Source organism: Episyrphus balteatus, chromosome 4, assembly GCF_945859705.1.
Source record: "Episyrphus balteatus chromosome 4, idEpiBalt1.1, whole genome shotgun sequence".
Lineage (NCBI taxonomy): Eukaryota > Metazoa > Arthropoda > Insecta > Diptera > Syrphidae > Episyrphus > Episyrphus balteatus.
The window spans coordinates 56,298,710-56,442,888 of NC_079137.1; the positions used below are offsets into that span (position 1 = coordinate 56,298,710).

Consider the following 144,179-nt stretch of genomic DNA (forward strand, 5'->3'; position numbering starts at 1 on the left):
GGTTATTTCTAGAAAATTTATTCGTTAGCACTTTGCTCAGACACAAACTGTTTCAACATCAATTAATCATGTCGTGTTGCCTCGCTCTCTGTTATTCTTTTGACTTCTAAGAGGTTCGCGCATCCATAATTTCATCTACATTTTAGACAGCAAACTCTCAAATGATATTTCAATTCAATTCTATGGTGACTTCTTTGGCAGCTATAACAAACGAGGACTGCAACGATGAAGACGAAGAAAATGACGACAACATCGACACAACGTTAGCACAGAACATTTTGCAAGAATATTGTGTTCAAAATGCAACAAAGAACAAAAATCATTCAACAAACACAATGATTAATGCGTTTCATTAGCTTCATGGTTTTTTGAATTTTTTATTTTATGGTTAGGTTAAGTAGTGAATTTAAAGGTGTTGCCAATTGAAAAAAAACTGGAACATTATTACAAAAGACAGTTTTGAAAAAGTTTGAGGTCCCGAGTAAAAATTAAATTCCGCCGCAGTGCCGCCGGCGCACCACAGTCCCACCATGAACAAACATTTGCCGCGCCACAGACGGACCTAAAACGCACCATTACTATTGCACCGCACCATGATCAAAAGTTTTATATTGCCGCAACATCGTCGAACCACAACCGCACCATGTTCAAAAATATCTGTTCTACCGCACCACAGCCGCATCATGATGAAAAATGTCAATTTTGCCGCAACGCGGCCGGACCGTGATCAAAAACTTCTATTTTACAAGGAAAATGAAAGCATTCAGCTGTGCTTCGCGGTGGTGTGGATAAATTTTCCGCCAAACGGTCTTGGTGCGGTTATGATGCGGCGGCCATGAAGTGTTTTTTGTTTGTTTTTCTTAAAAAAATTCAATTTTGATTTTTACTTGGGGTTTGAAAAAATAGCTTTATCATCTCTCAAAAGACCGACCTGTTAGACCACTAGCCACAACCATCTAATAGCAGGTCCGCATAAACATTTAAGATCCCTCTATGATATTTTGGATCACCTATAAATTCAATCTTAATTGCTAACCTTGCAATGCCTTTTCTTTTAAAAGCAGTTCTGTATAAATATTTGAGACCCCACTTTTCCTGACCCCACTGAGTTCTTAGTATAGCGGCGCAGGGACATAAGTCCCCGGGACACAAGTCCCGAATTTTTTTTTCGGGATCAATGTCCCACTTTACTGGGTCATAAGTCCCGAATCCAATTCGGGAATTATGTCCCACCCTACTGAGACAAAAGTCCTGAATTTTTTAGTTGAAAATGGGACATAAGTCCCGAATAGAGTAAAAACTATTTTACATACATATTTTTACTATAAATGCTTATATAGGTACTAAGTAATTCATAAGATTATTTTTTGGTGCCATGAAATAGGACGCCCAAATGTAATAAGGATAATTTTAATTTTCAAAAGAGAAATAAAGCCATTTTTCAACATTTGGCTTTATTTCTTTTTCACGTCAATATATTTTCAGAAAAAAAAACGAATGTGCCTCGTTGCGGTTTATTAAAGCGAAATAATACTAATATGATTTTTATATCATTCCAACTTTTCAAAGAATAAGTTTTATTTATTATTTGTCTTACTTCAGTTTGATAAGGAAAAAAATAAAACTCAAACTTTAAAGAGAATATTTTGCCAGTTTAATGTCCATTTTGAGGTGTGGAAATAAAAATTCGCGCGAATTTTTATTTCCACACCTCAAAATGGATTCTCCCGTGGGCAAAATTTTTTTCCGCTTCGCGTATCGCGTTTGGGTTGTGCAAATTAAAGAGATTCGAATCTGAGGAATTTTTTTCCGCTTCACCCTGGTAAGAACTCATATCGGTTATCATACCACAAATTTCAATTATTAAACTTTCACTTTATACATTTGTTTATATTTTGTCACGATGCAATTTCGACAATCTAACCAATAAATTTGCAAACTTTTCTTTTGTTTTCCAACAGCTTGTAACCGTACCTTACATTGGAGTTGGTAGGTACTACGAAAAAAATATCCTAAGAACAATATCGGCTCTATTATTTCGTCAGCTATAGTCTCTAATAGTCTCTTTAGATATATTTATGCAAACAAAAAATACGTGGGACATAAGTCCCGAAAATTTTTTTCGGGACTAATGTCTCAGTAGGGTTGGACATAATTCCCGAATTGGATTCGGGACTTATGACCCAGTAAAGTGGGACATTAGTCCCGAAAAAAAAATTCGGGACTTATGTCCCGGGGACTTATGTCCCTGCGCCGATATAGCTCTAAGAATTAAAACTTAATTGTTTAACAGATTAATGTCTACCTGGCAATACCTCTTCTATTAATGGCAGGTATAAACATTTAAGATCACACTTTCTCTCTATTTAATTTTTTTTGAGACCCCCTAAACACTCACTGAGTTCTTAGTTAAAGTTTTATAAATTTAAATTTAATTTTTTAACAGATGTATGTCTACCTGGCAATGCCCCTTCTATTAATGGTAGATATAAACTTTAAAGATCACACTTCCTCTCTGTGATATTTTTTGAGACCCCTTAAACACTCACTGAGTTCTTAGATAAAGTTCTATAAATTCAAACTTAATTTTTTAGCCTACCTGGCAATGCCTCTTCTATTAAAGCCAGGTCTACATTTAAGATCATACTTCTCCTTCATGAAATTTTTTGAAACCTCTTAAACACTGACTAAGCTCTAAGATAAAGTTCTTTAAATTTAAATTTCATTAAAAAAAATTTGTATATCTGGCAATACCTCTTCTATTAATGATGATGGTTTAAGCCCAGTGTAACTTAACTCGCACCTACGCTTTCAATTTAAATTGCCATCACAAAGAGCCTTGTAACAAGAAAAGAACTAAAGTTGGAGCGGCCTATAGGCACAGCACCAGCGCATAACCTAATAAAGTCATATATAGCGATCAAAAGCAAACCAGCACACACGCATGTCGCACAGTCTCACAAAGTCACCGTATAGTCATCGTTAAGCGGAGCTCACATTTCGGGGGGAACTCCTTAAATTTACGCCTCGCGTTGTTATGATAATCCAATTTCATTACTGTGTGTGTACCCAGCCGAGAGAGAGACCTCCTCCGCAATTAGCACGATCGCATATATGAACAGAATGATGACTGGAAAGCCCCAGAAAAATATGATGATGGGAGCGAGCTCCAAAGATCTTGGATCACATTTTAAAGGTAAGCTCACATCACAACAAACACCCATCCCATTGCTTCTAGATGATGGTAAGTGAATTGCTGATGATGATGGTACAGCAGCCGGAGCAGCAGTCAACTGACAGACACATACCGCATCATCTACTTACCTTCTTCACATAACAAAAAAGTAGGTACCTCTGCGAGGAGCTCTGAATTCTGTAGTGTGCCTGTGCACCGGATTCGAGTGCAGATTCGTGGAATGAATTTGTATGCAAATTTTTTTCTCAATTTGAATCCATTAAATTTTTTCTTCATCCCGGAACGAACGTTTTGGTTTGGAGATGTGAACTAAAATATACACCATCAGTTAACAGTGCTTGATGCTCGGTGAAGAGGTGTTTGTCTGTGAGTTTTTATTCTCCTTTGCTGATGATGTTTGGATTTGTTGGGCACGTCACCAGCAGCAGAGCAAAGCTAAGTTTTTCAGAGCAAAATTAATGTGAAATGTCAATCTGAATTCATCATTTTGCACAGTGTGAAATAAATAAATGTGTTGCGAGCGATCATTTGATGTACGAATGGGCGCATGTCGTCCTGTGTGATCAATGGCGCTGTTGTGTGGATATTGTGGTTGTGTGTGCGGATTTATACAATGACTTTGAGGTGTGGTATTGGACTGATTTATTTCAATTCGAAAAATTATATCACGATAATAAATATGTAGAATGACCGAAATAGATTGTGGATGATAATTGGAGACTTTAAGAAGGAAATTGATACGATTTTGGACGTTATTTTTGAAAGAATCTTTTTTCTTGCTCCCTATCGCTCTTCTTCTTCTTCTTTTTTATTTCTTATTCTTTTATTCTTTTTCTTCTTCTTCTTTTTTATTTCTTATTCTTTTATTCTTTTTCTTCTTCTTCTCCTTCTCCTTCTTCTCCTCCTTCTTCTACTTCTATTTTTATTTCTTCTCCTTTCTCTTCTTTTTCTTCTTATTCTTTTTCTACTTCTTCTGTTTCTTCTTCTTCTTCTTCTTCTTATTCTTCTTCTTCTTTATTTCTTCTTCTTTTCTTCCTTTTTATTCTTCTTCTTTTTTATTTCTTATTCTTTTATTCTTTTTCTTCTTCTACTTCTCGTGCTTCTTCTTCTTTCTTTTTTTTTTATTTTTCTTTTTCTTCTTCTTCTCTTCTTCTTCTTCTTCTTCTTCTTCTTCTTCTTCTTCTTCTTCTTCTTCTTCTTCTTCTTCTTCTTCTTCTTCTTCTCCTTCTTCTTCTTCTTCTCCTCCTTCTTCTACTTCTATTTTTATTTCTTCTCCTTTCTCTTCTTTTTCTTCTTATTCTTTTTCTACTTATTCTTTTTCTTCTTCTTCTTCTTCTTTTTCTTCTTCTTCTTTTTCTTCTTTATTTCTTCTTCTTTTATTTCTTCTTCTTCTCTTTCTTCTTCTCTTTCTTCTTCTTTTTCATCTTCTTCTTCTTCTTCTTCTTCCTCTTTCCACTTGCTCTTCTTTTTCTTCTTCTACATCTTGTACTTCTCTTCTTCTTTATTTCTTCCTTTCTATTTATTCTTTTTTATTTCTTCTTCTTCTTATTCTTCTTCTTTTTCTACTTCATATCTACTTCTTCTATTTCGTTATTTTCTACCCCTTCTTCCGCTTTTCTAATTCTTCTTAAAATTCTTCACGAAGTAAACTTCAACAAGTATAACTGGATCCATGAATATAAGATTTCCTACATAAAATAAAAAGTCTTCATGAAATATAAATTTTCTTCAAGGAGTAAAAATGTCTTCATTTGTAGAATAAAAAGTCTTCATGAAGTAAACTGGCTTTAAGGAGGAAAAATGTCTACATTTTTAGTTTAAAAAGTCTTCATGTCTGCGATTGTAAAATAAAATGTCTTCATTAAAAAAAAAAAACTGTTTCGAAAAATATTTTTTTTTTTTATTTTCCTTAAATATTCAACTAACAATTTTTTGTAATATCATAGACTTACTGGCTATTAAAAATAATAAAAAAGAATTTGCTAAATTTTTTGTTTTTTTTTTGTTTGACTATAATATCAATATAAAATTTATATAAAAATACTAGATATTTATTTACAATTTTTAAATTTTTAATAAAAGATATACGCAATACACTTTATTTTTGTATATAAATAATAAAATACTTGGCTCATTTAACTGTGTTTATTTTTTTTTCTTCTCTATTAATTTAAACTTAAAATTATTATATACTTGTAACAATTGTTTTTTTTTTTTAATTTAATTTTTAATAAGAATAAATAAATAAGATACTTAATTTTCAAAAACAACAAAAATCCATTAAAAAGATTTTAGCACGCACATCACATCACAATTTTGTTTAAGTATATTTAATTTTGTTTGTTTTACTAAATTATAAACTTAAAATTAAAACAATTATTCATATTTATTTTATATATAATTTTTTGTTATTAAACTAAATTGTATATAAATAACAACAAAATTAAAAAAAATTCTATTTATAAGAAAAATATCAAACGGCAATTTTCTTTTTTTATTTTATTTTTTTTTTAAATTTTATTACTTAAATATAAAAATAAAAAAATAATGCCATCGTGGAATATATCAAAACAAAATGCATAGGTAATTTGTATATTTTTAACAGTTTTCGCTTTCGATAGAAAATTAAGACGCTATTTATCAAATTCTTCAAAAATAATTTTGCACTGATACTTAGTCCCAGGGAAATGTTCCTTCTTTCACACTTAAATTAAATAGTAGGAATGATTTTTGAGTATTTTTGTATAGAAGGGAAGCCATTTTAAGTAAAACAATCAAAATTTTGAAAAACAGTCAAACCTGGTTAAATGAAATGTTGGTTCATAAAACAATTTTCTTTTTACTTGGTAATGTGACTTTTTCTAAGAAATTGTTCATTAATATCTCTTTTCTTCAACTTTTATTAGTGATATCATATTTCCCTATTATCAAGAATAAAAAACATATTCAAACCCTTGTTGTCAGATCTAACGGTGTCGTTGTAATATGCATTTTTATCCGTTTTATACTATGATGATCGAATTCGCACGAACCTTCATCGTCACTATTATTATTACTGGCCTTATTATTACTAAATGGTGTACTCTTTTTAATTGTTGTTGTAATTGTAGTTCTTGTCTCATCATCATCGCCCTCCCCCAAACCACTTCTACCATCACTTTCCGCCCCAGATAACCGTCGATTGTCATCAATCGAACCATCAATACTGCTCTTACTACTCATCGAACTGCTTCCAGTTTTCATACTCAAATCAATTGGATTATCCTGATGATCAGTGGTCGCGGCGGTAACTGTGGTAACTCCTGTCTGAATAGTTGGTGATCTTGGAGGTGTCATAGAAACCACTAGATTCTCACTGCAATCAGTTGCAGCATCATTGATGTCGTCATCTTCATCACAATGCTCCTCGATTTCGGCATCAATGTCGTCATCGGTGGAACTTTTATTGCCACACATCACCCCGCTGTCAGAATTCGGTGTGATTGTTGCATGCGTCACAGTCGTCGTTGAGTTGGTGGTGGATGTATTGCATGTTGAAGATAACTGCTGTCGCTGTGACTTCAACATGGCATCCAAGTAGAACCTCTTTGTCAGCTCTTCAGCTGCTGATTTACTGCCGTTGTTGCCACCAATGTGATTATTGTTGTTGTTATTAAGGAAGAGTGAAGGACTTCCCCGATCACTGATTGTATCCTTTTCCACACTTTTCGTCGGTGTATATCGATTATTCGTGCTACTGCTGCCACTTGTCGAAAGTGGCGAAGTGGCATTGCTAAAGAGGTGATGCTGCTGTTGCTCCAGCGCCGACGACGCTGAAGACGGCTTCAACAATCCTTGATGATGCTGATAGAGAGCAGGATGATATCCAGGAAATAGCAAATGGGATGGCGGGAGAAAGGCTGGCGGCGGCATAACTGGCATCGAACCCAAGCCTGGGAACGGCAGTGGCAGGAACAAGTCTTTACTCAAATGCGGTGGCATGTCCATTGGGGATTTTCCCAGCCGCAACAGCGTATTACTCCGCACATTCACATCCACCGAACTGTCTGAATTATGACTATCCGGCGAACTGACCGAAGGTGACTGTGCAGCAGCAAGATGCTTACCGTAATCTTCTGTTAAGCCCAGCATCATGAGTTCCTCTTTTGTACGTGGCGGATAGAGACCAGGTGGATACGCACCCGGATGACCTAGCATGCTGAGTGATGTGGCTGCCGATGGTTGGTGCTGGTTGACGGAGCCCGGTGCAGCGCCCTTTTGATTATTATTGTGACTATTGTGGTGGGCGGCGGCGGCGGCAGCAGCGGCCGCCGCTTGTTGTTGTTGCTCCTGTAGGAGGCAATGGATTTTGAACCAATTGGAGCGACGACCGTAGCGTGAGCCGCTCTTTGACATGCCAACCATGAGACATTTCCGCAGGCGGCACGCCTTGCATGCTGTCCGATTTTTCTTGTTAATGATGCATTCGCCGTTATTTTTGCACTCGGAGATGGATGACAAATTGTTGTAGGAGCGGCCAAAAAACGACTGTGAAATATAGAAAGAGAAAATTGAAATTATAGTTTGGATCGACATTAGGGTGGTGGTTTGGTTGAGTGAAGTGAAACGGATTGGTTTGGTGTGAGTTAGACGTCAGCAATTAAAAATGTTGTTGTATTGAAAGTAAAAACTTAATTGAACTGATAAAGACTTAAATGGGTTAAGTGTTGGGGAAGGATTTTGATTGTGTGAGTGTGAAGGGAAGGGGGAATGGAGTATTTTTGTGTGATTTTGATTGATTGAAACATGGTTTGGCATTTATTTTGCTCGTCGATAATTACAAACACGTTTTTTTTGTTTTATTTATTTTTTTTTTAATTTCATTTTCAATGCTAGCATTATTTATCTTGTTTTTATTGTTTTTTTTTTTTTTTTTAATTTTTGATTTGATTGACGATGACATTTTAAGTTGAAAGATTTGCATTGTTTTTAAATTAGTTCTACAAGTTATAGATGGTATAATTTTTGAATAATAACATTTAAGTATTGAGAGTATTCAGACAGCAAATAAATTATTTTATAAAACGATTTAGAAGGCAGCAAAAGATGTTAATTGGAAATATTTTAGACAGAGCAGATTTTAATGATTTTTCGATCAATTTTTTTTTTGTGCTGATGGGAATTTTTTTAGGTTCTTAATTTATCAACAAGTTAATTTATTTATGAACAAAATTTGATATGACATCATCTGGTTTAAAGAATGGATTTTAAACTGATTTGAAATTTCAAACATAAAGGTAGTTATCGTTCCTTATTCTGTATTAAAATTTCTAACTCTTTAAATTTTTTGAAGAGTTATTCTTCTTCTATGATTGGATGGCCTTCGAATCATTTAATCCCAAATGTTTAATGCAATTGATAAACATCGGCCTAAATCGATGGATAGAATTTTTATTTGATTTTTTTTAAATTTATTATTTGATTGGCAAACAAAAAAAGAACTATGCACAACGAAAGCATTTAAAATCAATTTTTTTGTTTTTTTTTTTCAAACAAAACCTATTAAAACAAAAAAAGTTTTAAAAATTGTTTGAACGGTTTTTAAAAATATTTGTAATTTTTATACCTGCTCCTTAAAAGTGTCCTTTTAATTTCTTTATTTTTGGAGCCAAAATTTTAAACTATTTAAAAAGAGACATATCAAAGAAACCATACACTTAACAAAAAAATAGAAATTACTATTTATTATGTTTAATGCGTTGTTTTTTAATCAAATTTTATGTCTGATTATCATGATAGGATTAAAGTCTTAACATTTGCGATGAAAATAAAACGGAACGAATTAGTATAATTTGTGAATAAATAATTTTAGATTTCTTCTTTGTTCAGGTTAAATAATTCCGGTAGCAAAATCATTAGGTATATGTACATAAATAATATTGTTTAGCTTATATTATCCTTTCAATAAATATTTTTGTTTTCCCTCAATTTGGTTATTTTAGACTAATTTTCTCATTAATTATAAAATTCATTAAGAAAAAATCACTTTGTGACCAAAACAAAATTTTAGCATATTGATAAAAATTCCTAAATGTTATGATACTAATTAAGAACACCCGGATGCAAACTTTTAAGTATAATTTTTGCAAAATATTTTCATATTAAATAATATTTTTTATTGTTTGTTTATTTGTTTTTTTTTTTTTTTTTGATAAAAAAATATATTTACAAACCAAATTTTTAAGCCTTAACTCAGTATTTTGAGATATTAAAAATATTTTTTTTTGAACCTAACCTTGCCAAAGGTTTGCAAAAAAATGGTAACACCAATCGGTTTTCAATGTACAGTAGCTAGCAAAAAAAAAATGCAAACAATAAAAACATTTGCATTTTTTGCTCGTCTAAAAACGCATATTTAGGTAGGTTTTTGACCAAATAATAGTTTTGGAGTAAAATATTCCTCAAATTGACTTTCAATATGCCAAATTTGGTAACTTAGGTCTCGTTCAAAACTCTACCTCTTTCGTTTGCATTTTTTTTTTGCTCGCTACTGTAGCTATTATTTTATATAGTAATGTAGGTCAAACGCTAGTTTTTTCGGCTAAAAGGAGGATAAGCGAGTTTATATAAAAACATAAATATACAACCTTTTTCTTTGTCAATTTTGGTTTCCATTATCTCTTGTGGGATATCTTAAGCTTGTCAACAGTTTAACACATTTTAAGACACCTTTACTTAACTAGTCAGCTTGGAGACAACGATCTTGTGAAAAGTAGGCGAGGATAGTTTAGCCACAGATAAAAATTTAAATAAAAACTTTTTGACGAAAACCTTGAATTTGATTGTTTTACGAAACCAACAATACTCCTAAAGACCAATTTATATTGTTTTTGATTTATCGATATGGACAAAACCTTTTGACACTGATTACATCTCATTTGCACTGCACAATATGATTTCAGTACTTCCACAAGTATCAATCCCACGGCAAGTACTTGAACCGCTTTGCTGTCAAGTCTTTTGTTTAAAGTCTTATTTCATCATTTCAATCGAATCTTCGAACTTTCGTATTAATTGAATCTTGATTACTCTAGCTTGCATCACATTCCAAAATAAATACAATCCAAGATACATCAATCAATTCATAGAAAAAAAATATCAAGAACTTGACTTAGTGCATCAATCGAATATAACTTTGAAAAAAAAAGCGCACAGATGTTCTAAGTTGATCTTTGCTTTGTTTCTGATAAGGCAAATAAATTGTTCATACCAAAATGAATCTCTTGCGAAGACAAAAAACCAACACAAAAAAATTACAACAACCTTCCAAAGGTATAACAATATAACACTTTTCCAACAATACAACAACTCTTCTAAGGTTAATTGGGCATCAAGATTACTGGGTCGGAAATGCAGAGCTGTTACTCTTTGCGCTGCAGTGAAGAGTTTTTGTTTTTACGCCCCCAAAAATAGTTTTTCACCTTTTATAACGCGCTACAATATTTTTTTATTTTTTTTCATTATTGTTTCGCATTGCACAGCTTTGGCATTGCGATTTGTTGCAAAGATTGCTATCTTGCGAGAGTGCGCGATTCTATTGGAATTTATTGCGCATATTTTTCTTAAGTAGGTTGTAAGTTAAATTTTAAAATAGTTAAATGTTTGTTTTGTTTGTTTGAATGAATATTATGTATCTATACTCTTTTGGGTCTCTCTCTGTCTGGTTGGGTGTTCTTCGATGGGACGACTATTTTTTGTGGTAAGAATGGCAGCGGCATGAATGAATGAATGATGTTATGGGATTAATTTTTTTGATTAAAGCTTTAGATTAGTTCGACAAATTGCATGATATTTAATCAATTTACATGCGATTTAGTTAAAAAATAATGGTTAATGATTGTTTATCCAAGTGGGTATAAGCTATTGGTACCTATTGAATAATGGGTTTTTAAGTGATAGGATCAGCGTGTTTTGAGGAGTTGATAGTCGGTAAAAATTATTGTTATAGTTCCCATCAAATGATGTGGAGAATCAAGACATTGTTTCATATAGTTTGTCACTGAAATGTCGATTAGCTGTTAAGAGGGGGTGTTCCGTCACATAAACGACTCAACGCGTTGCAACGTTTATAAATTGGTGGATAACTTTCGCATTTGTAAAGATAATCGAATGAAATAAATTTTATTAATTCAATATAAGTTCAAGTGACCTCAACTCCAAAAATTTATAAAGCGTTTCACTTCAACTTATATTGAATTATATTCAATAGAGCTGTAGCAAATCGTATGTATTCGTTACTAAAATGCGGGTATTCACTTCAGTAACGAGTAACGGAACGTTACTTTCTAAACAGTATCGTTACTCGTATGTTTCGTTACTGGGTACTGAAGTAACGAAACATACGAAACGTAAGAGATACGAAACATACGAGTAACGACGCGATTCCAGTTTCTAAACTAAATCCGATGTAAGAGATACGAAATAAAGTGATACACTCAATTTGTCGCATTTCGCATCTCGTGTCGGTATCGTAACCATAGTCAGAATGCTAACTGCAGATAATTATCTGGAGTTTACTTTTGTCTCGATTAAAACAGTAGTGCCAAGGTTCAATAATCATTGTGTTATCGATAATTTATACAGAAATATCAAAAGAGACGTTTTCGTATTTTCTCTATTTGGCCAAAATATGTAACAACGCAACCAATCTGTTTATGGCCTTGGTGTTAATGGTATTGATATTTAGCTTAAGAATGTACAAAAGTTTTTTGGTTTTTCAAAAAAATTAGTTTATTTTCGGTGCAAAATTTTCAACACAAAATAAAGCAGAGAAAACGAGGTTTGAAAATCACTCTCAATAGAAAAAAAAATGAAAAATTGTTCGACATGGTTGTATTGAAGTGTTAATATTTCGAGATCCGCGCGTTGTCCTTTTGAAATAAAGGTCTATAAAGAATTGTGATAAGATTACTGAACGAATATAAACAAAAAATTACCAAAGTTTTGTCTAAAAATTTGGAAAAAAATCAAAAAAGTTTCCACGTTTGATTAAAAAAAAACGAAAAAAATTCAATATAGCTACCTTTAAACTCTTATTTCATGAGAATGCCGCAACTAATTTTAATGTTTATAACCTTAAAATGTAGCTTAGATTATAGAAATTGTTTTTGGTTTAAAAAAAAAAAAAAAATTTGTACACCCTTATACCAATGTACGAAACATACTTAAAATACCAAACATACGAAACGTATCAAATACATGAAATATACGAAATGTACGAAACACACGAAGCATGCGAAAGTAACGAAAGTAACGAAACATGCGAAACACACGAAACATACGAAAGTAACGAGTAACGATATTATTGATGCGGGTACTAGTATCAAAAGTAACGTATACATGCGGGTACTCATATTCAATCACTCCACTTAAAATAAAAATAATTGTAATAATTTTGTATTATTTTTGTTATTTTTTTTCTTCGTTAAATTTTATTATTTAGTTAATAAACAAGGCTCAAAATATTTGATCTTATAATTTCTAAATTTGTGCAACTGGAATTTTTTTTGTGTTTGTTTTATACTCAGACTACAAATTTTATTTTTCATAATGCTATTTTGGATTGAAATTGAATCAATCTAAGGTGTAAAGCTATTTTGAAAAACTAAAACTTTGGTTTTTATAATGGGACTTGCGGACAGAGGAAACTTCAGGACTTTTCAAAGATTTTAAAGCATCCTAACACCCAGCTGTATACCAAAAATCAGCCTGTTACACATTTTTTCCTTGAAAAAATCTATTTTTCCTGGGCTATAAATAATAAAATTATTAAATAAAAAAAAGTGCTTACCTAATAATAACACTGGTTTACAAGGGTTTTGTTGCCAAAACAAAAATATACTTTTCTGAAGGTTTTTGGTGTGCTGAACTCGAATCCGAAGTCAGAAACAACCAATCAGCTCCCGTTTTTGAGATATTACCGTTAGAAAATGCAAAAATACGTTTTTTTGAATTCTTCGGACCTTCTTCTTTTGTATAAAGAAAATTGTTTGAGCATATATAGTAACGGTTTCTATAAGAACTGTTTTCCATCTTTCGACACCTGTTTAAATCTTTTCAATATCTTTTATATTGCCCGAGATATCTCAAACAGAAGTAAGTGGGTTTGGCTTCATATAACATATAGAAGATAATGACGTTATAAAATTTATAAAAATACCAAATAACTTAGGATATCTCCGGCAGTAAAAAAGATATAGTAAAGATTTAAACAGATTTAAAAAGGTGGTAAATAGTACTTACTAAATATGCTCAAAAAATTTTCCTTATAAAAAAGAATAAGGTCCAAAGTACTGCATTTTCTAACGGTAATATTTCAAAAACGGGAGCTGATTAATTTTTTTTTACTTCAGATTCGAGTTCAGCACACCGAAAACCTTCAGAAAAGTATATTTTTGTTTCGGCAACAAAAAAAAAGTTTAATTTTGTTAACCAGTGTAATTAAAAGCAAGTGTTTCAAGGTGGTTAATTTTAAAATACACGCTTTTGACATATAAAGGGTTAAATACACTTTTATAAAAATATGTTTAATGTTTTAAAATGTTTATTTAAATTTTTTGCATTGACAGAAAAAAAATGTCTGTTCAGATTTAATTTCTAAAAATTATTTAAAGAAAATTGATAATAATAAAATCATTAACATTTTTGGGAGTTAACACAAGTTTTTTTAAAAATTATGTTTTAAAAATTAATTTTTTTGAAAACAACAAATGGAGATATTTGAAGAAAACAACCCCCCAGAAGATGTAAAAACCGTTCTACTCGAGAACGAAGCCAACAGGAGAAAATTGCTTCAATTGCCAGAATACAACAAATAAAAGCTGACTTTAAACTAAAGCAAGATTTTCAACCTGATTTCGCTACTTTTGAAATAAAGACATAATTAGCATCAGGAAAAAAGATAAGATAAGATAATAAGATAAAAAAAGATTGTCTTAAAGATGACCTCTATCAATCTCACTGAAAAAATCTATGGAACTTTTTACAACTTGGTCCTTCGGAGGCAAACAGGGTGCCTCATAGGTTTACAAAAATGTTCGGTATTTATTTTTTTTCATGATCTATTAATGACAAAACTAACCTTAAATAAAAATTAGACCGGAAGCAAAAGAATGGACGCAAGTGTTCACTTGACCTTGAAATATGTGATATAAAATCTAATCTTTTTTATATACCTACAAAGGTTGAAAATAAGTGTGATGTTTTTATCTTTTTCGAATTCGTCTAACTGCATTTTAATGATTCTGTAACATAACACTAAAATTGACCAGCCCACCCATCTTCCATAAAAAAAACTTCCTTTCATCTTCTCATCAGCATCAAATCAGCTTCATCACTATCATGACCAAATATTGAAGAAAAGAAAAACTGCTCAGATCAGACCAAAGTAATTAACATAATAATTCGAGTATGAAAAGTTAAAAACAAAAAAAAAAAAAAAATTTCATTCATCAAAGCCCTGATTCCATGGATCACCAAATGCTTGGTCGATCTCGATCTTAACATCGGACGAAGTCAAATACGAAGACGGGGGTGGTCGATGAATCAGTGCGGATGGCCAAAGAAATCTTGTTTTTTTGTTTAAGCTGGAGCTATCCACGTTTTGTTAAAAGTCATTAACTTCGTGCTTTTTGGCGAACTTGTGGAATTACACAATTTCTTTTTTTTTTCTCTTTTATTTTTGTTGTTGTTTTTTACTTTGGTGTGGTTTTATTGTTATCCAAAAGAAGTTTGTTAAATCTTCTTGTTTTTTTTTTTTGTCTTATTTCTCCTTAAATAACTTTTGAGGTCAATTTGCAACAAGTATAACCTCAGCAAAAGCGGCATGATGGCTGCGCTGCTGCTGCAAGGTAGATATATCCGAATAGAACGCAAAACAAAACGTACCAAAAAGCCACGGACAAATTGGTCTGCTTGGGCGAAGACGTTTGAAAAATGATTATGGGCTACTGTGCGAACAGGCAGCAGCCAACAGCCTCCCGCCTTCGATGTTAACCGCACCGATCTCGTAACGTTTTGTTGTTATGTTGAAGATGCTACAAACAGAAGTCCCCCCTTCAAGTGCGGGGTCTCTTCTGTTTAGAGTGAAGGTGGTTCAAATAAAAAAATAAGTAACAAAAAAATGAAGAAGCAGCACAGTAAACAATGAAAAATAAAAACAAAAAAAAAAAAAAAAAAACGTGCATTGATGATACAACATTTAACCGAACATATCTAAGAATCTATTGGGTTGAAGGCCGTTCTTGTGGATTTGAAAGACTAACAAAAAAATACAAAATAAAATGCATTTATGGACAATGAAAAGCGACAGCACACTAAGACAGGCCGATGAAACACGGATTGAGGGCCGGTCGCGGTCGTCGTCAGTCAGGTCTTAAACAAAATGAGCAACAAACTACGCAAAACGGTGGATAAACAAAAGCCAAAACAAGTAACAAACATTAGTAATGGCTTTTGTAAGAATTATTATGCAATTTGGCCGCTCAAAACTAGGCCGATTCTTTTGTCGGTTTTCAAAGCTTCTATTTTTATGTGTATACTCTGTTATACCCTATACCCAGAGCACAGAGAGCTATTAGAACGTGCATTTGGGCAAAGAAACTGATGATTAGTGCGGTGCTATGGTGTTCTCTGCGGTTGGTGGGCGGTAATTTTCTTTAACAGAGGTTAAATCGAAGGCGGTGAACCACCGCACCGCACCGAGCGTTATAATGGCCATCGCAGAGACGGAGAGAGATGATGGAAGGTAATTGAAATAGAATTGTGTAATGGTTAATGCATTAAGCGTTTTTGACAAATTACTTGCAATTGTTATTGTTGAACAACATCATTAGCGCTCCAGGGGGGTACAATATTCGTTTTGTGTTCTTTATGTGAGCAAAAAAAAAAAAAAAAAATTTAGAACACTCTATGAGGTCTTACAGAGAGGCCATAAAGAATAAGATGAAAAAGGTTTTGTTCTGCTATTGAATATGGATTTGGTTGTTATAATTAAGAGTTAAGACATCTGATGTGTATGATGAATTGATTTTGTAAGAAGTCAAACCATTTCAGTAGAAGTTTAGTGTTTGGCTACTTTAGTTAATTTTTTTTCAAGTAATTGATGTTTGTAGGGCAACGATTAAGAACACATTAGACAAAATTTGAAAACACTTATTTTTTTTTAATCCAACATAGTTTTCTTTGATGTATTGCGCTATAAGAACTTTTGTATTTTGATTAACTTAAGTTTTATTTTTAATATCATAAAATTCTTATCATCTTATTTTTTTAATATTAAGAAATTGTAGAAAAAGTGATTTAGGAAAAAAAGTGGATTTAAGAAAAAAATAAAAAATATTTTTTTTTCGATTTTTTCAGAAAAAAATCAAGGTTAACCTCTTCCAAAAAAAAAAATACGTTTTAAATTTTTTTCTCCAAATCCATCAAGTGACACATCAAATGAAAGGTATATTTAAGCTTTATTCATAGTTGAAAACCAGAAGTTTTTTTGACAAATGGTTGCTGAGTTATTTAAATCCAAATATGTATTTTTGCTGCGATATAAGTACTATAATTATATCAAATTATGCAGTCGTACGAACAAAAAAAAAATTGAGATAGCAATTAGCCATGGCATTACAATGAAATGAGAATGTCAAAAAAATGGGTTCCGTTTTTTTAAACACATTTTTTTCTAAAATCATTATTAACGCTTTTAAAAAAAGTTTTCTCTCAAACCATAATTCGATTTCATCAAATTTGTTCATACAAAAGCATTTATGCACCCTTTTTTAATATAAGCCAAATATAAAATTTGGAAAAAATAGTTTTGAATTTTTTTTTTTGAAAAATCGAATTTTAATTTTTTTTTAAATTTTTTTTTATGGGTTTTAGATAATAATTAATAGTTTTTACAAAAGCAAATAATGATTTTTATTATTTTTTTTTTCAAAGCATTTAGAAATTTTTGAAGAATATGTTGAAGAATAAAGTTGTTTTGGTTTAAAAAAAATGTATGGACATCAAATTTTCTACCTCTATGGTTTTGAACCTTATAAAAAAATTGTTTTTTTTTTTTTTTTTAATGCCTTTAAAAGTCATTCGTGAAAACGGAAATTGTATATGTAACATTAATTTTAATATTACTGAATAAAGTAGCTACTATCTATGTATCCTTTAAAAATTTCAATTTTTTTTTTTTAAATGCATTTTATAAAAGAAATTCGACTGTATAAATTTTTTTCTAGCTCAATTTCTTCAAAGAGCAAGTTTTTTTATTTGATGATTTGATGATTTATGTTTTTTTTATGTTCATAAACATCATTTTTATATAAGTCTTAAAAATTTTAGCAATTTGTATTTTAAGAGAAAGTTTGTGTGACCCAGTTCAGTCGCGCATTTTATTTAATAAAATAATAACTATCCTGTACTTAAAGAAATTACAGCATGGCCGTACTTTGAATTAGTTTTGCATTCCGAAATCATACCTATTTAATTTTATTTTTCTAAATTCTATCGTCAAAAATTTAAAATTTCTCAGGAATGTTGTTATGTCTGTACGAATTATAAAAATTATTAAATGGTGCTTTAATTCAATATTCAAACAATTTAAAAAATTGTTTTTTAGTAATTTTAAATATATAAACCTTATAATTTGTTGTGAGTTAAAAATAAAATTATTCTTTCACAAAGTTTAAAAACAAAATTTTTACATTAAAAATCTAAGCTTTTTTCCCATGTAATTTGTATCAATAGTCCCATATACTTATACTTGTTGAGTTAGTTTTTTTTTTACAAAAATGCTCTTAAATTTTTTTTCATGGTTCATGGTTTTCCTTCCAAACGAATTCGTTGATCTTAACTAGTTTTTCTGTTTAAATTTTTACAAAGTTCTTATATTCATCAATGAATATATGCAGGTGAAATAATAATTTGTTTATGTTAAAAGGACATAGTCGAATTAACATTGTTTGTATGTTGACAATTTTAACATTTCAATTGACATTATTAGATTTAAAGTTGACCATTTTAACAAGTAAAGCGGTTTTGTTCGCTGATATTACAAAAATATAAAAAAAATCAGTTAAATACTGGTTAACAAAGAGCAGTCTGTTCTAATATTTAGACAGAAATTGTCATATTTTTGGGTTAAAATGGAAACGGATCACTATGGTGTATGTGTAACATTTTTTTAAAGTGAAATAAATCATGAAATCTGTTCAAAGGTCAAAGCTCTCGGTCTAATAAGCTCCTTAATAAAATTTTTAATTGTTGCTTGTCGAATTTTTAAATCTATTTTATTGATAGCTTATTTTGAGACAAAAATTGATATTAAAATACATACAAACAAAATTTGAGGAAAAGAGGAAATTTTATTTAAAATAATAACACTGGTCAACAAGGTTTTTGTTACAGACACAAAGATATACTTTTCTATAGGTTTTTTGTATGCTGAGTTCGAATCCGATGCAAAAAAAATTCTATCACCTTTTTGAGACACAAGTGATTGGTAAAGAATTTTTCGAAATTTGCTATTAAAAGCAAATAAACATGATATATTTATAACAAACACGTTGATTTCAACTTAAGATTTCTCGAAGAAGAAAAGAGATATTTAAAAGATTTGAACGGATTTAGAAAGATAAAATTTTGTTCTTTTAGAAACCATTACAATTTATTTTAAATAAAATAACTAAACGCTAAAAAAAACCTCAAAAACTGGTAAAAAGGGCATTTTCGATTTTCTAACGGGATTATATCAAAAACTTGATGTAAAAAACCTATATAAAGTATACCTTGGTTTCTGTAACATAAAAAAAAGCTTAATTTTGTTGACCAGTGTAATTTGTGAATTATTTTCTAATTCTGACCGAATTATTTTATTTTTTCTAGGTTGAAATAGATTATAGAATTTTCATTTAAATCAAAACTTTGAACCATTATGAAAATAATATGAGATGGGCAATAGTTACATATATATCAGAAATAATAAATAATAATTTTTCTCACCTTACAACCTTCACAAGTGAAAGCACCAAAATGGAAACCAGCAGCAGGTTCTCCACAAACTTTACACGTTTGATTCATCTGTAATAAAAAAAAAAAAAGAAAAAAAAGTAAGAAAACATAAAATAAACAATTTAGGTAGGTACTAATATTTTATTAGAAACACACTACAAAAAAATATCATATTCCCAAGAATATTATCTGATAATAATTAACAAGTTCAAGCAAAAAATTAACAACGACACCAAACACAACATTTACTACGACAGCTCAATAAATTTAACCTCAAAAAATATTAAACGAACCAATTTTAAGATAAGATCCTTTAGCCAACAACATAGAAGAAGCCTCGCTTCTCTCTCAAGCTGCAAGTTCTTCGTCTCTTAACCAAACAAAATGAAACATTATTTTATAATTTCTATATGTATTAATCGCTTATGGTAAATCGATCCACAAGACCAATGATTCAGCACATACAAACTCACGCTCCTGGTGGACGTGCTATATAGCGCCTGAAGAGGACATCATCATCCCGTGAGAAATTGGTCTCAAAGATTTATTTGTTTAGTGGAAATTTATTAAAATGTTTCATTTATGGTTGATAAATTTGCAACAACACCTCTCACACATTTTAAACCGCATGTTGACAGGGAATTGAAGAAAATTTAATACGACCATAATCGCATCTTGCGCCAGTGGACAAACGACGCGAAGCAACGACGACAGTAAAGGTAACTTCAGGCAGCATTTCAAAATTTAGATCGATTTGCTGACTGAATTCGTGATTAATATTCCACAGAAGGAGGTGAAGGAGGTTGTTCTTGTTTAAACAAGACTCTTTATTCGAAAGCTTCATGTTGCGCGAAAAAAAAATAGAGAGTGTTGCGAGCTCACTTTGCTCGGAGGACTTGTTTGCATAAATTTATTAATTCACAGATTTGTGTGTTATGATTGCGAGAAATGTGCGCCAGCCTAAAAACCGATGTTAGGCCGTGTGCACACGAGATCTGATTTTGACATACATTGAAGGTGATTCTGAGAGGATGGAAAATGAGTTCTAGGGTGACCATACGATAGTGAAAAATTAGTACCTACTTTTCTCTTGTACCTACTTTTCTCTTGTTCGTCGCACAACCGTCACACCACGACTGCACCATCTCATTTTATATGAAAAATTCACTGTGCAATGATACATAATCGTGGTGCGGCGGTGGTGCACCGAATTTTTCATTCAAAATGGAATGGTGTGGCCTTGGTGCAGTCGTGGTGCGGCGGTGGTGCAGCGAATTTTTTTACATATTTTTTCATTATTTCAATATGAAATGGTGCGGACATGGTGCAGCGGTAGTGCAGCGGTTTAAAAATTTTCGATCATGGTGCGGATGTGGTGCAGCACCCATTTTTTACCGGGGGACCAGAATTTACAGTGGAAAACTAGTTTCTAACAGAATCTCTAGTTTTTCCTGTTCCCAAATGTCAAAAAGGATCTGATATCACACTATGCTTATAAAAGGATTCACCTTTTTTCTTAACAAACCTGCCAAATCATCAGGATCAAATTTTTGACAGATGAATAAATCTTCTTAAGATTCAATAAAAAAAAAAAACATTAACCTGGTCACACTGAATTACTCAAAAAAAGGATAGTTAGAAGCAAAAATCTTAAATCCTTTATAAGCGTGAAAGAAAAACATCAACAACAAATCGTTGTTACTTTCCGTGAGAATAGCTTTGTGCTGTTAAAGAAAATCTTTCTTATTTTTTTTTTTCTTAGCCAGAAAGAACGTCTTTATGTCCTAACCTATTCGTTCGACTTATGGTGATGATGGCTGCTACACAGAGTGTAGAGGAATATAGAATAGATACTTTTACCACTACTGAATGCAGTCAGTGGTGGTGCTGGTGGATGGATGGTGGCGGTGGCTTCTTGCATGAAACGAATTATGCCAAAGATATATGACCTATAAAAATGTTGCTACATGAATTTATGATTCATTGTGGTGGCTGTTTGCGAAGACCTTGGTTATATTAAAAAAGAAGAAGAAGACTCTGTTGCGGAATTCATTTCAAGACTAATTATTTTTTTTTCTAGTGAGTATAGGTACAGAATATGTGTTGTGTTGATGTTTCGTCGAAAATAATAATTGTTGTGGTATGTGGGTACCGTTCATTAAAATTTGTGTTCTTAGGGTTTGGTTTTTTTAGTTCACCTTGGAGTTGGTGAAGATATGTGATCTCCTATGATGGAATTTTCTTAATGTGGTAATAGTTCATGTTTGAGAGTAAAAAAGCATTTTAAACTAAATGAACCCGATATACTACAAGTAAGTATCTTGTTAAAATTTTACGACTAGAACAAAGTAATGGTGAAGTGTTGTAAATTATTGTTTTCACTATTTTGTATAGTTATAATTGAGAAAATAATCTTAAGGTGTTGTGTTTTTTAAGACTAAATTCTAATGAAGTAGGAATATATATTTTAAGTTTCGCTGAAGAATAATAGTATAGTAAATTTAGATAGAGTAGATTTAGGAAAATTTGCAGCCAAACTTGGAAAAAGTTCCAATTGAAACAGTAATAAATTATGTAATTACATCAACAACCCTCAACTGTGTTAGTGTGAGGAAAAAGTGGTAATCAGGCTATCCTTGAATGTGAAGAACATAATTCCATTATTAGTTTGAAAGTGAAAAGTGATTTTATTCCATTTTGAAAAGTCAAAAGTCTGCAGATCATACTTTACCAAATTAGCGTTGAACCAACTTTTACGGCCGATTCCCTTGCTATTTTTATTTCGAAGAAAATAGGTGGGCCAAAATACTATTAAGTGCCTAAAAAGTTGTCCCTTTGTTTGAATTTCATTTTTCTTGAAGAAAAAGTTCAAATTAGTAGAAAAATATATTAAGTTATAAAATTAACATTATTTACATTTACAAAATTTCAATTCTGTTTATCTGGGTAACGCAGTGGTATTCAAAGTTTTAAAGCTGATTTTTGGTAACACAATGAAATAAACTATTAAGAGCCAATTTTTCAATCTTCTAATAAACAGTCAGTTAACTGTTCGACGAATAAAGTTATTAGGCTCATAAACAATCAGATAAAAACATTGAATTTTTCAATCAAGAATAATTTATTTTACAGAATAACAAAAAAAAATTGTCAAATTCAAAAATATTTAAAATTAAACGTCATTTTTATTCATGATTGTTTTTGTTTTCTTGTTTTCCACTGTATTTTTTTCAAAATTCTTTCAAAACAGCTTTGACAACTGACACAATATTTTTATTGAAATTATTCCTTAGAATAATTTTATTCGTCTCTGAAAGAAGCAGATAGAATTATTCTTAGGAATAAGCTATATCTGCTTGTTGAAAAATTGATTTTTTCTCTATCCTTAGGAATAAGTACTAACTGACTGTTTAACTGACTATTGAAAAATTGGCCCTAATTGAAATTAATTTTTCTGTGCTTTAACTTCATAGGAGACTTACGTTGTTCCTATAGTTTCAAAATAGGAATATCGGGAGCCTAAATATATATGATTTTACAGATAAAACTGAAATTTGAAGTAAATTATCGCAGTTGTTTTGATCACTTTGTGTTTAAGCTGTCATAAAAAAATATCATTCAAAACATTGGTGCAAATGTTATTTTATAATAGATTAAAGTATAAACATTCTAAGGGCCAATTTTTCAATAGTCAGTTAAACAGTCAGTTAGTACTTATTCCTAAGGATAGAGAAAAAATCAATTTTTCAACAGGCAGATATAGCTTATTCCTAAGAATAAATCTATCTGCTTCTTTCAGAAACGAATAAAATTATTCTAAGGAATAATCTCAATAAAAATATTGTGTCAGTTGTCAAAGCTGTTTTGAAAGAATTTTGAAAAAAATACAGTGGAAAACAAGAAAACAAAAACAATCATGAATAAAAATGACGTTTAATTTTAAATATTTTTGAATTTGACAATTTTTTTTTGTTATTCTGTAGAATAAATTATTCTTGATTGAAAAATTCAATGTTTTTATCTGATTGTTTATGAGCCTAATAACTTTATTCGTCGAACAGTTAACTGACTGTTTATTAGAAGATTGAAAAATTGGCTCTAAATCAATTAGAATATATGAAAATATATTGATACAAATTTCCATATTTTTTTTCAAATTTCACTGCCATCAAAAAGTATTTTGGCCCAGGTCGTTTTATATGAAATTTGATGAAAATGTACATTTTTGTTTTTAAAACCAAGATTTTTTTTAATCAAATTATTGATTTATAGATATTTTGCCTGTTTTATTTGTAAAAGTGTTCTTAGTTTATCAAAAAAATTTAGATTTTAGAAATTGTTTTTTGTGTGTAAAATAATCCAAGGGGAAAAAAGAAGTCACCGCTACAGACGAAAACCATGGGTTCCTGAAGTTACTCTAAGTCGTTTCGTTCTTTTTGTTTTTTTTACTTAACCCTTTCGGACCCAGCGTTACTTTCATGTAACATATTTTTTTAAATTCGTAAAAAATATTCCATTAAATATTTTTTTAGGTATCGATGGCTCAATTGAAAGATAATGATGCCTAGTTACTGGATTATTACAAACATTTAGTCAAATATTATACCTTTAATTTTTTTTTATCGAAAAAGGAACTGAATTTCACATTTATTCTTTTTTTTTTGCAAAAAAAAAAAATTTTTATATATGGTCATAATTTTGAAAAAAAGATATAAAAAAAGTTAATTTAGAAAGTGTTTTGCTTTTTGGCTTAGAAGAAGAAGCATATATTATTGTTCTATAAAAAGTTATTTTCTCAGTTGTCCGACTTTTTTTGGTGGTCATAGGCAGTGTATTTTAATTACATGGAACATGAGAGTAACACATTATTTTTGCTATTTATTATTTTGGAAAATAACTTTTTGCTATTCATGTTTCTTAGTTGTGATGTTTTTGATACGATAATACTGAAAAAACATTTTTTAATATTGATTTTCATAGCTTGGGTTCGAAAGGGTTAACAGTTTTCTTCAAATTAGCTATTTTGTTAAAAAGTATTTAAATCATTTTTGAGTGTTTATTTTTTTTACATTGAAGTCATGTTATAAAAAAATGCGTTATGAAATATCTACCAATTTTTTTCTTTTTGATTATGAAAAATCCGTTTATGTTCTTAAATCTATTTAGAATGTTTACAAAAAAAAATTTCAATTTTTAAATAAAACAACATGAAATAAAGTAAGACTCAAAAAAGAAAATTTAATGAAAAAAAAAATGTATGAGAGCTACTACTGAGTTTTTTATATTTTCAAGAAGCTCAGTGAATTTTTATAATTAGTTATTTTCCAAAGAAAAACTTTTTGTGCTTTTTATTTAAAAATTGGAATAAAGTATTAATTATTGTATTATAAAAAAAAATCCCTAAATTAAAGGAAATAAATAAATCTAACGCACTTTTTTTCAATAAAATAAAGTCAAAGCAAACAAAGAAGGAAAATAAAAAAAAACTCAAAAACGATTAAAATCATTTTTGACAAAAAATTCCAGGTATAATCAGTTTTATAAAGAGAAAAAAGTTTTAAGACAAATTTAGAGAGTTTTTAATTATTTTTTTTGAACAAAACATAATTTTTTATAAAATTAGTAGAAATTTGCCAAAAAAAATATGTTTTCTCTAAAGTATTCAATTGTTTCCGTAAAAAAAAAAGAATGATTACAAAACATCAAAATGGAATAGCTATTGAACATTTATTGAAGAGCATATGTAAAAAAATATTGAGATCCGAAAATATAGTTATGTAGGACCATGCCACTAAGTTCATACATTTTTTTTGGAAGTTATTTTTCTTTTCCAAAGTTTGTATCAGAGTGATAATTTCCTTTTTGAGTGATAGTGTCAAAATCATTAAATTTAAAGATAAAAATAACTCTTATATCAAATATTTCTATAGGTAGTTTGGAAATTTATGCACATTTCTTGGGTACGAAATCAAATGTTAATTAAATTACAGATTCTTGTAAAAAAGACTGGAAGTTTTAGAAATGCATTTCTAATATAAATAAAATTTATATAGAGTAAAGATTTAACTATAGAGACTGTTAATAACTCTTCTTCTTTAAAAAATTTCTGACTATTTAATTAATTTTCTAACTTAAAATATCAGTTTGAGTAAAATTAACAAATATAATTTGCTTTTAAATCGATTTGAGATTTTGACCTTGTCACTTGGCAATATCCTTCAAATCCTTCAGACTTTTCGATCATATCATTCAACAAATACCTCAATAATGAATTAAATTATCTTATTACTATAACCTGGATTTGAGAAACAAACAAACTTAAAAAAAAAAACCAAAGATCCCACATCAAGATGTGGTGTATACTATACTGAGCGCACTCTGCTCGTTATAATAAAAATAAATTATTTCACAAAAAGTTGTACATTTCACAATTTAATAAAGATCCCTCTCTTCTTACTCTCCTTTCCCTCACTTCTACCCTCATCTTGGAACACTCTTTTAACTAGCCTGCATTGAACGTGCGCCTTTAAGCTTGTTGTTTGTTATACGCGCGCATCACTTTAATCTCTTCCACCTGCATTTGCATTCAGGTTGCAGATATGAGATAATTTTTATTTATAGCTAATTAATTGGTTACAACAAAACGTTTTTCCATATATTCCACATACCTCGTATTCATGTGTGGATCTTTATTATAATATTTTTTTTTTTTTTAACTTTTATATTAAAATATCCTAACTTACAATAAATTTTACAATAAATGCATGTTGTCGTGTTGTATTTTAATATTTCAAATTGTTTTAACAAAAAAATGAAAAAAAAAAATGGAAGACGGTTTGATATGGCGCAATATGGTGGTTTTTTTGTTGATGGCTTTGATGCGCGGTGGTGCCGAGTTGACTGTCACTGATGTTCGTTTTGTTCATGGCTACGAAAATTGGTTTACACTTGACAACGACAACAACTCGACGGGACGATCCGATGTCGACCCAGAGGAAGTGAATGTTTCTGTATTGGCCAAAGTTAGAGGTGCTGCTGTTGGCTCGATGATAATCATGACGATGACGATGATGATGCTTATGATGATGCAGTTTCATTGAAACAAAAATCTTTGTGGATGCTACAGAAAGATGTCAACTTTTCTGCAGCGTTTGTTTGGAGTTTTATTTTTTTTCTTGTTAGCTCGTGCATTCGCTGTCCAAAGTTGTGAAAAATTGAATTGAATAGATAGACGTAGAGACGATAACGATGACAGCGCCATAGTTGCGACGAGGAAGAAAAAAATTAAAAAAAAAAGGTTGTGGCAGTTAAAAGCTGAAGCAAAAGCAGGAGCTAGCTGCTATATACACTCAGAAAACCAGTTGAACGCGTGCAGCAAAAATTAAATGCTAATTTAATAAATTATTCATTATACAGAGAGGAGACAGGCAAAATCAAAAATAATAAAATAGTATAAACAGAAAAAAAAAAAAACTATAAAAAAATGTCACAGATTGTTTGTACATTATGGTTTGATATTGAAGTCGGCTTTGGTATTTTTTTTTCTATCAAAAAAACAACAAAAAGAGTGGGGCGCAAACTGATTGTGTGTTTGTTTCTCTGCGGTTGTCAACGCTTATCATTTGTGTTATATCTCATTGGTCACTTTGTTTATTCAAATTCAATTCTATTGGTTTGAAGTTTTATTGACAGAGTGACTGCTTCCACACACAGAAGATCTCCCCATTTACGGATAAAAGTGGCTGTGATGTGATGGTGTGATCAATTTGATCACATCTCTAATTAAAAGCTTCACTGCTTTTATAGAGTGCCTCTATGATAATGATGATGCTCCTGCTGCCTATTAAACTTTATACAAGACAAGAAAAATTTAACATAACTTAGTGATAAAGTGATGTCGTTTTGGTGTGGTATTTTTTTTTTTTTTACTAAATAAAATTGGTTTGGGGCAGTTGTTATATTGTTATTTTTGTAAATTATCATCGATTGGTGTAGTCTTGGGTTGATTGACAAGATGTTGATTGCTATTTAAATATACTTGACAGTATTGAGTCCGATGGAATTAGTGATGATGTTGTTTTTTTTTTTTTTTTAATTTTTCTATAATCGTTTGTCGACCCTGATTGGTTAGAGTGCTTATCCATTTTAAGAGTTAAATATTTAAATTAGAATTTTATTTAAATGTGAATTTATTCATATAAAATTGGAACCAATGAAAAGAAGTAATTTGTAGGTTGTAGAAGATTGGAGTTATGTTGCTTTATTAATTGATTTGATTAAATTTGGACAAAACATTTTAATGGACTTTAAACTGAATATTTCCGTTTTTTTTTTTGTAAAGGAATTTAATTTAAATGTTTTTTAGTTCTATTCCTTCCACTGGGACTAAAACCAGCAAAAAATGTAGATGTAAATGTAATAATCATTTTTATCAAAAAACAACACCGACTTTATGGTTTTTTTAATAGTTTCTATGGCAATAACTGAATGAAATAGGCAGGCACCAGCTTTCCAATACAGAAAGAATTATCAATTTTGGTTCACTTAGTCCAAAATTATGAGGTAACAAACAGAAAAAAAAAAAAATACAGACGAATTGAATAGCTCCTCCTTTTTGGAAGTCGGTAAAAAAACTGGAAAGTCTGCTACACGAGTGAAACACCTGTGTTGTGTGCCTATAGAAAGTGTAAATGAAATATGATCAGAATTCATAGAAAAAATGGTTAGGAACTCATTAACAGTAGATATTATTCGAAGATGAAAAAGTGATAGCGGACTGAAAAAATACTTCAAAAAAGTAACTCATGCGTTACAAACTTTAGTGGAACTAACTTACAAAAGCAGTACCTAAGATAACTAGAACAGTCAAAGAATATGCAAAGAAAACTAACACGAGTTGAAATTCATATAAAATGCAAAAAGGATTGTCCAAAGGATTAGTTGAGGTCTTATGATTCTAAAGGGTAACCTCATGTAGGTACATATATTACTCTAAAAAGTGGTGTTAATAAGTATTTCCTTGGCTGATATGAAAATTTTTTTATTTCCTAAATTAATAAAATAAAAATTTAAGAAAAAAAAAGTTTGGACATCAGCTCTTTTGTTTAGTTATCATTCAATTCGGGTTTTGAGATTATTATGATATATTTTCGAAAATAAGATAATTAAGTCCATCTACCTAAATAATTTCACAATAATTAGGCATCTATTTGCTAAATTAATTTCTTAAAGTCCTGGAAACCTATGAAAATGAATACAAAAAATCACTGAGTTTGATTAAATTCAAACTCAAATTCATTTATTAACCCAAGATCATAATCATAGACAGTTAGCTAAAAAGATGTAAAGGGAAGAGAAGTTGTTACCAATTATAACTCATTATCAAATTTCTTAGTGGATAAAGTCATTTTCCAAAACAAGCAAGCCTCGAATTTTTGTAAATTGGGCATCTACCAATTAGGTGTTATAGTATTTTCTAATTCATTCAAGTTACATATTAAACACATCTTTTTTGAAGGCTCTTTCTTCAAGCATTAATATTTAATAAACCACCCCTAGCTTTAAAAATAAAGTTTATAAGGTAAGGAGAGTTTTCATCTATAAAGTAAGGTGTAATATTTTATTTCAAATGAGGATAAACATTACGAAACTGATTTTCTCGTTATTTTACTTCTTATGCTATTAATAAAATCCAATGAAGATTCTGGAAAGATGGTTAAGCATTTTACCTACCTAGTCCAAACTGAACTGAACAGTTTCTTACTTGGTAAAATTTTGTAGATCAAAAATTTGACCGCCACACAGGAGTATTTGCAGTAAAAACCTAGTCATAAGTCGATTTTCTGAAAATCAAAATTGACAACAAAAAGTTTGGCAAAGTGGGTGCAAAATAAACATGTGTCAATATGCTGCCATTGTTAAAAAATGAGTTCAAAGTAAACTGTTACATCTACCTCATTTTTATTTGAATGCGAAGTATTTTGGTAAGTGTAATTCTATATGCGATATCGAAGTGTCGTGATAGAAATCTAAAAAAATTTAAATGGAGAATTCTTCTTCAGTTATTTATTAACGATATTAATAAAGTTTTGAAAATATTATATGGTTTTTTCTATTTTAATTCGGGCTTAGAACTAGTATCTAAAAACTTGATATTTTTGGTAAGTTATTATTTGAACTTTAAATGATTTTGTTTTAGTATACCCCGTTATTCTGCGATGAATTGAAACTTATGAGTTAGTTTATATATTCTTTAACACAATACAACAAAAATTGGGTGCTCTTAGGTGCTCTTTAGAGAATCGAGGGTCAATTAGTTTTTCACTTTCTGATAGAAAATACTCCTTAGTTTATGCAACGTTTTTTATTTTTAAATTAAATTTTCCGATGTTATTAGTGTATTTTATTTTGGGTGATCTTAATTAAGGTTGGGCAAGAGAGAAAAAAAAACTGAGAATTTGGTATTAGGGATGAGGAAAAAAATTTGAGAAAAATAATGTCGACAGGCAGATTACAACAGGCCATTAATCAATTTTTTTTAGTTTTTTGTAAAAAAATAAAGAGAACAAAAACTAGGTTTATATTGTATTTTCTTGTAGGAATACTCATTTTAAACAGAAATAATAACAAAAACCACGAAAAATAATTATGGCCAGGTTTTTGATGACAATACTCCTCAAAAATGTTGAGCTTATTGGGAAAACTAATATTTGGATTATTAATACGTGGTCAATACGTTAAGATGATTGAATTTTAAAATATTGTAAGCTTAAAGTCTTTTATTATTGAAGAACATGTTTATAATTCAGGGATTCCTAGGTTCTTGTAAGCATCACGATTTCAATCCGATCAGAACCATAATTCCCGCTGAGATTGCTAAACATTCTACTACATCTTCTGAAAACTTGAATTCGCTGAGGTTTATTTTTAAAACCCACAACGTACAGCAACTGAATAAAGAGTTCATCTTGTTTTAAAGCTCGATAGGTGAATCAATCACAATTATCGACGACATGGTTAATGTAAGTGAAATTCATTCAGAGAGAGGCTAAATAAATTTGGTCTAAGTAAACATCCTTGCTTTACACTGACAAATAAAGTATGTGTTCTGAAAAAAATGCAAATGTAAGAACTAAAATTATCCAGCTGATTTTATCAATCGGTGTAACTCAACTTAAATGTGAAGCAAACTAGAAGCTCCTTAAATATTAAACTCAAACTGTTTCCAAACTGCCAAAAATCTAACAAGAAAAATGGTTTCAAGCAACTTGTTGATTGAGTTTCTGCCATTTTCTTCCTTTGCGAGCCTTGATCTTATACTATTTTCTATTTATTTTCTACAATTTTTGTTCGAAAAAACAATCAAATTTTTGTCCGCTTGATTTATAAATTGAAAAAATCATTCCTATGATTCTTTCGTCTGTGTCTCACAAGTCACAGTACATTTTTATTTTTAAGTTCAATTAATTTTTTAAAAATATCACTTAAATTCGCCCAGAGATACCTGGGTGAAACGCATTTTAGACTACAGACATAAAAACTTTATTAAATTGAATATTATTCATCAAGTGAACAAAACATAAAAATTATGAATTTATTTTCATTATTTTTGTTTTCTTTCTTATTATAGCACACATAGTTTCCCAAAGTCCACGAAGAATCATTCATCAATTAAAAACAATACAAAACCAAAGAAAAAACTACGTAATTATTGTTAGATTCCAATCTCATCAGTATATCAGATATACAAAACAAAAAGCGAAATTATAAAATAATACTTCTAATACTATCCATTCTAGAGCTGGTGTAGAAAAAAATTTTACCTTCAAATGTTATATTCATGTGTATAATTTTCTTACCAACCAAACCAAACGAACGACATCCGACATGGATGATGCGAGAAAAGAGGAAATCCGATTGAATTAAAAAATAAGACTTTTAATGTTGTTTTTTTTTATTTTGCATTGAATGTGTATATATGCATTTAAACAATACTAAAAGCAACACACAAATAAAAAAAACTCATAATATCTTTAAACAATGACAAATACAAAAAAAAACAAAAAAAAAACAAAAAAAAGAGCACACAAGGGTATAATAATTTAATTCAAGATAAAGACAAGATCATTAGAGCAAATCGTGAATTATATTTTGATTACGTTCGGTTGCAAAAATATAATAGTAATGCAATTGTAAATGACTTAAAGTTGTAGCTGCTATACACTCTGTAAGACAGAGATAGACAATAATACAATAATGTCCAACACACTAAAAGCCACTTGACTTGGAAGCTACAAGAGATGAATGTATACAGAGTTTAGATACAACAACTCTCGTGCTTGTTATTGTTTTTTTTCTGTCTTCGTTTTTTTTTTTTATATATTTTCCTTCAAGTGATGCGCTTTAAAAAAACAATAAAGAAAAAAATAAAAATAAAATGTATCTTATGAAAATCAGAGAGATACCTCCATACAGATATAGTCACGTGGATTTATTATTTTCGCATTGTGGGGTAATTTATTTTGTGAAGATCTAGAACTAATGAGATTTTTTTTTCTACTCTTCAACACACAGTGAGTTTTTCTATCTATAGCAATGGGAGTTATTGTTTCTTTTATTTTTGTTATTTGTTTTGTTTATATAAATGCAATGGGAATTCTTATACTAACTTGTGTATAGTACATTCACTATTTTTAAACTTAATCTCTTTTAATATATGATTGTTTGCTTTGATTTGATGGCCAATGCAATTTATTATGAAAATTACGTGAAATTAAATTCTAATTGATTGGCTATGGGAGCTTTATAGTAAATTTATTTGTGGCACGATAGAAATATATTTTGTTCAAGTGAAATTGATACCTTATAATTTTTGTTCTTGAATGGATTTTATTTTCTAATTCTAAAAAAAAAAAACAGATTTAGAAAAAAATAAAATGCACGACTGGGGCCGCACGTACTTGCTCTTGTAGTTCAAAGTATCTATATCTTAGATAACTATTGGAAATTAAAGATTTTCGTTAAATTTTGAAAAAAAAAAATAAAAATAAAAAAATTCCATTAAATTTTTTTTTTCAAAAACTTTTTTTATTTTTTTTTTTTACATTTTACATTTCTAAGTGACAAGAAATATCTGTCTGCAAATTTTGAATTAAATTGGCTTAGCCTTTGATGAAATATACGACATTAACTAAAAAATACATCAATTTGGCAGAAAACGGCAACGCCATACCGTTCTAGGAAATTTTTGTGAAAAACCAAAAACGCTGTTTTGTTAGACTCATTAAGACTATAACGAACACCAAATTTAATCGAAATCGTTAGAGTCGTTTTCGAGAAAATTGCAATAACTCATTAACTATACACGGGAAGAGCCGACATTAGCGATTAAAAAAAAAGAAATTGTCATATTTCCACTATCCGTATTTTTTGAGAAAAACTAAAAACGCAGTTATATTAGATATAAGTACAGCATGACTTGTGTCAAATTTAATCAAAATCGTTAGAGCCGTTTTCGAGAAAATTGCAATACCTCGAAAAGTTTGTATGGGAGGTATACGTTCTAGGCGAGATATTAAAAAACAAAAAAAAACAAACCTTGGAAATTACGAAATAATCATCTGTACCAAATTTCAAGAATATTCGTTCACCTGTTTAGGCTGCAGCTTCATGTACACCTTTTTTTGACGACGCACAGACGCACAGACGCACAGACGCACCGACGCACAGACCGACGGACGTCATGACCAAAACCACTTTTTTGGACTTCTCCATTATCGTAATGTTAGTTTTGATTAAAACCTCGAATTATTTTTTTGACACGAAACCAATACTTGCCCTATAGAGCAAGTAAAAAGTTCGGATGTCAGCTCTTTTGTTTAGTTTTCTATTAATTTATTTTTTGAAGATATAATTCTTTATTTGGGAAGATTTGTTGATTTTGGTTTAAATTATTGTCTTTAAATAAAAAGGCATCAATATTTTTGTTGAAGTTATGAATCAACAGCTTGAAAAAAGACATTGATTTTTTGAAGAAAATTTTGTTTGTTTTAAATAAAAGTAAAACTAAAACAATTTAACCTGAATCGAAAATTTAACAATAACAACAAACTATTAAGTATATGAAAAGAAAAGTCTTAATGCAAAACATGTTTCCGTTAAATAATTGTAAATCAATCAAATAACATACAAATGAATTTTTCCGGACGCTTAACAAAAAAAAAAAAAACATCCCAACATCATTTTATTACATCTACCTTGAAAACGGTTGCACTTCGATAAATAGTTTTCTGCTTCAAAGTCAATAGTTTATTTTTCACGCTTAGTTTTCTAGCTTTTTGTATGTTATTTTTTGCTCCCACATATACCATCAACAATGCAAAAAAGTAAATAGACAACTCTTTATAAATTATTTGTCTATATTTTTTTTTTTTTCTTTGTATTTAAGTATACTAAAAATAAGGGATTCGCTCAATTAGCTATACAAACAATAAACTTAAACATGAAAGTGGTATAAGGTAGCACGAATAGCTTAAGTCGCATCATATTTTATATAGGTAAAATATTGTGTATATTTTTTCAAGCTTTTCAGACTAAACGAAGCTTATTAAATTGTTAAGGTATGAATATATTTTCCTTCGGTCTCAATTGGCACAAAAATGTGATCAAAGGTTGAAACGATTTCTCGAAGAAAAAAAAACATAAAACTACTTCACAATTATTTGTCTTTGAATGAAATGAATTCATTAAAATAGAAGTAAATATAAAAATGTTTCTAAAGTGGCGCACTTCAAGATTATTTTATGTAAACAAAACACGGCCAGAATGTGTGTGTGGCGTCAAATATGTTTTTAAAAATAAATACAAATAAAAAAATTATATTAATTTGTGGCATCATTTACTGAAATAGAAAAATAATAACAAAAAAATAATTCTACATTTTTTTTTTTAATTAGATTCTAGTTGAATAGAGATTTAAAAATTATCTAAGAAAACATCATCATCATAATGAAAATCACTTTTTGAATAAGTAATTATATCAATTACTAACAAATCTGATTGTGATGGGATTAAAAAAAAAATAAATTAAAATTAATTCAAATTATATGTGGGAAAATCCAAAGAAAATGCTCACCAATAAGCAATTTAAAAAGTGACATTTATAGGAAATATAGTGTATAAATTATTGATTTGTAACATAAACATGCATCAATAACAATGATACCTAATTAGTTTAACTGTTATTTTATTACAAGAATATATAAATTTTGGCATAATTAAATTTAAGAGAGTATGTTTTTATATTCCTAGTAAGAAACTTTTTGAATAAAATTTTTAGTTTTTTAATTTTAAATATATTAATAATAATATTGTTAATTTTAAGAAGAAAGAGAACAGAAAACAAAAATTATTAAAATCAATTTATTTTGTTTATGTTTTGTGGACTTTATGAATAAAATTCAATTTAAAAAGTTTTTTTATGACCTGTAGTCTAAAGTTAATTTATATTAAAATTAAAAATTCTAAATTAACTATATTTTTCTTGCAAGGAAATATCAAAAAAAAAGGCAAAAATTATGTTTCTCTTTTATGTTTACTAATTCTTAATAAACTACAAAAATTTGAAGCATAAAATGTCGTAATTACTTATTCTCGAAGTCCTTAGTTTTTTTAATTTAGCATATTTTAAGTTTTTTATAGAGAAATCTTAAATCGTTTAATAAAAAAAAAATTAGTAAAAATTCCTTGCCAATTCACGAACTTAATTAAATAATTAAATCGAATTTATTATTCAACCATTAAATTAGTTAAAACAAAAACACAAAAAAAAATTAATAAAATAACAATTCGATGTGATGTGTGCACTCATTCATTCGTAAAACAATGACAAAATGCTATGAAAAAGCACAATATTGCAAGCACATATTGTCTTCACTTAATTATTTAAGTCACGGTATCAAAATTAACAACATAAAACAAATCAAATAGAAGTTAAACAACAACAAAAAAAAAATGTAGTATGTAGAATTTATACTTAACACAACAACCTTGGTACATTTACACAGTTTTTTTTTTCTTTTTGTATTTTTTTTTTATTCATGCCATCATCATTTTCTTATTTATAATTTTTTTTTACTTGGCTTGAAATCAAAAGTAATGCAAAAATACTAAAAATATTCACGCATCGTTACAATTTTCCCACCTTGGTATTTTTTTTTTGTGTGTCTTTTATTTTTTTGATCGACAAATATAAAATTCATGATAGGAATTAATTTTTTTTTGTATTTGAATGGGCTAAAGAAAATACAAATTGTATTATTTCTGTGAGTCATATTTTTGAAAAAAAGTCGATCCATAAAAATTCAATGTTACAATTTGTACAATTGATTAATTGTTGCATTTATACAGACAATATTTTTTTTTTTTAAGAGGAAGTTCAAATCATATGTCCCCAGGGAGTGATCAATCAGGAAAGAGGAAATGTGTAAAAAAAAAAATCGTGGGCATAGCTATTTTCTTTGGAAAAACAAAATTTTCCAAACACGATTAATATTTTTCCAACTGTCATAAATGGATTATATCGACATTTGTATGTTCCGACACGCATTTTAAAAATTCATGACAAATGACCTTTCATAATATCGCTCCTCTAATTCACTTTCATATTTATTTTGCTTGTCATTTTTAAGGAATTGTATTTTAGCACAAAAACTGATCGTTAACAAGATCATCGATCATATTTTTTTTTTGTATAACAATTCAATAGAGACAGTCACACCTTATGTGCTAATTTTTCGGGATACAAATTGCAGTTAATTTCAATTGTTACCAACGTTTTCTTGTGTGTGCAATAAATGTGTTGCGAGGAATTATTGTTAGGTGTTAAATTGTCTTTATTGTATTTTTTAGTTTACTTTTTACTTTTGTTGACCTTATTGATTTTGACATTGTTGCTTTTTACTATCTATTCATAAATTTTATTTTATTTAAAAATAAAAACAATAATGAAAAAGAGATTGATCCTTGAAGTTGTTAAGAAGCATTTCAAAAATCAAAAGCCCTTCAACGCTTAGGAATGGTACCTTTTAAACATTTTTATAGTAAATAGACCTAAGCTGTACCTACATAAATTGTAAACTGTCTTAACAAATATTTTGTTGAAAGGCTTTTAACTAAGACTTGTTGACATTGTATATGAGTTCATTGAGCAAATCTTTTTATATCTGTGTCAAATAATGTATATTTGTTATACTAAAATTCATGTCATTTCACACATCACTTTTTGCTATTTTTGACCAATTCACCATTCCCCCCCCTCATTATAACTCTATAAAAACGGAAATTTTATTAACATATTTTCACACATAAAAATAAATTTTGAAGGTCCATACATTTTACCACACGGAAATTAATCAAAAAAAAAAAGTTCGCACCTCAACTCTTTCGTTTAAATCATTTCTACCAAATTTGGATACAAAAAAATAAAAATAATACTGACCCAGAACTATATAACATGTCTAAGAATTCGCATGCATGTTTGAGTTGTCTATCATTGTTAACTTTAGCCATGCGTCGTCGTCGTTGTCTCCGATTGTCGTCAGTCTGTCGTCATCATCATTTTCAAATAGAGCCTCTCTTTTTGATGCGCTTGACTTGTTAAGCACACATTTAAACAATATTGCAATTGGCAATTCTGTCCATCACTTTTTTATGTTTTATTCTTTTCTAACTCCTTCCAGCTACAGTCGTTCCCTTGTACACATTTTCTTGTCATTGCAACGTGTAACGCCATTTGTCTCACAATGACAATTTTTTTTTTTTTTTTTTAAGAAAATCAGAGAAAAAAAATAAATTGAAATTAAACAATTAACAAACTACAAAGCAGAAAAAACTTAAAATCGCACACCGCCAACAATATTGCATGGAAAAATACAATAAAAAAAAACTACAACAACAACAAAAGAACTATTATTGCAATTGTGATATTTATCACGTTTAAGTCTGGCCTAACGCCGATCTTCACACACAACAGAAAACTCTATACTCGCTAAGTTTACATGAATGGTCAATGAGTTTTTAACAGCGCAACGTTGGCTCACTCGCTGCGCAGACAGGACGCACGTTAAAATACATATTCATCAGTGTGCCATTAACTAGACAACTAGAGGATTGCCATGTTAGCAAATTTTTCTGCTAAATAGAGCAGATCAGAAAAGACAAACTCTGACAGTTGTAGGTACGAGTGTGTAGGGCAAAAGAATCAAATAGCGACAGACAGGTATTCGCACAAGGCAACAAAATAGAAACAGCGAACAAAAAAAAAACAAATAGACAGACAATTAGACGGCCCGAGTCGTCTTTCAGATCATCGTGAGCTGATTTCCACCTGCTTTGAATATTCAAATAGAAAAAAAAAACACTGAAAATCGTTTTATTTTTTTTTTTCCACACAGAGGTTGTTCTTGAAGTTTACTGGGTTAGTACTGTGTTGGGTAAATGTTTTGTTAGTTATTTGTTTTTTTTTTTATTTCATGTATTTATACTGCATTGATCTTCTTCTTTGTAAAATTTCAATTTCAAAGTTGCAGAGGTTAAGGGATTGCAAATGAAACACGGCGGATATGTTCGTCAAGACGTGAACGGTGAACTAGAATTGTTTTTTTAGAGCTCTATAATTATTGCAAAATTGAACTGCTATGGGCATTGAGGTTGAGGAGAGATATTGTGCAAAATTTCACTGATACTAAGGTTTAGGTTGCACAAAACGAAAGAGCTGAGTAACGAACTTTGTTTTAAGTTTGTATTAATACCGTAGATTGATCTTCGTCTTTTCGATGAGTGGAGATTTAAAAGTGGTTAAATAAATCAGCAATAAACAAAGTGCCTTAAATATTAAACATAATATTTTCAAGGACCGTTTTGATAGAAAATTTTGTTGAATAACTTTCATACTACATATTTTGATTATGAATGTTATATTTTTAGAATTAGAATAACAAAAACTACTCATTCTTTAGAAGGTGGCTTGTCATGGAAATCGATGGAAAACTCAAATGGCTCTAACAAAAAATTACTGCAAGGACTTGAACGAGTGCTGTCACATAGAAATCTGTTGTTTTAGGCTGTTGTTACGTAATTGAATAGTCAATTTTGAAAAGGAGATAAGTTCAATTTTATAATTTTTTTCAGGCAAATTAAAAAGTGGATATAACCTCGTTTGCAAGGAATATTCATCAAACTGTTTTAAGGCGTATTGCAAGTTCTTAACCCACTCAAAATAAATTCTATCCTGTTTTTCTTTCGACTCATTGATCTCCTTTTCAAAATAACTCCCGGGGCTCCAAACGGTTTCAAGATCCCTACAAGAATTTATACTTATGTAGTAAAGAAACCTGTTTATATAATTTAAATAGGTATAACTCAGGAACAACACCTCCAATTTTTGGTTTGCGAAATTTTGGTTTGCAGTTATAAATAGAGCTTAAAGAGACCTTTCTTTAAAGGTCTCACTCGATGGATTTGGGTAAAATTTTTCCAAATAATTTTTTTTTGGCAAGGGGTACCTGGATTTTTTTCGAAAATCCAATAATATTGATTTAAAATTTTTTTAACTGAATGCATAGGCCTGATAATTTATTATGAATCCGTATCATCAATTCAAAACCAATTTCAAGACCTTTGTCAAAAGATATCGGCTTTAGAATGCAAGAAAAAGAGAGAAAAACAAAATGTTTGGTTTGAAATATCTTAGGAACTACACCTACAAAAGTTTTCAGTTATCAATAGAGCTAAAAGAGACCTTTCTTTTATCTTAACTGAACTTTTTTCGAAAATAAGAAAAGAGATACATAGATTTGTAATTTTTTTATCTACTCGTAATTGCAAAGGCCAGTTTATTATGAGCTCATTTAATTAATTTAAAACCAATTTTGAGACTTTGGTAAAAAGATATCGGCTTTTGAATGTAAGAAAGAGAAGGAAAACAAGTTTTTGGTTGGATATATTTCAGAAACAAGACCTCCAACAATGTTTTGGTTTTGAATTATGAATAGAACTTACAGAAATCTTTCTTTTGGTATCTCATTCGATGAATAAGGAGCAATTTTGTTTAAATTATTTTTTTGCCTTATCATTTTTACCTTTAATTAGAAATTTTATTTTGTTTATAACTTTTCGGTCCTTTATCATGAAAAGAGCTATAAATCAATTTTATTGAATTATTGCAATCATCTCAAGATCAATTGGCTTTTTGACAGAACATTTTCTGAAAATCATCTGAGGGATATATAAAAAATTTTGTTTAATACTTAACCCTTTCGAACCCAAACTGTTTTTTATTATTATCGTGTCAAGAACATTAAAACTAAGAAGTATGAATAACGAAAAGTTATTTTGCAAATTAATAAAACTAAGTTACAAACACAGTCTATGACTTTTTTTTCAAAATTATGACCATATAACTTTTAGCAAACAAAAAAAAAAAAAAAAAAAAATTGTGAGTTTCAGTCCCTTTGTTGGTAAAAAAAAATAATAATATACTTGACTAACTTTGTGTTCTAATCCGGTAACTAAACATTATTATCTTTCAATTAAATTATCGAAACCAAAAAAATTATTTAATGGAATAGCTATTTTTTACGCATTTTTAAATATTAAGTTACTTGAGAGTAACGCTGGGTTCGAAAGGGTTAAAAAGTTTTCTTTTTCATAGCAATATGAACAACAAGAAGCCAAATTAAGATTTTAGTCTTATTTTGTATAATATTTTTAAGGCTTTAAGTCATATATTTATGTAAATAAAAGACCCAAAATTTCACAAAATAAGAATTTAAGAAAAATTAACTATTGTTATCATCAAAATAATTCTAAATTTCTTTAAAAAAAAAATAATAATAAATTTTCTTACATACATTGATGCTGAATTCAATTGAAACATATCGCACATACTAGATCATTAGTGGAGGTATTCCAGAGCTGCCTTTAAAGGTTTTTCAATTCACCTTCTTCAGAATCTAAAAAAAAAAATAAGAAGAAAATTTGAATAAATTTATAAAAAAAAATAAGAGATTTTATAATTTAAATAATCTCAACTAAAATCTACAAAAAAAAACTACTTAATATCTTTTTAAATCTTCCAAACAATGATGATTATCGCATAGCTACACAACTGCATTTAAAAAGTTGCTGACCTTATTCAATGCGCCGCACCTTATTTTCACCTATAAAAATAACAGAATTAATTTAATCCTCATTTTAAGTCATTTAGTGCAAAAAAAAAAAAACATACTAAACACACAAAAGATCAAAAGTTGGAGAATATATATATATACCTACCTATGTCTACCTATTATTAAGTTTATAATACAAAAATAATATATTTTAATTTTTTTTTTGATGTTCAAAAGCTATAAATCTTCCGTGTTTAGATATTATGTGATTATAATATTTTGCATTTCGATCTCTAAAAATTATTATTAATCTTAATCTTCTTCCATATTAATAATTTTTTTTTATTTTGATTTCTAAGAACACAATGAAAACAACAAACAACAACGAAAAATAAGTAAAAAAAAAATCTGTCTGCTTATTAATCTGTTGGACCAAATTTTTATTGAATTTTTAATTGGTTCATTTTGTACAAAATATGGTGACCAGCTGTTTTTTAACTTTTATTTATTTATTTTTGAAGGATTTGAGTGAATATTATTACTCAACAACTTGCTCCTTTTAGTCCATTTAAGTTGCTAAATTTCAAAATCTTATCCCTAAAACCCATTTTGTAATAATGAAGTTAATTTTAGAAAAAATTTGCTACACAAATTCATTTGATATTTTATCTTTTGATATATGGTAACCCTATTTTGAAACGACCTTGACTCATTGCCTCCACGTGAAGATGAAAAAAAAAAACAAAAACTCCTAAGAAAGCTACGATTTATTCTTTTCCCATACACGTTTTCCATCAAAACTAGTAGTCTCCACATTGTGTACTTCTTGTGTTTATTTCACCGACGAAAGGAACTCATTAGAGCGTATAGGGGATTTCATAATAAATTGTTTTATACTTTTCTTAAGAAAAAAAAATTGCTAAAAATAATATCTGACATTGATCTTCACCATACGTATTAATTTTTTTTTATAGCTCTGATGAGCAAATAATTTCGCTTTTTTTATTTAATATACACCAAACAATAAAGTAATTTCGTTTTCATTTTGACTTTGGTAAGTTCCAAACGATTGAATTTGATGCGGTAGTATTTATGGTAGCATGGTTGTAGGTGAGTTTTTTGTACCTACGCACACACAAGGTATTTTTTTGAACATAAGTTTTGACCGCCACCGTATAAGCTTTCTTTAAATATCCGTAACGAATTCATAGTTGTTACAATAATAATAGTATTAATAATAACAATCATAAATCGGAGAAGCAAAAGGAAACCTTTTATAGAGTTTTTTTTTCGAAGAAGAAGAAAAAGAAGCGGAAAATTGGTTTAGTTTTGTTATTTTTTGAAGGTCATGGTTACAAAGTTAGTAGAGTATGTTATTATTTAGGTTTATTTTTTTTTTGTTGGATATAAAGTTGGATTAGTCATTTGATTATTGAATGAATTGAATTTGTTGTTTAAGTTTTGTTCTTTTTTTTTGTAAAGTAAAACAGATGTTTATGCTTGAATTTAAAGGTTAAAGAATAATTCTTCAAGAACTGATAATGCATAAAATTCAATTTGTATCGGTCCATAAATTATAAAATAACTCAGAAAAATAAAAATATATTTATATTCATATTCATATTCATCCCCCCAATCCCCCTCTCTTCCCAAGACAGGTTTGTTCAAAAACTAATTTAATATTAAGTTAAAAAAGTTTATTTTTGATGTGAATATAAATTTTAAACGTTATAAGCAAAAGTAAAACGAATTAAACAAAAGAGTTGAGACGAAAACTTCAAAATAGGAAATTTTGAATCAAATCGTGTTGCTTTTAAACTTTTTGTTTATCCTTTTTTTAAAATGATGATAATAAAATTTGTTTCTCCCCTACACTCGTAATAAAGAAAGACATTTAAAATGTAAGTTTTTCAAAGTCCCTAAAAAAAAAGTAAGAGGAAGAATATTTATTTTTTTTTTGTTCGATTTTTTTTTTTTTCAAAACTTCCAAAATAATAAGAAATATCTGCTTATAAATCTTAAATAAAATTAGTAAATCCATTAAAAAGGCAAACAGAGCTTACTAATAAGGCCTTTCAATTAAACACAAAAAAAAAAGAATAGCAAACGCCTACAAATTTTATTGAAATTGTTAGATGCGTTTTTTTTTTTTTTTTTTAATCAACTTGATACTGTTAAATGTTAAAATGTTATAAATAATTTGCACCAAATTTTTATGACAAGATCCTTTTAAAATATTAAATATATCAAATTCCTTTTGTGTTATGTTGATATGAACGTTATACTTGTATTTTTGCATTTTTTTTGAAAATAGCAGAGATTCGTAAGGGGATATTGCTCCAAAAAGTTAAAAAAAAATAATTTTATACGCCCTTAATATGATAATTCAGACGACTGGCTAATACAAAAAATTACAACTCCTCAAAAAATTAAGATTGGAAACTCATAGGTACTTTCTTATCGGAATGATTTGAATTCTAACTTAACTGGGTCACAATGTATAAATTCTATTTGGTAAGCTAATCTGCATGCAACCTTGATTATTCATACTGTCAGTAATGTATTGAAAAAAAAAATTAAAAGCGTTAAGCTACAAAAGTAAAAAAAAATTAACAAAATTGGAGAAAATACCTCGCAAAAATAAATGTAACTACACTGAGGGAAAAGCCACCATAAAACTACGTAAAATCAACGAAAACCACATTGATTTAACTATTATTCGGAATGATTTTGCGTTGAAGATGAAAATTTTAAAATCAACGTGGAAAAAAGGTTAATTTTTGATGGTTTCGTATCTTAAAGTCACATAAATCAAAGTAGTTCATTTTTGAAACAACGATGTTTCAACTTCAATTTATTTTTTCCCTCAGTGTAGCGAACGCACGATGTTGTGCATCAGTAGCAGTAAGCAACAGCAGCAGCACTCTCACTTTGTGGTATAATTTCTTAAATGAAAAGACCATGACAATTTACCACACTAAAACACGATCACATATCTTAAGTGCCAACACACTAAACAACAACAACGATAAGTCGAACAATAAAAAAAAGGCGATCATTTCCTTGGCCCCCAAGTGTATCTGTATCTAACTATTAATGCGGAGCCAAAGACACTCGAAGGAGCTCCTGTCCATTTTGTTCATGTTAGCCTAGCCACTGTTCACTGATGCTGCTGCTGCCATCACACATAACCTCCTCTTCTTATACTTAAAATCCACATTGTATAGTATCTGTTGCTATTGCTACTTTACTCCAACTCTTTGCTGCGCTCTGGTATATCTGAACTCATGGGGGTTAAGAGATATCTTGACGTTAACATTATCACCAGGCAATTCTAATGATCCAATTCCCACGGCTGGTCTCACTTAAAGTGCAATCACCACCATTTACCATTCTTCCACCACTTTTCCTATACTCTCGAACCGAACTGGTTATAGGAAAATGTTTATTTGGTTTTGCGCTTTGACTGGCTGAGTCTAATAGTTGGTGCCATCCTTTTCCACACAAAATACTATGTTCCTTGTAAAAGATTTTCACTTTAACGCTTTCAACCTAAGGAGACATTAGTATAAAGTCAGAGCAAAAAAAAAAAAAAAAAATTGCAAAGGCAGTAGCTCAATCCGTCCTCTATATGCGTTTAGCTGGTTTAGAAAGCAGCGATGTTATATAAATAAAAATTCTAAATAATGAGCGGTTCTACCATATTTAAGCTAAGACTTGACGATAGAGAAAATTGGTTTAACAATACACTGAACCCCCTTTTCATAAAAAAAACCCAGAAAATGACACTTTTATTTCTTCCATCACCCTAATGTCCATTAATTTATATGACAACCTATAATAATAATATATCATCTGAAAGCTTATTATTTCAGCTTTAATAGTATCTCTCAATCATGTCTGTACGACGCACGTCTGTAAAAAAAGGAAACAATTTTAAAACCAACCATGTCGAAGTATCAAACTGAGATTACGGAACCTCTTACAGTTTGCTTTTAATTTATAATTGCAATTAATGTCACACCTCTTAAAATTACAGGCGGAACGGGAGAAAATGGCTTCACTTTTTTTGTGGATGCCGCCATGGTTTATCGATTTATAAAGCGTTATCACGTCAAAAAAAAAAAAAAAATATCAATAACATCCCTGGTATGAAATGTAATCTCCTTTTTTTTGTTTTTCTTCTCAATTCTGTGTGAGTGTGCCATGAAGCGGACGTGAAGCGCATTTACTTATAACACTTACGTGTGGGGTGCCCCAACTTCAACTCTGTGCCATCGATGGCATGCCATTAATGGGTTTTTGCGAATTAACTCCGCTTAACGCGTAGCTGATCGATATTAAATGCAGATGATACAGAGTGAATTGTCTGTTTTGTGCGTATGTGTGTGTAATTTTTCTTAAACAAGATGATGATGAATGAGGGCGAGGGCACACCTGAAACTCAAAAAAATCATCATTATCATCTTCAAGAATTATAATAGATTGAGACAATCTGATTTCTCGATTGATGCGATGATGCGTGTACATTTAAATGATGAAAAATTCTTCATCACTGAGATACTTTTATTTTATTTTTTAAATTTTATTTTATTTGTTTTGTGTATCGATAAAATATCGAAACAAAAGCAAATAACACCAAAAGGGCCCCACCTTCATCTCTTTTTATACAATCTTGCTATACCTTTAACGAAAGATTATAAAAAAATGTAGGCAAGAAGCGCGCAAAAAATGTTTAAAGATAGCTCTAGAGTGAAATAAAAAAGAAAAGCAAAAAATAAACACTCGAGAGTATAATCTGTGAGATAGAATTTAAATCGTGACCGAAATTTTTTTTTGTTATTTCTTTTCTTACTTTACTTTCGATCTCCTTTTTTTACTCAAGTTTTTTTTTTTTTTTTGGTTTCGAAGAGGTTAAATGCGAGGTTTGTATAAAAAAATAATTTGCGGTTATTCAGTGTATGTTGGGAAGAGGGCACAAAGGTTATGACATGATATCCCCCAGATCTCAACAAAAAAAAATATTATATGGGTGAGAAAATTATTAGAGAGAGATAAATTGCTAGGTAGACCAAGAGTAGGCAGGTACTATCATAATAGAAGTTAACACATTTGATTGATGAAAGAAAAGATTTATTTTTCTAGAGAAAATGGATGAATTTGAGGAAAGTAAACATAAAGGAGATTGTAATAAGTTAATCTTTAATATCGATTTTTATATGAGTATAGAAGCACTACTTTTTGGAATTTCGGAAATTAGATGTACAGATGCTGAATAAACCAACAATAATTTTTGTTTGTGTCTTTTAATGATGAAAAAAACATTAATTAAAAATTTAAGTTTTAAAGGAGCAAGATATATCTCCGTAATATACCTTAAAATAAGAATTGTATTCCATTGATTTTGGAGGCATATTCTTAATATGAGAGTTTTTTTAATTTCATACTTCCACTATGAAATTTCATAAAATTTCAATTTCATTAAAATTTGTGTTAGGAAGAAAATTGTCGGTGATTTCAATTTTTTTTTTTTTTGTAAATTTCTGCAAGTGTAAAATTATTCTTTTGTTGCTATTCCTTACAAAAAAGGAATTTTAAAAGCTTTTCATAATGCTCCACCCTAACATACAGCCACCCCTCCTCGTGCCCAAAAAAATAACTTAGTTGTATATCAATGATATTTTCTTTTATATACTAAATTATAAACCTAAAAAATATATGTTTTTGAATTTTAAACCTTATAAGCAAAAGTAAAATTACTTAAATGAAAGAGCTGAGCAACAAACTCTAAAATAAGTTTTTTTTTAATTACATAATTTGTATTGTTTGTAGATTTTTATTTGCTTTTTTAGTTAAAAGAAAACAATAATTCCAATTGCTTGTTCAAATTCCAGCTTGGGTGTGGCAGGTTTTTCAAGTTTATTGCACATAAAGCGACATAGGGCCGATTAAAAAAGGAGTTTAATGATCGGACTAGCTCCCTTTAGATAGCTATAACTCCAGCCTTTCAACGAACAAAAATTGATAACTTTCTGATTTCAAACCCTCAAAAATAAAATCTGTACCTAGAAAAAGATCAAATTATTTTGATTAAGTAGAGTTACGAAATAAAGAAGAATTTAATTTATTACATTTTTTTTATTTTTCTTTTATAGGTATACTATTGATTTCACTTGAAATACTTTTTCAATATAATAACATCTATTTCATTGAATAAGAACAAACTGTAGCTTTTTTTCTGATTCCTTTTTTATTACCTACCTACTTCTCAAGTAGCACACTGGTGTATAAATTGGTGTAAATTCATTAATTTTGGTGTAAAATTGAGGAAACTGAAAAAATATGGTGTATTTCTCAAAATTATTGGTATACATACAAATTATACCACTGTCTTTTCTGTAAAAAATTTAAACATTTTTTTAAGATTCAGTGCAAAAAATACACCTATTTTCAGTTGTTTTTATAATATACCATTAATGGTGCATAAAATTATTCGATTCTGAAATCAACCAAAACGGTATATTTTGTACATTCTCTTTGGTGTAGGAAGTACACCCTGTGGACATAAAATTCACCAGAATGCATAAGTGGGAGACGCCATATTTTTCATTTAAAAAAAGAAGACAGCGATTAATTATTTTACTATAATAGTATATTTATCGACCTAATTATAGTAGGGGAGCCCAGGAAGGGATTTCGCGCGTTACTCGAGCGCGTCAGAAAATCATATGGGGAGAAAGCTTGTACTTAGTAATGTACTCCTACCAAATATAAAAGCTTGATACAGTGGTCCGTGTTGTGGGCAGCCCGTCAGATTAGTAAAAAAAAATCGATCCTCGGAAATACTCGAGCGCGTCAGATTAAGAAATGGTAGGTTAAGTACGTCCAGAAAAGTGTATATTTCAATAATCTGACAATTTGAGTGAGGCATAAGAAAATGGCGAAGGCACGAAGTTGTAAAAAAAAAACGTCACCTTGAAATACTCGAGCGCGATTAATTTTTTTTTTTCTGAAGGGAATTTTATCAGGAACACGAAAAACATATAATCTGACGGTTTTCATGGGGCAATATAGCCAAAATTATCGATAAAGCATGAAGGTACAGTAAAAAAAAAATACAATTTTTTGGTTCATAATGCCGAGTTTTTAAGGTTTTTGTCGAAATATCTTAATTTTTTTATCTAATTTACCTACACTTATTATGTGGATACAGATTGACATAAAAAATCATACAGAATTCATTAAAGTTGATAAAAAATAACGTGCCAAAGGGAATAAGCCCCAAAAGACGTTTTATATGTAATTCACTATCGGAAAATTTCCAAACCGGTCCAACACTCAAATTTGTGTATCGAGGAATAACGTGACATTCTTAACTTTATAGCAAAAGCCCCATCTTTAATAAATATAGCAGCTCCGATCGTCTGGTCATTACGTAATGTTCTTAGATTCGGGGTATTTTTTTCTTTCGTTAACCAGACGAGCAAAACTTATGACTTTAATTACGTTTACTTTTTAATAATAATTTATCATTCGAAGGAAAGATTATCAAGTAAGTATCATAACCATTTTTGCTTACAGAAACACGAGATGACGACAAAGTTGAAAAACAACCTGGAAAACGAATCCAGTTATTATCAATATTAAATTATTGATTTACCTTTGTATATAATATGTATATAATATAAATTTTGTGTAACATCCAGTAGGTATAATAACCAGAAGAAACGAAAATATTGTTTTATATTCAAAAACTGTCTAATTTTTTTTTTTCAAATTGTCAGATTAGCAATACACCTTAACATAATTGTCAGATTATCATTTAGGGTGACTCTGACATCGAGCTGAACCTACAGTAGAAAAATCTGACGCGCTCGAGTAACTTAAGTTAGCAATTTTTTTTTACATTTTCAAAAATAATTTATAAGTGTAGGCCACGTCCAAATCGTCAGTTATTCAAATTGAACACTATTTGGAGTTTACTGAACGTACCCTCTCAAAATCTGACACGCTCGAATAACGTTTTTTTTTTATTTTTTCTACCGCTTTTTGTAGCCACCCACCACTGTCTTATCGTCAGATTAATATATATCGGTTATCACAAAGCCAATGCGAGTATACCCTATTAATATCTGACGCGCTCGAGTATTTCAATGCGACAGTTTTTTTTTACATTTCCTTAACGTGTTTATAAGCTCTTATCCCCACTTAAATGGAAAACTTCCATATACTTTTTTTCGTTTTAGAACCTAATCTTCGCAATCCAATAGGTCCCCATGGCGCTCGAGTAACTGCAAATTTAGCATCTCGGGCTCCCCTACTATTATCCCGCATTCTTGGTTTTATCGATTCGGTTTACTATATTACAAAAGAACTCTTCTAAAAAAATGTAAGAACAGCAAAAAAGTTATAATTTTTGAAAATCTGATCTTTAAAATCGAAAAAAAAAAAAATCATTAATTCACTGACATTTTTGAGTCGCTCGATTTTTAGAGGGGGTAGTATCTAAAATTAGTAGACAGAATGTGTTTCGTTTTAAAATTTGGCAAACAAATTCATATTTAACCATTAGTTTCTTATGGCAATATTATAAAAGTGAATAAAAATTCATTCTCATTTATTTCATTACAAATGGTGTGAATTAGAATTCATCAAACGGTTTGAGGTAAATAATAAACTTTGGCTCAAATTTGAAATCAGAATAATTTGAATGGTGTATTTTATCCATAGATTTATTGTGTATTTTTCAATTTCAAAGGGATAATTTTCACCAAAAACCAGATCATTTAATATACCACTAGCGCCATTTATACACCAAAATCGGTATATTTTTTTAACCACTGATGATTCACTGGATATTAGTTTTATATAAAAAAAAAACAAAATCACTTTCGCCAATCAAAAAGTCTCACACAACCAAACGTATACAAAAAAAACCAATTCCTTACAAAAAATTAAACCAAAAAACTCAACCTTAACAACTTAACATGAATCCCCAAATTGAAAGATCACTTGCCACCAAAATGTCAAAACCTCCAAAATGATTTATGTGGTCTATATGAAAATCATTCCCTTATACACAACCAGAGCAAACTTTAAAAAATGAACCTTTTTACAAATTAAAGGAAAAAGAAAAAAAAAATTTTGTATAACTCTCTCAATCACCTGCTGTGTGATCTTCTTGGTCTTGATATTTCTAACTTAATTTTTTATGTTCAACATCAAATCAATAAAAATATAAAAAAAAAAAACAACAAAAAACACAACACATGTGGAGCACTTCGATCAATTTTATCATAAATTCCAATAAATCTCTGTCTGCATTTGTGTAGGAAGAAGGAAACCTCAATCAGTGATATGATAAATCATGATCTTGTTAAAATCTTGTTTTTCCTTAATTCAAAAAAAAAAAAAAAAAAAAAAAATACAACACATAACATGTTAAATGAAATGAAATGAAATGTGAAGAACAAAACAAAAATTTAAACGTGTTGGCCTTGAAATAATAATCTTTTTTTTTTCTCTTTCAGTTTGATGTGATGTGTTTGACTCATGCACCCTGAGAATTATTAATTTTTTAGAAAAGAATTGCTTTTAAATGAAAAAATATAAATTTTATTCAAGAAAACATTTAAGGACTTTAAATGATATTTTCTTGATTTTCTAATAGTATAATATTGCCAACTTATCGAATTTGTATATAAGCAGTCACAGCAATTTTTACTTATAAAAATCACAAAACCTTTAAAACTCTTTTAAATAGTTTGTTGTGTCAGCAGATTCCTCATTTATAGCGGATTATAAATTCAATGTTAATGTGTAATCTAAATCGAAACGTTATTAGAAAAAGGATAACTACTTAAACGAAAGAGTTGAGCAGCAAACTTTAAAATAAGGTTTTTTTAATTAACTTGCCCACATAATTATCCTAGAGACTTAGTCCTGGGGAAATTTTCCTTTAAAAAAAAAATATAAAAATCAGTTTTGACAGTCGGGTGAAAGCTCTTATTTTACGGCATTTATAATATAAATAAATGTGGATTTTTACTGAAATTTCTGTTTTTTGTATTAACTGGTCTTAATTCCTAAAATTTATTTCAAAATTAAATTGGTATTCATTTCAACTAATTATCGATCATTTTCCATATAAATCTTCTTCTTTATCATACGCATAATACAGTAATAAGTTTCCCATTTTTTTACAAAAAAGGATACATAAACAAAAAATTCCATAGCTCAGCTTTCTTTCTTTAATGATTTCACCCGCGGTCATTACCAATTATTCATCAAGCTCGAATGTGACAGCTCTCCGTTACCAAAATAATGATAATTCATTTCAAAGTAATTAAATAATATTTTAACATTTAAACGTCACAATGTGAGCGGCACCTAATTGAGTTATCAGTCGAATGGGTATGGTGGATATACTCGTACTTTGTTGTGCAAAAAAGAAAAATCCTGTGCAATATGGTACTATGAAGAACCACTAAACGGCAAACTGGTCCAATTCGAACAAGTTTGACTATGGTTTCAAAAAAAAAAAAAAAAAAATCCCAGAGAAACCTCCATGACTTCGTATAAATTCATGAAACACATACACAATATGAATATGAATGCCCCGCAGAAACACACAAAGTCACACACTCTACTCTCGTCTCCAAACGACATACACACACCGCACATGGAGGATTTTTATGAATCCATCTAATGATTATGTCTTCGGGTGAAAAGCAAATCCAAATAGATATACAAAACAAGTGGACGACTGACGACCGACGATGAAGACCGTGCAAAAAGACATACTCTCCAAGAGTGTACCGAATTGCAGGCCATAATCAATTTTAGCCCGCTGAGCAAAAGACTAATTTTTCTTGGTCAAAAGTTGGATGGTTTAGTCTGCGCGAGAGGGTGGGCAATGCACAAAAAGGCTATTAGAGGAGTTGGTAGATGGAGTCAGAGTGTAAAGATGCAGATGTACAGAGATGGAAAATGAAATTCATAATTTTGTTCTTGCGGCCGGGTGGTGTCAGCATTTCAGGTGGTGTGTGGTGCGTGTATTAGAATTTTTTTTTTTTTTTTTTTTTGTGAATTTTTATGGACGCACTCTTTAGTGGCCGTTGATGTGTTTCTGGTCAACTGGTATAATTAAAGCCATGAAGAGGATATTTTCCAGTTTATTATTATGCAAGACGTTAAGCTATGAGTTTTGGATGTGAGATGTGCTATGAGTGTGCACTATGAGATGATTGTAAGTCAAAGGCCTGTTTTTCGAAGGTGCGGTGTTATAGTGCATGATTATGGTATTCCAATAATAATTATTGGTTAGCCTACACTATATGGATAAGAAGTTTACTGTTTTAACGAGTAATATTTGATTTTTTTTTTCTTTTTCTTTCTATGAAGAAGTTTTATATGTCGATCCTTAATTTTTTCTCTGTCTTGTTTGCTTAGCAAATTTTGTTAAAGTATGAATGAAGACCAAAAAATTAACAACCTCCCGTTTTTTTCTATAAGAAGTTGCATGAGAGTCTTTAAAATTAAGATGTTTTACTACACAAAGTATTAGAATCTGAAAGGTTTTAAAATACGAATATTGCATGTTTTTAAATAGAGCAGTTCTGTAAAGAATAAGTTATTTAAGTTTATTTCCAAAAAAAGGCTTTTATCGCACTCTCATGCATTAAAAAAAACCGATTTTACAATATCACATGCTAAAATAAGTTGAAACTATATTATTTGCACTTGATCTTAATTTTTATAAATTTAAAAATCGATAAATAAACACTTTTTTGTAAGCATATTTTATTGTCTCAGTTTAAACAAAAGAGCTGAGCAGCGAATTTTTTTTTTGTTGGATGTGCCTTTTGACCTATGTATGTTTTGGTGATTACTCTTTGAGATGAAAGATGGATATTCAGACTATTTAACACCTCTCATATGAAACATTTCATTGAAATCAGGTCAGCTGTCTTTAAATATAAATCGAAAATTAGAAAAAAAGTTTTTTTTTTGCTTGGTTTTAACTAAATTTTGAATTTATTGAAAAAAAAAATTGAAAAATAAATAAATAATCGCTTTTAATTATCTAAACACAACTGTTCTTAATAAAATAAAAGAGTTGAGAAGCAAACTTTTTTTTTTACTTCGCAATGTTTTGAAATCCAACTGATCACTTAGTCTTAAATTTAATTTTTGGTATCATCCGTGACTTATTATTTAGGTGTGTTGCATAGGGTCAATGTAAACCTTAAAAATTAAAAATAATTTTGCTGTTGCTCTTTTGAAAATATTTTTTTCTTTTCTGACAATGTCCATTTCAATAACTTAAAACAATTAAAGAACTAACAGGCACTCCGATTAATAGAGTTTATTTAAGAGTTCTACTCCCTACACACGCACGCATCATATCATGCAACAAAGTTGTAAAACAAAATTAACTTCCTTGTCTGTCCATCTCTCACAATCTCACAACTTCTCAATCTCAAGTATTTGTATCTTAAATAATAAACCACTTTCCAATATTGCAATAGTACACAACACATTTTTTTTTCTTACAAAAAAGTATCGCACATTCTCAAAGCTGTGCTGTGTTTATAGCCTATAAACATTTCAAATTATTTGTTTTTACCTTTTTCATTTATTATTTTCTTTTTTTTTTTTGTAAGTTGTTCATAAAAATCGTATAAATTGAAAAGCCACCCATAGTTCCAAAGTCAATCAAATATTGATTGAACTACAGCAAAACGTATTATATCGTATATTGATAGATACAATCTCAGGTGCCTGTGATGGTTTGATCTATACGAGAAATATTGAAGGAAAAAATGTACCAAATGTACATATCTATTTCTTGGTGCTGTTGTAATGATGATGAAGTTGTTTCTCATGTGAACATTTAACATTTGAACATTAATTTATGCACGATTGAAAATATGAGTTATTGTGCACTATTACAATGACTTATTGACTTTGTTTTTTTATTTTTAATAATTTTTTTTTTTTATTTTTTTTTTATTTTTGCTCTCCAACCTGACCCAAGTGAAGTTTTTTTTCCTCATCTTTTTACTTGAAGTGTGTATTTAGTGACTAAAAGAGCAATGCAAGGATTTGTAAAAAAAAAATATTTTATAATAAATTTTTTTATGTTTGTTACCTTATAACTTTGGATTGGGTGATTCAATTTTGATAATTCTTTTTCTATTCGAAAACTGGTGCCTGCAAAGTTTCGATCCGTAGGAGTCGGTTTTGTTTTTTGATAAAAAGGATTATTATTATTTTTTTTTTTAATTTTCAAGCAAGTTCTTAAAACCTTACAAAGCCCTTGCAATCATTCATATTCTCATGTGTGCTGTATCCGTCATGAATGCATAAAGATATTTATACGCATTCAATGCATGCACTCACTCTTGAGTTTGTGCGGTATGCACACTGAGCATTGGCACAGGCATCACACTGCAAGTTGTTGTGTATCTAAAACGACCGACATAAGATTTAAATGGTCTAATCTAGTTTTGAACAGGTAAAATGTGTTTACATTTTATTTTTCTACTTGTGCAAATAAAAAATGCGCGGACTGAAATGAAAAGGAATTAAATGATGGTGATGATATATATAGATAGTGTATTTGCTATAGATTATTATAGATCCAATAAGCAACAACTTACTGTTTAAGTTATAAGTTATACCTTACCACTTTGAGAGAAATACTAAAAACACTAGGTGCGGGTTTAGGTGAGAAATGCCAGCAATTACAAATAGGTGTGATTTCTTGTCACTTCATGTGAGTTTTTTTTTTATTTTTATATTTCATCTGTCTTAGATATGTAGCCCATATTTGAAGACAGAGACGCGTTTCTATAGATCATGTGTTCCTTATGGCTTAGTGCAGCTTTGAAAGGTTGCCTTTGAATTTGAGAAAAAAAAAATTCTTTTTTTGTTGCTAATCGTGTTCAAAGCTTGCCATAATATAATCTTAGATCTGACAAATAAAAATTCGGTGTTTAGTGCAGAGAACTTGATTGCACATTAAAGCCAGTTATCACACACAATTTGTTGATCGACAATATTGAACACGATTTTTGTTCGTTTTTTTTTTAAACAATTTTACGGTTGAGAAATGTGAGAGATGTGACAGAAACTCAAATTGGGAGTAGGTAGGTAATGTCTTTGAAATGTCACATTCAATTATATTTTATATTTTTAAAGAAGATCATCGTGGTTATAAAAAGGTGATCACATCATTAGTAGAATAATCACCTGTTTCGATCGCCAATCGAGGTTATTGAAGATTTGCAAAAAAAAAGTTATACCTAAGTGAGTTTTTTTTTTTCATTTGTTTGCCTGTAAAAAGACCTCATTAATGTTACAAGTTTTCAATTAAATGAATTTTAAGAAACTCAACGATTTTTTTTACAACAGTACCTACATTATTTTATTTTAAATTATTTCATTGCTGGTAACTAAGCATACGGAAAATTTAATATTTAAGCTTAAATAAATTTGAAAATATGTAGATAAATAAGCGCATTTTTTTAAGTAATTTTATTATTCTCATTGAAAAAAAAGAGTTGAGCAGCGAACTTTTTTTTTTAAAGATGGGTGTTTTATAACCTACGTAGATGTGATTTCTCCTTGGGATTAAAGGTGCACGTTAGGACTATTTAATAGCTTTCATATATAACTTTTTGTTGAAATCAGGTGTCTTGGTAAAAATAAAAAAATTAAAAAAACGGTTTTTAAGAAATTTTTTGTTTAAAAAACAAAAATTGAATTCCTAAAAAATAATAACACATGGAATTTTTTTCGAAATCTAGCTTAACGCGGTGTTTGTATTTATTTCAATACACGCACATAAATCGTATTTAAGTATTTCAATCAATTCATTAGTTTCATGACTGATTATACCAACACTAAATCTTTCAATGAATTAGAGCTATTTTATGTTATAACAAAAAAAAAAAAAACTCTTTTACGATATGTTGTTAAAGTTGATTTGTAAATTGTTTGGTGGTACCACCATGTAGCAGGGGAATTTCTTTTGAGTGCCTTTGATGATTTAAATTGAAACACATAAAAACAATTTTATCTATTTTATTACCTACACGTATAAGTTTTTTTTTTTGTTAACATTCATCAGACACATATAAATAAAATGCATTTAAACTTTAAAATAGTGGAAAAAAAGAGTATCAGATTAACATCACACACAAATTAGTTAGAATTTTATTGCTTCATTAGAAAGATTTATCTAAATAAATGCACAAAATCTGTTTTGTTATAGTTTATAGAGTCATTAAATTCTTAATCAAAAGCCATGTAAGAAAATATTAAAATAATACGAGGCTATGAAGAAAATTAGTGAAACATAATGGTTTAATTTTTTGATTGAGCATCAAATGTTTGATATTTACTATCAATAAATAAATAAAATCTACAATAAATAAACTAAAACTACATAGTAAATATGTAAATCGAATATTTTGTAAATAGAGCAGTTCAATAAAGAATAAGTTATTTAAAAAATCGACCTTGTACTGGTTGAAATGCATGAGAAAAACCGTTTTTCCAGTATCAAATGCTAAAATAAGTTGAAACAGTATAATTTGCACCTAGCTAATTCTTATTTTTATAAATTTAAAAATAAATGAAGAAGCCCATATTTTAAGCATATTTTACTGTCCTCGTTTAAACAAAAGAGTTGAGCAGCGAACTTTATTTTTTCGTTTTGTGTTTGTAGATGTGATAACTCCTTGGAATTAAAGGTGCATATGAGGACTATTTAACAGCTTTAATATGAAACTTTTCATTAAAATCAGGTAAGTTGTGTTGGTAAAAATAAAAACCATTCTTTCTAATTAAAAAGCATAACGATTTGGAGAAAGGTTTCTTTTAAGCTTAAAATTTTTAAATAATAGGACTTCAATAACATCCAACCATAGCCTTTTATTATCGATGACAAAATTAATAGACCAATTTTTACACTAAGATCATTTACGACCATTTCATTTCTAAATATCATACCAATTACCTATTCTCTTCTCTGTCCGATTGACATACAGTCTTAACTTTCAGAGAGAGAAAACAACTGAGTGCACTTAATTTGCTTTTTAAGTTAAAATTTGTATCAATAAAATATGTTTTTTCTACGTTTTAATTGTGTTAATTGATATATTTTGAAAATGAATTCGCACTTTATTACAAATGAGCAAATATTTTTAATTAACATCATTTTCATTGTATACACGTGTAGAAAAAACTCAGAAAAAAAAAAAAATAAGAAAACCTTTTAAAATTAATCCAAATAAGATTTATATACCCACATTATACTAAAAATGAGGACTTAAAACAGTTGACATTGATTTTAAAAGATCATTGGAAACAAAAAAAAAAATGTAACCTGATATAAAATACTAATTAACACTTGAGTGTGATATTAATTAAATCTGCGAATTTTTTTGTTTAAATAATTTTAATTTGTGGTTTTTGTTTCAACAGTGTAGGTAAAGGTGTTAAAAATTGAAAGTATTTTAACATTCCTAGCTAATAGTAGCTATCTATATTTCTGTTGAAGTCAGATTTTTCTAGTTCATTATTATTAAACCTATTAATTAAAAAAAGATATGGTGACAAAAAACAAGGTCATATAGGTATTAAAATTAAATTATATTAACATAACAAAAGAAACTAATGAGGTTGAATCTGTTTTAGTTTACAAAAAAAAAAAAAAAGTAAACTTAATGAACAAATGAGATTAAAAACTTGCATATGCTTGCCTTTTATATAATCACATTGATTCCAATACCCACAAAAATGTCAAAAAAAAACACATAATTTCTTGAGAAAAATATAAATCAAAGGATTAACACTCCCACCGCCGCAATATTTGTTTGTTAATTTTTATATCTTAATAACTGCTGCTCAGACTGACCATAAGCTACATTTATGTTCCTCATCAAAGGTTATTATTATGTTGATCATTTATTTGTTTTTATTTAATAAATGTTTCGGAAACATCTTTTCAAATCTATATTTTAGGTTGACCATTTATGTTTGATAAATCGATAGATGCTTGTAGGTTTAGTCCAAATTAATTAAAAAATTTGACCTTAAAATGTGGTCAAATTCGTTTTTTTTATAGATTTGTAAGAAAAAATGACATCACTCATAAATAATTTTGTGGTTATCACATAAAATTTTTGACAGCAAACTGTTAAATTTGTATGAGTTTTTTTTTTAAACAGTATATCAACGTTAAAAATTTTAAATTGAATACATTATATATTTTGTATTCGAGTTGCCCCTGTTTTTTTTTTACCGTCTTCCAAAAATTAGGAGGTATTCAATTCGTCTGTTTTTTTTTGTTTATGTTTGTGTATGTTACCGCATAACTTTGGACTGAGTGAACTAATTTTGATAATTCTTTTTGTATTATAAAGCTGATAGTTCAGTTCTAGCCATAGAAACTATTAGAAAAACCATAAAACCCAGTTTGGTCCATGGAAGTCGGTTTTGTTTTTTTGATAAAAATGATTATCTTTCCAAGACTTGTAAGTACCTGATATACACTAATATTACCTACATAGTTGTTGATATAGAAATTGCATGCCTTATTTTTTTTTTTAAATAAATTCAATCTTTTATTAAAACCTTGCACATTTCTTTAATAAACCTTTTTTTTTTTAATTGTTTTAATATGAAGCTTTTTATTACACGTGTATGTTCAAGAATATGATAAGAGAAACAGCAGTTTAATTTTGTCTACAATTATTAAAAAAAAAAAGTTCGCTGCTCAGCTCTTTTGTTTCAATCAGGGCAGTAATTCATATACTGCCCATACTTCAAAATCTAGTTCGGACACACCTATAGTACTGTTTATATAAAAAAAAAACTTAAATTTATTTGCCTGCCATATCCTAAACACGCGTGAGTGGCACAGAGAAACCAAAAAGAGTGATACAAGAAGCTTGTGATCCTTACAGTACCTACCTACTTTTAATAATAATAGAACAAAAAAAAAAATACTAATTTTTTTCTTACGCCAGTATACATATTTATTTCTGATCTAAACAAAATTTTCAAATCCAAATGACGAGTCTTCGCAAACTATTCATTCAATTTTTAGAAACACGGAAATAATCTTAAATTGTATGTAATTCTATTGAGTAGCAAAAGATCATATAAAAACTTTTCAGAACTAAATCAAACAAAGCCAAATTGTGAGGTGTTTATTATAATAATTTTTTGAATTTTTGTATTTTTGCATTCCATACCTACTTGAAATTGAAATCGAAAATACAGTTCAAGATCTCAGTTACCAGATTCAATTCATATGAATTTTTGACACAGACCAAATAGTTCAAGCAATTTTAATTTGTACACCTCTTATATACTAAGTCAATTAAAAATTTGTTCACAGAGTTAAACTGTAGCATGACCAACAAATAGTCGATTCTATTGTTACAAATCTAAGTCAATATTGCATAAGTAATTAACAGCAATTTTCTAAACAAAATATCAGCTTAACACTTCTTTTCATTTATAATAGCTTTAAAATCCAAGACATAACAAAATAATCTTACCCTTCATACAAAAAAAAAAAAAAATTAAAAAACAATGCTTTTCATTGTTTTAAGACTTAGGGCTTTACTTTTATGTGTTTTATTTTTTCTTTGATATTTTGATTTTGTTCATTAATCCGTTCAAAGTTGGATTAAGGTGTAACACCATAGTAAACATCACCAAGCTATATAGCTGGGATATTGGAATTTTAATGCTCGAAGAAGAAAAAAAAAAGGTTAAAAGCATTTGAAACCGGTACTTTTAAGGTGATAATTGAGTTGATATGGGATTGATCTAATTTATCAATGTTCTGCTTGACTGACAGAAAACAAGGCTTATCATTGATGTATTGTCTTTGATGGGATTGGGTTTTTTATTTTGTTTGGTTTGGTTGATTTTTTTTTTCTGATTGTAATTTATTGTTTAATAATTTTATGGAGGCTATATGCTTATACAATAGTTAATAATTACCTACGACTTTAGATTGATTTTGTATCAATTAAAATTACACAATGTTTTAAGAAAAGCTTAATTAACACAATAAAGTGTATAGTTCCGGAAAGTCATTCTTTAGCAGCATTAACATTTTCAAACACTAAAAATTTCTCCAAAAAAATTAGACGATTTTGGATTTTTATGATTTTTTTTTTGAAATGACTTTGAAATACAGAATATTACTTGTAGTTTCTTTTTCTACTTCATATTATTTAAATTATATGTTATTAACAAATAAGACTTCACAGATGACTGAACTTGCAACGGAAGTATAAATAACTACTTATGCAACAATTAATACTGTAACTGTAATTATAATCATCATCATATTGAAGCTGAATGAATATCACATAATGACTTTTTGAGCAAAAAAAAAAAAAAAATAAAAGCAGGTGGGTTGTCATGATAGGTGTTCTATTTTTTCTTTTTTTTTTCTTCTTCTTCTTTTTTTTTTTTTGCTTAACCGATCGGTGGTGATCTTACAACTTGAAGTACGATCATTAACAATAAACAACCTACACAAGATGAGGCGACACAGAGCGAAACTGAACTATATGCAATGACAGAATGATGCAGTTGACATTTAAGTGATATTTTATTTTGCAATTTTATTATTATTTTTATTTTTTTACATAAAAAAAAATAGTTATTGTTGGCTGCACCTTTAAAAAAGTTATAGTGATGAATTGTTTTGTTAACTGATTTTTAGTTTTATTATTGTGGATTAGATTATAATTGTTGAAATCGCATCAATTTATTGCATAAGAAAAAAGAAAAAAAAAAACAACATAATTTTGCAGTTGAAAAACATTTAAAAAAGCTGAATTGCTTTTCCGAAAAACTCATTTTTTATATTGAGTATAATGATTTAAAATAAAACAGTATTTTTAAAATGTTTTTCAACTGCAAAATTACTCCAAATTTCATGAACTATTTTCTTTCTCGATACAACATTAAGAAATAAAACTTGTTAATTTTTTGGCATTTTTTTGGACAGGTAAGGCAGTGCCCTGGAGTCCCCAATAGATGCCAGGTCCACACGAAAAGTCATGTAATAAGGAATCCTGTTTATATTAATAAAATGTAACTGTAACTCAGCCAAGAGACCTCAAAGAAACTTTTGATTTTAAGTTATGAATAGGGTTTAGAAAGACCTTTCTTTTGATGTCTCACTCAATAGGTTTGGAGGAAATTTTGCAAAATGGACATTTTTTTCGAAAATCTGAAAAAAAAAATTTAATTTTTTGAGCTAAATGCATAGGCCTATTCATTGTGAACTCGCATCTGTTAACCAAAACAGTTCGAGACTTTGGTTTAAAGTTATCTAACTTCAAAAAAAAAAAAAGAAAAAAAGAAAAGATATTTGGATGCAAATAACTCAATTATCAGACCTCTAAGAAACTTTTAAGCTTAAAATAGTTTTTCTTTAGATGTGTCTATGTTAATTAAGATTCAAAAATGTTTCTAACCTCGGGGTCCCAGCATCTTTTTCAATTTTTCAATTTCAATTTTGTTTTATTGAACATACTATATACAATTGACTTAAGCTTAACTTATTTCTAATAAGATACATTGATTGATATAAAATTTGTTGGCACATATGGGGCCTAACCTTATACAATGGATAAAAGATAAAATATATTTAAATATAGTACATGAATAGGCTTAATTTTACAAGTCTGCTGACTAGGTTATCCTCGGGGTGTTCCTTCCCGGTTGTCCAGTTGTGGTATTGATTATGGTGGGTTGGGTGGTATGGCATTTAGCAGCGGTAGTAGGCCGATTGCGTATCGGCGTAAAAGTAAACTACTTCCTCGTTGTCAGTTGGGATTATGTGCTCATCCAGAATATCCAAAGCACTAAGGTATCTGGGTTCGGGATGTCGTTGTTGGGTTCTTATGCTTCTCATCAGCTGATTGGGGTGGTTGGCGATGCTTCCGACAAGGGTCCCAGCATCTGAACGTAAAGCCTTTGAATATATCATAAGTAACAACTTTTAAAAGATGGCTTTAAACAGCATTTGGTGTCATTATATTTTAATAACATTTTGTTCCAAATTTACATTATTGATTTAATCTCCAAGATATCTTAATTTTTTATATTTTATAGATTAATTTTTTCTCAAATATTGCTTCTACCACTTTTTACAATTTACTACACATTTCCTCAGAATTAGTTTTAAAAAGTATTGAAAACACTAGAATTCTATATTTTTTATGGGGATTCTTCGAATTTTTAAAAACATTGTAGTATTCTAAAAATTAACTCTTACCACTCAATAAACCTTTGCTAAAAATATATAAAAAAAAATAATAAATAATGAAAAGAAAAAAATCTTTAAGGTACGTAACAAATAAGAAAACTATAGAACTAAAAGAATAAAAAATTTGAGAAATTATAATTTGATTTTTTAAGTAATTTTATAAGAAATGTAAAAATATATAAAATTTGGTTTATAACTAGTTAAAAAAAAAAAATTCAAAAAGACCAAAACCAGGATTAGATTTCGAAAGTCCATATTTTAACCAGTTTTAGCCGTACCTAATCAATAAATTTTTGTAACCATTATGTTCTCTTCTCTTTCACATGTGTTTATTATCTATAAATGCTCAAAGCATAAAATTAAACTATTTAGTAAAAACATCAAAAGTGTTGTTTTTTTTAATAGTTTTTCTTAATTTTTTGCATATGAAATCGATTTTTTTTAAATGTTCTTCTTTATTGTACTTTAACGTCTGAAATGATCCAAAAAAAATGGTTCTAAAGTTTCTTGATTATATAGATTTCAGATGTTTTGATTGGTCATTTATTACTTAAGATATAGCCCGAACGCTAAATATGGTTGGAAAAGCAACGACTACAAACTTTGAAAACCCATATAAAGAAATCGTATCCACTGTAATTTTTTAAATGTGATTTACGAGCCGCTGAGGTCAAGGTAGATATGTTAGAAAAAAAATTTTAAACACCATTTTTAATGGGTTTGACCACAAAACAGTGTTTGTCATTTGATTTCATGTAACAGAAAGAATTTTTAGGAAAACAAAAAATTGAGTTAGTGTCAGTCAGCCAAAGCTATAAGAAAAGAAGTCTATATCCGACTATATCCTTAAATTCAAAACCGTGAAAGACTGAAAATGTAAGTTACTAAATTTCAAGTTTTGAAAATTTTATGCTGTCTGGATTATATAGGTTTTCGGGTTTTCGAGATTTTGATTCCAACCCAAACTGTATTTTAAACCAAAGAATATGAAATGTGATTGAGTTTTTCATTTTTTGTTATTTGCTCTATTATTTATAAATGAAAAATTTAAATTAAAAATCGGTTAAATAAAATGATTATAATGTTTTATTTTTAAACTTAAACCTCATTTCGTTGAAAATTTTTTATTATAACTCGAACTCTATTCACATTAAAAACAAAAAATAATTAACATTAATCACTCGACACAAATGCGGCACCTTTACCTTTTTCAATATAATAATGTCAAACCGAACAATGATGTGCTTTGTTCAAAATCTTAATAAATAAACAAAACCATCAGCAATAAGAGAAGAGGGGTGTTAAAGTGGTGAAGTCTTACGATAATGGCAATCTCAGTAAACTAGGTGCGCATTCGTTTTTTTTTTTTCTTTTTTATTTATTTAAAAGCATCTCAACGTTAAATGTATATCACGGTCATAGTGGTCATAAAAATTACTGCACATTAAAAACGTTTATAGTTTCTTTTCTGCAACAAAGTAAATATAAATCTGAATGACTAAACTTTGTTGCAAGAAAAAAATAAAAAGGAAAAGAAGAAAAATAAAATAAATAAAATCCCACATTCACACCTTTTGAAGAACGTTGCAAGATCATTATGAAGTGGAAATTTATATAAAAAGTGCACTGGTTTAGATTTTTAATGGACCTATTTGGATTTTCCATGAATTAATTGTTGTCTATGATGATGACAACGACGTTTGGAAAAATTGTCCATCAACTGTCACATTAAAGCAGTTATTTTTTTTTCTTAGCTTATAGTTTTTAAATGAGTAAGTATTACTAATTAACTAACTTACATCTGGGCTGTCAAAGTAAGAGAGAAGATTATTTGTTCGAGCTATAGGAAATTCAAAAAACAAAAATGAGGTAAGTTTATGTAAAAAATGAAGTAAACGTTTGTTATTTCAATAAATGGCTTAAAAACTTATTCAGTTTTTGTCATTTGTTTCTATGAAAAATATGAGAAAACGTTTAAGTGAATTCGAGAAGTCTGACCAAGACTAATTATAATTTTTTAATATTTAGTCAAAGAGTTTTTATATTTGTTTAATTTGTCTACACGTGTGAATCGATGCACTTATATTTGTATAAAATTAGACATTTTTTCAAATCAGACGATACTAATTGTTAAACAAAAAAAAAAAATAAAATGTATTTACTTAAATTGATACAATGAATAAATTTGGAAAATAATATTCAATCGTACGTTTTGTACTGATATGACAAAAAAAAAAAATTGTTTCTATTCAAACAAATTGCCAGACATTTGCTTTTTAAATGCATCATTGTTATATCTACAAATTGTGGGTCATAAATAATGCTAATTAAAATAAATATCAATTAAAGTCTACAAAACTATTATTTAATTTTACTTTTTTATTCATTACTTTTTCTCTATTTAGAGTTCATTTTGTGAATTTATAAAAAAAAAACTTTGTTGATTTTGTGAATTTTAACTGATAAATTGATAAATATGTTGTACAAAAATATAAAAGATAAAAAACTGATGATCTAATTTTCATTGCCATTCAGAAAATGATTATAATTTAAAATTAAATTGCGTTTTGCAGGTTTTTGAAAAATAATCACAATTTTCTGGCAAATATCCAATGACACAGAGCATGTGATTTTTTTTCACATTTATTTAATCTTATTGTAATTAATGAAATGATTTTATTTACTTTTCATTCAGTTTTCTAGTACATACACTATTTATTAGTACTAAAAGAATTCGATGTTAAATTTTGTATTCAAGTCGTATCCTACAGTTTTATAGTTTATCTGGTAGTCTAAGTCATTTTTTCTCGATTAAATTGATAGAAGAAGATCGTATACTAAATCAAAATCAAAAAGTTCTGTAAAAATCCTGGATAAGCTTAATTACAACAAATCTAAATGCGAGCTTTAAAAAGTTATATTCGAAAAGCGTACATATCATTACTTTATGGCAAAACGATAAAAGTAGAAATAAGACGATTTTTAAGTTAACTTTTAAAAGTTTTTAAACAACAGCGCTGTTAATGAAATTTGACAACTAAACATTTTTCAACGCTCTTTTCTCAAAACTCTCGACCTATGTCTGATAATTCCAAGAATTTGTGATACCTAACGAAATTAGACTCATCTGAAAAATAGTTAAAAGACATCTCGTCTTTCAAAACTGACTTCAAACATCATTTGAGGTAATAAAATGTTAAAGTCCATGTTCAGCTTTGGAGTTGTAAAAAAAGATATTTCTTAACAAATCGAAGTCTTTCTCAGTGATTAATAGTTAAGAAAAAATGGATACAATTGTAACAAGTCCTTACGTAATTGGTGTTGCTTTTACAGCTTTTGCAAAATTTAACATAAAGACTTATTTCGAATGATTTTCAAAACTTAAAGAGTTTCGCAACTCGTAAACATTGGAGTAAAGTGTTCATTTAGCAAATATTTTGAATACAACCTAATAAAAAAACACGCTACTTATTTACAAGACTGTGTTTTTGGAAAACATTTTTTTGGGTTTATGAACATGTAGATATACTGTTTCGCTAGGTGTATAGCTAATTGAAAAATATATTCACGATTTAAACCAAGTTTGACTTTACAAGAATTTAATAGTGGAGGAATCATTCAAGACTTATTAGATTTTTGATGGCGATACTAGGGGTTTTCCAAAGATTGGATTTTTCGAGCTGGGCTCTAGTTACTGGGAGTAATCGTAAATACAATCATCTTAGATGGTTTTATTGATAAAATGGGAAAGTTTATTTGATACCTAGGCATAAATTCAGTAAAGAGCATTCTTCTATTTAGAATGTAAATTTTAAGGCCTAAATCATTATTTGGAAAGCATGTATTTTTAAATTATGTGGCAGTTTTTATTATACCACAAACCAATATAAAAACTTCCTGCCTACTCATATATTGATTATTATTTTCTTAAATATTATATGGAGATGTGTGTATTAAGTCTCAAAGTAGTTTACCTTGAATCCTTATTTTAATGTTAAATGCTGTTAACAATATCTACTAACAAAGTACCAAAGTGGTCCTTAAGAACCCAACTGGTTTATCACTTTCTAACTAGGTTTTTTTTTACAGATCTGAATAAAACCTTTAATAAGAGTGTTGAAAGGATATGAGTGAGTATATTTGTTATCAAACTCCTTAAAGAAGGATCTTGTTATTGAATTTTTAATTTGCTGAAGACCTTGTTTTAATCTGGGAACATGAACTAATGTAGAAAATCCAATATTTAACTGCAGGGATAGTGATCAATTCTAAATTTTTGAACTACATTAGCTACATTCATTGATCATAAAACAACATAATTTGTCATAAGAATTTTGTTTTAATTAAAATGATTCGGATGTTTTTTAAGAGCTTTAAAATTCGTAAATTTTTGTGTAGATTTTATATTGTCTACAAGAAAAGATTAAAAGTATTATTTGCCTCGATTAGCAATAGCTATTTAATAACTTATTGGTAAAAAATAAACAAATGAAAGCAATTTTATTTTAAATAACAGTTTTGTGATACATTTCCATAAACATCTGTCATAAAAAAATGATGAAATTTAAGATCTTTTTTTTATAAATTGAAACTTGTATTGATTGCTTTTGAAATTTCTCTTTAAATTTAATGTTTGATTTTAGTTGCATATAAAATTAGTGTTGTTTTGCAATAAAAAAAAAAATAAGTGAAAGTTTATGTTGGTAAGAATACTGCGTAGTAAAAATGTTGAACCTATACATAAAAACTATCATCAATTAACCCAACCATATTGCCACCCACTATTTTATGTTAATGTTTCTTTAAGCATCCTTATTACCTATTTACAATTTTTTTTTACCAAAATCAGCAACATCATAAATCAATCTTGTTTCATAAAATATTATAAAGACTTTCATATATTTTTTTTTGTCTGTTGTTTCATTGTTGAATACACATTGCATCGAAGAGTTTACAAGAAAACTAGTTCTTACGTCAACTCTTTTGTTTTATGATCTCCAATTAGGGGTTCGTTAAAAAAAAACACAAAAAAAAACTTTTATATAGGTACCTGCAATGTATGTGGAAGGATTGTTGTTTTTTTGTTGTCTTTGTTGGTATTTCTTTATGTGTCATAAAACATATTGTATACCTACTCACCTGTTTGCTAGTTATTTTGTCTGTTGAATTTTATGAGATTTCCAATTTTATTATTATTGTGCAGTTGTAATCCTTTTTGAATGCATTAATGTTGCAATTGAAAAGCAGCAATTAATGATATATACAAATCAAATTGGTATTCATTTGTTCTATTGCATTTATTTGTTTACACTATATTTGCACTATAATTTATTTATTTATGTGTCAAAAATGTTTCGCGAATTTATAATTTTTTTACACCAATATGTGAGAATGCAAAAAAAAAACAAAAAACGTCTATCACTTAGAACAGGTGTACATATACTAATCCTCTAATGTATCTCAGATTTGAACGATATATCTGACCAGAGGAGATCACATCGCAATATAGCATCATCATCATCTTTATAGCGCACACAATACAACAGTGCAATAGCACATCACTTTAGTAGACCACACCTTTATGGGGCGAACACTAGACTTCATTGGTACATCATCTAGTGGTATATCATTGTGGTTAGCAGCAATATTTGTAGTAGATAGATGAGAAAAGAGCACTCTGCGAGCGTAAAGTACTCATCATCATCACTTAGCTAGCTCTCATTATGGATTACAATCACACGAAATGAGTACATTTTTTTTTTCTGTGTTGTTTTCTTTTTTTTTTTTCAAATGATCAAGTTCTAATTTATTCACATCTGAACACTGTCAAATAATGTTGACATAACAATGGTTCCAAATAATCACAGCAGCACCCGAATATTTAGGCATAAACAATCTTTTCTATGTGACAATCACTTTGACAGTAATTAACATCGGTCAAGAAAAAAAAAAAAAAAAAAACAGAAAACCGAAACTGATTTCCGACTTACTGTGTATTGTGACACTGAAGCGTCGCGTCTCGTCGTTGTTGAGAGAAACAAAAAATCTGATTTAAAATATGACAGCCCAAAATATAAACGACGACACAAAAAAAAAAAGACAAAAAAAAAAAAATACGACGGTTTTGCTGCTGCTATTGCTACTGCTTGTTTACCTTGCAAAGAATCTCTTAAAGAAAAGTACACACAAAACGGATACGAACAGAAAAATACCGTGCCCACAAGAAACGCGTACCACAAGCAACTGAACCGTTTGCCATGCAAACAAATCCTATGGAACCAGTTTAACAATCAATCGTAAAGCACAGCGCAAGCAAATATACTCGCCGCCGCAACCAATACCACCACCCATAGGAAGATGGTCTCTATAAAACGGTACTGGCTAACTGGCATCGGTATGGTGTATTAAACAATAACATACAACCTTATGCAGACGGGCGCTAAAATCTACAAAACAGCAATATTTTTTGTTGTTTTTTTTTCTTTTCTATGTTTTTGTATTTTATTTCATTCAAACCAGCAAAACGATATAAATTTGCTCACTTTTTTAAACACAAGAGAGCTGAAAATTGAGCATGAAACTAAGAGAATAGATATAATAGTGAGATCTTTGCAGATTTAAAGATCATTTTTGTTTAATTTTTTTGTATAAGTTATATACTGGCATAATGAAACAACTGAACCGAAACTAAACAAGCACAGAGATCCCATTGGCCTGATTGATTTGGTTGCAACTGTTACATATCTCCAGCTGCTTCAAATACATATGAATTAAGTGGGGGTAGATTAGTATGTATAATGTTCTCATTTAACTGACCAATCCAGAGCAGATTTATGTTTCATGAAAATGGGAGGAGTTTAAATTATTTAAAGATCAAGTTGATTTTTACAACAAATAAACGCTATTTAATGATTTTTTTTCTTACTATAAATATAATTTGTTGTATTGTTTAAATAAATTAGATGATATTTTTCGATTTTTCATTTTAAAAAGCAAAATAATTTCATGTTTTCTTAAAATCGAGTTCGTTGATCAGCTCTTTCGTTTCATATAGACTTTTTGTTCAGATTTACTCTTTGTGCAGAAGTTTGACGGAATACATAGATTTCTCTTTGTATTAATAAAGAGAAATATAAATTAATGAAAAATTAAAAGAGAACCATGTAGTTAAAGAGCAGAGAAGAGAGTTTATACATAGCTTATGTATTGTGCAGATTTAGGGCGTTAACCAGTTCAGTTTGTAATTGTTATTTACAGTGTATACCTAGACAAAAAGTACATAAGTTCTTTTGAGATTGACCTACCGTAATCATCTGTTTCATATTATTTGTAAGGCATTTTGTGGTTATTACAGGTTGCGGAACTGAAAATGTAATGGGAAAAAATTATATATGAAAGAAATAAAAAAAAAGATCGAAATTTATTTTGGGTCGATTGGGAACATCAATTTATTTTTTTGTTTTTTATTTTTCTGTCCCAGATTATGCAAAAAAATTAACTCTGGTGACAAATCAGAGATATAAATTGTTTCTCTGTCAACCAAAAATGGACTCAAATCGATTAAATCTGTCATTTATCTGGATAATAATTTTTATATTTTTTGTATTTCTTCTTTTTTTTTTTTTACATATTTTTGCATCTTTTTTAGTTTTTTTTTTATACAATCAATAGCACACGTACGTACACACCAGTTGCTGTAAATGGCTTTCGGCTCGTGCGCACTTATGGTCTGTGTTGGATGAAAAATAATACAAATAAAATTATGTCTACGTTTTGTTGAACGTGCTTTATAATGGCGATTTTACCTGATTTACATTTTTAAGTAAGATATTTTTTCGTTGAAGCTACTGTTGGTTGTTTTATTGTGTTTTTGTAAAAAAAAAAAACTCTTATTGTTATAAAGTGAGACAATGAAAAATTAAGGGCAGTATTTTTATTTTTTTTTTTAATGCCAGAGATATTGAAATCAGAGATATATATTACAAAAATCAAAAACAAAATAAGATTGATATGTGATGGAATGTTTTTGTAAAAGTTTTGTAAATTATTATTTTGTTGTTATAATATGAGTAAGAGCAGAGTCTCGTTATCCATGTCAACAGAAATTTAATTGCGAATCAATGATAGGTAGATGATAGGTACATCATGTGTTTTGAGACATTTCCTTACCTACTAGGTACTTACTAGTAACTACTGAAAATATTGTTTTAATAAAAATGTCTAAGGCGTAGATAATAGAGACTTCGCCAAAATAAAAACAAAAGTTAAGTTACACAGTTTAACAAATACCTTCAGATTTTCATACAAAATGCATTTTGGGGGAGGTTATGAAGATTTACCTTCCTGGTGATTTGCATTTACTAAAGTAAAATAATTTGTTGAAGAAGTCTCCCAACAAACATTATCCCTTCTATAAGGCTTTACAGGTGTTAATGTAGCTCCAAATGTAGGAGCAAATTTGTTAGTCGGGCTATCGATTGTTAAACCCAATTTTTCTATATTTTTTTTTAGTCGCCGACGCTCGCATTTTATATTTATCAACATTTTAAATTTTGCCTATAGAACTAAATCAACTTGCTAGTAATTGTTTATTTATATTTAATTCAACCGTCATAGATCGCGTTGTTCATAATAGACTTTGAAAACAAATTATGTTGAAATTCACAATTAAAAAATTAAATTAAATTAAAAAAAAATTCCGGAGGACTATTTTGAAGGCATAGTGTTTCAACTAGTTAAAACATTTCCTTTCAAAACTATTCGAATCAATACAATATGTTTCTTGTAAGGGTATTCTGAGGTTCAAAACAAAGTTTAAAATGAAAGCCAATAATCATTTAATGAATTTTGAAAATAACCCCTCATAATTTTAAAAATACTGCCATAATTCTTTTGGAATTTTCAATTTTACTTCTGTACAGTTTACGAGTTGTTTCTGGATAGTTTTTTTTTTTCAAATTTGTATATAATATTTATTTAAAATTAACAAATAATCAAGTTTTTTTTAGCCGACATATTTTCATTCAAAGTTTTCCAAAAAAGTGAAAATTTAAAATATCAAAAAACCCTTCAACCAAGGATTATTTGGAAAAAAAACTATTATTTAACAAATGAATTAAGATTAAATTATTTTATGTTATCCTGCAACAAGTTATTAGTTGTACTAAAATTTTACTTTTTACCAAGACAACGCCCGAGTAACTGCTGCCACTGCTTTATTTTTGGTTATTTCTTCATGAACATTTTCTTAGAATATTTTTATAATGTCATACTTAAATATAGGTACAATTAGTTTAACTAAATATATTTTAAATATATTAAATACAAATGCATACAAATTAAAAAAAAATAGAATAAATGAGATTCACTAAAAACTCAAATAATTTCAGCAATTTATTCCACATTGGATTAGTTTGAGATTTAAAAAAAATTAAAACATAATAAAAATAAATTACTTTCTTACCACAATCATTTATTTCGATTTTCAATAAAAAATTGAAATTCTTTTCAATACTTTTTTTTTGAATTATTTTCATTTTATTTTTATGTTAACATCAATTTTTTTCTTTCAATATTTTCTTGTTTAAATTTGTTTTTTGTTTGTTTTTTTTATTGCCTCACAAGGTAAAAACAAGTATGTTAAACTGTTATTTGGATTTCCAAACATATTATTTGTCTGTGTCCAGTCAATTGATGGATCACTAATTTAACTAATTGATCAGTATCAATTTAATTTTTTTTTTATAAGTAATTTGATATAATCTGTCTGATTTCTATTTCAAACAAAACAGACAAAAAATCCTAAATATATTTATTTATTTCTTAACAAAAACCAAAAAAATTGAAAAGCTTAAGGCAAAACAAATTAGTTTTAATATACATATAAAATAAAATTCTCCTCTAAACAATTAAGTATCAAAAAAAAGGTTATAATCTGAATATAACCTGAATATTTCAGTTTCTTTGTTCCACCTACAATTTTATATAAATAATCGTTTAACATTTTGTCCATCACCTGTCTGACTGTGTTTTATAAATAACTTCTGTACAAAAAAGAAAAAAAAAAACACAAGAAATGATCATAGTAGAATTATCGCTCATCTATTCGGTGACGTTAAAACAAATTACCTCCCATTTAACAAAACAACAAAATATTTCGCAGTGATTTCGATGAAATTTCCATAGTTTCCATCAATACCACCTTCTTCTTCATTCAATTTAGCTATCAAGCCATTCAAAATTAACATATTAATTTGTTAGCAATTTTCTATGGTATCAAATAACAGACAAAACAAAAAAAAAAAATTGATTACTAGCTTAACATTCTTCATTAATTTTTTCGACGGCGAGGAAGGAGAAGTAGAAAAAAAAACAATAATTTCAAACAACATGTTTGTCTAACCTTCTTAATCGGCACTAATCGGTGAGCTTAATTTTTCCCCAACAACATCACGCACATATGTTTTTTTCAGCGATAGTGTGCGATGTGTGCCAGTCACACACCAGCAAACCATATTTTCTCCATATGTTATGGATTGTGCGAACGATTATCACACAATCGAGCAAATAGAAGGAAAACCACATTTTTATCGACCAGGCGTTTCATAGGAAAATACAACCCCTCCCAAACATGGGCTGGCGGTGTTTCTAACCAAAAGACTAAAATAGTCAACAAAGAAAACGGATTATCTGCTCATTGATTTGCAAAAAAGAAAGAAAGGAGAGTACCCAAAAAGGACACAATCGAGGAACATTTTACGGTCATGGAATCCCTTTAAATCCCAAACATTTGCATAAAATGAGAACGTTAAAGCGTGAAAAGTGGTCAACCGGACTCTCCACAAAAGATTTTTTTCTTTCGGTTTCCTTGAGGAATTCCTGTGGTGTAGTGTCCTTCGACAAACGACGAATGCAAATGCAGGGCAAACAAAATATACTCGTATACGTCATGCGGTAGCGAAATATTAATGGGTTTATCCGCCTACAAACTAAAACCAAAAAAAATTTCCAAAATCTCACAAGAAACACTATTTTTCTACCTGAACTTCCTTATGGTCACTATACTGGTCAAAGAGTAAGACAAAGTCAAGTCGTTCAAAAAAAAATTTCAAGAAAAAAAAAGAAAGAAATGTGCAAAATTTATGATCCAAATTTCCCAACAAAAGGATTAGGGGTGTGTTTTTGTGGAAAAGCAATTGATAAAGGGGTTATCGTTGGTAGTTAAGCATTTACAAAAGGATCTTAACCACAACGATTTATAAAAAAATTATCAATGGTTAGCAAATTGGATTAGAAAAAAAGTCAAAAATTCTCCAAAGAGAGTTGGCACGCCTCAAAGACCAAAAGATATCACAAATGAAACAATTTCTTACTAAGAGTTGTGTTTTTTTTGTGTGATTTTTGTTTTTTTGTTGTTGTTGTTGTTGTTTTTTTGTGAAAAACAACATGAATGTGGTATCTTGAGACAAGAGGCAGCACTATACCATAACCACCAGCGTGCAACATCAGCACCACACGTTTTTTTTTTTTTTTGGGTGCAACTATTTATAAGAAAACTGATATCTTCTCGTTCTTCTTATATGGCTTGACCGACGACCGTTGTTGGTTGTGTTCAATATTTTAACAATCATTTATCACTCGATGGCGACTCTTGCTGTGACGACATTTTTTCGGAAGAACATTATTTGTCTCGGTCGGGTTAAAATTAAAAACAAAACAAAAAAAAAAAAATCAAACCACACCGAAGAAATAAAGAACATAAAAAAAAAAAAATTAGAATTTGCAGGCATTTTGTTAAGAGATATGCAAGTTTATTATTTGTAGAGATCCTACATAAATATGTATGTGTATGTGCTTCATTTTAATATGTGCTAGAATGATTATTCATGACTCAGATGATCCTCAAAAATCTATAGTAGACAGACAAAGTATGCGGTCGGTTAGAAAACAAAAGAGCTGAATAGCAAACTTGATTAATGATTGAAAATGCAGATGATAATTTTAACACAGGGTATCTAATGTTTTTTTTTTATAGGTGTTCTGTATAAGACTCTACGTTTTAACATGCATTTAAAAATAAATCTGATTGAGAACATTTAACCGCCTTGATGTCAGACAAATGGAAGAAACATGCTGATTTTGAAAAGAAATGGATGATGTTACATATAGATATACCGTCTTTGATTTTATTTTGAAAAAATAAGTAAATGCCAACATTTTAATGCCAAAAATTCTTAGAAATCCAAAATATAAATAATTAGGCGAGGTTTGAATGTTTATAAGATGAAAAAAAAAAAGAAATGATTTTCTCTGAAATTATGATTTGAATCGCTGACTATTTTGGCGGTTTTGTATAAAAATTAAATTAAATTTTATTTTTTCTATATGCTTGTTTATTTTGTAATGTTGTTTTTTGTATACAATGTTGGTAATTTTTATCTTTAATAAAAGAAATCTAATTTTTATTTAAAAATTTATTTTTATAGAACTATAGAACTACAAATAAAATAACATAGCAAATCATTTTTATTTATTTTAACTTAATGCTTAAAAAGATAATAGATTTTTAAATGCCGCCAGCTGAATTTGAAATTTTTGGATGATAATTTGTTTAAACATTTTTGTTATAATTCTGCTATAAATAATAAAATCAATCTGAATATATATGCAATTTTTGTTAACAAATAAATTCAGCAATTATGGATATATTTTTGAAGGAGCGAAATATTTTTGATTTTTTTTTTTAAATAAAAAATGATGCACGAGATATAATTTATAGCTTCTTTTCTAAATAGAAACACATTTTCACTGCAACACTTTCACCGAGTTTCACAGGAATTAATATTTTTTCGTCATTGATGTTTTGGGAGAGGTTCCGAATTTTCCTATATCCCTAGAAAAAATAATATTTTAACTGAACGGAATAATAATAAAATAGGGCCAAAAATGAATTTTCTAATTATTTTGCTTTTATAACGAAAATTATATGGTTCGCTTTTTTGTGTAGAATTTTATTCTTTTTTATAAAATTAAGAAAAAATTTTCTGTAAGACCTTCAGGAGCTTTTCATTGAATGAAATATTCAAATTCGATCCAACAAAAATTTTCAATTTATTTATTTTTTTTTTTATGTAGATATTTAATTTTTATCGTTTTTATTTAATTCTTAAAGATGACATTGTACAAAATATTTTTTAATTGAAATATATTTGCATTAGATATTCTTATGCTGATTTTTTCAATCCATGAATTAATAACAAAGTTCTTTTCCTGAATTTTTCTCAATAACAAGTGGACAAACAAAAGCTTATATACAAAAACTTAAACTCCTATTCAAAAGCGGATATGAATTCAAAATTTGGTCACCTAAGTATCTAATTTCAAGATTATTTGTTTTGTATTTTTCTGACAGTTACAAATCTGCTCACTTAAAACCTATTGTGTTCAAGAAATCTTGAGGAAGACGACAATACAAAAAAAAATCAAAATCCATCGATCGGGGCGTTCTTGTGGTGCATTTCATCAGTGTCACAACTTTTTTGTAAACCGATTGTATCTTATTTTTGGATTTCTGTTTTTTTTGTTTTGTCAAAAATTTTGGAATTGATTTCTCACCACCTTCAATCGATGACCATAACTTTGAGATATGCAAACATAACGAAACAATACCCGCACGTGCTCATCAGTAAGTTTATGATACGCTTTTGTTTGCCCTAATGATCCAACTATGATGACTCCTCCGATAATGGTGATGATGTTATTTCGTCTGCATTGTATTTTGAACTTTGACAAATCGACAATTTATACAATTTCCATAAATTTAGTCGGACAAAAATTTAATTCGCTATGTTTATGTGTGTGTTTGTATTTTTTTGGTGGTCATAATGAATGATTCAGAAGATTCGATACTTTTTTAACAGCATGGGGTCCAAGCGCCTGTTTCGAATGACAAATGGCTTCAAAATTAGTACAAAAATTGTTGTCACGAAAGTTTGTTATAACGCTAGGTCGATATGTTAGTCTGAACCATCTAAAGTAGTTTGTAGACAAAAAAAAAAAAAAAACACGAACTAATTTAAGATTATATAGGGCTTAATGGCCTGCGGGCCAAAACATCAAATTTGAATATCGAAGCACAGGTCAAAAGATAAGTTTTCCCTCCAAAGTATTGGATTTACCTTAAGTAGGTCTAATATTTTATGATGTGACTATGCTTTAAGAAATTATGTTTACTGATTCAAAGATATTGCCGGGAGCATATTTGTGCCAAATACTAGTCCTCACAAAACAACAGGGGGTCAGTGAAAAATTATAATCGATTGATTTTTTTATTTCAGTTTTGTATCGCTAGCGACGAACTAACCTTATCGTTGTCGTTATTATTGTCAAATGAGTTAGATGATGTCGTTTTGTGTTTTGTTAAATATTCATTAGAATAACGAAAACGATGAAATCTCTTTTATGATAAAATTATAAAATTTTAACATTAAGAAAAATAAAATCAATTTATTCCATTGTAATTTCCATAGGCTAAAAAAATAATAAAAATGTAAAGAGGTAGATGTGTGCTTTAAAGCCTAGAAATGGTAATGAATAATGACTCTATTTTGCTTTGGGATCGGTATATCTTGTGTTCATTTTGGCCAAAACAAACTAAAGAATTTATGTATTTTAAGTATTTTAATGAAGTACCTATATAGTGCTTTGAAATATTTTTAAATTATTGGAATGATCATAGTTCCACCACATAAAAAATTGCATTGACCAAATTATGTGACATTTACAGAAGTGCCATATTAACTGATTTCTTTTTTTTTTCGTAAAGAGTTTAAGCAAAATATATGTTTTTATCGAAATACAAATTTTTATCGCTAGTTTTTGATTAAAAAATAATTTAGTATTCACTGAGAAAATTTAGAGAATAAATAAAATCTAATTAAATTGTTAAGTACATACCTAATTATTCTTTGGAGAACGAAGGACCATAAATATATTTAAATTAGTTATTTTTATCGGAATTGTATTGTATTTTAAAATATATGCATTATTTTATTTATATTTTTGTTCATCTTTAAATATTAGATAAGGTGAAACATTAAAAAAATAAACAAAACACAAAATCATAAAACAAAGTTCGCTTCTCAGCTCTTTTGTTTAAACTTAGAAGTATTTGATTTCTATTAAAATCATTGATATTTGAAGATAAAAATATAGATTCGTGTGCATTTTAGCATTATTTTATTAATAAAACTCAAGATATTATTTTTTTTTTGATTTTCTCATACATTTGTGCCAGTGTGTGCCGTTTTGTAGAATTTTCGATGTTATGTGGTTTAAACACAGGGACCCATTTTTTATACACCTTTAACCCTGATATTTTTCACTGTCCCCTTTCCATCTGCTGTAGTTTTTATAATTTATCTATAATTTAGTGTTTTGGAAACTTTACTGGATTATAATTTCGACAATCAAACTTCTTTTTCTTTCGACCATTTTTTTTTTATTTATTAGTTCATTTCTGAACTTTTTCAATTTTTGCTCTGCCTATGTTCAATTTCATCAATTTGTTGCATCGATAAGCACATTTTCAATTTTACCGCAAAATAATACCCGAAATCCATCAAATAAGTCTAAAAAATCTAGTCCCGACATCCTACATCCTGGAATTCAACCAGGTACATAAAAACAATAACACAATGAATTCTAATTTTTTAAACTCCTAAACCTTTCTGGTAAAGGTTTTTACATAACCCTGCTCAAAATGTCAAAATTCTATGTCATCACTTTGTTGCATCACAATATGATTTTATGACCTATTCGTAAGTCGGTACTCTTACTTTCATCATATAATTACCTCCATCCTGGCAGACGAGCACACTTTCTGAAAAGTAATAAACTTCTAGGAATAAACAAAAAACTCACGCCTAAAAAAATGTGTCATTCTTAATGAACCCATTTGCACTTCAAAGAAGGTATCAATAAAAAATAAAAATTTTGCAAACAAAAAAAAAAAAAAAGACAAATTGCATGATCAATGGTAAAAATTTCAATAATCCTTCAGCAAAACATAACCTCGAAAAAAAAGGTACCAAAATATGTTCGTCTTTCGTAAAAAAAAAAATAATACAATAAATCTGGTGAAACCTAAATCATTCTCCCAACCCAATATTTAGGAATGCTATAAAATTTTATTATTACGAGAGAGGTCCAATATAGTTCAAATGACCCGAAAAACGATGCTACCATGTCGTAAAGTTCCAGTTTCAAAAAAATAAAACCGAACCAATTTTTGTGTTTTTCTTCATTTTTTTTTTGTTGTTGTGTTATTTTGTGTTGTCTTCTTATTTTTTTTTTCTTCCTGTCATTCTTTTAGTGATTTTTTACGATCAAATTTATCCAGAGCGATCCCAATAAATTTCTTAAAACGTTTTTTATGTATAAAATGATTTGGTTATTGTGTTGTTTTTTTTTTTTTTTAACTTTTAACTTTACTCTCTTTAGGCATATTGTAAAGGAACAAAAAAAAAATTGTTTTGTATGCTCAATGTTACTTTTTACAGCTACATGTGATGTAGTAGATACATATATGCTTTTTGCTGATATATTAGAGCCCACAAGACCACACGGTCAAATAATTTCGAGATCGAAAATAGGGTGTGGTTTTGAGTTGTCTCGTTTCTGAATCCACTGTATAGATATCATATTTACGTCGATATAACCACAAATATATGTGTCATACAAATGTTATGAAATACTAAGTGAACTTTATTGAGTTGTGAGATTGATTTTTTATTTGTATGTTTAAGTTACACATAGCAATTTTGATTGGTTGATAAAATTAGCACATTGGTATGAAAAAATAAGAGCTTACTCTGTATTTTACTTTATTTCTATTTGCAGAAAGTAAAAAAAAGCATTAACATACCAGGAAATTTGTTTTTATTTTTCTTTTTATAATCATTCACTGTAAGGCTATAATATTGAGTAACACAATCTCTCACCGTTATTTAAAAAAACAAATGGTGGTCAATTTATTGGCAATATAAAAGATGTAAAATTAAATTTTGTTTTGTCGGTTATGTTATTTTTTTTTAATGGAGGACTTAAATTCAGTATGTCATTTAAAAAGAAGAAGTGACGAAATAATGAGATCATTTTTATCGATAAAGATAAAATACCTGCTACATTTTTGCGGACGACAAGAGTTTAAAAAAAAAGAAAAAAAATTTTGGGTGTTGGTATCGCACTGCAATAAAATGCAATTCGAAGAACTGATTTTGGGGCAAATATTTTATTGTTGATACATTGAATTTCATTTGTTATTCAGATTTGTGAATTTATATTTAAAAAAAAATGTACCTCGATTTAAATCGAAACATTGAGGTCATCATAAAGGTAAAATGGGGGAAAAGCTTTCATTGATATACTGAAGATGTAGGACTTTTAATGCAAGAAAATAAATGAAACATGAGTTTCAGTTTAAATAAAATGCACTAGGTCACATGGTCACAGTTATAAAATTTAAGATAAGAAAAATTAAACGGGGTTTATTTCACCTGTGGAACAAATACCCGTCTGATTTAAACAAGTCTTAAGAGAATCACTGTCAGTTTCTAATTTCTTAGGTTTTGTACTTACAATATTTTTATTCAAATATTTATATTTTTGTTCTTCATTCAATATTAATTGATTGAAAAAAATAAAAAAAAAAAAAAAACAAAACAAAAATCAAGAAAAAAGAAGTTCGCTTGTCAACTCTTTTGTTTGAAATTAGCTGGATAAAGTTTCATCTTGAAATAAAAAAAAAAGAGCTAATAACAAATCTATGAGTGTGGTTTTATTTGTTATTTGTACTTGATCAAAGTGAATTACTGATCAAAGCTGATAACTCGTAAGAAAAATTTATTTTGAGATAGTTATAGTGGGTCCTCAAAATATACACTCAAATAAACACCGAACCAGTTTACCAATTTGCTTCAAGCTTGGCAAATAAGTGGCATTGGTGATACCCAAAAAACTAAATTAAATAAGTTACTACCAAATTTCACTGTAGCTGGCATATAACCAAAATTGTAAAAGCATATTTTTCTAAAAAAAAAAAAATGATTCAAATTAGATTCAAATGTTTGTCCTTAGTTATTCGTAAAAAAATATGCGATATTAAAGAAAATGATTTTTTGATATAGGTAGTCTAAGTAACAGTAAGATTTAACAAAATTTTCAAAAAACTTATTTTTGTTTTATTTCAAAATAGCCAGTGAATAATTTCCAAAACTTAAGTTTTATGCTTTGATATATCTCAAAAATGGCTGTAACGACTTTTATTTAAAACAAAAACCTTTGGACATTGCCAAATTACGTCCTATAATACCTACTATTGAAATTAAAAAAAAAAAACATTTTTTGAATCTGTCATTAAATAAATAGCTTAACTGATTTTAACGAACATTTTTTACAGAACAGTTTGAGTAGCTTGTATCCTCAAATTTTTTTTTATTTCAAAATTTGGTTTTGAAAAATCAATTTTTTGAAAATTGATCCATCTGTTTTTTGTGAAATTTTATTTAAATGTGTAGAAATATTCCAGTTTATATTTTTTTAACGGCTCTAAAGATTAAAAAAAAAATTTGTAAGTGGTTTGGTATTCAAGAAATTGAATGGCGTACAGTGGGTTGCCAAATTAATAGGGACATAAAGGAATTTTTTTTTTTTTGTTTACTTTGCTCAATTTTTTTCGTTTTTGCCAAAGTACCTGAAATTTTTTTTGTCTTAATTAGTTATACTAATCAAGTAGATATGAATTATCATAAAAAAGTAAATAAATCATAATTTTGGTAAAAAAAATAGTGGAAATATGGCAGGAGCACAAAAAGACGTTTCCTATGGAATTCATGCCCGGAATATTGCCAGACCATCTTGCATAAACAAAACTAAGTATTGGACCGGTCTGGCAATTTTCTGGGCATGAATTCCATGGGAACATCTTTTTGTGCTTCTGTCCTATTCTCCCCTATTTTTCAACCAAGGTTATGATTTTTTTTACTTTTTTTAAGTCGTTTCATATCTACTTAAAAAGTATAACTAAATAAGACAAGAAAAATTTCAGGTACTTCGAAAAAAACGAAAAAAATTGAGCAAAGTAAACCAAAAAAAAAAGATTTCGCTTGTCCCTATTAATTTGGCAACCCACTGTACTTCGCTTGAAGGGTAAACCATATTAAAAAAATGTATTTGAATTAAAACAATTTTTTGTAAATATATTTTTCCAATTAAAATAAAAAAACAATTTTTACCAATTTTTTCCATAAGATACGTAAAAATGTTTAAAAAACTGTTTCATAATTTAATTTTTTTAAACAAAAAATTAAATAGCCTAAAATGTACTTCATTTTGAGGTCAAGACCATTTAAACAAATTGTTTTTTTTTTCTTTAATCGGATTTAAATATTTTTGTTAAAAAGTTATTAAATAAGCATTACCTGACCTTATTTTACTTTAAGAATAAGAAGTAAGCACGTCCCACAATTATTTACTCCCAAATCATTACAAATATCTGTAATTGTATAGATCTTTCCAATATTGGGTACAGTTACAGCAGCTAGTCAAATCCGATAAATATTGCAAATGACACCATTTAATAGCTTCTAAACGTAAAGCCATGTTTTATTATTATGTATCTAAATCCCAATACACACCACACCTAATTCGAAAATTTATATAATGGCCATTGACTATCCAGTGCACTTGATCTTTTAACTTTTTGGCCTACACAGTTGGTCTTTAAAATATGATTTAATATAATCAATATCCTTGATATCTCAAGATCATCATCTTTTTTTTTTTTTTTTCTTAATCAATATACTTAATCAAAATCAACACATAAAATAAAACACAAAAAAAAAACACACAAAACATCTAATATTTCTAATACTTGATATTGTATTTTTTAAGATTTCAAAGCTCATTTGTCATATTTTTTTATATTTTTATGTTTAATTATTCAAATTCGACAACATATGAAAGGTTCATTCGACATTAAAATAAAAGAATCAGCAAAAAAAAAAAAACAAACACCAATAAATTTATAAACAAAAAATGTTAAACTTATAATAATTTGGATACGGGTATCATTTTGATACCTGTTTCAAGAAAAAAATTATTGGATGACAGCTGCTTGACTTGGTATGTACATATATAATATTTAAAACCCTTCTAGCACCATTAGGCTTTTTTTATGAAGTCTTATTTATAGATTCTGTTATTGAGATTATTAAAGATGAGCTTAATTAGGCTACTGGGTTTCTCACAAAATCCTTTCGAAATAAGGTGTTGACATTTGAAAGTCTAATGAAAATTTTTGTATCAATTACAACTGTATCTCTCAGACTATTAAAATTCAAACTTAAAAAAACATTACATAAGGATGTCCCATCAAAATTGTAACAGACGTCATCATCCTACCCCGAAATTAATACCGAGTCAGGTCTTAATCGAACAACAACTTTTATTTCTCTGATCATTAAGACAAACTCGGTCCAAAAAAAGCGACAAAACCAAGGAATTGTGGTCCAAAACACACCTCATATGAATGTATTTTAAGCTGAAATCATAACTCAGTTTGTCATTGTGTCTGGGTGTTGTCGCCTTTAAACATACTCTTTTTCTCTTCTTTCGATTTTTTTCGTAAAACCCAACTTCAACCGCTGCAAGAACACTGTTTTAATTATTTGAACCAATTAATTTTCCTAATTTAATCTTTCGAAATATCGAGAGTTTTAACCAAAAAATGAAGAAAAGAAACTCAAAGACAAAAAGAGATTTGAAAAGAAATCCGATTTAAATTATTGTGACTGTCACTGAAGTTGGGACCAGAGAAGTGTTAAAGGGGGTTTGTAGGTATTTTTTTTGTTAACTTGATTTGGGGACATAATGTTGTGTTTTTTTTTGAAAATTTTGGTAAATTAATATAAGACCTGATTAAAGCTTAACAAAGTGATACATGTTTCACGTAATTAGTGATCATCTGTTATGGTTTAACGTGTTGGGGAACACAAAATTGAACAACTTAATGCACAGATATTGGATTGGGTTTGGTATACTCGTATTATTTTTGTATAAAAGGGTGATGATTATGAGGTTTGGGTTTTATTTTTAAGACCTTTTGTTTTATTTTTGTTAATTTAAATTAAGACTTTTAGGTAAAACGCTTAACGACGGAAGAAAAAAAAAATTTATATAATGGATTTCGTATGGAAATTGAGACTTATTATTAAAAAGAAATTATGTCTTTGTATTTGCTTCTGTACACAATAGTGATGGTCAAATAATTATTTGATTTAATTATAATTTAAACTAACAAGATCATTATTTTGGTATAAAAAAACTTGGTATTGAGAAGGTAAAAAAAATTGAATCTCTTTACCTTATTGGCTTTTATTATGAAAGTCACCAGGGAAATGGTGGTTTATGGAGCTGAAATATGTATGTTAATTCAATAATTCTGACATACTGTTCCAGGTAAGCTAAATTTTAAATCGAAACCATAAGAAAAATTTCTAAAAATATTTTATGACCTTTTCCAAAACATAACTATTTTTTCAGATCACTCTGATATGCTGAATTTTAAACTATATTAGAAATTTCAAGAGCACAGCTGCACTCCGAAAAAAAAATAGTTAAAATCGGGATAACTATTTTAAATACTTTAAAAAAATGGTTATTTGTGACTATTTTAATAGTCAACCCAAGTGTTTTCCAAATTAATTATTAAATATTCAATCTAACTATTATTTTGTTAAAAATACTTTTTTAAATTTAATTTGGAGAATATAGGTACTATTAAAATAGTCACAAATAAAGATTTAATTATTTAAAATATTTTTTTCTCTGAGTTTGAAATTTTCAAAATAAACTCCAGTTCCTCCTAAATTTACAATATTATCTTATTGATTTCAATGGGATACAATTTCACAGACTATTTTTTTTTTTGCATATTACATGTTTTCTTCTAAAAAAAACACCCTTTCACCCAAACTGTGTTTATGAGGTCTGTAAACTCCTGCTTACTATCCCATATGTATACAAGATTTCGTTAGGGTACCCTATTAATTTTTTTTTTTTTCGTTAAAAAGAACACCCTTTGTCCTTGATATTTTTATTATTTAGATTCTAGTTTCTGATCTCAAATGTAATATTATTTCTCGATTTCACTATCATTTCTATTTCTATTTCTTTTTTTTTTTTCAATAAGCCAAAATTCGCTATTCACAAGCTGAATGTGCCGATAAATATATTTTATTCGTAAATTTTATGACCAAGACAATATTTTTAATAGGTAAGGTTCGTAAGGATCACATTTACACCAAATTTAATTTGGATTTTATTACTTCTTCTGGTTTCATCTTAATTATGTATAGACTCTATAGATTCTAAGTTCTAATTTATTAAAAAAAAAGAAACTTTTTCAACAAACATTTTGAAGTAAAAACTTCCTTAGTAACGTAGTGATTTGAAACAAGATGAAACGAAAAAGCGGCACGAAAAATCAATTGATTATAACTTTTTTGTTTTATAAATAGATGAATGAAATTTTTACTGTAGATAGGTAATTAAATAAACTATAATTGTGCAAAATTTCATTAAATTTAATATTCAAAATTCTGAGATAACGGTAAAAAGATGTTCTTTTTCTAAACACATTATATCTTTTGATCTAGGGCACATGACAATTTTATTTAAGTTTAATATGCATGCTGATAGTATTAACTTTCATTTGATATATCACACATAAAGGTACGTGATCTACAAATACAAAATCTTAAATTTAAAAAACGTGAAAACACCTCTAAACACGTGTGGAGATTTGTTGCCCATGACAAGCCACCAGTGTAGGAAGTACCGTAATCGTAGTTTTAAATTTCGAGATGGTTGGCTTTAAAAAAATCTTACTTTTTTTGTAGGAATGGTAGAAACATGATTGAAAAGTCATATAAAAGGTGAAATAATAAGCTTTCAGATGATATAAAATTTAATTTATTTATCATTTAATTTATTAGGTTGTCAAAATATGGATTTAAAAGTGATGGAATAAAAAAAAGGTAAATTTTTTCGATTTTTATTTTTTGCAAGAAAAATAATTTTTAAGGTTTCACTTTACCACGTGTGAATTGCACACATGATTTTTTTTTTCACTGTCTTGTTGAAATTCACCTCGGTTTTTATTAAATTTTCTGCACGGAATGGTCTTATTGATTCTAACAAAACTGCATTCTTAGTATTTCTGCAAAAATCAATTAAAAGAAGTATGGAGTTGTAATTTGGATCAAAAGTTCAACCAATTTTATTCAAAATTAACAGGCAGATATTTATTATCACTTTAAATGTTCAAGAAATGTTAAGGTTTTTTAACCCTCGATTTAAAAAAAAAAATTTCTTCTGATAACTTAACCAAACGCTTTTATTTTCATAGTTATCTAAGATATTGGTACTTTGAACTACAAAAGAAAGTCAGTACTTGAGATCCAGTCGTACCAGGTTCATACAAAAATTTCACCTTAGTTTGAGTGGATATATTATTATATCATTGACACAAAGCCAAAACCACGAATCTGCATTTTTGGTTATTTTCACTTAAATGCGTCATTAATTTTGCTATCGGTCCCTTTTTTCACAGCGTCCTCTATCTTATCTATTGCCTATCAGCTAGCTGATACTTAGTTATTTCGAACTATACGGAGTTTTTACACAAGTTGTCTTATTTTCAAAAATCGAACTTTTAACATTAACTGCCAATTAAAAACTATTGGTGCCATTTATTAGAAATATGGTTTACTATTTCGATAAAGCAATATTTAAAAATTATTTAATCTTAAAAACAAAAATATAAAGTTTGAACAGCTTTTGTGGGATCTTTGTTGGTTTGTAACAGATATATCACATGCTTAATTTTTTTTTACCTTACCTGCAGTCGGTTTTCTTAAATACCATACAATCTTTTGTTTTCCACAAACTTTTGTTTTTAATATTGTTAAATTCATAAAAATAAATCGTTAAACGGTATAATTATTACGCCATTTTGACTTCGAAATAAAAATTTAGCATGGGCAAGAATTTAGTATGGGCAAGACTTATGGAAACACCTAAATGTCAAATATCTAAGGATTGAAATAAGATATCGACATAAATTAAATGCATTTACAAAGGTTAGTGTTTTATATAAAAATTAAATTATTAACGAAGTTTTTAAGTGTAGTATTAGAATTTAAAAATCTATTGAAATGGGTCAGGGGATGTCAAAGTAGCATTTTCTGAAATCCCCCATAAACGAAGTCATTATTACAGAAAAGTTCTCAGTTTGAGTGCTCCATAGCTTGTAAGTTTCAAATAGGTTCTAACAAATATAGCAAATACAAACAAGTTGTAAAAGAAATTTGTTCTGGGTGGGATTTTATACAATTTAAAAAATCTGAATTTTTGCGAAAATGTGCATTTTTCGGAGCCTTCCCGATTTCGTTATTTCCATTAACGACTCAAAATAGGGGATCAGATCTGGTTCTAGAGACCACTCAGCATAAGTTATGAGCAGTTGGTAGTGAAATGAAATAGATTAGGTCAATTCAGATGGGTTCTAACGCCTCATAAAATATAGATTTTCGTGAAATATGAGCAATCTTCAGAGGCTTCCCGATTTTTATTTTTCCATTGTCGAATAAAAAAAAAGTATCAGAATATGTTCAGAAGAGCACAAGGCATAAACCATGAGTTGCACGCAGTGATCTGTAAGAAAAGTACAAAAACGCTCCACTCTACTGTACACTGAGGGAAAAGCCACCATTAAAACAACGTTAAATCAATGAAAATCACATTGATTTAACTATTATTCGGAATGATTTTAAATTGAAAATGAACATTTTAAAATCAACATGGAAAAAAGGTTAATTTTTGATGGTTTCGTATTTTAAAGTCACATCTTTCAAAACAAAGACGTTTCAAATTCAATTTATTTTTTCCCTCAGTGTGTGTACTTATAAAATCTTGTTTTCATTCTAACTTCTTTTTCAATTGCCTTCAGTTCGCCTTTTACTTTCAAATAATAATCAAACTAATTAAACAAAACAATCTTCCATCAAATTTACCAAACTATAACAACATGGCACTTAGCATTCTTTTACATGACAGGACTCTTGATTTAGCTGACATTTCAACACTTCCACACACACATACAATTGCCTACCGTTTGCTAGTTTATTTATTTTTTTTTGTTTGGTACATTTTACTCAACACGTCTCCACCCTACTTAACATGGTTGTTGTAACACCCAATATTCACCGCTAGTGACCATTGGTACCGCTCGCTTTTTCTGTCCAACAACATAGCAGCACAATCTATGCTAGAGACACCATGCAACTTGAATGAGATTTTTAGTTAGTTACTCCCCTTTGGCGTCTAAAACTCCATCCACCATCACCACACCATCCAACAGAGTGTTTTGTCCCGCAAAAAACTAAGTGAAATAATTATAATTCTCGGTGTACTGCAAAATCAACTAACTTCTCAGGTGCATGTGCAAATGCATGGCCACCCCCTCTCCAGATTCGTGTTTGGACCAATGCAGTTACCACAAAATGACACACGAAGATGGTGTACCATAGTGCTGCTAAAAGCTGGCCACTCTCATGGTGGGAAATTCACACTCGCGAGCTCTTGGTCGAACGAAACCACGGAAATTCCTCAGGTGGGCTGGCTAGCTTATTTACCTCTCTTTACCTCTGTGCTCTAAGCCACTGTCATGTGACATATGTGTGTTTGCGAAACATCCCAAAACAACAAATATTATTTTCGAGTTAGATGAGAAAACTCAAAAAAAAAAAAGAAACTTCAACGAAAATAAATAACTGGAGTTAACTGTCCCACAACAACGACCGACTACGTTACGGTGCGCGGCAAGGATCCTAGAAATGGATATGCCAGGTGAATCGCAAAAATATAACCACGGCGAACGATGACGCTCCCATCTTCATCGGTCGAATGGTCGTCGGTAAGTCGGTCGGTCACACTCAAGAAGAAATTCCAATCATCGCATCGACCAAATAGCCAAACAACATCACTACACACAAAAAAAAAAAAGTTGATGGCAAAGTGCCTGCCTGGTACATAGCGAGTGCATCCCATCATCGCCGCTATCACTGTTCCATCGGATGGGATGCGCTTCAAGGAGGTTAGAGGATCCACCACCTTCTTCTTTTTCATCTTCTTTTTTAGTTTTTTGGTCTTTTACATCAGGCGTTACGGTGAGAAACGATTTCTTATTAATGCGATAAATTAAGGAAACATTACAGTCATCTCTGAGGTGACCGTTTATACTAAATTTGAAATAGAGTTGCCAGAAAAAAAACAAAAAATTATAAACTTTATGAGTAAGTATCACAGGTTGGATCAAAATTATCACAGGTTCCTTTGATAAGTATCACCTAGATAGTTTCACAAGTTGCTTTGGTATAATATCACAAGTTTAACCAGGTTGTCTAGGCTAGTAAATTGGTAGAAGATATCACTTGTTTTCCGGTTCATATCACCGGTTTGCTAGTTAAATATCACAGGATACCATTTTAAACATCAGAAGTTGCCACGGAAATTATCACAGGTTCCCTGGTAGTAATCACAGGTTGCCTTGGTAGGTAGCTAAGGTTGACCAAATAAGTATGATGAGTTACAATTAAAGGTATCACAAGGTGTTCAGGTATGTATCATGAGTTTATCCAGGTTGGTCAGACTAGTAAATTGTTAGTATCACTTATTCTTTGTTAAATATCACTTTGTTAAATACCACAATCTATCATGATAAGTATCAGGAGATACCTCGGAATCTATCACAAACTACCCCGGAAAATACGACACATTTCACCGTAGTAATTTTATAACTAATAGCTGGTTTATTGTCGTTAGTATAAAGTATCACGAACTTTCTTCGGAAATGTCACGGATTTTCTTAGTTAAATATCACAAGCTTCCATGATAAGTATAAAGGATTAACCTGGTAAATATCACGTATTGTATTGACCAAAGTTGTCCTTGTTAGTATCGTAAGTAAGATTTATGAATTTATACGGGTTGTCTTGGTTAGTAGAAATTATCACAGGTTTTCCAGGTAATTATCACGAGTTGAACTGTTTTATTGTAGTTAGAATCCTTAATAATTACCACAGGTTACTCTAATAGGTATCAGAAGGTTCGCTGGTGCTGATTTCGGTTCTTATGGTTACTTTCCGTAATCGCGAACCAAGTATCACAAGTGATCCGAAATGTATCACGGGTTGAACAAGTAAATATCATAGATTTCCCTGTAAGAATATAAAATTGGTAGGGTAAGTAGGTATAGGTAAGGTATCACGACCACGAGAGTTACTGGTTGCCCTGTTTAATATTGCAGATGACCATAGAAAGTATCACAAGTTACCATGTTATGAATAATGCATTGGATCCACATAAGTATCACAAGTTTAAATGGTTAGTATTAGGGTTTGTCCTGGTAAGTAAAACAGGTGCTTTGGTAGGTATCACGAGATGATTAGGGTTATCGTTTTTGCTATCAAAGCTTCCAAGAAAGTATCACAAGTTTATCCTGAAAATATTAAGAATTGTTTCGTGTTCCTTGTATCACGAATATTCTCTATAAGTACTAAAATTTAGCCTGGTAGTTATCAGATGTAGCCACTTTAAGTATCAAGGCTTGCCCTGGAAAATATCACAGATATCCCTGGTAAGTAACGCATGTTCGTCTTTTAAGTATTAAGTTTTATAAATTTCTCCCAAGTATCACGGTAAGATTGGCGGGTCACCTTAGTAGATATCTCAGGCTCTTCGGGCTTTGCTGGTTAGTAACTCAGATTACCATGGGAAATATGATAGGTTACCTTGATTATTATGGTGGGTTGATTGACTTAAGTATCAGAAAATGTACTGATTAGAATCTTAATTGCCCCGGTAAGTATCACGAATTGAACTGGGTTATCATCGTTGCCATTAAAAGTTAATGTTGTCCGTTTCCATAGAATATATAACAAGTTGCCCTGTAAAGTATTAGGGGCTGCCTCGGAAATGATCAAAAATTACCCTGCTAAGTATTACAAGTTGAACTAAGTTATCATCACCGATATTAAAGTATCACAAGTTCCCGTATTAAGTACTGTCCCGTGTTTTTAAAGGCTCTCCTAGTAGTTATCACGGATTTTAATCTTAGTATCACAGCAGTTTCAATTGTTAATATCACGGCTTTCTGCATAAATACTTATCGGTTGCAAGTATTCCTGTTGTAAATACCATTCATTTCCATAGAATGTATCACAAGTTGACCTGGCAAGTATCAAAGGTTACATCGGAAATTATCACAGATTACCCTAGTAGGTATCACAAGTTAAACCTAGTTATCATTAATGGTATTAAAGGTCTCCATTGTAGGTAGGTATCATGGCTACCGCCAGAAATGATCAGGTTCTCATCGAAGGTATCACAGATTTTCTTTTTTAGTATCACAGCTTTCCAGAGTTGGTATCACAGGTTACCCCATGCCAAAGCCAGCACCATAAACTTAATTTTCCTCCTTGATACAATTTAAATCTGGCAACACTGTTTATGATTCGATGTTAGAGATGTTTGATACAGGTCTGGGAGTAAAATCTGACGAATAGATATGCGTTTTTGAGATTTTCCTCCTTATTTTTGTTGTTGTTGTTGTTGTGTCTCTCATTTTCTGATTATCGCACGTAAATCAAGTGACGAATGATTGCAGACGAACGGTAAGCCACAGTATCGCATATAGCACGCCACACCAAAATCTCTCTCTATGGGACGCACACGGACGACCGACGCAAACGACGCGACGGACGATGAACATAGAACAACTGCAAAACTGCAGTGATTAGGATGAAAAACGATAGATGTCGTGTTAGATTTTGCACCGATAAAATTCAGTCGCATTCGGGTATAGTGTTGTGGTTGTTTTTTCTGTTACCATCTCCCTTCGTTAGGTGTCGCTTAATCTGTTGGATATCTGTTTTTTTTTTTGCTATGGGGATTGTGTCACCTTAACGGGTTAACTCTCTGTGATATCCATGAGGATGCGTATTGTACCATTTAGTTTGGTCTTTGTATGCTATGATGATGATGATGGGGAGTTTTTTTTTACCCATTTCGCATGGGTTCAGTGCAAGCAAAAGCAGGTGTGTGCCATCGCACATTGAAAAGAGAGGGTCATTCCAAGCACGACTTAAACAGAGTTTTCTAACTTTTGATTGATTTTTCTGTTGTTCCTCCAGCAGAAAAAAAAAACATTCAAGCCTCCCAAGATCATCAGAAGAAGGAAGAGAGCCAATACGAATTCCATTTGATTAGAGCTTATTCACAGAGGAGGGGCTTTTTTGTATTGGTCTTGGTGACGGTGTTGTCTTCAGCAAATGCTTTAATCATTTGTTTAGCCATCAAAGGTTATGTAGTTTGATAATTGTAAAACGAAAAAAAAAAAAACAAAAGACCTCTCTGCTGTGAAAACATATATTACAGTATGCAATGGTTAATGAGGTCATTATGAAACGGCATGATGGCACTCATATCTCTCGAGATGGATGTCATTGATGAAGAAGATGCGCGCCTTGCGATCACAGATATTTCTCACAATTGATAGTTCTCAAGCCATTGTTGACCTCAAAAACTCTTGGGATTTCTATACCAATCTTTAGTCCGCATCTACCAATCATAAAAATCGGAAGGTAATGCTATGAGTCTTCTTTATCTACCTTTTTTTTTTTTTGTTTGCAAAATTACAATTTAATGACAATCTTTTATAATTAAACGTTTATGATGGTGAATGAATTAAAGGGAGAATGCTGCCATACCTAAAGCCTCCTCTGTGTATCTGCTGGCTTAAATGATGCCTAATGAAAAGTTTTTATAATTAATAAAACAGAAGCATTAAAAGTGCATCTGGGTGATGAAAATTAGCAAAACGTCGTCGTTGGTTATGGTAGATTTTTATATCTGTGGGGAAGTTTTTTTTTTTTTTTTGTATTTTTTGTTTCAACTTTAATTGCATGCCTAATGGACACTGCCATACACTGAATCATTTTTATATTATTTTTTTTTTTTGTTTAATACTGTGCTTAATCCATGAAGTATTAGTGTAAAGGAAACCATAACGATTTATAAAGTGATTATAAATTAAATGAATGTTTTTTTAAGTTGAATTAAAAAAAAAAAAAGAAAAAAAGTTGGAAGTGATTTTTATTGAAAAGAGGTGTTATTTTAAATTTAATGAGGCAAAAAAAAAATCAAAAATAGTAAATTTGTTATTTATCTAATTATTCTCTTTCTAATCTATAAATCACAAATAACGATCTTTTAGTCCTCATTTGTTAATTTTTTCTTAAAAATATTAGATCCGTGTTGGTGAAAAAATCCAAATGGCGTAGTGCATTATCTCCATTTTTTTTTTTAAATAAAAGTTAAACAGGATTTCATTAGTCATTTTAATTGAAGTGCCATCTTGTTTTTACGCCATAGCAAAAACAAAAATGTAAGAATAATTTTCTTGTTTCCAAAGTTAGGGTGAAAAATATACTTTTTTTTTATTTTCTGTATAAATTTAACAAAAATTATACTGGTAAACAAAATTGCACTTTTTTTATATAAAGTTTATTAACTGGTTTGGTATCACTTCTCACCGGTCTGCAAAGAAATCCTCCTTTGAATAAAACTATACTTTTCTAAAGGATTTTTGTATGCTGATTCCGAATCTGAAGCCAGAATTGACCTAGCACGTCACGTTTTTTAGATATTCCCGTTAGAAAATCTCAAAAAACCATTTTTTTGTTGTTTTCGAAGAAATATTTTGGCACAATGCAATCTTTTTCAATTAAAATTGATGCGGTTTATAAAAGAACTTATTTTTTTCTTTCAAATTCAATTTCAATCTTCTCAATATTTCTTTTCTTCTCCAAGATATCTTAATTTAAGTAAGTTTAGTAGGTTTCGCATATCTTACCATAAAGAAACTGATCTCTAAAAATTAATATTATCTTTCTCCCAACAAAAGTATATTTTTCTAATGGACTTTAGTGTGCTGATTTTCAGGGGCGGATCCAGGATTTTTTTCTGGGGGGGCACAAGGGACGGATTGGCAAAAAAAAACAGCAATAACAGTTAGAAATAAAGTGAAGTACCATACGACTGACTAACAAGCAGAAAATTTTAACGACCCACAGTGGTCTAAAACCTGGCCAAAAATATTTAGGCACATTTCCCACATCAAATAGGTACCAAATGACCAAAAAGTTATTCGGAAGGAAAAATTTTCATTTTCTTGTTACAGTAAAAGCCACTTAAGTGCTAACCCTCTTACTCCTGGATTAGCCGGAAGAAAAAAAATATAAAAAACCAGAAAATGCACGTACAATTCTGTGCTATATTAAAGTTAGTAATCTATTCTTTATTTAATTTTTTGACTTAAGTTGTTTCACCAAATAGTTTTTGAGAAATTAAGTTTTAAAGATGAAATTTTGAAAAAAAAAATGTTTACGTTTTTTAATTGATTTTGTATAAAATTTTGCAATATTATGGACATAATTATACCATTAGTTAATGACCTAGTAGTTTTTAGTCAAATACTAAAGACTTCATTCTAATAAATATTAAAGTTCCTAAGAATAACAAAAAAAACTGAATCATACTTTTTTGCCGGGAAACCCAGTTTTGTTTTTTTTTATTTGCATTAACCTTTTGTAACCCAAGGTCGTAAATTTAAAAATTAATAAGTCAATCGATTGGCCTTTATCTTTAATAAAACACGTATTTTTTTAAAAATTCAATAAAGTCATTATTTACTTAGTTATTTCGATATTTTGGGAGTAAAAAAAAAGTTTAAATAATTTATTTTTATATAAAAATGCAAAAATTCAAGTAAAAAACTATCTAATATTAATTTTTAGGCACTTTCCTAAAATCCAAAAATAAAACCCCGTTTGGTTTACTAACAAAAACTATTTTTTTTTTCTGAATTTCGTAGTTTTTACACAAATTTGCTTATTTTCAAAAAAAAAACCCAACTTTCAACATTAACTGTCAATTAAAAACTATTGGTTAGAAAAAACTATTTATTAGAAATTTGAAGTACTATTTCGATAAAGCAATACTTAAAGATTATAATATTAGAAGCTTCAAAAGAAAAAAAAATAGTTTGTAGAGCTTTTATGCAATCTTTTTCGGTTTGTTACAGAAATGTCACATGGGGCTACAAGGGGTTAAATTGTTTTATACCTCAAGAATGTTGTGTTCAAATTGTAGGTCTCTTGGAGCCAAATTGACCAAGTTATGAGTATTTTAATACTTCCCTTAGGAACGTTTTAGTCTTTTAGTTCAGAGTTCAAAACTTTAAATCGTTATCCCCACAACTAATGTTTTCAACGCCGCCGGTGCTCCTCATAACTTCAAAACTACTGCACCGATTCTATTGAAATTTGGAACACTATTTTTTTTACATATTTTTAGAGGTATCCCTGGAGAAATTTTCTCAATAAAATAATATTTATAAAAATCTATAAGTAAGGGTCGCTTTTGAGGAGTTTTTTTTCAAGGGGTCTTTATTTTCGGGGTGCAAACCTGGGCAAACTTCTGAAATGCAAGTTTGTTCTACATATCCAGCAGTTCTATAATATATAGTTTATGCAATTTTGTGACGTGTTCCGCTATTTTAAAAACACTAATGTTAAAAAAAAAAAACAACGAAAAAAGTGCAAATTTTTTAACCACTCTGTATGAAATAGAGTTGCATATACAATTATTTTTTATATCATTCAATGTCATTCGATGTCCATATCAAAATTTTTCACCAAAATCACTTTGAAAATTCACTTTTTTTCAAATCGAAAAAAAAATTCGTGTGTACCCAACAAATAGCCGTTTATTTATTTGTGAGGTGGAGCTTTTCATGGGAAAGGGATGCAACAATCAACAAAATTCGCATTTTCAGCCAGAAATAGACAAGAGTTTCACTCAAGTTCTTTCTGTTATTATTCATATATTTTTAAAACTCTTATAGTTTGATTTCCTTTAAGTATGAACTTTAAGTTCTGGGGGGGCACGTGCCCCTGTGCCCCCCCCCCCTGGATCCGCCTATGCTGATTTTGAATCCGAACTCAAAAAATTTCGGTCAGCTCTGGTTTTTGAGATAAAGTAGTTTTGTTTAAATTTTCTAAAAAAAAATTTTGTGATACTTTAATGCGAATATCTTAAAATCCTGACGTGATAGAATTTTTTTGACTTCGGATTCTATTTCAGCACATCAAAAACTATAAGAAAAGTGTACTATTATTTCTAGGAGAAACAAATCTGAAGCTTTACAAGGCAGTTTATCGAATGGTTTATTACAAATAAGATATTTCTAAATAGAAAAATAGTATATAAAATTACAAAACACGTAAAAATTTTGTTTAATGTATTTTATTTTGGTTTTCTTTACATATTTGACTTTTGAAATGTAATGGGCATTGATATTTTACATTTTGATTAATTAAGGTGCTTTTGTTCATGTAGGATTTACTAAAAAGTGAAGGATTTCGAAATGTCTGCTTTTTTTGTCAATCAGTATTTTAAAAAATGAGTAAACATATTATGAAGAATAAGTCCTCCAAATTTGAGCTCAATGCGACAAATAGTTTTAATTTTATACAAGTTCAAATGAATCGAAAAGGGTGATTTTTTAGAAAGTACTCACATTTTTCAAAAATCATTTTTACAAAAATGGTACCTGATAGAATTTTTCTGAAACCAGATTTAGATTCAAAAAAGTTTAATCTTTCATAATGTCAAAAAATTATTTGAAGGAGAAAAAAAAAGTTAAATTTTGCAGACCAGTGTTTCAAAAGTGACGCGCGTCAATTAAAGAAAAAAACGCTTTTCAATAGCGACGCGCTTAATTTTTTAAAAGTAAAAAATGATGCACCTCACTTTTCAAAAGTGACGCACGTCACTATTATAAACTGACACACCAAAAAAAAAAAACAATATCAATTTAACATTTTTTAAATATCAGCCAAAAATACTCTATAAAATGTGTTTTATGATATTTAAAATGTTAAAACAACATTTTCATTATCAGGATGATATTTAAATGTCACATTTTGGAAATTTTTTTTGATATTTTATTATCATTTTTTCGTATCAATTTCTCATTCCAAATTATTGAAAAATATTAAATAAAAAATTCTTAATGTGTACTAATTTAAAGGCGCTTTGTGTTTTTTCGAAGTAAAATGTATGATTTACTGAGAAAATTTGATCGGCACTAAGATTTTACTTCATATAGTTTGGGAGAAAATAACAAAACAATTATATCACCTATAATAGAAAAAATAATATCACCATTATTTTGTAAAGAATATTCCCTTTCAGTAATGTTTTGAAAAAAGAAAGAAAATTCTTAAAATAATAAAAATAATAAAAATGAAAAGGAAAGAAATAGGTTTCATTATAGTAAACTAAAACGTAAAATCTAGTCAACATTGATATTTTAATTGTCAAAGTGAAATTTTCATTATCCCACCTGAAATTAAAAAATGTCAAAATGATATGATAAAATATCAAAATTGATATTTTAATTGTTGGACGACTTTTGTCACTGAAAAATGTTAATTTGATAGCTGTTATTATCAAATTTTTTTTTCGGTGCACATATTTTTCGCAGAATTCTTATAGTGTCAATCTCACAATCCATACTGCTATCGGATACCTTTCCTTTGTGTTAGCTTTTTAACAAGATTTAAAATCGAAATGGAAGAATTTTGTTCGCGTATTTACGTAATATTTTTTTACAAAGGTTAAATAAAAAAAGTAGATAATCCATGTTGGTAAGTTTTTTTTCTAGAGAAAACAAAAATATACCAGAAAACGATATTCTTTATTTTCTTTCTTGCAATTATAGCATATTTAATAAAGAAACTTATCTTTTTAATATTACCTTCTTGTTTTATTTTTAAGTTACCTAAATGAAATAAGAAATTTAAAAAATAAAAAATATTTTTTTTTTTTTAATTTTAATAAGAGAATAAAAAAATTTATTTTTTAACAGTTTTGATCTATGTTATTTTGGAACACCTTTTGAACACTTACGAACTGAGGAAAATTTTTAGAGTTTCATTTCAATGTTTTTTCAGTAAATTCCTTTTTTTGAAGAAAACCTTTCATCGTTCACCATGTAAAACAATTTTTCTGAAATTCATTGTTTTTTTTTAACAACCCTGGAAGTTTCCTTCAAATAAAAAAAAAAAACCTTTATCTTATTGCCTTCAAAAGTTATGATTTTTGAGCCTACGCATTTCGCGCACATACCAGCAAGTTTATCGCACTAACGATAGGCTGTCAGGACAGGAAAGTCAAAGCTCAATTCTATTGGAACTATTGTTCCGTTGACTAAAAGGAGGACAAGGGGAGTCAATCTGCTGAAAGTAGACACTTCTAGATGCCAAGTACCTAAGAAATCAACTTTAACGAAATTCTGAGATCCAAAATTTTATATATATGTAAAAACAGCTCCAACAATTTATTTTTTTCTAAATTAAAAATCTTTCATCAAATCAGGCTTTGCTTTGGATTTAAAATAAACAATTTGTTTGCTCCTAATTACTCGATTCTAAACTAAAGGCAAGATCTTGATACAAAACAAATATTTTCGTATTCAGCCTTGAAGGCAAAATTAATCTAAATTTTTTCAAATATACATAGTAATAATTTTCCCTAAAAAAAAACTGGGCGTATTTTTTTATAGGGCATCATTTATTAATAATTTCCAAGAATTTATGAAAATCTCTGCGCTCTCTCATAAGCAATATGGATTAATTTTAATTTACATAAGTTTATTCAGATCCATTGTTCATATTATAACATGGATTCCAAGTCTAATTTAGAAATCGAAATAATTAAAATTCAAAAGGTGAAAACAATATAACACACAGCCACTAGCTAATGTTTATTAATAGATATTACGTTTGACCTGCTGCTGCTGCTGTTGCTGCTGGGTGCTGTTAATGCTACTTCTGCTGGTTTGGTTTGGTCTGATGGTGGTGCTAATCGAAACCCCTTTAGCGACTTGGCTAGTATCATAAATAGAAACAAAAAGAATTATACTATCTGTAGGTATTTTTTTTTTGTTCCTTACCACAATAATGCATTCGAGTCTAAAAACCAAGTTATGTTGTGTGTCTTCTGTGTATATGTCGGGAAATTAGATACTTTGCCGCTCAGTGGGATATATAGAAATAGCTTTTGTTTTCATCTCGAACTTCAAAAATACTTTGTTAGTTTATGATCTCTAGGAAGTGTTTAATTTTTAGATACATTACCGTGAAACTTGGCTTTTGGAAAATATTGATGGTGCTTTGTTCCGCTGTGATATTATTTTGTTGTTGTCTTTTTTTGTTTTATTTTGTTAGTTCGATTATAATCAACATAAGAAATTAATTAAAATGAAATTAATTAAGGCGTTTTAGTGTTGGTTTTATAACCTCTTATGTTTAATCTCATATATGCAAGATCAGGAAATGATATTTTTATGTAAATTCCAATCGCATTGAGATTAAGCTTTTGTATTGAAAATGTTTTACGAGCCAATTGGTGAAATTTAAACCGATTTATTTATTGATGATCTTGTGTAGATTGGAAATTTTGAAAATTGAAACTTTTGAAGACTCTTGTTTATGAAATAATTTTTTATCTTATTTATAATAATATAATAAAGATATAGTAAGGATAAAATGAAATAATTTAATATTCAAGTTTGCTGCTCAGCTCTTTTGTTTTGTTACGATAGTTCCCATTAATATGACTTTAGTTAGGTAAGGAGTAAGACTTTCTTTTAATTCTATATTGCAACATACTAAACAATGTGTAGTTCCTCTCAAAAAACCCAATTTTCCTATTACTATATTATATATCGCGGGCACAAAGCCAAAACCACAAATCTAAAAACTTGTAGTTTTGAGAACCACAGATTCAATGTTTTGGAAATTCATTTATCTAATCTTAAGGGAACTCGTGCAACGGAAATTGATAGTTTAGGCCCTTAAGCAACAGACGAAGGATTGTAGCCGACGCAGATTGATCGATATCAAGTAAAATGAAGCATTTAAGTGAAAATGTCCAAAAATGCAGATTCGCGGTTTTGGCGTTGTATCGACGATATTATATTAATTTTTTTTTTAATCTACATCAATTCACAATATGCAACTTTAAAAGACAACTTTAAAGGTATTAGAAAAGTGGCAAACTATTTAATGAATAGTTTTAGTCAATTTTTTTCATAAAATAACACTGTGTTAAAAAATAAAAATCATGTCAATTACTTTGGAAATGACCTAGCAGAGGTTGTAGGTATTACTGAGTACATCATATTTCGGCACTTAAAATTTTTCGTAGACCCTCTAAATTTCAAGTTATCGTCAAAAACCCGTTTTCAATGTTTTCAGAATTCAACATAGCCATTTTTCATTCAATTTCAGATTTTTTTACAGTTCTAAACAGAGGAGTACTTGTTCTTTTTGAAAATATATTTTTGTTATGCTCAAGCACCAAATTGGGTGTAGATTTTATTTGCTGAATCTCAAAGTACAATGTTTTTTCACCGTTTTTTTAGAATTCGGAAACCGTTTTAAGCTACATTTTGTGTGTTTGGAAACATTTTTTTATAAAGAGTTTTATTGTTCTATTTATGCTGAAGCAAGAAAGCTTTTACTCATTAAAAACAGCTAGAAATTGTGGAAGTTATGGTTTTTTTTTACTGGAGAAAGAATTCAATTTATTGCACAAAAAAAAAAACCAATTTTCATGATTTTTTGATTGGGCAAAATTGACTTTAGATTCGAATTCAGCAATATAAAAATAGACAGGTAATATCAAAAGTATTGCCACTTTTTTTTTTTGGCTTCTGTTATCATGGGCAAGAGAAAATGAACAGTACCTATTTAAATATATCTGAGCAACCAAAATCGATATCAAAATTTTTTAAACGTAGTTACAAAGAATAACATTTTTTTTCTAAAAATGAAGAAAATACAAAATGTTCTAAAAATATTATGAACAGAGAAATTAATTTTTCATTTTTTTCATTGTCCCAAAAAATTTAAATTTCTTTCTTGAGTAAAAAAATCACACTTCCACAATGTCTAACTTATTTTGATGAATTAAAACTTTATTAATTCAGCATAAATAGAACAATAAAACTGTTTTCAAAACATAAAAAGTAGCTAAAAACTACTGTCTCCGAACTCTAAAAAACGGTGAAAAAATGTTTTACTTTGAGATTCCACCCATTATATCTACACCCAATTTGGTGCTTGAGCAAAATAACAAGTACTCCTCTGTTTAAAACTGTAAAATAATCTGAAATTGACTGAAAAATGGCTATGTAAAAAATCGTTGAATTCTGAAAACATTGAAAAATAGTTTTTTTATGTTAACTTAAAATTTTGAGGGTCTACGAAAAATTTCAAGTGCCGAAATATGATGACCTATAACCTCTGCTAGGTCACTCCCAAAGTAATTGACATGATTTTTATTTTGTAACACAGTCTAAAGTCAAAAAAAAATTTTCACAATTTTACATTTTTTTCTAATAGGTACGTACATGGTACATATATATTTTTTTTTAATTAAAAAAAGTTGAAAAACTACAAAAAATAGGGTTTTTCATTACAAAACAAAATAATAGATACAAATTCAAAAATTCCAAACTAATAACACGTCACATTTATTAAGACTATTTTTATACCATAAAATTAATTCATAAGTTATTCATAAAAGTTAACTCCCAGTTTTACCTTTTTTCGTGAAATACAAATCTAAAAATGTTAATTTCATCAATAATAAAATCTAATCTAAACAACATCGACAGTAATTTAATTTTTATTAAAGACCACTAATTGACAATTTTTACAAGATTCTATTTGATATTCAATCTTTGTCATTAGAAAAAAAAAAAACAAAAACAAAGTGATTTCTAAGAAATTAAAAGTGTTTCCCATTACTGGGCACAAATCATTGGGGAAATCATTCTATTTCTATCTTGCTGACCAGCGATACATTGTTGTTGAACGAATAACAATAATCACCTCATGAACTTGACCCCATGATATTTTTTTTTTATTCCTCCTCCCTAGAGACAATATTGTTTTTTTTTTTGTGGAGTGGCACCTTTGTAAAAAAAAAAATCAATGGAAGGTCAATCGAATCGGAACAGGTGTTCTCAGCACATTACTCAAGGAAGATACAATTGGCATTTCTATATATACCGTCAACTCACCATATCGCCCCATCATCATCATCGTCGTCGGTGTATAGTTGCTACACTCTGACCGAAATCGTGCACTATACAATATTCCTTCTCTGGAGGACTATTCAACCATTCATATTGTCTCGGACATTGCTATTGGCAGAGATGCCCCCAAAACACACACAATAACACAAAAGTACTAATGCCGACTCATCGTCGTCGATCGTCGACAAAAGTCACTTCCATCCAATTCATGAAATCCAATTGAATGCGCACTCTGCGACTTATGGTTTATAGCAAACGCTTCTCTCTCCATCTCGGATCGAGGGCAAACCGATCGAAGCTGAAGCTTATTAGCTTCTTGGCAGCCATCAACGATTGTTGTGAGTTATGATGTCATGGTGGTTGGCATCCGGCACCCCATTCAAACATATTGACTCCTAAGGCAACCTTTAAGACCCGATTTTTTGAGAGCCATCACTTCACCTGTAGTAGATATAACCCTGTGAATGTGCATTGCAATGCAATGGCCAGAGAAGAGGGCACAATGAGAGTTCCGTTCCGAAGATGATGATGGGCCACTATCTACTCCACTCTTGGAAAAAAAAAAAAACATCACAATGCCAATAAGTAAAATCACGAATTTATTTTATTAGTTTAACATCGTTTTTGTAAGGAGTGGTTTTTTGTGTCAGTGCGCGCGCGATTTTCAATAACATGGGTCGCTAGTCGCCAGCACAAAAAACTACCTTGAATCAAACCTACCAACTTTATAGGTATAAAAAAAAGTAAGTAAAAAAAAAGATGAATTAAAACAAAAGGTCCAATAAATATGAATAAAAATCGATGTTTGGCCGTTTTAGCTGCTGCTGCTTGCGATTTGCGATTGCGAGCTTGATGATGTCTGGAGGTGTGATAGTAGTGCTAGTTCGTGGAATATTTGATCTGTGCGATCGATGCGATGTCCCGCGAGAGAGATGTTGTAAGCTTAATGGACAAAGCGTGCCGTTCAGCCCCCTTCTCTACGATGATGATGGAATGAGATGCTGAAAGGTATTTATTTTTTTTCTATGGTCAATCTATACGATTTGGATAGGAAGACAAACAAAACATAAAAATACAACATTGGGATTTTTTAGATTTGATAGTCAGGACAATAATTCACATTGTGACAGGTCAATGTGAATTCAAGGCGGTAACTTGTTGAACAGAAGGTAGGTATTACTGATATTATTGTGCAAATATATTTAACTTGCAAGTACATCGATAGTTGTGTACTTTTTTTATGTTTTTTTTTTTTTTTCGTGAGATCTGGGCTGAAATTTCCATAAAAAATTATGAAAACCTTGAAAAATATAATTTATCAGTGACGTTTAATATTTTGATCTCTCTCTCTCGAAGCAGGTGTTGAAAAGTGATTCATTCAAATATATCCAGAAGTTATATTGTGTCACGTTTGATTATAAAAAAGATCTGAGGGTTCAGATGATATAACGTCTTATATAAGTCGATAAACCATGGCTGTATCCACGAAAAAGTGACCCCATTTTTAGCAGTGTGGCATAAATTGCAATTTAAAATTAAAAATAAAATATTGCAGATACAAATATCTGCTATAGCTTATTTATAACCAAAAGGTGAATACTATTAAAGGATTTTTAAAAACTCAATTATAGGGTAAATAGGTAGAAAATTAATTTTTTTTTAAATCTGTAGATAAATTTATTTTTAGGCTGAAAAAGCTATTAAAAAAATTCTAAAAAAAAATTAAAATCAAGCTATGAAGGTTTTTTTTTTAAACAAAAACATGAGGTAGCCTAACCTTTGACAAAGTGGTTATATGGGGTAAAAGAAATATTCCAGAGAAATGTGAATCTTACCATCAGTGGAAATTTTTAAGCGTCTTGTACGCATTTTTGAAATGAAAACTTTTTTAGTATCGTACTAATTTGAAACAAGATGAAACGAAAACGCGATACGAACATTCAACTTGTTATAACTTTTTTGTACAAAATTGTACAAAATGTACAAAATTTCAATTAATTTTATATTCAAAATTCTGAGATAACGGTAAAAAGATGTTCTTTTTCTACACACGTTATATCTTTTGATCTAGTGCACATACAAATTTGATTTATTTTTAATACGCATGCTGATAACATAACCTTTTATTTGATATATCACAATTAACTGAACGAGCTCTACAAGTTACACAATCTTAACCCTAGTTTACGCCACGCAAAATAATGCAATAACCAAACTTGCACCTCTAATTGTTCATTATCAACAATTTGATGCATTGTCTCTTTCTGTTATTGATTAAGGTGACAGTTGCGGTGTCTTTTTATGATAACACGTGTTTGGTTTTGCCAAAATATACCTAATAAAAATTGTTGAAAATAGTCCATTTAAAGTCTTACATGAACCCCAAGTTTGGTTTGTGACTTTTTTTCAGAAAAAAATTCCAGAAAATTATATAAAACCGCTTTTATGGAAAAAAAAGACAAAAAACGTAAACAAAAATAAATTTCGTTTACTGAGTTTTCATCCCAGGTCGAAAAAACGATTTAGAAAAAAGTTATATTATAACCATTTAAACATGCGTTGGGGTTCGCACGAACCCCAATTTGTAAACTAGGGTTAAATTGAAAAACTTGAAAAATACCTTGAAATACCTGTGGAGATCTGTTGACGATGACCAGTGTAGGAAGTACCGTAATCTCAGCTTGAAATTTCGCCATAGTTGGCTTTAAAAAATTCTACTAAAAAATATGATTCATACGTCAAAGGTGAAATAACCTTTCAGATGATATAAAATTTACTATAGTTTGTCATTTAAAAAAATATATTTAATGGTGTTAAAAGAGAAAAAAGATTGATTTTTTTTGCTTTTTTGATAAAAAGTGATTTGGTTTGAAAAAAATAAGCTCTTTTAAGCTGAAACAATAAGCTTTCAGATGATATAAAATTAATATAGGTTGTCATTTAAAAAACCTGAATTTAAAGGAGATAGAATAAAAAATAGGTACCTACACTGAGCCAAAAAACAACGTAAAATCAATCGAAACCACTTTGAATCAATGGAAAATCACTACATTTTTAGCCTAAAGTGGAAAATGATTGAATCAAAGTAGCACACTTTAAGTCTAAGTTGTTCACACATTAAAAAAAAGAAAAAAAAGTAAAACTGGCATCCGCTGGGGATCGAACCTGCTATACCTGGGTTGACAAGCTTGTGCTTTTTTTTCAATTTTAAATTCATTTTTATTTTTCGTCATCTTAAAACTATCTTAAAGCTAGACAAAAATTCATAAAAACTAGCCTACTTATCAATTACTTACAACTAACTTACTGGACCTTTACGGGCACTCTAAGTTATTCTTCATTTTTCTTAATACTAATGCCTTTCGGCCTTAAAACTAATTTAATTCAAATAGTATTTCAAGGTTTTATTTTTTCCAAGAAATAATTTCTAAAAAAACTTGGATTCTGATCATTTTTTTTGTTTATTTTAAAACTTAAAAACTAATTAAAACTACTTAAACTACTTAAAAATTAATTAAAACTACTTAAACTACTTAAAACTACTTAAAAACTAGAACAGCCACAGAGCAAGCAATTTTGTTTTTTTTTTTTTATTTTTTTATTTTTTGTATTTTTTTTTTTCTTTTTTGTATTTTTTGTATTTTTTTATTTCTTTTTACAAGCTTGTGCTTTACCACTGTGCCATCTCACTTATAAAAATTGATGTGACAAACTGTAACTTAAGCATAGGACGATTTTTAGAAAATTAATGAATATATTTTTCACCATTGATTCAATGTAGAACGGATTAAAAATTACTATGCGTTTTTTCTCTGGGTGTACATTTTTTCTTTTCTTTTGCAAGAAAAATTTTTTTTAAGGTTTCACTTCTACGTTCAACCACTTGTGAATTGCACACATGACTTTTTTGCACACATGACTTTTTTTATAAGCACTGTGTTTTCTAATATGAATTTTTGAAAAACATCTACTTTGTTCGGGGTATTTTTTTTATTTATAGGAATTTTTTAAGTGTTCACAAAATTTCAAACTTATCTATATAGCATATAGGACATAGGTATTGGTCAAGTGCATGCATGTGCAAAAAATTGGATTTCTAAAATAATTTTTGACAAAGAACGGGAAAACAAGTTTTGTTGCCTCAATTTTTTGACCGTTTTTAACCGTTTTTTTATTGTATCTTTTTTTTTTAAATAAATAAATAAATGAAATTTATACTGTAGATAGGTAATAGGCAGGACTATATTCGTACAAAATTGCAATCAATTTAGTATTCACAATTTTTAAATAACGATAAGAGACGTTCTTTTTTAAACACGTTATAATTTGTACCTAGAGGCGATACAAATTTGATTTAACTTTATTTCGCATATAAATATGTACCTAATACTTATAACATTTTATTTGATATATCACACATAACGGTACATGTGATATAAGCTACACAATCTTATATAAATCTTAAAGTAGAAAGAAATTTCGACATGGTTGGTTTTTTTAAAAAATTGTAATTTTTGTAGACGTCGCACAGATATAATTGAGGCATATAATTAAAGCTGAAATAACAAGCTTTCAGATTTTATAAAGTTTATTATAGGAAGTAATATAAAAAAATTGACATTAGGGTGATTCTTCAATTTTTTCAATGATTTTTTTTTTTTTTTTATTTTTAAATGAAAAATGATTTATTCGTTTTTTATAACTTATAGACTAAATGTGGTTTAAGAAATATGAAGCTTTCAGTATAGTTTTTTTGGAAGATTTTTTAATACAAAAATTGATATAATGAGAAAAGAAAAATCAAGGTAATTTGTTTTTAGCTTTTTCTTGTTAATTTATGATTGAATTCAAAACTTTATTCCGGTTTTCTACAAAACATACAAAAATAAATATTTTAGGTTTTAATTTTATAGCTTAAGTACTTTACTATAAAGTTTATTATCTCATAATATTTTTAACAAGAAAGTTGTCAAAAAATTATTTTTAAATCATTTTTTTTATCAAAAGTTCACATCCTACTTTCTCATGACTTTATCACTTTAAATTATACCGAATTTATTTTTTTTTTAACCAGAATTCTTACTCTCAACACCAAACTGTAATGCAATAAATAATGATTTTCAAGAAATTCACAATAAATTTAGATTACCTTCATTGCCACTTCATTTCATATTTCAACAAATCGATAGAAACAGTCAGCTAAAACATTTCTCACACAATATTTTGAATTGTCACTCATATAAGACTCCTATAAGAATTTATAGAAATATAAATTTTCTCATAGATATTCCAAATTAGCTATCCATTGTGTTTGTCGCTGTTGGTTGACATAATCGCCCATTAAAAGTGCCAACATTTCTAAATTAAAGTCCAATAAACCACAGAATTCTGTCCAAAAACCAGAATATATCCATAATTGTATATATCTTCCCCCAAAAGCCTCCACATTTTATCACCTTTTAAACACCAAATACTTATGTAAATCCTCTAAATTCTTGCAGAGGTCTTGACAGCGGGAAGACCTATCTTATGCATCCTACTATCATCATAAACTGTTTTCAAACAATAGATCCACCTGTCACAACGTCACACCATCGCACCATTAACATCAAAGGAGCATTCTTACATTCCACAAAAAAAAAAAATAATAATTCTCTATGAAAATGAATTCAGTAATTATCGAATCCATGACAGATTAACGAGTTGTCGGAATCCGTAAGCCCCAATTTTAACACTTCAGAGATATTGTCTGGGCATCTTTCAGAGGCGAAGCCATCAAATCAAAGAACTTCAACACAAAACACTCGAAGACCAAATCTTTGAATTTATTGATGAAAATATTGAGACAATTGTAACGATTGTTGAACAAAACATATTTTTGTGTGTGTGAAACATGAATTGTTGTTAACGGTGATGCTGGAGTAGGTGTTTAAACATAAACAACAAACCAAAAAAAAAAAAAAAAACAACAAAGAAAAAGCACTTCTGGGAAAATCCAGATCAACCACCTTCTCAAACGAAAAACCATCAGATCTTGAGAAGATGAGGAAGAATTTTTTTGAACCACAGCGGGTATTCGAATTGAATCTTCCCGCACCCTCGTAATAACAACCTTCAAGCCTCGTGGGATGCGCGTTGTCACAAATTTTCAATGTTTGATGATACAATTAACAATTTGTGGAAGATTGTTATAGTTGATGGTTTTGAGAAAATTGAACACAACAAACAAATGAAAAATTTTGAAGGAGAGAATTCCACTTCATTCATCGAAAAGAGGAACAACTTATCTCAGGAGTTACAAACATGTTAAGTCTGAAATTAAGTCAAGTGGTGTTGTGGATTGATGAAGATGATGTCGGTGGAGGCGTTGTTCGTTGTTCTGTATTTTTTCATGTTATGCAGCATGTCCATATTGACGTGGGGCTTTTAAAGACAACAATAACAGTTAAGAGATGGCTTTTGTGTATAAGGAAGCTGGATGGACAATGACTTGAGAAAGGATTGTTAACATTTTTTTTTTTTTTTTTCTTCATATCATTTTTTTTTCAATGGAGAATGTGGCTTTATGAAGTAGAGTAGAATGCTGCGGGCGTTTTTTTTTTTTTTCTTGTTTTTGTGGTAGTTGATGTTACAATATGGGTTACAATGAAAGTTGAAAGTAATTTAAACTGTCTGATGATATGGATGCAATTTTATTTTATGTGAAATACTTTTGTTTGGTGTCATGGGAATTTTTTTTGGTTTTGATTTCAATTTAAATGGAGCAAAAATTAAAAGAAATCATAACCTCAAAAGTTCGTATATAGTTGTAACCAAATGCAGGGAAATCAGGAAAAGAACACTAATAACTGTTATGAGTTTAGTGATTTTAAGATTTTTAATTCTTAAAACAAATTTAACACCTTACCAATCAATAACACTGATCAACAAAATTTAACTTTTTTTTTTGCCACAAGAACCAAAGTATACTTTTCTAGTAGTTTTTGGGGTGCTGAATCCGAATCTGACGTCAGAAAAATTTGATTGGCCTCCGTTTTTGAAATATTACTGTTATAAAATGATAAAAAATGTCATTTTGGCTGTTTTCGAGGTTATGTGTTTTATAAGAACAGACATTCTTCTTTCAAAAACTGTTTAAATTTTCTCGATATATCTTTTATTGCTCGAGATATCTTAAATTTCAGTTAATAAGCCAAAGAGAAACTAAACTTAATCTAAAGTTTAAGTCACTGGTCACAGAGTTTTTGCCACAAGAGCCAAAATATACTTTTCGGAAGGTTTTTGGGTTGTTGAACTCGAATCCGCAGTCAGAAAAATTCTATTAGTCTCAGTTCTTGAAATATAACCGTTTAAAAAAAAAACCTTTTTTCTGCATTTTATAACGGTAATATTTCAAGACCAAATTCTAATAGAATTTTTCTGATTGCGGATTCGAGTTCAGCAACCCAAAAACCTTCAGAAAAGTATATAATGAATTACACCACAAAAAAACATAACCTCGAAAACAGCCAAAATTATGTTTTTTTGGCATTTTCTAACAATTATATTTCAAAAACGGAGGCCAATAAAAACTACTAGGAAAGTATATTTTGGTTCTTGTGGCAAAAACCTTGTTGACCAGTGTAATTTGAAGTTATAAAATTGTATGTATGCTCTATTTCTATCCAAAATGATAACTTAATCTTTCTGTATGTGTTTTAGTTAACTACTAGTTTTCAATTAATATAATACATAGAATTTTTATACACTTTCACTTTTAAAAGGTTTTAAAAATTTTCGAAAAATGCTCGCTTAAATTCTAATATATAAATCTAATGTATAAAAATGTGTACAAAATTTCATAAGAATCAGTCCAGCCGTTTCGGAGGAGTTTGGTAACAAACACTGCGACATGAGATTTTTATATATTAGATATCGGGTAGGTCTCTAAATTGTTAGGGTGGTCCAGGAAAAATTTTTTATATCTTCTTGGAACGATCTTTTCGAAATTTTTTGTACATGTCGGGAAGTCTGATAATCGGCCGTTCGACCAACATGAATTTTCATATGATAAAATAGTTAGGGTGGTCCAACCAAAAATTTTTTTTGGAACGATTTTTATGAAATTTTGTGGGTGCATCGGGTGAGTCTAAGAATCTGCCAACATCTATTTTCATTCCATAAATGGTTAGCGTGGTCCACTACAATTTTTTTTTTAACGATTCTTTCAAGTCCTGGCTTTATATTGTTTTGAAGGGGTTAAAAAAAAGTTAGTTTTTCACCTCATACGAATAGCCTAAATTCGTAATATTTTACATTCTAAATACAGAAACTTTAAGCCTTCAAACATCAATCTTGATAATGCGATCAATAGAACTCCAAAACACATTCTTTTATTTATTAAGACCTGTATTTGATGTTGTGAACTGATCTTTTAAATAGCAGAAGAGGCTTAACGAAGTCTGCCGGGTCAGATAGTAGTTTTATAATATTGAAATTTTTTTCATAAATAAATTTCATAGTGGAAAAAATTAAAAAAATGAAACGAAATTTCAAAATTTTATGGACATTACTTTTTTAAAAATTGTCATTATCGTGCTGGAAAAAAGCAATTTGAAGGTTTATGTTTTTAACTTAACTTGATCGCAAAATGCTAACGAATAGCTTTTAACTAAAATTTTCGATGTTTTTCAAGTGGAAACAAATTTTGATTTCCGACTTAATTGTCAAATGGCAATGGAACTTATACACTATACAGTTTCAATTTTTCATATTAAACAAAATTTTATTTATTTGCGAATTTGAAAAGCGTTTTTGTTTAAAAAATTTCTGCAGCAGATAATCAAGGGGCACGGTAGTGCCCAGCCAAGTTCTCTAGCAACTTTGGCACTACACCCTTATTTACAGGAAACAACTCAGGCCATTTTCGACCGCCCTCTAACTTCCACACCAAAGATGCCAGAATATCAATCGCTACATTTGTTGAGCTGGCCGAACCCAAAAATCTCGAAAACCGTAACTGACTCACTGACTCACTGACAGATCACCAAAATTATGGAGAACTTCCCGCTATCGTAGAAACTTGAAATTTTACATGGTGATAGGACTTGTGGTGTATACAAAGGAAAAAATCGAAAATTTGAGATTTTAAATTCAGGGGGCGTGGTAACCGCCCATTTTCACCGAATTTTCATCAATTATTATAGAGCACTTCTGACTATCGTAGAATCTTGAAATTTGGTAGAATGGTAGAGCTGGTAGTTTATATAAAGGAACAAATTTTATACTTGAGAATTTTAGCCAGGGGGCGTGGTAACCGCCCATTTTCCCTAAATTTTATCAAATTTTTTAGAGCACTTCTGATTATCGTAGAATCTTGAAACTTGGTAGAATGGTAGACCGGGTAGTTTAAACAAAATAAAAAATTTAAAATTTGAGAATTTTGGATAGGGGGTGTGGCAACTGCCCATTTCTACTGAATTTTCATCAAATATTATAGAGCATTTCTAACTGTCGTAGAACCTTAAAATTTGGTAGAATGGTAGACCGGGTAGTTTAAACAAAAGAAAAAATTTAAAATTTGAGAATTTTAGAATTTTAGACAAGGGGTGTGGTAACCGCCCATTTTCTCTGACTGTTCATCATTTATAGAGATTTTAAGTTCAACAGCAATATCTTGCAAAAAGTAGTGAAATCACAACAAAAACATTACTTTTAAAAAAAGAGCCAAGTTCCTTTATGTTGAAATTATGCTGGCACAAAAAGTACTGAAATGTAAAAGTGTACCAAGTTCTAAAGCTTGGCTTTAAATTTGTATAAATAAAATGCTTATTGTTTGTTTGGCAATTTTTCAATTAGCTTTAAAAATCGGTAATATTAAGAAAAATTGTCAAGAGTAAGTTTAATTCAAAAGGAAAGAACAAACTTTTTTAAAAATTATAACTTAAATTACGAATGACCCAAAAAATATCGCTTTCAATCAATTTGAAACTTTAAAATTAATCATCCCCTATAAAATTTGCTTTTTTTGAACAATTTCGCTTTCCGCCAACGATCTATACATTACCTACTCATTTTTTTTTAATTAATAGATACATTACTTAACTAATATATAAGTGTTTTGAACTGCAAGAGCAAGTTGTGCCACTAAGTTGTTTACTCCTTAACTTAACTGAAGATTTTTACGGCTTTAGCGTGGGATTGGATCATTGAACAATAAAAATATTAAATTCCAGTTAGATTTATGTGTTTGCTTCAAAAAATTGAAAATTAAAGTACCTACCTTAACCTAAAAGCAATAGCTATTCTATGAAACTTTTGCAGATTTTTAGATTGAAAAATTTTATAATCCCATATTTGAAAAATTAACTAAATAAAAAAAAAATAATTTTCTTGTAAAATAGACCCCGCCCCTCTTATATAATTTTTTTCTTGATTCGATCTAAACTAGCTTATTGTAGCTTTTTAATCAAATCACCCTATAAATATATTTATTATTCTTTTGACTGATCTTCTAAAGTTCGTACGTCAGTTCTTTCGTTTTAAGAAATCTGTATTTTTTCAGAACAACGCTTTAATTAAAACAAATAACAGATTTAAAAACTAATAAAAACGAACAAACAAAACTATAGTATTTAAATCTGAAAAATAAAAAGTAAGATATTAAATATCGCCGAAAATACCTTAGCTTGCTCATCCAAGTTCCTCCAAATGAATTCATGATAAAATCTGCTTTGATATAAACTACAAAATAATATTCACTAGTCACCTAAACATAAACGTTTAACCCATCCATCATACATTTCATAAACTCTAGATAACAACATGACAATTGCAATAGCTACAAAAAAAAAAAAAAGTTCCTCCGAGACCCCTTTTTTTTTTGTACAATATGTTACCTATTCCCATACATATATTTGCCTGCAGCATTTATTTTGACAAGCAAACAAAACACGAATGAAATTCAAATCAAAATGATATCCATGAAATACTTACATCCTTTTCCATCATTCACCAATCACTCTGGCGATGCCAAACAAATTATCATTAATCACCGATTTTATTTTTCCATTGTTAATATTTTGCTCTTTTTTTTTTATAAAATTCTCCAATCAAACTATACAGCAAAAAAAAAAAATAAAAATAAAAAAAAATATATCTTAACATCAATTAGGTGTAAATATGATGGATCGTTTTAGATGATCCTTACACGTCGATTTTTTTAAAAGAGTTCCGTGAGTCGTCCAATATAACTGACAACCAGCAAAAACAAATTTGAACGAATTTTACAATTCTCAGGGAGAACATTCAGATGGATGGATATATCCATTCTGCAATCACTCCTCTTCCTGTGTATCTGATCTGCGAGATGTCGAAGAGCCGAGTCTATATGGGTTAAACTCCGATATCTTTTCTAGGCCCAAAGTCTCTGGATGATGCCTGGACTGACTGCATTCATGCCCTTTGGCATCATTTCTGTGTTGGACACCCCGATCAATCCATCCTTCATTTTGTCTATCTTTATGAGGATTTATATTAAAAAAAATCCTCCATCGCTTGCTTTTGGTCTATCTACGTTCAGTGTAACCTACGGGTCTCTACGATCTAGTGTATTGTGAAAGTAACAAGCCGTAATATGCACCCTAACGCGATGATGCCAATAATCGATCTTTTTGAGAGTGTAACAACACACTACAACAACCTAATCCCGTTGATCTTTGGCGCTGGTTCTATCTTTCTTCTGAATGCTGCCTTTTTGCTTTAGGGCTTTGGAATTTCTCAACTGAAATAGATTTTGAAAAGCAAAAGAAAAAAAAATGACTGATTGAAACGATGCGAGGGCAAAATGAGAAACAAAACAAATAAATTGAAGCCTTGTGATAGATTAGATCGTGATATCAATTAATCATAACGAATTATTGATTGAACTCGAAAGATTAGGGCATATGATGAGCCATGTGAAAGATCTCTTGTGTGGAATTTTAAATTGGCGCCCAACAGACTGTATAGGTTACTAGAAAAGAAATGTGAAAATTAGAAAAAAAAAGGTGTTTCGTAAAGTAAACTAGGGCTATTATCTCAAGGGATTTTGTTGGTTTTGACTTCCCGGAACAAAAGGTGGATATAGAAGTCGTGTATTTAAAGCTGATATAAGCTTCTAGGGGTTATGAAACTCAGCTCAAACCTCGAAGAGATATTAAACAACAATTTCCAATTTCTAAAGTGCAATAAAAATGTATAATTTATTCGATATAACTACAGAAACATAAAATTATTGATTTTTTGCTTAGATTCTTCAAAAGTATAAATGTAGAAAATTATTTTCTAGAAAAATTCATAAGTTCTCGAGAAGACTTCCAATTTCATCAGCAATTACCAACCATTTCTAAATCAACACTTGGATGCATCAAACTCAAGTCATGATTTGTTGCCGAAGCCCAATTTCGTCTTGGTAAAATCCTACCAAAACTAAAATACTTCTGCCTAAGTTTATCTTTGATTTCGTCTTCATTCATAATGGCGCTAGCTTCACGGAAGTTCAAAAATATTCTACCTTTTTCATCGGTCTTGATTGGCAGTATTTCGGTACAGACATTTCGAGCTTTCAAAAGGAACCCCTCTTCGACGTCTAAACGTGAATCAACCGATTGACTACGACTTGGTTTCGAGGTGTTACGTTTTTTGTTACGCAAACAAAATGGATCTCGATCGCTAGCTTTTACATATTGAACAACGGGACGGTTAACTCCCCATTTCGGTCGATCGTCCATTTTGTCCTTTCGCTTTTTGTCTTTATCTTTTTCTTTGTCCTTGGCTTTAGCTCGAAATGTAGTTGTAGTTGTTGTTGTGGTCGTTGTAGTTGTTTCATGATCTTTTTCTGAAGCCACGGGGCTTTCGACGTGAGATGGCTTTGTTTTGGAGGTTTTTGAAGTCTGGGTAGTTGTTGTAGTGGAGACTTCTCGTTTAAGCAGAACTTTATAGAAATTGTCATGGAAGAGGCACAAGTCACAATTTAGTGGAAGTTCAGTTTGTGTCTCAACATCTCTGAAACCGTCCATTCTGTGGGGTTCTTCGGGGCTTAATGGAGGCTTGACAGTCATAAGAGCAACTTCTTGACCTGAAGGGTTAACCTCTGCAACTGGTAAGACCTCCTCCACTGGCTGTGGCTGATCTATTTCGAGGGAGTCTTGTGGGGAAGCATCGGTATCAAGCCTATGTCTGTGAGACCCCAAACCATGACATTTGCCACACATGTTACATGGGCCCTCATCTGCCATACTCATTTTACTTTCAGTGGAAATTTCGGAACGTTGAGTAGTTGCATCATCGCAGGACATTTTCGAACTTGCTAGATCTAATGCTTGAGGGGGAACTTTTAGTTGATGTTGCATGATGTAGGTGGCTATTTGAAGGTTCCCTATGACATTCTGGAGACCAAAGACATCAGTGGTCACTGGCAGTGGAATCAAAGTGGTTGGCTGAAGCATCACGGCAACATTTTCTGTTTCTTGAAGCGGTGTTTCCTGATGAGTTTTCCTAGCAGATGGTTTTTTGTAGTTCTTCCGTAAGTTCACTGGGGTCCCAATTAGGATTTTCTCCTCTTCCTGATCATCTTCTTCGATTTCTTTGGGAGGTTCTTTTTCGATATTCCTTGTTTTCGGTTCTTCCTTGACTTTGATCGGAGAAGTGCTTGGAATGGGAGCTGTTTGGACCTTCGTTGAAATCACTGTTAAAGGTGGTGGTGCATCCTGACTTGGCTCGTCAGCCTCTACTTCTATTTGATGGGTTTGATCAATGATTTCTTCATCGTCTTCAATTGGAAGCACTTGCAGAATTTCTGGTTCACGATTTGGTATCGGAGGTCTCTGATACTGGTCTACTGCCTTATTTTCAGGCGGATGATGCTGCACAACCATCATATTACATCCACTCGTTCCTGACTCGATGTCCAAGGGTTTTATTCCATTACTGAGCCTTGGGCTACTGTAACCCATGCTACTGCTACTGCTTCCATTATTGGCAGCCTCGAGTGGTGGAATTTTATGTCTTCTCTTCCGCTGTTTCTCCAACTTTGCTGCAACTTCTGCCTTCGTAATCGCATCCAACATAATCTGCTGTTTCTTCTTTTGCGCTTCCTCCTTCTCCATTTGCATTCTCCGTTCGTACTCCAAACGATCTTTTTCTGCTTGTCGCTGACGTGCCAAACGCTCTTCTTCAATTCGTTCTTCTTGCATGTGTCTATCCATTTCCCATTGTCGTATACGTTCACGCTCTTGAAGCTGTTGTTTAATGGCGTTGTGGTATTCTACAGCCTTCCTACGTTTATCCATTCGTTCAGCAAGAACCAAAGGATCTAAAGGGACATTTTGCCCCCGAATATGTGACTGCACCGAATGAGTATCGTCTTCACTATCTTTCAAATCATGCAGGCCCCGACTTAACCATCCTGGACCACTTGCAGTACTCCCACTGTCAGCCATGTTGTATTTGTAGTTGCCCCATTTCGCACGTTCTTCGCGTGTCTTCGGGTAATAATCCAACGGTTCTGTCGGATAAACCGGATAAGTGTTCGAAGTGGAGATATCTCGGCTAGCATTGGAAGGACTCGTTGGCGGAATGTAATAACTGAAAGTCAAGAGCAAATAAAAAAAAAAAACACTCAAAGAAATCAAATTAGTGATGGGAACAATCGAATAAAAACTATAAAGCTATCGATAGTTGTAAAATATTCACTCATTGAAAAATTTTAAATCATTCATTCATTCAGTTACTATTTTCATTCGAATAGTTTTTTCATTCAATAGTTTTTCATTAGAATAGAATTTTTTGATCGATAGTTTTTTCATGCGAATAGTTTTTTTACACGATAGTTTTTACATTAGAGTATTTGTTTTAATTCGATAGTTTTTTCATTCTAATTTTTTTTTTATTCGATAGTTTTTTCATTCGAATATTTTTTTTGTATTCGATAGTTTTTTTCGTTCAAATATTTTTTTTTTATTCGATAGTTTTTTTTAATCGATAGTTTTTTCATTCAAATATTTTTTTTGTATTCGATAGTTTTTTTTATTCGATAGTTTTTTCATTCGAATAGTTTTTTTTTATTCGATAGTTTTTTTTATTCGATAGTTTTTTCATTCGAATAGTTTTTTTTTTATTTGCTAGTCTATTCTATAATTTTTTCGATAGTTTATTCGATAGTTTATATTCTATAGTTTTATTCTAATGAATGAACTAATCGATAGTTCAAATCATTCAGTTACTAATTATGGATAGTTCAAATCATTCGATAGATCCCATCACTAATATCAAATCAAACTTACTTTGGCTGATAGCCCCCGTTATTGTCCAGACTATGGCTTGCCTCAAGGGCGTTGTTCACATTTTCTTGAATTTTTTCACTTCTAACGAGATATCCCTTATTATTATTATTATTACCATGGTAGCTATTCCCGTTATTTGATGATGGCTGCTGATAGTAACCCCGTTTATTTTGTCTGGATCGATTACTTCCCGTTTCGACATTGCCACCGCCATCGTCATGGTCGTCATCGTTGTTGTTGTACCAAATATCCGGAGTATGGGTATTTTTCGGAGAATCACTTAGGTACCCTGAAGTGTCTTCTTCCTGGCAACCAGGATTATTGTTTAGTCGACTTTGAATATTATTTTGGTTGTTATTTCGGCGCATTGCCAAGGCATAGTCCCTATGACGAATGGCTGGTAAACTAGGACTCCTTATTCGTTGTTGTTTGGCTGCCTTTTGTAACCCTCCATTTACCAACCCATTTGAATATCGACTTTGATGGTTGGTCGTTTGGGGATTTCTATGGACTGTGTATGTGGCATCGCCGTCATTTAGCAAGTCATAGCTGTTACCTCGATGGAGTAGATTATTGTTGCTATTTCCGACGGTATTCATTTGTCGATTGCTTCCATTCGATTGACTGAGATCCAGGTTGGAGTAATAGGTGCGTATTGATGTACGCTCAAATCGATGAGAAGACGACGAAGATTGATGATGATGAGAGGAGAACATTTCGTTCATTCGAGCCAATTCCTCTAAAAGAAACCATCAAAAATCAGTCAATACTTCATTTCATTTTCAACAAATTAATTACTCACCCCTTTCCTTAGCCCATTGCTGCCTTTTCAATTCAACAAGAGGCTGTGCTTTCACACCACCATTCATTATCTATTCCCCAGAAGGGAAATCATCAAAATCACAACGAGGAATCTTTTCTTCTAGTCTCTTCTAACTCACTTTACAAAAAATTAATATAATTATAATCCTTCGAGCGGTGTTAGTTTCGTCGTCTTCCGACACACAGCGGCCGACTTAAGTCTATACGAAGCGAAAAATTCAAGAACACTATTTGCTAGGATATGGGAAATTCCGTCATATAGCCTGGTAAGTTGTGGCATTTTAGCTTGAATTCGGGGTATTGCCAATGTCTGGTTGTCCTAGGTAACGTGGCTGGGTAAACAGTTTCGAGGCTTTTAATGTTATTTTCACAACACATTGCGCTCTCTCGAGTAACTGTTGTACATTGTGTACTCTTGATATCCTTACAGTTAGTTTTATAAACGACAACATGAATCCTTGCGCCTTGCCTGTGGAAGGAAAAAAAAAGTAGTTGAAGTTGAAACTGTTTGTGTATATACGGGTATTTAGTTTATTTGAAGAAAAAAAAAAGTTAGTTTGGGCCGCACACAAAATAACCAATTAAGTGCTATGGCATGTGATAGGAAGTAGCAGCTGACATGCATAGTGTGTGGCATGGAAATTTTGAGCGCGACTCAACATGCAGATATAGGACTTTTGTATGTTTCGTTATTTTAAGTTGGAGGATTTTTAATGAAACAAAGACGTCATGCAATGGAAATTTTAATATGAAGTTTAACTTTATGATGGAAATAAAAATAGATAGGGTATAGGATCTTTAAATAAAGGATTCGATTCAGAAAATGTATTGATCATAAAAGCCAAACCATCTCAGATTTTGAAATAGATTTTTATTTTCCTGCCATGTTTGACGTTCATTTAGACATTTTAAATAGTAAATTCTTAAACAAAAACCTAAGAAACCCTTAATAATTTAAAATATTTAGGCAAGCATAACTGGCCCACAGTACTGTGTAACTGGCCTATCGTTAAAACAAAAGAGTTGAGCACCGAACTTTATTTTTGGTTTATTAGCTAAAAGTTCACATAATTCGTCATTTAAAAATATTTGTTCATTAATAGAATAAATTAATGTTTTTGACATAAAAAAACTAAAGAAGAAAATTATGAAAATAATGAAATAAAAAACAAAATTATTTTCTCTCTTACAAACAATAGAACTCTGATACATCAAACTCCAAGGATAAGACAACCCCAACATTTTTTTTTTTTTCATAATTGGAAAAAGTTGGACTGCAAAGATAAAAGCTAGCTTCAGAAAAAATTGATTCCTAATTTTTTATGAATTTTACCTTTTATAACAGGATCAGTCTCTCGAATCAGCCTTATTATATTTATTTTGAAAAAGTCGGAAATCAATCAAGCTACAAAAATGCTATGTTGATGCAATCTTGTCATATTAGACACATTATTCTAAGGTATTCTGAATGGAGTAACTTAAGTTAAGTTTTTGAATGGAAATTGTCACTTTATGTTGTCCAATCAACTTGAAAAACTTCCACATCCGAAATGGGTTTGAACAAGCAAATTTGCTATTACGAGGGCTTTGAACGCCTTTTATGTTTAATAAAAAGTCGTTCAACTTAATTCTTTCTGTTTTAAAAATAAAGGTCGCTTCTCTATTTATGTTTTAAACTCTTTAAATAGAATAAAAATGTACGACTGGATCGCTCTTTGAAAAAAATAATATAGTAAGAATTAAGGTTTCTTGGAATGACTTTTTAATGCATTTATAAAACAATAGTTCTAATTGTTTCATTAAATTTAAAAGAAATGTAAAAGTTAGATTGTAAGCTGTTTTGCTGTTATTCCATTAGTTCTTGTACAACAAAATATTTGAAAATTGTTTAAATGTTGCATATAAAATTATTGAAAAAATAAATTGCAGTTTTAAAAGTTGATATAATTGACATACATGTTAAAACAAAGAAATAAAAAAATATTAATCCGTTTTCAAAATCGATTTTTCAAAAAAAAAAAATATATGTTTGGGCGAGTTCATAAATAAAGGACCTCAGCAGTGGTGCAAAATAGAATTGATAATGTTGTTATAATCAAGAGTTAATTTTGACTAATTTATTTAGTTCTTTTTCTTAGAAACACAGACAAATAGTTCTAATAAGTTGGATACATTTTTCAACAGACAGTCCTTTGGCGAATAAATTCAATTTCCATTTTGTAGAACTGCTGCAGTTATGCATTTATGAACTAGCTTTTCTTCTCTAGTTCAAAATTGATTTTGTTGAAATTTTTTCTTAACCCTATAATTTTACTAAAACGCTTTCGTACCAAATTTTTTGCTGAAATCGGTTAAGCCGTTTACGAAAAACACAGAAATAAAAAAAAAGGGTTCTATAGAAGGTACCGTTAACACCGGTTCAAAAAATTTGTTTTTTTTTTTTTTTAATTTTAAAAGTAGGACCTAATTTACGCCAGTACATGCATTTTTTTAATGAAGATCGCAGAAGATGTTTTTGAGAAAAACAACCTTTTCCATTTTGGATATATGACAAACCCAGAGAGATACTATACATATTATACGTATAAATGTCCAAAATTGAAAATTTGCAAAATTCGGTTTTCAATTTATTAATCTGATGTCTGGAACAATAAATTCTTTGACAGATAAAAAAAAAATACATTGTGATATCTACTTTTTTTAATTTTCGAAATATTCATCAAAGAAACTAGTAACTTACCACAGAAGTAAGAAATTAAAACGCTTTTTGTTTATAGGTCATATTTTTATTTTATTTTTGTTCAAAGCACAACCAACAAGTTTAGTATCCAGGAGTCATGGAAATAAATTGCAAATGTAATTTCGACAGCCAACTTCGGAAACCACGGAAATGCATTGATTTTTTTTTTCTTCTATTTTATCATAAGCGCAACAAGTTGGTTAGCCATACAAACTTTTTATATGGTATCAATTTATATCTACTTTGAAGCTTTTGTTCTTCATAGCAACACAAAAAGCTTTATTATACGGCCCATTTCCTGCCTGACATTAGCTGCCAACACCCTTGCTGTTTTCCTTATTTTTTGGTTCATTGAACTAAACTTGGCCATAATAAAATTACTCTTTTCTATATCGTCCATTTACCCTCTTACTCTTACAATTTTTTTTTTTTTGTAAGTTAAGGGTTAATTTCAAACAAAACAAAATATTTTCTAGTTGTTTTTTTGCACCTTAAAGGCCAAAAGTGTTTATATGTGAAGGTATTTATAGTCGACAATCGATTTTCATGTACAATTTTGTATTGTTACGAACAACGTATGGGCCATAAACACAGGAAGAGGTATTTACTTTGGTTATTTTAATCTGATTATAAAGGTTTATTGTGTCTTTTTTTTTTGTTATAAAATGTAAAACACTCTTTGGTTATATCAATGGGGTTAATGTTATTTTATGCTAATTTCGACCTGATGTGACTGACCTAAAGGAATATTGTTTAGATAGAGTCTATGACTTTATAAATATCGAATTAAGCCATCAAAAAGGTGTTGACACAACAAAGTCATTATTATAAATGTTTTAGAAGTTGTTTTTTTTTTTTGACAAACTTATTCGCTTGATTTTAAAGTAACCCAAGGTAAATGTCCAATATTTAACTTCAAAGTTAAAGGGAGTTTTAGCCTGGTTTACTTTAAAAGTATTTTAAAGACTAGTTTCCTTTGCATTCAGTACAAAAATAATAATAAAGGTAGCCAAGTTCTGATATATCGTGCATCTAGTGACAAAGAATGATTGAATTATGTTAAGACGCTGTAATTTATTCATGAAATAAAAACTAGCACACTAAATAAAACTGCAAGGAATAATTGAAAAATTTGAACTAATTTCCATGGACAAATTTACAAAGTCATAAATTATTTTCTAAGTCATCATAAGAAACTTCTTATTAGAAAAGAATATAAGAAAAAAAATTTATAAATGATAAATCTAGTTGCTGAAAGTTTTGCAAAATATTTTAAAGACATTGAAGAATTTTTGTGACGGCTATTGGAAATCTATGGATATTTATAATGTGACATAAAACATACATACGTAGGTAAGGTTTGGGATTTTAAGACTGGTTAGAAAACCTTAGAAAAGACATAAGATGATAAAGCTCACTTAATAAAATGCTTGAGTTGTCTACCTGCTGCCAGAAGTCAAAGAAAGTACACATAATTTTGGAAATTAAAAGCTTTTGGTTTGGTTATCAGAAGTAAAATTAACAAAATCGAGTGTACCTATACGAATTATCTTATACTGTATTTTTTTATCTTTGTTACCTCAGAATTTTCGATTGGGTGATCGGATTTTGATATGAGGTATTGCTTGCTGTGTGGTCATATTGAATTTGGTCCAATTTTAATTTTGGCAACCATGAGAAAACCGTTATAAAGTTTCGATTCACAGAAATCGTTTTTTTTTTTTATAAAACTGATTACTAATAAAATAGTTATGTACGAGTAGGTACCTACGTGAATAACTAAAAAATATGTCAATTTTCGCAAAAAAAAGCAACGCCATATTGCTGCTATTATTTTATTTTTTTGTGAGGAAAAACTGAAAACATAGGTAATTTTGTTAGAATCACTGAGGGATGGGCCGAACTTCAAACTTTGTATTTTGCAGCATTTAAACCCTGTATGTATGTTCAGAGAAGTTTGTGGAATTGAATATTTAAAAAAAAAAAAAGAATGGTAGGTCATAGGTATATACCAAATTTGAAAAAGTTTCATTTTCTCAAAAACGACTCCTTTGATTGAAAAATTCTATTATCTATTAGTTATTCAACAAGGTCTATCTTTAGATAAAAAAAGCTCTTTTTTTGTAAAAAAAAACGTTACAGGGCATGGTCACGTTCTGAGCGGCTGAGTGTCTGAGCCGCAGAGTCCTGAGCGGCATTTTGAGCGACAAGGTGGCCTCAGCGGGAATTCTGAGTGGCAATTTTTAAAACCCTACAAATGCTTACACGCTTGAGTCCTAGATTCAATTCATATCGCAGCCAATTATTTTACTTTTTTTTAATCTAAAGAAAACCAAAGTTAATATACCATTTTTAAGTAAAAATAGATCAACACCTACATAAAATAAAATAAAATGCACGACTGGGTCGCACGAACTTGCTCTTAGAGTTAAAGTTGCTTAAATTTTTAAGACTTTTTATATAGAAATTTGGAAAAAAAAATCATTTAAAAAAAAATAAAAAAAAATCTGAAATTAAATTGCCCTCCAAAACAAGTATGCAGTTTTGATTGATTATTAACATGCATTTTTAGAAAAAAAAAAAATTTCAAAATCGTTAGAGCCATTTTTTTAAAAACTAATTTTTTATAAATAACTTTTTGGAAAAAAAGTTTTAAAATAAAATTGGTATGCCATTTTGTAGAAATCACTAATCAACATCTAAAAACAAAATGTCAAAAAAAATTCAATGTCCCGTTTTCGAAAACTTGATTTTTCAAAAAAAAAATTTCAAAATTTTTTTAAAAAATTTTTTTAAATGCTTTTTTTCAAAAAGTTTCGTTGAAATCGAATAAGCAGTTTCGGAGAAAATCGGATTTGAAAAAAAAAAACGGTTCTATGGCAGGTACCGTTAATAATGATTTTCAAAAAAAAATTTTTCATTGAAAGATAGACCTTAGCTTAAAACTAACATTTGAATTTTTTAAACAAAATCGTTAGAGCCGTTTTTGGATATTTGAATTTTACTAAAATCGGTATATGACAAGTACCGCTATTTTTGGTCCAAAAAAATTAATTCGAAAAATCGCTCTGGAGAGCCGCCAAATAACGCTACATACCAAGTTTGACATTAATCGGTAGATCCGTTTAGGCTCTAGCTTCGTATACAGACAGACAGACAGACAGACAGACAGACAGACAGACAGACAGACAGACAGACAGACAGACGGACTTCCGGGACCCACTTTTTTGGCATTGTCTACCATCGTAATGTCATGGAAAAATGTTATCTCAACTTTTTTTTTTGTACGAATGCATAACTTGATATACAGGGTGTCCCAAAAGTAATGGATCAAACGAAATATGCTGATAGGTCAACTTTAGGACTCTCAGAATTTGGTAACTTGTTCATCCCAAATCCTTACGGTTTTCGATTTAATGCAGTTTTTGTGAAATTTCGAAAAATCCCGACTTTGCAACAGTATTTTGCTTCCTCCGCTCATAATTGATTTTTTTTTTTTACAATTTTTTCACTAAAACATTGCCTAATAATAAGAAATAGTTAATTTATCAAAATATTTTTTATTTCATATGCCATTTTTCTGCAAATTAATTAACAGTTTCATGTTTTATAAAAACTCAATTTCTTTCTTTTATTTCAGAGCAACACCCTGAAAATAATTTGTATAGTGTGGCACTGGTTTATTATTTTGAAAACTTGCTGTGTTATTGCAGTTTTCAAAAATGTATAAAAATTTCCAAAGTTGAAATTAGAACGAAAGATATTTTAATTTGAATGCAAAAAAACAGACGATTTCAGAGCAAAATAACAAACAAAAATCGATTCTTTTGTTCAAAAAGAAATAAACAAACAACAGTCGAGAAAATGTGTTTATTTTTCTTTGTTATTTTGCTCTGAAAAGCCCTGTTTTGTTGCTTTTAAATTGTAATATCTTCAGTTCTATCTTCAACTTTGGAAACTTTTATACATTTTTGAAAACTGCAATAACACAGCAAGTTTTCAAAATAATAAACCAGTGCCACATCATACAAATTATTTTCAGGGTGTTGCTCTGAAATAAAAGAAAGAAATTGAGTTTTTATAAAACATGAAACTGTTAATTAATTTGCAGAAAAATGGCATATGAAATAAAAAATATTTTGATAAATTAACTATTTCTTATTATTAGGCAATGTTTTAGTGAAAAAATTGTAAAAAACAAAAATCAATTATGAGCGGAGGAAGCAAAATACTGTTGCAAAGTCGGGATTTTTCGAAATTTCACAAAAACTTCATTAAATCGAAAACCGTAAGGATTTGGGATGAACAAGTTACCAAATTCTGAGAGTCCTAAAGTTGACCTATCAGCATATTTCGTTTGATCCATTACTTTTGGGACACCCTGTATAGTACCTATATCGCAAGTAAAAATGTGGGTAAAGACCCGTTTTGAACAAAAGAACTTCAATTTTTTTAACGGTAGCGCCCATAGCTCACAAAAAACTATTTTTATTTAAATAATTTTTTTTATGCATAAGCATTTAAATAAATATTGCTGGGATAGAAAACAAAATAAAATTTCGAAAATTTGATTTTTGGATTTTTAAAAATATTTTGAAATTTTTGTTGTTTTTGTTCGAAAAAGAAAGATTAACTTTTTTTTAAATTCTGCTTTTGGTTTTGGATAGCAGTTACTACAATATGGCATACCAGCTTTATTAAAAGTATTCTTGAAAAGGAGGTATTCAATTTGTCTGTATTTTTTTTTTTTTTTGTGTTTGTTACCTCATAACTTTGGACTGAGTGAACCAATTTTGATAGTTCTTTTCGTATAAGATAGCTGGTGTCTGCAATGTGGTCCCATTTCAATTTCGTTCAGTTCTGGCCATAGAAACTATTAGAAAAACCATAAAGTCAGTTTTGTTTTTTGATAAAAATGATTATTTTCAAAAATAGTTTTCAAAATTATTTATTTTAAAAACGGCTCTAGATAACGAATTTGAATTTTTTGTATAAAAATGAAACTTAACAAAAGAAACTAGACTACGTTTTTTTTTTTTTGGAGCAGAAATTTACTTAAAATGTTGTATTTTGCCTTTGAACTACCGCTTACAGTTATAAAAAAAAGGAATGGTTTTGAAAAGTACCTAAGCTGCCACAGAAAAATATATTTTTTTTTTCAAATTGTATGACTGTATTCGTTAGGGCTTTGTTTATATATCATTGATGACCACCTTTAAACTTTTTTTGACTTCCTCTACGAAGTTTTATTTTTGGTCCAAAAATGTTTTTTCCCAAATTTCAAAGATGACCATTTTAAAGAACTCAATTGTAAGTGAGACTTTTTATTGGGTGTTCAGAAACTTGTGCAAAAAATTCCGAAATTTTAAAATTTTAGAAAAATAGATTTGTAGTTTGTATATCTAAATAAAGAGGTCAATGCACTTTGACTTTGAATTCATTTCTTAAAACCAAAACTTGTTTCAAGGTTTGGATCCTTGTTATGGAGATATATAATACTTAAAACAACCAAAAATGATAAATTTTCCCCAAGCTTAATAGCTTTTTATCTATGCCTTAAGGCACCAATATTTGCGGCTACAATTATTACAAAATCCAAAGTTTGCATCAAAACCTTAAGCTGCAGAATTTTTAATAACTGTGCCATATTTTTTCAAAGTTACAAAAATAATTGCCTAAAATGATCCCTTTTCTAAAGTATTTCTCCTTCATTTGTATTTTTTCTTTTTTTGTTTAATTTATCAGTATAGCCTCATATTAAAATGCCAGAAAAAGGAAATAAAAACTTCCCAACAACTGACACAAAGCAAATCTATTAAAAATTTTCTTATTATTCCTCAAGACCTTCAAATTGCACTGCACCCAGCATCATCAACAACAACAAAAAAAAAACTCTAAAAAACCACAAGAAGTCATCTTAAAAAAAAAAAAAACCATTCGATATCTCAATTTACCGCACACGATGATTCCGGCAATGGATATGTTTCATACTGAAGCTCCAGAAGATTCAGTCTGTGGTGGCGGCTACCAGCTACCATACAAATAAGGCCGCCAACAACGATCATCAAGAAAAGATTCGCTAGAGATCAAAAAGCATAACAGCAGCCAGCAACAGCAAACAGATCGCGCAACAAGGATGCATTCATCCTAAAATTTTGCGTCGTTTTTTTTTTCTCTCCATTTTTTTGGTTATCCAAGTTGAGCCGAACAGATAAAGACCGCAAAATAATTAATTATTGGGCGGACAAGAGGCGTTCTTCACTTTGCCGCGACTGCCATTAAATTTGGGCTATGCCCTCTGTTCTTCTGGATTCTGGTGTGTCTCTATGCACCACTCCAGAGTGCCTTTTAACAATTTTCTCCTTCGTCTAATGTTGATCCTTTTTTTGAAGATATTTGTTTAGTGTGTGTGTTTTTTAAAGTTGTGTATTTATTTGTTTTAGAATTTGTTCACGGTATCCTTTGGAGTGTTGGCAGGATCAACAACAACTGTTGAAAGGCTAATGACCACCATGGTGGTCATCATCAATACAACAGGATCAGGCTAGCAAGGTTATAATTATTTTTTTTTCATTTCGTTGTTTTCTTTGCGGTAAGAGAGGGAAAATTCAAAGGAGTTGGAAAACCGCAAAATACGGTCATCATCAGAAGAAGTAGTAGTTGCAGTTGGAAATTGACTTTGAGAGGTGTCCTTGCTAAATGTCCTTTTTTGATGGTTGAGAAGCTGAACCGAATGTTGCGGACATAATGAAGAAGAAGGTATATATTTGTTCTTCCTCTCATCAAATTCCCCAATTTTTACTTTTTTTTTTTGAACATCTGATACGACTTAATGATCCTTAAATGAATGCACATATGAGTGTCCTCTTGTAAACACACATACAATTACACTATCCTATGTATGATGGACAATGAGGTTTGTATTCCAAACGATTAGCCTACATGAATGTCCTATTTGATGTTTCACAGGCAAAATGGCACATTATCACTATGAAAGCCATCCTGGCGTGTTGTCCTTTATATAAGCATGATGATGTTCCGGACTTTCCATTCTGTTAGAGATAATCCTGCATTGAAAGTATAAGCACCTCTAATTTTTTGGGTAATTACATGCGTGAGTAGAGAGAGAGAGTTGACGTTCTAAACAAACATATGTGTACTTTCCGGTGTTTGTTTTGCGATTTTATTTTTTTTTTCTGTTTGTGGTTTGGAATTAATGTCCTTTTTTTTCTCTATTTTTGGGAAAATTTCAAGAGCACACGTTGCTTGGATTAAAATATATATGAAAATAATAGAAAATTCCCAAAGAATCACATAAATTTCTATAAATACAAAAATGTGAAGAGGTTTTTGTTAAAGAATTTTTTGTATAAGGATATAAAAGCAAGGACATAGTAAAAGGTGTGAAACTGATTGTTCAAATATTCAAAATTTAGATTTATGAATGTAAATATGAATTAAAATGAATAATAACGAAAGCATGCTATATGATCAGGATCACGCAGGGATTAATGTGATTTTTGTATTTCGTTTGTGTATAAAGGACACGTGGAAAGGATCAATTTATATTGTAGGGAAAATTGAAAATTTATGTTTTGATGGTATTTTTCATACACGCAAAATAATGGGTTAAGAAAAATGTGTTAAAAAAACGTTGTCTTGGTTAAAAACTACGTAGTTATCGTTGCTAAAATCAACGTAGTCGCATCGGTTAAGTTAAATTGTTTAAAATTACCATTTTAGAAGGTTATTTTAACCAATCAACTTGTTTATACTGATCAAGAAACTCGGTTAAAATTTAATATATTAGTAAAATTTGAATGAGAAAGTGGGTAAGATTAAACAATTTTGAATAAGCGAGTCGACTCGTGTACTTTTAACCGGGGCTAGTTTGCAGGTGCGATATTAACAATCTTCTTTGTTAATTTTACACGAGTTTTACGTTGTTTTTAACAGATCATTTTTCTGCATGTAAATTTTATTGTAAAAATGTATCTCATCGTTTTTATTTGTCTTTTTGATGTTTTTGTAACATTTTGTCGCTTTGATAGTTCTTGTCGCTTTGTTGCTCTTAACGATTTTATCGCTTTTGTAACTCTCGTCGCTTTTATTGTTTAATCGTTCTTGTAGTTCTAGTTACTTTTTATACACTTATAGTTTTTTGTCATAAGAAACTCGTGTCACTGGGTCGGTTTTATTTTTATTTTTTTTTTCGCTTTTATTATTTTTTTTTGTCGCTCTCGTTACTTGTGTCGCTTTTTTAGTTTCATAGATTTTATTAATTTTTTTTCAATTCAAATTCTCTTCATTTTGTGACTTTTGTCGTTATTGTCACTCTTACCGCTTTTGTCGTTTTTATCGTTTTTATTAATCTTATCACTTTTATCACTTTTGTCGTATTTTGTTTTTTTTTTTTTGTGACGCTGTCATCATTTTTGTCACTTTTGTTGCTTTTTTTTCGTTTTAAATCTCTTGTAGATTTTGTCATTTTTATCATTTTGGTAGCTTTCATTGGTCCTACCGTTCATGTTATTTTGGTTACTCTTCTCGCTTTTTTAATACAAATCGTTTTTATCGCTGAAATCACCTTTGTCACTTTTATCGTTTTTGTTTGTGATCGTGTTGTTTTTGTAACTGGTGTCACTTTTTTCATTTTTGTCTCGTCTTGTCGCTTTTGCGTTTTATCGCTCTTGACGCTTTTTGTCGATTTTATCATTTTTTTTTTTGCTTATGTCACTTTGTCGTTTTTATCGCTTTTGTTGATTCATTTATCGGTTTTGTCACTCATGCTGCTTTTTGCGTTTTAATTATTTTGATAGCTTTTATCGTTTTGTCAGTTCTATCGCTTTTGTCGTTTTTGACTGTCGCTTCTATTGCTCTTGTCCGTTCTTATTGCTTTTGCCATTTTATCATTTTTGTCTTTTTCATTATTTTTGTCGCTCTTCTCGCTTTTGTTACACATGTCGTTTTTTATCGCTATAATCACCTATGTCACGTTTATCATTTTTGTCATTTCTATCGCTTTTGTTGCCCTTGCCGCTTCTTCTACGAAATCTTTTTGCTAGCTGTAGAGATTAAAAGACAAAATAAACGACTTTAAAATATCTAGGTTATTTTTCTGGGTATATATTGATATGTATCAAGAGATCTTCATATCTCATTCAAAAGCCAAAAAAAAAAAAACATTGACTCAAAATAGTTTCATACTACTTTCCAGTTTATAATAATAATATTCTCATTGAATCGATTGAAACACAAAAGAGGTCACATCTAGTTTGCGCGTCTTTTAAAACATAATAATGGGTGTTTCTAATGTGACATTAAAGTCAAACGACCCCAGGCATTGTATCATCATCATCTCGTCCACATCTCGATAGGTCTTATAACTCTTAAATGGTTTGAATCTACTTTGTGCCAACAAAAAAACACAACACACAGCGCAATCTACTTGTCTGCTCTTCTACATTATATTTTTTTTTATAAACGAAGACCCAGAACTATCATGGTTGATGTAGTATAAATTTCTGAAATGCCTCAGGGCACATCATGCACTCCAGTATCATTTAGTGGACATAAAAACCCATTACAGTGTCCTATATCCGCAAAAGAGAGTTCAAATAGATTGCTTTGCTTTTTTTGGTGCATAAGAGAGGCAGGTTATATGATACGAGACACACGGCGAAGCATCATCGTTTTTTATGTAGCTGACGGTTATGACGATGAAGATCGTCTTCGGTCGTATATAAAACTGAAGATCACCTCATAATGTGACGGTGACCTTTTGACAAGACCGCTGATTTGACGCCCACGTAAATCTTGTTTGGAAAGATAATTTAGATCTCGGCTAGAAAAAAACAAAAATTTCCATCAATCTTGGGAAATCTTCTCTGCTTTGGTTGGTCTTAGATGAGCAGACTTTGTAGACTTATGATTATGGTTGCCTTATTGAGATTTTAAGGCTTTACTTGATGTCATGAATCAAATTGATTGTTTCATGACTTTTAGACAACTTAAAGTGGATTTGTAAGATTTCGATTTTCATTTGGTAAAATAAATATGGTCAAAAAGATTTGCCACGTGACTTGATGACGAATAAGTCTCCAAAAATTTGTTATCATTCAAACTTCAAACAAAAAAAAGGGTTTTTTCTATAATATTCTTATCTCGTATAAAAGTTTACGATACTTTTCGATTTTGATGACATTTTCTGACTTTTTCGAATATGAATTATTATATCTTAAATTCGACAACGAGAAAAAAAAACCAATAAACAACACCTGTGCGGGACTAATCTACACCATCTACGAATCCATCAGACATTTAGAAACCAAAATCAACATAAAATGTTTTATGTCCTCACGTGAAGTGCATTAATATATTTTGGTTTTGTGTCTTTTTGTTGTTGTGCATTTATATTGGTTAAAAAAAAAAATTAAATTATTATCATATCATATTGTTGCTGACTATAAAAAGATTTACTGAAGCCACCAAAGAAGGAAAAATGACCAGAAGCAGCAAAGAAAAACTCATTACTTTTTTTTTGTTGTTGATAGGTTCTATAACAAAGATATACTTTGCATTGTCAGTCGAGTACGAGTACATTATGATAAAGTCTTTTACATTGTGACATGTTGTATTGAATATTAAAATGGACTATTTCCGTTTAAAGTTATAAAGAGGGAAAAATTCTTATCGGAGATATAAGTATAAATAGATAAAGTAAAGTAACTATTATTTGTTGATAGTTATAAAACTAATATTTCTTGTACACTTCGACAATTTGCTTCTAGCATATTTATAAAAGTTTAATATTTTAAGAAAAAGCTAATGGTTGTTCCAAAGAAATATCTATATTATAGATATTTTTATATTTATAGATATTATATAGAACTTCCTCAAAAAATCAAAATCAAAAAGTTTTTAAATTCATTATCAAATAAAATTAAAAAAAAAAAATACTTTAACGTTAGCTAATCATTGAAAATGTATGGTTTTCCTCAGATATCAGAAAAAAAAAAAATTTAAAACAAAAAAATAAATTGTTTTTTTTTTCCTCAAAATAAAAAAAAAGAATACAAGAATAAAACTAATTCTTAAAATAATTTTGATTGAAATGATGTTTTTGTTTTTAGTTTGAGTTATTTCTGTAATAAGCCATAAAGTGCCAATGATTCGTAAGAACTTAAGTGTATAATAGAAGTTCAATTTTTAATGGAAATACAAAATTGGCCTATTGGTGGAAGGGTTTTTTTTTTACGTGAAGGAAAAAAAATACCTACGAATAATATATTCGTTCAGAACCGCTTTACATGCAATGTTGTTACCAAATTTTATAGGTTGGCTAATCGATTTTTTTTTCCGATACACCATCTTAACTATGATATTCTTATTGACCCTTTAGATTCTTGAATCCGCAATCATAAGAGTAACATCATTGCTGAATTTCAATTAGACACCATTATTATTATTTATTTTATCTAATAAGCCGAAGCCCACATTTTTTTTCTACAAATTAATAAAAAAACAAAAAAAAAAATAAAATAATAATAAAAATTTCAAAATAAAAATAAAATGCACAACTTGAAAGCACTTGTTCCAAATGAAAATCTTACTAAGAACTTTACAATTTTAAATAAAAATTTAAATGTAAAAATAATATTACAAAAAAGTTTTTACAGACTATTTCTACACGGTAAAAAATTCTGCCGAGGGTTTTAAGAAAACCTTTGGAATTAGGTCTATTTCAATACCAATAAAAAGTTTTTAATATTGCGATTTTATTACAGTTTTTAAATATTATTTTTTTTTTAAATTCATAAAAAAACCTAAATTATAAATATCTACCTAAAATGATAAAAAAGAAAAAAATATTTTTATAATTAAGTTAAACTTAGATTCCTTAACTTAAAACCAAAGAAGTCAAAACTCAAAAAGTACCTAAAAAGCAACTTCGGACAAATTTAAAGCCAATGCCAAGATATACTAGGATAAAGCAACTGCAAACGAGATTTAGCTTTCACCTTAGTAAAATCGATCTCAAAATAAAATAGTTACTTAGCAGTAAAGTATTGATGCAATCTTATAAAGGACCCTAAAAAAGTCATAAAACCATGAAAAAAAATCATTAATTTCATCACAAAAAAGGATTCTATGAGCATTTTTAAAAAATGACATAGAACCTTTTTATGAAAAAGTTTGTAAAAAAATTTGAAAAAGGTTCTATGTTCAACATAGAACCTTATAGTTCTATGTATTAAATCAATTGGACTTTTGCATGGTTTTTTGCATTGTTTTTTGCCAAAAAGACAGTGGTCTTAAAACAATCATCTACAGTGCAAAATGTATACCAAACAAAATTTAAAGTTTGTTTAATATTTTAATTTTAATAATAATTAAAGAAAATTCTTGTTAAAATGAAGTTCACTTTGATTTAAAAAAAGTTTAAACAAATTTTACTTATTTTTATAAGAAATCTTATTAATTTGGATTTTAGAGGGGTATCATCTTGATTCTAAGTGCTTTATTTGTCGTAAGTAAATTTGCTTCAAGTTAAAAAAAAAAGTTTTATTCGATGGAACTATTAATAGAAATAAACTAATATAATTGTAAAGATGAATAACGAAGAGTTCACTTCGGTTAGTACAGTAAAATCTTGAGCTTTGAAAAAAAATACTCAATTTTTTTCCAATTTTTTTCCAGCTAAATGCAACTAAAAATTTGTTAATTTTTTGTTTTTTTGGTTACTAAGGTGAAAGCTAAATCTCATTTGCAGTTGCTTTATCCTAGTATATCTTGGCATTGGCTTTAGGTTTGTCCAAAGGTGCTTTTTAGGTACTTTTTGAGTTTTGACATCTTTGGTTTTAAGTTAAGGAATCTAAGTGTTTCTTTAACTTTTGGTTTATTAATACGAATTATGAAATTCCCAACCACGATTATGAAAAAAAAGTTTTCCAAAAATCACTTCCAATTCTTGGCACACAAAAAACATTACTCTAATTAAATTATAATGTAAGAATATCTAGGTTACATAACCCGAATGAATTATTGCAAAAGTTAAGGTTGGAAAGTACCTATTTTGGGTCAAAGAGTACAGAACGAGATACAAAAATTCTTTGCTGTTTAGCAAATGCCCTGGAATGAAGTCCGCTAACTTGATAGTTGATAGCCAAAAACGACGAATTATGGAGCAAAATCGTCGTTTTTGACTGTCAACTATTGGCTATCAAGTTAGCCGACTCCACCCCTGTTGTTCAATACCAGTGAAACATCAAAAGATCTTTTATTTTTACTTTAGTTAAAAAAAGATCATTTCCATAATATTTCATTTTGAAAATTTGCGTAAAAAAGTTATATGTAACTTAAATCAATGTATTTTTTTGTTTGAAAAAAATCAGTAAAAGGGTTCTATGTTGCAATTTGAATAACATAGAACCTTATTATATTAATACATTAATGTGAGATCATGAATGTTGTGTCTTTTTTACCTGTACCGTCGCCATTAATTTTTTTCTAATTTTTTTTTTAATTTTATCTGAAAGACGTTGAAATTACGAAAATTTAAGTGTATAAAACTCATTTTTTGTATTTTGTATGAAATACACCCTTATAATTCTCAGCCAGCGATATGTATATATCTAATTAAAGTCCGATACCGGACATCCGAGTACATATATGCACAAAAATATAGATGGGGAAGAGCCGACATCGAGCAATCGATTTTTGGGAGTTGTTTCTCAAAATTATCTATGTTTTGAAAAAGAAGCGAGATATCGAAAATTTTTATTTAATCTTTTTGTCTTATATTATCATGAAGAATCTTAATAAATATAAATAAAAATCTAATTTACAAATTTTGAAAACATCGAAAATACGTTTTTGGCCTATGAACCTGAACAAAAAAAAAATTGTATGCTGGCCGCAGCTATTCACAAAAACCCTTAATGGATTCTGATAAAAAGAATATTGAACGAGGTCCTAAGCACCATTTCACTACAGATACATGCGGATACATTTTTAAAACGCTTGTCGAAGACAGAACAAATAATTGAAATAAAGGGCCGAAGGTCTTAAAACAAAATTAAATTTTCTTACATTTTAAGACTTAACAACACATTTTTTCTTGAGGTTACATCATAATAGAATACCAAAAAATAATACAAAAAATGTTTGTCCAGCTAGCTTTGATAAATAATAATAAAATAGCTACGCAACGATTAGTTTCACTCGAAAAAATCAACTGGCTTTAAATATATTTTTGCTTATTTTAATCTTATGTTCATGACGCTGCAGAACGCCGCATGCAATTTCAATTTTTGTTTCTTTGTTAACATTTCATTGTACCTATGCAATTTAACCTTTCATTCTACATCAAAATATTTCTATTCGGAGGACTTCGAATTTTAATAAAGTTAAACTAGAGTTCTTTAATGAAAGACTTTTACTTGAAAATCAATTCGAAATATTTTAATACATCAAGTATCAACCCATTTCCTTTTTCCAATATTTTACTTTTTTGGTCGGATTTGATTTATTGTTTTATGCCTCTGTTTCTGTTTCATATTGATAAAGTGAAAACCCACAAACAAAACTGCACAATAATTTGAAGATTTGATTAATGATCTTCATTAAAAGTTCGTTTTCATAAATCATCCAAAGGGCCTGTGAGAATCATCGAGTATTAAAAATAAAAGCAGGGAGCCTGTCACCCTCCACCGAAAAAAACTGAACTAAATCCTAAGGAGGAACCCAACTTTCAAAATTGAAATGAATAACGATATCAGAACGCGCTATCATCATCGCAGAGCCCTCTTCTTCATCATAATACAATAAGAGTGCGACCTAAAAAATAAATAATGGAAATTAGTTTAGGCCCCGATATCCTGAGGTGAAGTTATTTTTTTTTCTTCCTTCTTTTCTCTTGGGGATGGGTTGAAACATTTGCAGTCGACACCGAATAGATCATTTCTTCAAAATAGGAAGGAATTTTAAGCGCAGATATTCATACCTACTGGACCGAAAAGGAGGAATAATTGTCTTTCTTGTCCTTTTATTTTGGCAAACAAAAAATATCATCTCTTAAGGATATTCTTTTTAAATGGAAACGAGTGTGTCTTGTGTGTGTTTTGTGTTCTTTTGCCGCTCGGCTGGGTAAATATTTGTATTGATCTTGACATGTGGCCCTTTATTTTTTTTTTTTTTTTTGCAGATCCTTGATCTGTTCCTTCCAAATGGTTTTGTTTGTGCAAATTTCATTTGATTATGCGTTAATAAGATATGTGAAGGATTGAAGGATTGAAAAAGAGAAGAAAAGTCCGTTATTTATGGTATTGTTTGGTTTAGATTTTTAAGTCGTTCTTCTTTCTAGTTTTTGAAAAATGATTAATTATAAAGAAGTGGTGTTCAGATCTAGCCGAATGTTTTTTGTTAGTCTTTTCAATTCTTTTGAATTCTTTGTATAGTTATTTTGACAAGTTTTGTTTAAACTCGTGTACGGCTTCTATACAAACCTAGGTACCCCCTACTGGTTGAATGTTCATTTGTCATTCGTGTATCATCTATTTTAATTTGGAAAATTTATTAGAATTTGGTAGCTGTACAGTTAGTTAGATTTTAGATTCTTACTTCAAAGTAAACCAACATAAGCAACGAAGAACGTTTTACGGCGATATAGGATTTTAAGGATTCCACAGCTTGGAGTTAAAAAAAAAAAAACATACATTACCTTTGTGAAAAACGAAACTCCAAACTATCATTTTAGCTTAAAAAAAGTATTGTAGGAGTTAATTTTAACATTGAAAAGCTTCATTAACAATTAAGGTTTTACCGATTCCCTCTATACAGCTACAAGGAAGCTGGTAAAAAAGTATTTTCGAGGTCCACGATCCATATAACTTCTATAATGACAGTTACCGAAGATTTAAAAACGTTTCTTAAGAATTCTTGAAGCATTATTTAACAACTTTAAAAAAAAGTTATCGTTGCTAATTCATTAAAACAATAAAAAGCACGACTGGGTCCCACGAACTTGCTCTTAGATTTCAAGTTGTTAGAATTTGTAGGACTTTTTATACAAAAATTTAGTAAATGTAATTATTGTAGGTAGGTTTATATAAAAACAAACAAAAAAAAAAAAAAAATAAAAAAAAAAATAAAAAAAAAAAACATAAAAATTGTTTTTCAAAATAATAAAACACCATCTAAAATAAAATTACCCTCCAAAATAAGTATGCAATTTTATTCGTTTTATTAAGATGTAATTTAAGAAAAAAAAAAATTCAAAATCGTTACAGTTTTTTATATGTAGCTAAATGATTTTTTGAAAAAAAGGTTTAAAATAAAATTGGTATTACATTTTGTAAAAATCACTAATTAACATCTAAAACCAAAATTTCAAAAAAATTAAATGTCCGGTTTTCGTAAATTTGATTTTTCAAAAAAAAAAAATCAAATTTTTTTAAAAAATCCAAAAATTTTATTTTTGGTTTATATTGTATGTTTATAATTATGTTAATGCTTTTTTTAACAAAAAATTTCATTGAAATCGAATTAGTAGTTTCCGAAAAAATTGAATTAAAAAAAAAAAAACGGTTCTATGACAGGTAATTTTTTTGGACCAAAAATAACGGTGCTTGTCATATAACATCAATCAGTCCTACTACAGGAAATAGGGAGCTGAAAATGGGTCATATGAGAATTTTTGGAAAGAATTTGAATTGTTTGTAAAGTTTCTCTATAAAAAGTTATTAACGAAAACATGTAAAATTTTCGGTGATGATCGTGATTTTTACACTTTTCTTCAGTTTAGGTTCATCTAAGCGAAATAGTTCTCATAATAACATTGATACAACTCTAAATTTTCTACATTTTGGTATATTAAGTTTTCTTGTACGCCCAAAACTATTTCAGTTAGGTAGATATAACCTGACGAAATCAATATTTTGGTTGGCTACAATGATAATTCTGGTGAAAAAATTTAAACTTTTTTTTTGCAGAAGAACCAAAATATACTTTTCTGAATGTTTTTGGGGTGCTGATTTTGAATCCGAAGTCAGAAATTTATGGGCCTTAATTTTTGAAATATTACCGTTATAAAACGCAAAAAAACGTTATTTTTATAATTTTTGAGTGTAAGCTTACCTATAAGATTAATTTAAACTTATCTCAGTTAATAAAAGAGATATCGGAAAGATTTAAACAGTTTTTGGAAGAAGAAAAGCAGTTCTTACAGACACTATTACAAATAATTCAGAAATAAATTGCTACACATTATAGCTCAACCCCAAAAATTATAAAAATAACGTTTTTTTTTTGCGTTTTATAACGGTAATATTTCAAAAACTAAGGCCAATAAATTTTTTCTACAAAACAAGACAAAAAAAATCCATTCTACGATAAACAGGAGCCGAAAAAATCACAAAAACGCATTTTTAAAAATGGCGGCCAAACCACACGTTTTTGAGACAAAAAAAATGTATTTTCATATTCGTCTTAATGCGCCTCTTTATATGAAATGTCAAATTCAAATCCTTTCCAAAAATTCTCAGATGATTCCCTAATGCCAGCTTCGTACATAGACAGACAGACTGAGAGACTGACAGACAGACAGACGGACTTCCGGGACCCACTATTTTGGCATTCTATAACATCGTAATGTCATGGAAAAATGTTATTTCAACTTTTTTTTACGAATGCATAACTGAATATTAGCTATATCGCAAGTAATAATCCTTCAGAGTATAATTAAATAGAAGCCTTTTAGAAGGTTAAACTTAGATAAGATATCAGTTTTTCTATTAAAGTATCATGTTTGCTTCTTTTACTCTTGTAATTCAACTATTTCGAAATAACATATTAAAAAAAAAATATGACTTCTATTTCATTACCGATTTGACACCAAAAGACAATACATTATTTCTATTTCCTTATACAAAAACAAACAGTGTTTTCGAGTTTCTGGATTTTAAGGATTCTGAAATTTCTGGAATCCAGATTTCAAGATTCAGGGGTTTTCTAAATTCCATGTTTTCTGCATTCTGATGGGTTTTCTAGATTTAGAATTTCGAGATTGTGTCCATCTCCCAATGAAATGATCATCACAGCAATGAATCTTAAAAGTACTCTGTGTATAGTTGTTCCATTTAACTTTGGCCAATGTAACTACTTTAAAGAATTGACCCCTAATGCATTACCAATTCGACATCTAGAGACAATACATTTATTCTTTACACAAAAGAAAACAAAAACAAAAACAAAAAGCTCAAGATTAATGAGCCCTTTCAACAAGTTCAATGTGATTCAATCGATTTAACCTTTCCTCCGACACAAAGGTAAATCCGATCATAAATTAACACTTTTTTTCACAGTTTTCCTCGCGATTTCCCAGCTGTGTTCTAGATTTTTAATTGTAGGTAGAGGTACCCACTACTTGAAATCTCAAAACTTCACGCTGTTGAGTGTGGCCGGGCGCACAATTCTGCGATAGTTGCCAATGTCATGAGAAATAGGCAACCATCGTTACCGCCGCCGCCGCCGCAGCATAAAGAAAAAAGCATAATAAAATCATTCCATTGTACAAAGCTCAAAGGCATATTGCACCGCATCGGTACCGAACCGACTCGACTACCGACCTTTTGTAGCGCGCGTTTGTTGTAATTATACAAGCATTGTATATCTGTTGCCCAGGCAATCAGTCTTTTTTTTTTTTGTAAAAATTACCTCGCTATACGCTGACAATGACGGTAAAGTGACTTCAATGTTACACCAAGAACAAAAATTTAATTTGAATTTGCACCCGCTCTCTTGGGAAGATGTTACACCGATAAAAACTGGGAACTTCCACTTTGCATTCTAAAAGGTAATTCTTTTCGAGATAAATTTTGTCACCGTCAAAATGACGATGATGATGATGGTGAGTTAATCCATAACCAAGACTAAGACCTGCGCTACTGTGCAAGCCATAGGTAACACCAGGTTACACAATGAATCTTTTTTCACTTGTCCAAGCAAAAGACAGCGCACAGCTGAAGCTTCCCACAGTAATTAAATGTCCTTGAGGCGATTGTACCAGGGTGTTGCGACAGCGTTACAAAGCGCGCACACCATGCGCCAAATAGACTTCATAATTTAATCTAGGCTCGGTGTCTTGGTTATAATATTTTTAAACAGCTGCACACCCTGGTGTAAAATGCATTTAACGCCCGAGGAGACGTGTGCGGATGGACACTTTAACACCTCGGTCTTTGTGTTCATAGCCCGGGGCACACAGGAAGAATTTTTAAAATATGCTTCATGGGACAAAGACAGGGTGGGACTTGTAACAGGGAAGAGCCTAGAAAGAAGTTTTTATAAAAACAAAGGTGAAAGATGGAATTTTTTAAGAACATTTGAGTGGATTCAAAAGCTTATTCCACGAGATTGTCACCATTAATTTAATGGGCCTGAAGGGCCCTTTTAGGGCGCTTAAAAAAACATGACCCCTAACGATCTCTAGTGTATCAAATCCATTGAAGATTCAAAATTTTATCTAGAAACTGTGTTTAAAAATGCCTTTTGGGGCCCTAAATTTCGGGCCCTTCTATAAATCAAACTAAATCCGACCCTGTAAATTGTCCATACCTACAAAACCCAATCGATATGATAAGAATAAGTTGACGCGAAGCGCATAACTCAAAAAGTTTGGCAGGCGTGAATCGTCGCGTCGTCGTCTTCGTTGTGAAGTGCACAGTAGTGGCTCATGGAAAATGAAGATGGACTCTGACTGGGCTGTGTGATGCGCTTCTGCTATTTTGTATATAGCCTCTGCGCCTTCCCTATAGCGAGAGAAGAGGTGTGGATAATGATGAAAGAGGTATTTTGTCACTTTTGTGTTTATGTTTGTGGCTGATGGTGTTTCGGAAAAAGAATCTATATATTTCATAATGTCATAAGGTCACAGAGCCACAACGGTGAATGGGGATAAAAATCGCCACAATGATGTTGCACTCTATGTGCATCAGAGTGCACCACACCACAGATGAAAACGAGGAAGACAAAATACGTTTATCCCCGGCTACACAAGTCAGTATATGATGATGATAAAAGATGAAGAAGAAGAAGCAATAAAAATAAGGTTCTTGCATCAACATTATAAGGATGCGCTGCGCTGGTGTTATGACTGCTTAGTGAACTTGCTGAGACCTCAATTTATAGAAACGATAAATAAATTGTGAAACTTTTCGTTTGCAAGAATCCAGAGAAATTATATGACAGGTCTGAGAGATGGGGCTTGGTCTGGTCTCACATAGGCTAGTAGAGTTTATTTGTAAATATTTCTTAATTAAATCTTGAAATTTGTTTGCATCGTTTTAAAATGTGATGGGCTGGGTATGAAGGTGAGATGGCATTAAGCTTAAATTGAGAAAAAATCAAATCTTAACAGATTAAGAACTTAAAATTTTTCTATACTTTAATTTATGTTATGAAAATATAGGTATTGTATTTACTTTTAAAAAAATGAAACTTTCTGTCAAAAATTTATACTCTAAGGCAGCTTTTCACATCAATATATTTGAAAATATATCTTGGCTAGATTAGATACATATTTGATATATTTACTGTCACACGGCCTTAATATTGATATTAAATTTGAAAATGAAATTAGCTAAAATCTCTTCAAAATCCTACAGTTGTTGTTGTGTTTGCAAAAACACTGAAATAATCTGATAGAAAGAATACAAATAATATTAAATAAAGAAATTATTTAATTTTTTTTTACATTTTTCAAAATTTTTCGAGACCGTTTTGTAAATTTGATAGTTTTTTTTTTTTTGTTTTATTTTTTCTATAACAAATCTATGAAAACTTTGAATAAATTGAAAAAAAAAGAGGTTGTCTGTAAAGCTGGTTTACGGACGATGATTTTACGTGATAACGTCGTCAGAAAACAGGTTGTGTGCTTTTGTTTAAAATGAGTCACTTGAAGCGTTTACTTATTTCAAACAATCAAAATTTACAAGAAAAATTAAAAAAAAAATACCTTTTTTCATTTTCTCATTATTTTAATCTTTTTATTTTAAAAGCTTACAAAAAAAATTTTGCAATTTAAAAGCCAAGTATTTCTTCTTTAGAATAAAACCATTTCTAAATTTTTATGCGCAAAAAGTATAAAAATAATTTACTGAAAACAATCATTTTCATAAAAAAAAAGCAAAAAACATGAATTTTTATTTTCTCACGTCATTAGTTCCATTTTTTCCCTTACAACCTACGAACTTTATACCATCTGAAAGCTTATTAGCTGTATTAGCTCAAAATATATATACCAATCAGGTCTATGAGACATCTACAAAAAGAGCTACAATTTTTTGAACTCGATTAAAATTTAATTTCATTAAAAAAAGCAAAAAAAAAAAAACATTTATTTTTTATGTTCTCAGGCTATGGAATCAATTTTTTTGTTTGACAACCTATACAAAATATATACCATGTTAAAGCTTATTATTTCACCTTTCATGTGAGGTATCAATCTCATTTCAAAGATGTCTACAAGAAAAGTTAGAATTTGTTAAAGTCAACCATGTCTAATTTCCAGACTGAGATTACGGTACTTCCCACACTGGTGGCTGTTCAGGGGGCAACAGATCTCCACTGGTGTTTTGAGGTTTTACGCAAGTTTCTTGATTTAACATTGTGTAGCTTGTAGTTAGTCTACCGTTATGTGTGATATACCAAATGAAAAGTAATTGTATCAGGATGCTCATAAAAGTCAAAGTCTTAGTCAAAAGTTATAACCTGTTGAATTCTAAAATTTTATTTTAACGTTATCTTAAAATTTTGTTTACGAAAATGATTGAAACTTTGCACATATGGTCTATCATTATTCGATGTACTTTATTCCTGTATCTATTCAAGAAAAAAAGATAAAAATAAAAAACGATGGTAAAAACAGTCAAAAACGGTCAAAAAACGTGTTTTTTTTAAAAACTTGTTTCTTCCGTTATTCAGTCAAAACTCATTAAACTATTTTTATTGCAAATAAAAATATTTTGAATTAAAAAAAATTGCATTGATTTTTTTTAAATATGTACTTTTCGAATTTCTTGAAATTTTGAGTTTTTGACCTTATTATCCTATTATCTTTAAAATTATGGTTGAAACAGTTTATGTCTGGTCAAATAGCTAAAATTCTTAGAAATTTGACGAGTGTAAATAATATTTAATGCACACATTTTGCATTGATTTTTACTTGAGATATAGGTACTATATATCAAGCTATGCAACATTTTTCCCAGACATTACGATGATAGAGGATGCCAAAAAAGTGGGTCCCGGAAGTCCGTCTGTCTGTCTGTCAGTCTGTCTGTCTGTCAGTCTGTCTGTCTGTAAACGAAGCTACAGCCTTAACTGATAGACCGATTGACGTCAAACTTGGTATGCAGCGTTATTTGATGACTCTTCAGAAGGGTTTTTGGAATTAATTTTTTTCGACCAAAAATAACGGTACTTATCATATACCGATTTTAGTAAAATTGAAAAACGGCTCCAACGATTTTGTTAAAAAAAATTTAAATGTAAGTTTTAAGACAAGGAGCGACAATTTTTTGTAAATTCCGTCCGTCTTTGGAACTCATTAACACGTTACATAAAAGAAAACCAAAATAAAACAAGCATCAAAAAAGTGCTAATATCTCATTTTTCAATTTGAATTTAAATATGCTATTATACAATATTAATTGAATTTATGCATGTAGATATCTCATTTTCTTAATTTGCTTTCAATTGTATTAATTTACATTTTTGGCTTAATATGGTAAAATTAGCTTACTTCAACTTTATAAGATTTTATATCTTACAGATTGTAGGCAATCACGAAAAATAAAAATAAAATAAAATAAAATAAAATAAAATAAAATAAAATAAAATAAAATAAAATAAAATAAAATAAAATGAAATAAAATAAAATAAAATAAAATAAAATAAAATAAAATAAAATAAAATAAAATAAAATAAAATAAAATAAAACAAAATAAAATAAAATAAAATAAAATAAAATAAAATAAAATAAAATAAAATAAAATAAAATAAAATAAAATAAAATAAAATAAAATAAAATAAAATAAAATAAAATAAAATAAAATAAAATAAAATAAAATAAAATAAAATAAAATAAAATAAAATAAAATAAAATAAATAAAATAAAATAAATAAAAACAAGGTCTATTTTTCGATAAAAAATTTTATTTTTAAAATCATTATTAACGATACCTGCCATTGAACAATTTTTTTTAAAGCATTTATATAATTTTAATATAAGTCAATAATAAAATTTTGAAAAATAAAAACAATTTTTGGATTTTCTAAAAAAATTTGAATTTTTTTTTTTGAAAAATCCAATTTTCGAAAACGGGACATTGGATTTTTTTGAAATTTTGATTTTAGATGTTGATCAGTGATTTCTAAAAAATGGCATACCTACCAATTTTTTTTTAACTTTATTTCTAAAAAATTATTTAAACAAAATTAGATTTTTAAAAATCAACTCTAACGGTTTTGAAAATTTTTTTCTAAAAATACACCTTAATATATCAAATAAAACTGCATACTTGTTTTGGAGGGCAATTTGATTTCAGATTTTGTTTTATTCTTTTAAAAAACGAATTTTTATATAAAAAGTCTTAAAAATTTAAGCAACTTAAACTCTAAGAGTAAGTTCGTGCGACCCAGTGCATTTGCATTTTATTTTTATTTCAATTCAGAAAATTTTTTATTTGAAATACATTTTTGTTTAATGCAAAATATTTTAAGTTGCAATAAATATTTTTTTTTAAATGCAATTTTTTTTGCAATAAATCTTTTTCTAAAAATTTGTAATGGAAAGCAAATGCATTAAAAATAAAATGATTTTCTACAACCCTGATCTGTACACATTTTTACAGCCTTATGATGTTTTCGTTTAATAAAAACAAATCAATTTATTTTTTGATCTAAATCTGTCAAAAAACTGTTGTTGCGACTACTTAATTGTTGTTGAACAGATCAGATTGTTGTTGAACAGAAAACAAAATAATCATCTTTTTCATACTTCACTGTAACTACTATCTTTCTATTTTTTTTAACTAAAGCCATGATATTGCGTTTTAAAATTTTATGTCTTACATGCTTAATACATATTTAAAAATTGTACATAAAGGTTACAGGACAATATTTATTTATTTATAAGAGCCGGTGATTGAAACCCTTAACCCTTTATTACCCTGTTTTGATGCAATA

At 29.5% G+C, this 144,179-nt stretch overlaps 2 protein-coding genes across 3 annotated transcripts; both read right to left on the reverse strand.

Annotated features, from left to right (window-relative positions):
* Positions 1–5,754: 5,754 nt before the first annotated feature.
* Positions 5,755–68,080, reverse strand: LOC129918521 (knirps-related protein). Of its 2 annotated transcripts, XM_055999114.1 has the most exons (4): positions 66,857–68,080; positions 40,140–40,245; positions 19,226–19,303; positions 5,755–7,723 (listed from the first exon to the last, which is right to left on the reverse strand). In XM_055999114.1, the coding sequence occupies exons 2-4, from the start codon at positions 40,176–40,178 to the stop codon at positions 6,143–6,145; spliced, it is 1,698 nt and encodes a 565-aa protein (XP_055855089.1). In that variant the 5' UTR covers positions 40,179–40,245; positions 66,857–68,080; the 3' UTR covers positions 5,755–6,142. The 2 variants fall into 2 exon arrangements, with proteins under 2 accessions (XP_055855089.1, XP_055855090.1); XM_055999115.1 differs by lacking the exon at positions 66,857–68,080 and having other exon boundaries at positions 40,144–40,247.
* A 45,307-nt stretch (positions 68,081–113,387) lies between these two features.
* On the reverse strand, positions 113,388–117,284 carry LOC129918743 (general transcriptional corepressor trfA). Its single transcript, XM_055999455.1, has 3 exons — positions 117,174–117,284; positions 116,372–117,110; positions 113,388–115,673 (listed from the first exon to the last, which is right to left on the reverse strand). The coding sequence occupies exons 1-3, from the start codon at positions 117,238–117,240 to the stop codon at positions 113,414–113,416; spliced, it is 3,066 nt and encodes a 1,021-aa protein (XP_055855430.1). The 5' UTR covers positions 117,241–117,284; the 3' UTR covers positions 113,388–113,413.
* Between the last annotated feature and the right edge of the window lie 26,895 nt (positions 117,285–144,179).

Excerpts from the sequence above, each read along its gene's own strand:
- LOC129918743 (XM_055999455.1), bottom strand. The coding sequence starts at position 117,240 with ATGAATGGTGGTGTGAAAGCACAGCCTCTTGTTGAATTGAAAAGGCAG. Across the intron at positions 117,111-117,173 it reads GCAATGGGCTAAGGAAAGGG|AGGAATTGGCTCGAATGAAC; the intron begins GTGAGTAATTAA and ends GGTTTCTTTTAG. Across the intron at positions 115,674-116,371 it reads AACGGGGGCTATCAGCCAAA|TTATTACATTCCGCCAACGA; the intron begins GTAAGTTTGATT and ends CTTGACTTTCAG.
- LOC129918521 (XM_055999114.1), bottom strand. The coding sequence starts at position 40,178 with ATGTGCGATATGTTTCAATTGAATTCAGCATCAATGTAT. Across the intron at positions 19,304-40,139 it reads TGAATTCAGCATCAATGTAT|ATGAATCAAACGTGTAAAGT; the intron begins GTAAGAAAATTT and ends TTTTTATTACAG. Across the intron at positions 7,724-19,225 it reads TCACTTGTGAAGGTTGTAAG|TCGTTTTTTGGCCGCTCCTA; the intron begins GTGAGAAAAATT and ends TATATTTCACAG.